Genomic DNA, 134,557 nt, shown 5'->3' with positions numbered 1-134,557 from the left:
AACCATTCTCCAACCACCCTCCCTCTTGCAGGAACCCACAGTCCTCCGGATGGGTGGCTATGCATCCCAGTGGCCTTTGTACTGTTGGCCATTTTGGTGCTTGGTGGCTACTCCTTTGGCTGCTCTTGCTGCGGAGCTCTATGGCAGCTGTCAATTAACCACGGAGTCTGTTCAGACATCACGCTAAGCCACGGTAGAGCCCTCTAACCATCTTGCAGAGAGTGGTCAGTGAACTGGGTTAGTCCGTGATTAATAAACCATCATGGTTGGGACAGACGCCTATTCAGTCATCACACTAAGCCAACATGGTTAGCTCAAAACTCCTAACCACCATGGCTTAGCACGATGTCTGAACAGGGCCAATACGATCATGACGAATGGGCTCAGATTCATCCTTCCTAGGAACAGAGAGCAACAGCCAAGATGAACCCCCACCCCACCCCCCGCCAGGTATTTCTGCTGGGCTTCCACCAGCAGGCAAAAACCACTTTATTCAAGAAGGCCTTTGGCTTGTAAGTGGGTTTGCTGGGTTGGGTGCTGTTTTTATTACTTTTTTTCATCCCCCCTGCCCTCCGTAATTGTTATTTTTAAATTGTATTTTAATGTATTGTGTTATTGCTTTAATCAGTTTTAATTGTGTAAGCCACCTTGAGTGCCATGTCTTGGTAGAAAAGTGGGATACAAATCCAGTCCAACTCAATCAATCAATCAATCTAATATAAGCAGGGCAAGGACGTTCCAGACCCTGCCCCCTTCCATAGCCACTGCCCTGGTATCCTGCCCTGGAGAGCCAGTGTAGTGTAGGGGTGAGAGTGTTGGACTGGGAGCTGGGAGATCCGGGTTCTAGTCCCCACTCAGCCATGGAAGCTCACTGGGTGACTTTGGGCCAGTCACAGACTCTCAGCCCAGCCTACCTCACAGGGTTGTTGTTGTGAGGATGAAGTGGAGAGGAGGAGGATTATGTATGCAGCCTTGGGTTCCTTACAGAGGTAAAAAGGCGGGATATAAATGCAATAAATTAACAAACAAATAAATAAACATAAAATATACAGCTAAGAAGTACGGAGATTCAGGGTGGGGCCAAGTTAAGGAGTATTTTAGAAAGTGGACCCATCAGGGCTGTCCCAAGACATTTGCTTTCTGAAGAGAAGGCCAAGATGGCTCCCTGTCTCCATTCCGTATACAGAACCCTGCTGGATTGGCAGCTGAATCTTACATCAACACTGGCACTGGGAAATTGTCCTCCACAGTGGTGTCGTGGAGCCAGGCCTCACAGGGATGCAGCTTTGGCAATTTTTTTATTAGCAGGGAGGCTGATGTCATCTGCCACCCCCCTCCGGCTTCCCTGTTCCCTCTGAACTTAGCTGCAATCCTCCCAGTAGCTGGGGAAGAAGTGGATTTTCCCAGGGACAAGATATTGTTCCTGGTTGCAGTGTAAAGGATTTGGGGCAGCTTGGTCTGGAATGGGCGATGAAGACCCATTCGCTTTACGAAAGACCGGCTCCTGGCAAATGGAACTCCTAGACCGGGTTTGTGAGTATGGATCGACACAGCTGCCTGAATTTTTGGACTTCCGTTGCAGATGCATGACAGTGGGGTCTGTCATGATGCGCACCCACACTTCCAAATTGACCTCTACATCGCCAGGTGTATGCGTGAAGGTGTTGGGGGCTGGTTCCCATGCTTCTTGCTAATTTACCACTACACCTCTGCCATACCAGAAGCAGCAGGCTAGTTTAGGGCCTCAGGTCATGCTGCGTGGCACATACAGCTTTGTCCTCCAACAGAGGGGAACAGCCAATGAGTCCAGGAGGAACAGCTGGGAGGCTTCCATTGCCGCCCCCCCCTCCCAGCAAGTGCCGCCCGAGGCGATCATCCCACTCTGCCTCATGGTCAGGCTGGCCCTGGGCCTGATACCTCTCCTGAGGCGTCTGCATCAATTGCCTTGGCGATGCCATCCTGGCCCGTTCGGCCACCCGGTGCCCAGAATCCACCTCAGCTGGGGAAGAGATTAAAGAGACCGAGCCGTCCTCGCCTGAGTACATCCTCAGCAGACCAAGTCGGCCCCATGGAACTGGCCAGAGGGGGGAAAAATAGGTTGGTGTTTGCAGATGTGATAGGGCAAGCGTGTTGAAGCTCTTTCGGCCCAAGGGACCAATTCAGAGACCTTCTCTGTGGGTCGAAGGCCAAAACAGTAGGGCCAAAAATACCCCCCCCCAAAAAAATACGTATTGAAGCTTAAAGTTCTTACTGCCAGTAAGTAAACCTTAGAGAGGCATTTTGAGCTTTTAGAAAAGTGGGGAAACTGCACACCACTGAACAAACGGTGGTTGGGGGAAAGCAGGTCAGGGGGAGGAGGCCATCTTTAGAACCCCAGCAAGCCAGCTTTGGACATCAGGAGGGCCGGATTTGGCCCCTGAGACCGAGGTTCCCCAACCCTGTGACAAGGCTTTAAATTTGAAATGGGTCTCAGTCCTAACACCCATTTTCACAATCCCCAGGCTTCTGCCTCAGAGCACATCAGCCAGTAATAAAGTCGAGAGTACTCTGCACTTCCTCAGAAGCGCCATTCCTTGAGTTTGGGTAAGGGAGATTCTGTTCCCCAAAATTTCCTGAGAACGTTCAAGACAGAAAGACATTTGACACCAGCCTCCTTACCTGGGGCTTCTCCATAAAGCATTACAGGCTGTGAAATGTCTTGTGCCAGGCCTCTCCTCCTTGCTGACACACCGTGCTGCAACTCTCCTGAGTCTCTGCTGCTCAGAACGGTGCTCCTGGTTGTGACCCTGGACCCCTCGTGTTTGATAGTACTACTGGGCATGGCACATGGTCCCTCCAGTATCTGGGCCATGCCAGGCCTCGACCATCCCTGTGGAGGGCCTCCCCTCAATGCAGTGGCCTCACTGGGGGCTGTCCGGGGTTGGGAGGCTACAGAGAGGTGTCTTCCTTGACCCGAAAAGAGCCAGGCCTCCTGATCCTTCTGAGATCTCCATGCAGACCATGCAGAAGACGAGGCCTGGCGGCCATGGTTTATGGCAGTTTGGGAGGTGGTGTTTACGGGATGGAAAGATCGTGCCATTGGGGGGCCCTGACTTGGCCCGTGCTCCCCAAACCCTGACCACAGTCGCCCATGGGTTTTAGGGGCCCAAGCTGGCACTGTCTCAAATGGCAACCATTCTCTCAGGTAGCCAGTTTCCAAAGGAGGATGCCCATTCCAGTTAGAAGAGGGTGGCCTCGTCAGAAGCTTCAGTGGGGGCGTGGAGACCCAGCCCTAGATACAAAGAAAGAGCAACAGGGAAGCCAGATGTGGAAATATGTATGCACATTTGCTCACACGCTTGCCAAAATGCCACCCACTCTCCAATCCCAGTTTGGTTATTCACTTGTTTGTGGTCTTTTTTTGAAACGTAGTTTTAAAAACCACAGGCAAACTGATAGACAATAGGCTTTCAGCAACGGATGGTGGATGCTGAAGTCCAGATTTCAGAGCTGCAGTCTGAAGGCTGAATATCAAACATTTGCAAAAATTCAGATTCTAACGGGAGCCCTTCAAACGCAAGGAAAAAGACCCCAAAGAAGAAGCGAGCCTCTAAACGCAGAAACACAGCGTGTGTGTGTGTGTGTGTGTGTGTGTGTTGGGGCACAACTTTCCCAGTCTTGAACGCTTGTGAAATTCCCTATCAAAGGAAATGCCAATTTCGTTTTGGCAGCAGATACAACCCACAGCTGAACAGCTCACCTGTCTCACACCAGGTCCGTGGGGCCTCTGCAGGTCTCTCCTCAGATGCTGGAGGAATTCTTCACAGTCTCTCTGAGATAAAGGGCAGCTTTGGATCTGGGGTTCTGATCCCCTGCCCCCCCCCATTTATTCACCCGCACCCTTCAAATTTTCCGATATGGGAAGTGAAGATCGGAACATCAGATGAGCCTCCTGTCCTCTCCATCACAGGAAACTGAACCAAGCTGCCAGATGAGACCAGCAGGGTTCATCTGCTTCCAACAGTGGACAGCTACAGCCGAATGTTTCTGGGATACCCATGGTGGCAACAGCCCTCCAGCTCGAACTTCTGGTACTCAGAGGCTCACTCTCTGTTCATGGAGGTTTCTTTTTGGCCCTGACAGACTGCCTTTATCTTATTATTTTGTTCAAGTCATCTTAAATTAGTAGCCATCCCCACTGCCCTTATGAACGCTGCATGTCAAATCAGAGAGCTTTGGCTATTGGGCAGTATAGAAATGAAATGAATGAATAAAATATAGGGCATCCCATAATCCCAAAATGGCCCAGACCCATTTTTGTGGTAAGATGCAAAACACTCCACGACTGCTCCAGAAGTAATCATGGAGTGTTCTGCATCTTACCACACCATAGGACACAAATCTGCATAAAATTTGACTCTGCGAATTATATCTATGTATGCAAATTTAGGATCAATTACTAAGATTTATTTAAACTTCACAGAAGGCAAGACTAGCCAAATCACACACACGCACCCCATGAAAGTTTCCTTTGGCATCAATGGAAATTGGGGCTGGTGGAGTGATGCAGTGCTCAGAATGGGTAGTATTAACCCTTTCCTCCAAATTGCAACACCCCCCCCCCGAAAATCCCTGTCCTGTTACAATACAGGAGGATTAACCCATCCCTCCTCAGCTGTGATCCCCCCTTGAACCCCCCCCCCCAATTCCTGGCACTGTGCTCTTGGAAGGTGATCGGGGCCCTGGAAAATAGATTTGGGGCCACATCTCCATGAGCTCAGACCTAGCAACGTTCTTACCACCAAGATCTCTCAGACCCATCATGGGCACCGCTTATTCCCATCTCATTAATGGGTTGCCACAGTTTCTCCTCTGCCCAGCCACGAATCCCTGCCTCTGAATGCCTCCTCTAACATTAACAGCTAGCCAAAAGACAGGAATTCAACAGGTACATCTTTTCCCATCATGCATCTCCATACTGGAAAATTGTGCACCTACTGAACTTCTGCCCCTCCGATGCACAACAGCAGATGCACTCCCCGCTGCAATGCAGCAACACAGCCCCTCCCCTATTAACCCAGTGAGCCTGTTCCTTGAAAATCCCCTTCTCAAGCTTTTTTTTTTTAATTTAAGGGGAGGGGGTTCATCTTTCACCTTCCTCCTCCTCAGGGCCGCTGTCTTGGCTGACAGCTGTGCCAAACGGGACTCCAGTTGTGAAAAATCTCTCAACAGCTGCTCATTGCGAATCTGGGCTCGGTTCTGGCGCGTGCACAGCTCAGTCCATAAGCTGCATAATGTGGCCACTTTGCACTTTGGGCTAGAGAAACGAAAGGGAGTTACCCTGGTACCAGGCAGCGATGTAGTCAGTAGAGGCCTGTGAATCACTGTCACTGAGGCCCGTGAATCGGCTCCGGATTTCAGTCAGAACCACTTAGAACCTTGAATAGCTCCTTTAGAGTTCTGACTGAAACCCAGAGCGGATTCAGCACCCCACTGACATCAGAGCCATCAACCTCCACTGGGTGTAGTGGCGAGGGGAAAAAGTGGGCCTTTTTTCAAAATAGAGGCAGTAGCATCATCCCCTCCTTGCTCCAGCAAGGGAAGGCGATAACAACAAGGCTTTCAATTTTACTATTGTTTGTGGCATCTTAAGACCAACAAATGTATTATGGCATAAACGAGGCGCGTTTGGAATTTAGAGTCATGGGCACTCTCACAAAATGGTTGCCATGGCAGGTTGCTCATTCTTTAAATGGCTGCCATTGGTGGCCACAGCCAGTCGCCATACGCTCAATTCCCAGGAGGCAAACTGGTGAGAATAAAAGAAAAGTAACTCGCCCAGAAACCTAAATTTGAGGCAGAGGTGGGGCGTGAGCTCTGAAACACTCTTTTGAACCTAAATAAAGCTGGTGCTGGAGGGCAGAACTTTGCTTTCCAGCATGCCAGCCTCCTCATTAAAGATTTTTTTAAAATCTGAAGAAATAAAATAAAAATCAGGAGAGGCGGGGAGGTGCCCATGAGCACCACGTTGGAAACCCCAGGCATATGCTTTCGTGGATTGTAGTCCATGGAAGCTCATGCCATCACAAATCTGTTAGGGTAGTGTCCAATGTTAGTCCTACTTAGAGGAGACCCATTGAAATGAATGGGATTTAAGTTAGTCATGACTAGCTTCAATCCCATTCATTTCAATGGGACTACTCGACATAAGACTAACATTGCTACCTTTAGCCTTTAAAGTGTAACAAGGCTTTTTGTTGTTTTAAGAGGCAAAAAGAGAAGCTTTCCCTGACACAAAATAGATATACCTTTCATACGATAAAAAAAAAAGCTGAAATATGTTAAATGGCCTCACTCCTTCTCTGCAAACCAGTTGCCCGAGCTCCTCTGAACTCCAGCGAAAGTGACTTTGGGCTATTCTCTTGCCTAGCAGGCAGTTCGGAATTAATCTCCGATTCTGTCGACTGCCGATGACGGGTCTTTGCAAATTAAGAGCTGACAGCCATTTGCAAATGAAGAAAAAGCCCAACGGAAAATGGCAGGCGCCCGGTACGTGTCTGGGTGCTAAAACAAGAAATGAGATTGCACCGCTAGCAATTTCTGGGCCGCAGGATGTCAAGCGCCATCCGTTTATCTGGGATAGGGAAGGGCTGGGATGCAAATTGATCATGACCTGGTTGAAAAACAGAGCAGTGAGAAGCAGGTAATCCGCCGAATTCTGCAGGATATTTGGAGGGCAGCGCCTACCTTCTTCTCTCGCTCTTGGTCTGTGAAGGACGATCCAGTTTAGCGTTGCAGAGCTCAGCCCTACAGTTGTCATAGCCCACTTCCTATCCTGGTGGGAAACCTTTCCCAGGTTCTTACGCCAATAATAGCACCGTCCCCAGGCTTCTGTCTTGCTCCCTGTCCAAGGTTTCTAACTGGGCCCATCTGTAGGGAAGACCTCTGGAGGATTAGCAAATAAATCTCTTTAAGAAGCCGCAGCCGTCTCTTCCAGCGAAGCTGCCACTGCCGATTCTTTCTCCTGTGGGGGGACCGGCAAGACGCAGGAAGGCCAGCTCCCAACTCTTTCACACACGCACACACGATGGTGTAGATGTCAATCTGGAAGGGCAGGTGCTCATCAGGACATGATGCTGAGCACCTCAGCCATGCACCCCCAAGGAAAGCCCCGAAATTGCAGGCAGCTGCATTGATCCGTATCAGCAAACCAATTCTAGCCGTTTTCATCTCTGTCAGGAGCAGGGCTTTGGTCAAACAGGTCTGAAAGGTTGGGGATGAGGCAACCTCGCCTGCAAGTTGCTGGAAGGGGGCAGTGTAACAGTTAGGTAGTTCATGGGAATTTTGACCACAGCTGGCCTCAGCCTCTCTATAGCCTACAGTGTGGTTTCCTGTGACTTCTTCCTTTTGCTCCTCCCCTTCCTCTGTCTCCCTCTCTCTTTCTGACTTCCATCATTGCTAGGGGCACGTTTGCTCTCTTGCTCCTGTAATGGAACAGAAAATAGACTGAACAAACTTCTTCTTGAAACGCTATGCTGCACCTGCATTGTATAGGCAAGAATATTTGGGAGTGAACTGTTTTCTTTTTTTTTTCATTGAAGAAGGGTCTGGTCCCCATTGCTCTGAGATAGCTTCTGTGCGCATGTGGGACCGGTAAATGCTCATTCTGTTTTGCCCTTTTGTTCTTTCTCTGCTAACTGCCTTTCTAACAGGAGGCCTCCTTACGAAATAATCCCATCATGAATTGCCCACTCGAGACCAAGCCACCCCAAAAGCCCTTGCGTGACAACAGGGAACAACAGATTGCTTTTGGGGGAATTCATTCCTCCAAAGTCAAAAAAGAAACACCTGCACCAACTGAATTCCCAACGCGTTTTGACATTTGGTCTTTATCGAGGGAAAAACTCTTGGAGCTTCTTTCGGAGTATTCCCTCTCCCTTGCTTCTTCCAAAGAGGGGGAGGGAATCCGCCAAAAGAATCTCCAAGAGTTTTTCCCTTGATAAAGACCAAGTGTCGAAACACGTTGAGAATTCAACTGGTGCAGCGGTTTCTTTTTTGACTTTGGTTTCCAGCCTTACAGCTGTTGTTTTTTTTTTCCCGGTCCTTACTGGCACTGTTGAAATTCAATTCTCTCCTGTTACTAGGAGGACTGCAGCTAAACTCAGAGGCAACAGGGGGAAGTCTGAGAGGGGTGGCAGAGAACATCAGCATCCCTGCTGATTAAAAAAAAGTGCTGGTATTGTGCCCCTGTGAGCAGGGCCAGCCCGATTCATTTTGCTGCCTCAAGCAAAGGACAAAATGGTGCCCCCTCCATTCTGGGTAGAACAGCCAACTGGACTGGCAGTTGTATCTTTCTTTGACAGGGTTCTCAGGCTCGCTGAGGGAGTGCAAGCTGGGCCACTTGGCACACAGCTCTGTCCTCCCACACCTTGCTGCCGTCTCCCAGCATCTGCCGCCTGGAGCAACCGCCTCACTCTGCCTCATGGTGGGACCGGCCCTGCCTGTGAGCCCTGGATCGACTACAGCACTGTTCCTCAGTCCAAAGTGGATTAGAGGAAGGGTATATCTCTTCCAGCCCAGCTGTTTATTATGCATATACAAACCCACAGTGGCGGGCAAGAGCAAAACACTATCCGGTCACTCTAGTCTAGAGCAGAAGTGGGAAATCTGTGGACCACGCTCAGAGGGAATAGGGAATTCTGTGGGGGGTGCCAGATGATATCAGCATCCCTGCTAGTAAAAAAAAGTGCCCGGGCTTCGACCCTGCGAATGCCAGGGGTCCGCTACACCACTGCACATCTCCAGCGAAAGCTCCTGGCTCGCTCAAACACAAAACATACCCCCCAAAACACACACTGATTTCGAACAGAACAGGCTTTTATTGGCCTCCCATTTCTCGTTCAAGAAAACACACAGAGGTCTTCCATATTACAACATCGTCAGTTCTTGGGAGTACTGAAAACGGGTTATTGGAGCTGAAGGCTGGTGAACCCCCGGAAGTGCAAACAGGAAGGGTACTAAAAGAATGTCCAACAACAGGTGGCGGGGGGAGAGAAGAGGGGTGTCACGAAGTTGACCGAACTGGAGGATGTGATGGTACGGAATGTAGAAACTGGGACAGACAGCTGCAGGCATGAGCTGTGGATTGGGGGGCGCAAAGCTGAAGGGGCAGGGAAAGCAGCGGGAACAGAAAAAGAATGCATGTGTGCAAAAGATAGCAGGGAGGAGCGGACCCATGTTACAACCTCCTTCTGATGAGGGATAGGGTTGGTTGCAGACAGATGGCTCCTTGTGCAGATTGATCCTTTCTCTTCTGCAGTAAGCTGCACATACATCTGCAACTGGCTTTCCACACGATTGGCGGGAGGGGGTGATATTGTGCTTTTTCAGTGTGCACATCCCACTATGCTTCGTCCACACCAGTGGCCTTAATGTTACTCCTCCACCTTTTTTAAGCGCCCTTAACGCTCCATCTTCCACCTTTGACATGGGCAGCTGAGTCTATCGCAACTCCACATGTGTGCGACTATACCAGGGGTGCAGAAACTCTTTTGAGGGCCGAATTACATTTTAGAGAAGCTCTCGGGGGCCGCATTCCAGTAGTGGGTGAAGCCAAAGACAAAAGGGGCGGGTCTGAGGTCCCACAACACTGCAATATACCCTTCACAGTGGGTGCCATTTTTTATCACCCATTTGCTTTTTAAAAATCTCTTCAGTAGCACTATAACACTATAATGCTTTTTTAGAAATCATTTTCAAAAGACCTTCCCGGTCACTATTAACCACTTGCGAAAATGGCAGTGAATGGAAAGGGATGTTTCCCCCCATCTTTTTAAAATATTGCATTACAGGGGTATAGTGCTGTAACACTCTTGAAATGTGTATTGCTATCTTTTTTTATTTGTATAGCCAGCACATTTTATTGTTTGATCAATTACATTCCTATACCGCCCAATAGCCAAAGCTCTCTGGGTGGTTCACAACAATTAAAAAGGGTTTTAGAGCTACTAATGGTGCAAACCTCGGCATGTTTAGACAGGAAAAACGTCCTACAATTCCCAGCATGCTACAGCCAGCATAGCTGGTTGGGGCATGCTCGGAATTGTAGGAATTTTTCTTCTGTCTAGACATGCATAGGATTGCGCCCTTAAAATACGAATTTAAAAAACACACATGAATGAGTGAGAAAATGGCACGCCTGCAAAAAGTTTATGCTGAAGACATCCCGAACCACGATAAGTTCACCTGTTCGACAGGCCACCACTCACATCAAGACCACATCTCACAAAGGTGGAAGAGGAGAGCTTAGGGCGACTATAGCTGTGGAGAGTGCATTACTCTTTACATCCTTCTCAACAAAGTCAAGACTTCGTCTGGTCGGAAGAAAAGATGGAAGTAGCACTGGGAAAACACAGGAGGGTTGCAAATGGGTGACGACAACGTGTGGATCCCCCATGAAATGTGACTGAATGAGCCATGGCAACGCCGCAATAAATGCCGTGTTCAGAATCAGTCCAGGGTTTGTTTCGGGTTCCTCCGAGATCACATTGCCTCAGAAGCACAGAAGTTAGGCCAAGCTGGAGTCTCCAGCTGGGGTTTTGAGGACCTGGCTGGCAGTGAGCGATGGCCCCGTCTGACCCAAGAGAGTTCTCACACAGCTCCAAGGCATCCAGATGAGAGTCCCGCTCGCCCGGATGCCTGGGTCCTGAGCTTTTCATCGGGCAAACCGGGCTCAAAATATCTGACAGTCCCAGAAAAGAGGCAGAGAGTCACCACCGAACAGGGCTATTGGGTCATCCGCGTCCCCCACAGTGCTCGGATGTCTGCCCTAGAAAGCAAAAAGCCCCAAAATAGATCTTGCAAAGGCTCATGGGACACCAAGGCAAGTTTTTCCCAGCCATGGGGCAAGGCAGGCCACAGAGAGGCAGGAAAACCATCCCTGCTCCTGGTCTTCCAGCCGCCACAGGGGACGTTTAGGCTACCTTGGGAGCAGGGTGCCTTGGGGGTCGCAGAAGTCCCCTGGGAGGGAGCGGCCGATGGAGGGCCGCCCTCCGGCGGTTCCTCAGGCTCTGCTTCCGCAGCAGGTAACGAGAGTATTGCACCTCGGGCATGACAAGTTTGAGGCACTGCTCGTCCGAGGGAGCCCCCGAGCCGGGGAGGTCATAGCCCACGATGTCCACCTTGGCGCTGGGCTGCCATGGCCGGAGCTCTTTGTTCTTGATCTGCATGGCTGGGCGCAGCTGGGGCTGGCCCCCGAAGCAGCGGTGTGCCACGCGCTCGCAGGCCCGGCGCAGACTGCGCACCTCTCTGGCCACGCAGCCCGGTCCCACTTCGCCCAGCTTGCGCCAGAAGGTGGCGTTGAAGTGGTTGTACAGCTGGGTGTCCAGGGCGTTCCAGGTGCGGACCTGGGCTGCCAGGCGGGCCGAGGTGATGTTGAGCTTGGACCCGGGGCTGCGCATGTTCAGCTTGACGTAGAGGACGTCGTCCAGCTCCCAGGCCAGCAGGCGGCGCAGGAGGACCAGCGACTCGTCGAAGTGTTCGGCGAGCATGACCAGGGAGAAGATGCCCTCCACGCGGCGGACAAAGGCGGGCAAGTAGGCGGGGTCCTCAGGGCTGTGCTCGGGGTCACCCCCCAGGTCATACACTAGGGTGTTGTGGGCATACATGGCGTACTTCTCATGGGGGCGGTAGTAGCGGCGTGGGTCGTCCAGGAAGGCCGCCATGGACCCATTGGGCACCCTTCGGAAGGCCGGGCAGTACTGGTTGTAGTAGCTGAAGAGCGACTCAAACATGGCCACCGGCTCACGCAGGATGGTGACGTAGACGGTGTCATTGGGCATGAGGCGCTGCAGCTCATCGCGGTCGAAGCGCAGGTGGCTGGCGATCAGGTGCGGCGGGAGGGTGTAGGGGTGGACGAAGCGGGACGAGAAGTTGCGGGGGTAGCAGAACTGGTGGTCACAGGCGTGGTGGGGCAAGGCCACCGTCAGGTTGTGCCGCTCAGCGAAGCGGAAGAGGAGGTTCTGGACGGTGGTGCTGGCCGTCTTGTGGGTCTTCAGGAAGGCCACAGCGGTGTGCTTGGGGCGTGGGGGCGGCAGTGGGGCGCAGCCAAAGGGGGGCGACTTGGGGAACCTAACAAAGGCAGGAACAAGAAGATGACTTGAGGGGTCAAGGCACACCGGACCAACCCAACCACACAGCCTCTCTCTAGCCCCTCCCCTTTCCTTCTTCCATTCCCACCCCCTTGACTAACCCCACCCCTTTTTCCCCTTGAGGCCACCAGTAACCCTTTCCCCATTCCAGCCACCCTTCTTCCCAACCATGTCCCTGTTTGAGGGAGAGAACAACACACGCAGCAGTTCCTGCTCCTCTCCCCTCACTGTTTTCTTGGAGCCTTTCTACACGAGGCTTTTATTGTGTTCTCGTGATTGCTCCCTCCTGGTAGTTTGCGGATCCTTTACCCGACATCGTCATCCTCCAGGGCCTCTCCCATGCTTTGTGACCATCGCTGGTTTTTTTCCTAATGAAGAAAGTGTGGTATTTTTTCTGAATGGCCTCTATAACGCCATAGAAATCTCATGTAATTTTGCAATTCCGCTATACCACAGTGCCACCTAGTGGTTGTATAATGGAACATATAGAAAGGCAGAGAAAGAACCCCTGCCCCCCATGGGGGGGAATGTGTAAAGGAGCTGATCTTAATCTCACAAAGAATTTGGAAGCAGAAGCCTCAGCAAAGGTGTGGGTTAAAAGCTTCCTGCAGAAGCTTTTCTTCTTCCTGGACATGACTTTAGCTCCATCCCTTCACCACCTCTCTCTATGGCCCAATCCCAGCTTTGTCCATCTTTCAGTACCTGCTGCCCTTTCCCCTATCCCCTTTCCACTCTCTTTTTCCCCATCAACTCATTTATTTTAATCCCACCCAGAAATGGCACCAAGCGGTTGGAATTGTCAGGAAACTGCCAAGGCCCATGCCCTAGTCAGGGGCCCGCTGTAAACCCTGGAGCCTCTTGGTCCGTGCTGCCCCTGCCCCACATCCTCTCTTTTGGCATTTGTTCACCTGCCCCCTGAGAATGGGCTTTTCTACAGGAAGCTTTTAACCCACACCTTTACTGAGGCTTCTGCCTCTGAATTCTTTGCGGGATTAAGGTCGGCTCCTTTACATGTTTTTCCCCCCCGGGGGTTTCCTTTCATTACCTTTCTATATATTCCATTATACAACCACTAGGTAGCACTGTGGAATAGCAGAACTGCACAAGTACATGAGATTTCCATGGCGTTATAGAGGCCATTCAGAAAAAATGCCACACTTTCCTTGTTAGGAAAAAACCAGTGAAAATGATCACAAAGCACGGGAGAGGCCCTGGAGGATGACGACATCATGTAAAGGACCCACAAACTACCGGGAGTGAGGGAAGAGGAGCAGGAACCTCTGTATGCATTGTCCTCTCCCTCTGGGAGGAGACGTGGAGGCAAGTGAACGGGCAGCAACAACAGACACCCCCCCCACACACACACAAAACTGGAACGAGCACTGTTATCCCTCTCCCCATTTTCCCTGCTCCCCAACCTAGTTGCTTGCCCCCGTCCCCTCCCGTGACCCTTACCAGCCGAGGTGGGCGCTCTGGCGCAGGAGCAGAGTGCCCGTGCTGAACGCCAGCAGGAGGAGGAGCAGGGCCTTCTTGCGAGACATCGTCTTGGGGCCATACAGCAGCGCAGGCAGCGGGCAGGCCATGCTGGGGACCCTATCCAGGCACAGCCACGCAGGTGAAACTCCGCCCCGGCATGGGGACTCAGGGCAGGCAGCTCTCGGCGGCTTCCAGCCTCAGCAGCGGAGACGCCAGCCTGACGTAACAAGGGGAAGCTGGGGAGAAGGACAGTGGCCCATGGTCACTCGCTTTTCCTCCCTCTCCCATAATCCTGGAACCCAACAGGGTCTCCCATGAAGCTGGCACGGGCAGGACAGGCCAAAGGAAGGACGTCTTCAGAGATAAAAGATGGGATTCACTACCCAAAGGTGTAACGCTGGCTGCCAATTTGGACGGCTTTCGAGGGGGATTAGACAAATATATGGAGGATAAGGCCATTCATGCCTATATGCTACCTTTACTATATGCTACCTTTACAATTTTCATGGAACATAGGAAGCTGCCTTACGCTGAGTCAGACCCTGGGTCCATCTAGCCCAGGACTGTCGACACGGACTGGCAGCAGCGGCTCTCCAGGGTTGAGGCAGAAGTTTTTCAAGCCCTACCTGGAGATGCCGGGGATCGAACCAGGGACCTCCTGCATGCAAAGCAGGGCTCTGCCAATGCAGGTGCTCTAGTATTTTGCTAAACGCAGTAGCTGCCAGTTCATGTCTGGGCCAAATTCAAGGTACTGGTATTAACATTCAAAGCTTTAAACAGCTTGAGTCCAAGTCACCTGAGGGATCATCCCCACCCGCTTACACCTACCCAGACTCTAAGAACACCTTGAGTGGTCCTTCTCCGGGAGCCCCTGCCGAAGGAAGTGAGGTGGGTGGCTACTAAGAAGAGGGCCTTTTCTGCTGTGGCACCCCGGCTGTGGAATGAACTTCCCAGAGAGGCTTGCCTGGTGCACACGCTATCCTCTTTCTGGCACCAGATGAAGACCTTATTTCCCCAGGCATTTTTTTTTCAGGTTCTGTTGCTTTACATCTGTGACTGTATTTTAAGTCTTTGCACTTATGCTGGAGAGCTGCATTAGCGTGAGACTGCCCAGTTTTGTTGACACTGGCTGGCAGCAGCGGCTCTCCAGGGTTACAGGCAGGAGTTTTTCCAGCCTTACCTGGAGATACTGGGCTTTGAACCTAAGACCTTCTGCAAGCAAAGCCGGTGCTGTACCACCGAGCCACGGGCCAGTATGCCTCTGTACACCAGTGGCTGGAAACATGAGCGGGAGGGTGCTGCTGGACGCCTGTCCTGCTTCTGGGTTTCCCACAGGCAGCTGGTTGGCTGCTGTGGGAACAGGATGCAGGACGAGATGGACACTTGGTGTGATCCAGCAGGGGTCTTCTTACGTTTGTGTGTGTGTGTGTGTGTGTGTGTGTGTGTGATGAGTTCATGACAACTCATATGCACAATGCAAGACAGGCATTCAGATAGAGAACAAGTCACATTTATGAATGAATGAATGAATGATTCTTTAAACGGGATGCCACTTCTCTGTTTTGCACACTCACCCCTTCCCACCTTCCCACACTCACTACTGCCTCCCCCTCTCTTGCACTCTGGCCATGCAAATTCGTTCTTCCAGGGTTTACATTCTAAACTACAGGCACTAGTCTCTGGCTCAGAAAGCTTTGCAGCCCAAAAGCTGAGATTGGGGGCGGGGGGCTGTCTGTTTGGGATTTCCCAGAGGCAAGGGGAAACCATTTGGCATATGGTCAGAGGCACTCTCAATCACCGTTTCACACATCCCCTGGGATGAATTCTGGCATCAAACCCAAAATTACCCCTTGCACACCTCCCCCCACAGTCCCCATACAAACGCACCCCCACTCCCCCTCGCTTTGCACAGCTATTTTTGCTTCTGCCCTTTGTTCCCCCACTCCATGCCACCCCCATGCTCTTTACACACTTATTCTTCTCCCCCAGGCCTCTGAACTGCCTTCTTTTTCAGTACTCACACCTGCCCCCTTTACACTGAATGTGGGCATTTTAAGCTCCTGAACCCACCCACCCTTAGAAAAATAAAATAAAGTTCAGTGATGAAAAAGTGTAAAACCTTCCTCGGCAAAGGTTATCTGGGCATGTCTAGAGTGCCCCCATTCTCTCTCTCTCTCTCACCACTGAGTACCCATAACTGGAAAGCAGGTCCAGAGAGCCCCTCTCCTTCTCTGTTGAGCCCCTCTACCTCTCTGTTGAGAGATTATCCCTTCACCAGGTTGGAGGGGGGACCCCAAGAACAGCCAATCCATCAACTTACCTGGGTATAGCGATTCTAAAAGGGGCTCTTTTAAGTTAATCCATAACCAAGCAGTATTTTTCCCACCCAGGACAAACACCAGTATCTTTTCCGGGTATGATTTCACCTGATTTCCTACACTCAGCCCCCAATTCCTGGCCCCAAAAGCTCCCTTGCTCTCTCCCGTACTGTCTGCGGATGAATGAACAACATCCTGTAAACTGGGTGCTCTTTCCTCCTCCCCACCCCGCAACATGCACGCACACATGCACAGAGGAAACTGGAGATACCCACCAAGTTCACCTTGCTTCAAACAATGGGAGGAGATTAGGTTCCCAGGGCCCGGATCATTCCCTAGTCTCTTTCCTGGACGGCCTCCAAGTGCTTGCAATCACACGCAGAAGCATGGCACCAGGGCTGCCCACACGATCTGAGCCTGGTATCGCCAGACACAGCAAACGGGAACAGACAGGGGCCCTGCTTTGGCCACGGGGGTCAGATTTTGGCAAAGAAGCCATCCCTGGCTGAATACGGGACATGCGCCTGCAGCTTGAAGGAAGGGGAGAGGGCACAGCTCAATACGAGGTCAGCCCCTGGGGGCTTACATTGCTCCTGAGCATGCACGGAGAGCAGTTCCTTCTGCACCAAGAAAGCACAATCAATCTGCCCCATTCCTCACCCCCCCCCCCCAAAAAAATCCATGTAGGATTGGGAGGCAAGCGCTTACATCTTTGTAAAGCACCCAGAGAGCTTCAGCTATGGGGAGGTATAGAAATGTTAATGATAACAATAATAACAACAATAATAATATTTATTTATATCCCACCTTTTCCCCAATACTGGGACTCAAGGCAGCTTTACAACATTAAAAACTAGAAGATGATGATGGTGGCGGATGGCATGGCATCCTAAACAGGCTGAAGTCCCAGCACTTCTCGTTTTAGAAATCCATGTTACCACTGTGCTAGGTCTAGGACCTCTTGGGGTCACCCTACGCTGGCCCGACTTGGAATTGAACCTTAAAAAGCCCATTCTGTCAAACGCTAACCTTAGACGTCTTAAGGGCAAGCTTCTAGCCCTCATGAAGGAGAGTTCGCAACGCCCTCTCCGCCCAGCTTTAAAAAGCAGAGAATTTAGAGGCACGCACGCAAACACACATTCAGCGTTTCCTACAAGAAGTGAAATTTCCCGGAGGCAGACGTTTCACTCAGGACTCTTCAAGAGCACCTTTAAACACGTGCAGAGTACTGGGGCAGGGGGTTGTTGGCAGGTCTTGCACCGCACCGAATTAACACAGCCACATACGGCTGGAAGCATGGGAAGGGCTTCCAGGCGAGCTCGAACGCCAGTGCATCTCATCTTAGAAAGAAAGGCCTGGACAGGAGACGCAAAGCAGTAGATGTCACACAATTACACCTGTAATGCACTTTCCCTACCAGCAAGTAACCCCCTTGTAGCAGAGGAAACCATGAGACTCGGATTCAAACCATCATGGTGGGATGGGTGTGCGGGGGGGGGGGGCGACTGGCAGCTCACCAGCCTCCCCCACCCTGATTTGCTGAAAAGGGATAGGGGGACTATGCAGACTGGCGTCAGCATCACCCACTTTCATCACACACTGACTGCTGAAGGAACAAGACCAGGTCCAGAAAAGATTGCAGCCATAAAGCAACTCGGAAACCCCAAAGTCCGTATCAGAGGGAGAACTTATTGTGGGAATGCCTAACTACTTAGCCAGATTCTCTCGAGATGGCTACTCAAGAAGGGGCATCTCTACACCAGCCTAAAATCCTGCATTTAAAACGGGGCTTTCTGCTTCTGTTTTAAATGCAGGATCACGACGCCCTTTTTCTCCCCTACCCCTTCCCTTCTCCCCGTATCTGAATCTTCCATTACCTTTCATTGATCAGAGGAAACTGAAGCTGAACACGACCATTATCTGCGATCTATTTAAAAATGGAACAAAGGGCATTTAGTGCAGGAGTCGCCTTGGAGGGTCACGGGCATCCTGTAAAGAGCCTGCAAACTTCCAGGAAGGAGCGATCTCAATTGCAGGATAAAAGCTCCATGTGAAGGAGCCCAAGGACACGGAATGGGTTTGGAATGAATCCTAGGGCAAAGGTTTCCAAGAGGTTAAGGAACACCTAACATGACCATCGCTTCAGTATTCGGACTGTTGCAGCAAAAGAGGTGACAGTGTAAATGGAGGCATCACAGTCTGAAACCGGAGCTGAAACAGGAGGAACTAAGGCATGAAACAGAGGATGGTGCAGCTGTGGAAAAGGGGCTTGGGGTGATCAAAGGAGGCTAGCCCCAAACCAGATCTCAAATACTTTGACTTCTGAAATGTCAGAGAAGACTTTGTTGTTGTTCAGTCCTTCAGTCGTGTCCGACTCTTCGTGACCCCATGGACCAGAGCACGCCAGGCCTTCCTGTCCTCCGCTCTCTCCCGGAGCGTGCTCAAGTCCATATTCATTGCATCGGTGATGCTATCTAGCCATCTCATCCTCTGCTGTCCCCTTCTCCTTTTGCCTTCAGTCTTTCCCAGCATCAGGGTCTTTTCCAGAGAGTTTTCTCTTCGCATTAGGTGGCCAAAATATTTGAGCTTCAGCTTCAGCATCTGTCCTTCCAATGAGCAGTCAGGGTTGATTTCCTTTAGGATGGACTGATTTGACCTCCTTGCAGTCCAGGGGACTCGTAAGAGTCTTCTCCAGCACCACAGTTCGAAAGCATCAATTCTTCGGCACTCAGCCTTCCTTATAGTCCAGCTCTCACAGCCATAGAGAAGAATTAACTGTAGATAAAGGCGTTCTACTCAAGAGGGGAACAAACGGTCATTCCAAAATCATCAAGAGCAAGCACACTAGAGAAGATTTGCACTGGACGTTTTGGCTCAGTGTCACATAAAGGATGGGCATGAGGCACGTTATAGTAGCCAGATAGAAGCCGGGGTGGGGGGGTGGGGGGGGCTTTAAACAAGCCTATGTATTATTTCAGTTGTGAAGCATACAACTGGCATTTCTATTCTCTACACACACACCATCACCACTACAAGTTTATAACTGCTTCTACATTCCTGATATGTTGGAGCAAAACCCCCCAAAGCCACAGCAGTGCAGGATCTGTGGCAGAGCCCCTGCTTTGCATGCAGAAGGTTGCAGGTTCGATCCCCAACATCTCCAGGCGGGGCTGGAAAATCTCCTCCCAGAAATCCAGGACAGCCGCTGCTGCCAATCCGTGTCAACACTACTGGGCTAGGTGGACCCATGGTTTATACTGAGCCAGCTTTCTATTTCCTTATTTAAATCAACCATGAGGAATGGAACCTTTCTTTTTCAGGAAAGAACCATAGCTCAGCAGTAGAGCCCCTGCTTTTCATGCACAAGATCCCAGGTTCGATCCCCGGCAACTCCAGGCAGGACTGGAGAAACTCTTGCGTGAGCTGCTGCTGCCAGTCAGTGGCGACAATACTGGGCTAAATGAAGTCAACCCAGCAAGACTGAGCAAGCCATTCCTGGCTTGTCCTGTGGCCCAGCCCTGCCACACAACAAGCCAAGAATGCATCCTCTCCGGCTAGCAGAGGGAGCAACAAAGTTCTTTCCACACCACTGTGAAGAAAGCCCTGGGAAGCCGCTATGAATAACCGTTGTTGTTATGAAGACAAGGTGGTGGTGTCAGCCCATTTTCGAGGGGCCAGAGATATATACAGGCATCGGTCAGGTGAACGCACCTGCCCCAAATATCTCCGCTGCAGACACAAGCAGCCTTTGTGCAGTGATACGGGAGCTGAGAGAAATCGGAGCCAGGCGGATTAGACTAACTCCTCTTGCTAGAGGATGTATCGGTTCCTCTTGGATGCCAGCAGTTCCCCTTTCGCACAGCCCAAGGGGTGTGGCAGTTTCCACCTTTGTGTCTTTCCCTAATTCCCAACATCAAAACAATCTTCAGTGGAGGCTGGTGGCTCCAATTCAGTGGGGCGGCGAATCTGCTCCGGGTTTCAGTTCAGACAAGTCAGAACTCTAAAGGAGCTATCCGAGCACCTTGGAAAGCTCCTTTAGAGTTCTGACTGGTTCAGACTGAAACCTGAAGCGGATTCACCGCCCCACTGACAATGGAGCCACCAGCCTCCACTGTCTTTATTTTACCCAGGACTAGGAGTATTTTAAAATCTAAGGAAGTAGAACTGAGAATGTTTTAATAACAGGATAACAACAACAACAACAGTTTTAATAACAATGACTCACTCCAGCGTCTCTTTTTTTTTTTTGCTGCTCAGGTAAGGTGAGATCAGGGCTGAGTTGAACCATTAGTCATCCGCTATGGTGGTAAATAGCAAACTTAAAAAGAGCCGTGCTGGATCAGAACAAAAGGCTTAGTTAGCACAGCATCCTGCTCTCACAGTGGCCAACTAGCTGCCTGTGGGAAGCCCACAAGGACATGAATGCAACAGCACCCTCCTGCCCAAGATCCCCAGCAACTGGTGTACACAGGCATCCTGCCTCTGATACTGAAGGTAGCACATAGCTATAAGGACTAGGAGCCATTCCATCATGCTGCAGCAGAGGGAAAGAAGGGGAGAGCAGGGCTATTCCATCGCTTCTGCTGAGACACCAGCTGCCTTTGGCTCCTCTCCTCCCAGTACTGTCACCTAGCAGCAGCCATTCCATCTCGCTGCAGTAGAGGGAAAGACAGGAAGCAGGGCTATTCTATTGCTTCTGCTGAGACACCAGCTGCCTTTGGCTCCTCTCCTCCCAGTACTGTCACCTAGCAGCAGCCATTCCATCTCGCTGCAGCAGAGGGAAAGACGGGAAGCAGGGCTATTCTATCGCTTCTGCTGAGGCACCAGCTGCCTTTGGCTCCTCTCCTCCCAGTACTGTCACCTAGCAGCAGCCATTCCATCTCGCTGCAGCAGAGGGAAAGACGGGAAGCAGGGCTATTCTATCGCTTCTGCTGAGGCACCAGCTGCCTTTAGTTCTTCTCCTCCCACAACTGTCACTTAGCGGCAGCCATTCCATCAGGCTACCCCAACTATTTCCATCCCAGCTGGCCGTTAAAAGAACGGTAACCTTAAGAACCGGAGCCTAAGCTTGTTATTCCCACCACCACCACCATCCCTTTTTCCTTTTGTGTCGTGTCCTTCAAATCAGGGGTGGACAGACTTCAAGCTTGCAGGATCTATTTTGTTTTTTTCTAGAACTGTGCTATTCACCAGCCGGAGCCTGATGCAAAAGATATACCTTTAAAATTAAAGAATTATGAGTGCAGCAATTCATTTTGACTGCCAAAACTGGGCTGCTCTTGTTAAATCACTAGGCATCAGAAATCCTCGCTGATCTACTACAAATCACCAAGAGATCTACCAGCAAATACCAGTAATAGATCCAGATCTACCTTCTACCCACCCCTGCTTTAGATTTTAAGTCTAAGGGCAGGGATTACAACTAGCTGAATGTGCAGGGGCAAAAAATCCAGGTAATTTTGCTGTAAAAATTGCACATGGGGGAACATCCCTTGTTTTAAAGCAAAACAGCAGCCCCAATTACAGGCTGGAAATTGCAGGGTTTTTGCCACCGCCATCCTGCCAAATCCTGGCAGCAAATTCAGCGGGATCAAGGGGACAGGGAATGTCTCCCCCCCAGAATAGGGACAGAAGTGGAGTGTAGTCCGTGAAAGCTTATAATGTCATAATAAATTGGTAGGTCTTTAAGGTGCCATAAGACCCTTTCTTGTTTTTACTAAGCATAGAGTATCCCTCCAAACCCAGGACTGTCTATGGTAAATAAAAAGGGACACTTGGAGCTGTTGATCTTGGAGATTGCAACAGGCCATTTGAGAGGCAGAGATAGTCCAAGGTGTACAGGGGCCAAAACTCTGTGGCCCGCAAGAGCTCTATCGATGATTAGAGACATCACCTTGAATTTTGAGCCTGGAAGGCAACACAGCAAACAAGGGCAGAGACATTCCTATGTCCCCATGCAGGGACAGCCTCTTTCTGTGCCTGCTCTCCCTCCACATCCCAGTGAGAAAGAGACTGATCGAAAGGCGGGTGACCCAAATCGACCGCCTTTCCGATTCAGAATCGTCACCGGGAACTGCGGAGAGAGGCTGCCGGCGTGTCAGTTCCAATGCTAACAAAACTTCCCTTCTGGCCCCCTGAAAATCCAAACGGAGCTGAAAGACAGGGCTGGAAAAACCTGGAAGTTGAGAACCCCACTGTCCCCCGGTGCCCGACGCTCTACCCCCTCCCCACTCCTTTTCAGAGTAGGGAACAGAACACTGGCGACCCGGCGCTGGGCTCCTCTTGTTCTAACCACTGAACCTCGCTTCCCTCCAAGAGAATCTAGGCCAAACTCCATCTAATCAATGGCTACAAGCCCCAAGGCAGTGATGGAAACTTATCAGCTCCATGCCTCTCAATAAATCCATGCCCAGCTAAAGGTTGGGGGAAAGGCGTTTGGATGTTCAGTGCAGGAAAAGGATTACACAGATTGCACCTAGCTCCTCCTCCACGGACCAATGCGGAGTTTTGCTGATCGCTTGTCCCTTTGGGAGACGCATGTGGAAATTCAAATGCAAGCCTCAAGAAAATGGTGAAGGCGGCAGCAAAGGTGGAAGCCGAGAATTGGCGGGACTGTACTATGACCCGGTCCCAGGGAGGTGTTGGGGGACAGCTTCAGGGCTTGAAAAATCTCTCCGATTCCTGAGCTCCAAACTTCAGAGCACCTAGGCGGAAGGAGTTGGGGGATTGCTTTTTAAATTTTCAGACAGAATATTGCTTGCAGTCCTAATGCACCGTTGGGAGTACATTCCATGGAGCTCAGTGGGGCTGACTTTCCAAGTCAACGGGCCTTAGGATGATTGTCAGTTGTCAGCTGCAGCAGATTAAAAGACAGGAAAAGTTGGGGCCCTCAAGACCTGGGTTCAAATACTGCCCCTGTCACCGATCCCCCCGCGGGGCCTTGCACAAGTCACTTATCCTTGCTCACCCTCAGTTCCCCCGCCTGGTGAATAGGTATGACACAAGGGGGTCTTCACACCACACACTAACCCACACTCAGTGGTTCAGCATGGGTTGTTCTGAACCATGGATCGTTTCTTGAACTGTGGGTTGGCGTGTTGTCTGAACACAGCACGTTTTCCACAGGGTGGCTTGTTAACCACCCTGAACAACCCAACCATAAACCATGGGTTCTCAAGGTAGCTTGTTTGAGGAAAAATAAGCCACAATGCATGGTTAACAAGCCACCCTGGCTGTGTTCAGACAACCCACAGTTCAACAAACAACCCACGGTTCAAAACAACCCACACTCTACCACTGAGTGGGCCTGTTCACACGGCCGTGGTGGGTTGCTAGCTACACTGAGTACATGGTTATGCAATGAACCTACTGTGCTCCCATCAGACAATTGTGCAAACAAGCTACACAAAGTAGTTTATCCCTCCCCGCCCCCTCCTCCTGTAGTCCTCCCACCCAGCTGGGCAGGTATCCCATCCGCCTTTGCAGTGGGAATAGAGACTGCTTGAAAGGCGCGGAGTGGCGGCAACATTTTTGGCCGCTCTTGCCAAGCAGCTCTGTAGGTGAACTCCGTACCCCACGCTGGCGCAAAACAGCATGCCAACCCACCATTGGTAAAATAACCCTTACTGCAGACTGTGGGTTTTCAGGGTGGCTTATCTGGGGGAAATAACCCAGCGTGGGTGGGGAAAACACCCCACAGACAACATGTTAAGCCATCATGGGTTAGCATGTTGTGTGAACCCGGACAGTGTGGGTTAGTGTGTTGTGTGAACAGCTCGAGGACGTGCCTCATGGAGAGCAACGGGTTTCTAAATGCACTTTGGCAGTGAGATGTTATTGTTGCTAAAATCGTTAGGAATAATCCCCACAACAGTCCAAACCCTCGCTGCCCTGCAGTTCAGGTAGCGGGCCTGAACTGCCCATTCAGGTGGAAACAATGAGGCAGCCTGGCGACCTGCCGAGTCCCCAAGAGGTATCCATTTCCTGCCATCCATTTCCTGGCCCAGGCAGGAAAACAGTGCCACCTTACCTGGGCTCAGGTTACTGTCTATGATTAAAACACAGCAAGATCCCTGCACAAGTGACCTGGTAACAGAGCCGCCCATTCAGATCCATCTCTCAAGGGGCCAGCAGAAGACACCACGGAGGTGGACTCTGGAAAGCCAATGCCGAGAAGTCTGCACTCTAACCACTAGACCCCACTCCCCTTCCCACAACTGGAGTGCAAAGACTACAGAAGGCCCCACCCCTTTCCTCCAACCACTGGTTGTTGGGTGGTTTCCCAGCATCTGTGCAACGTGGTTTCCCCCTCTGTCTAAAGGGTGGAAATGCCTCTTCTAAAGCTCAGCTACCGGCCGCAAGAGCTTGAAGCTACAATGTGCTGGTATTTGGGGGGCCCACCCGTTTTGCCCCTGGCCCCGCCCACCACTGGAACGCAGCCCCCGAGAGCTTCTCCGAAATGGAATCCGGCTCTCGGCTGAAAGAGGTTCAGCACCCCCAGTGTTACAGAAATGCCGGCTATCTAAACCAGGGGTGGGCAGATGGTAGACCCGGTTCTACTGGGAGATCTCCGGGTGATTTGAACTAGAGGATCTGCAGTGCCAGCCCCAGGTTTTGAGGGTCTTTTGGAAAGACCCCCTCCATGGGCCCCCTCCCTCCGCGAGTCCACCTTCTCACCGCCATGGTCACCGGCTGCACTTGCTCCCCGTCCTCTTCCTCATCATGGCCGCCGCTTGCTTGCCTGACGGGCAGAGAGCCACGAAGCAAGGATACCGTGGCATCTCCTGCTCCTCCTTCTCACCACCTCCGTTGTCTGGGCCGAAGCGAGAGGCAGGGGAAGAAGCAGGCTGCCATGGCAAAGAGGAGGAGCATGTCCAGGGGGATCTTGCCAGTGGGCCCCTGCTGGGGTGTGGGCCCTTGGCAGGTGCCCCGCCATACCCACCCTTGACGCCGGCCCTGGATGTCTGACTTATTCAACAATAGTAACAACAAACCAACTCTAACTTATACATGGGATATACCAGGACTGGATTTTTAGGTGGAAGGTCAGTGTCCTCCATTCAGTTCTCAGATAAAATCCCAAATAAGTCTCAAATAAATTCAGTACTCAAAATAAATCCCTGGGCTCAGAATTCCTTGATTCTAAGTGTGTGTCTTTTGCACCAGGCTCGGACTGATGGATCTTTGGAATTCTAGTAAAAAAAACAAGCCAAAGTCGATCCTGTTAGCCTGAAGTCTGCTCATCCCTGATCGGAAGGACACAACACAAAAGGAAAATGGGATGTGGAGGGAGGAGGGAGGAGGGAAAATAGCTAGCGTAGGCACCGGTTCTTAAAGTTACAGTTGCCTCTGATCTAAACCACAGAATCTCACGTAAAAGCCCTGGCGACATACCCTGCAACTCCTCTCTAACCAGCAGGCACCACTACCCAGTCAGAGGTGGATTTAAAAATGAAACATGCATCTCTTCCCCTGCTCTCAAAAACCTGCCTGGACTCATTTTTCTCCCACAGCCCCAAAGGAATGGAGGAATCCCGACCCAGAGGCCCACATTTTCTGCTATAAGCTCACCAGACTGCCTCCATTCCCCTCGCATGGCCTGAAGCAACCCAGATGTCTGGCTGGCGGGAGACCGTAGCTCAGTCGTGGCACACCTGCTTTGCATCCAAAGGGTCCCAGGTTCAATTCCCCGGCATCTCCAGTTTTAAAAGGAACTTGGGTGACAGGGAAGGCCGATCTCCGCCTGAGACCCTGGGGAACAACCGGGCCAGCAGGAACCGCAAAAGATCATCTAGTCCACCCCATTACCAGTGCAGTGAATCTCCCCTGCCCCCAGTTACCAAAAGGTCATCTAGTCCACCCCGATACCAGTGCAGTGAATCTCCCCTGCCCCCAGTTCTGGCCCACTAACTTAAGGCTCAGTTCTTGGCAGTAAGAGCTTTAAGCTAAAATATGCTGGTATTTTTTTCTATTTTGGCCCCACCCCTTTTCCCTGTGGCCACGCCCAGCCCTGGAATGAGCCCAAGAACTTCTCCAAAATGGGATTCGGCCCTCCATCCATGAGAGGTCCTGCACTCATGGCTCACATGTTCCAGAGCTGGGAAATCTTCGGACTGCAAATAGTTTCTGGGATTAAGCCCTGCCGCTCACGACATTTATTTACAATCCCCGTTTCTCCTAAGAGCATGCATTTAAACGGTTAACGGGGAAAGCCAGTGTTTTACTGGATTTTTTTTAAAAACTGTATTTTGAGTATGATAGCTGACAAATAATTCATAAGTCACCATGGTTGACAACTCTTGCCCCACCTCACACACATACACACCTCCAGGCAAGGCCCTTGTGTCTTTCATGTCTGCGTGACAGGCAGAAATTCCACCAGTACAGAACCCCCACCAAGAAAAAGGTGTCCAACCTATGTGATCTTGAGTCTGTCCCACTGCATTCTCCAAAGACAAACCAGTCCCCTGGGAAGAGTGGAAATTTGGGATGTAACCCAGCTGCAGCAGCTGGATTTTTGCTCCCCCCCCCCCCGCTCCAACTCTCCTAGCTTCTGGGAACAAGGATGTGTTATCCGTTTTTAGAACCTCTTTTTCCCCCACCCCCAAGCCAGTTCTCACAGGAAGAAGGGGGAAAAAAGAATATATTTATGTCAGATGAAACGTCTTCCCCAGATACGGACCACAGTGAGGCCAAATTGTCTTCACTACACAGCGACTGTCTCACGCTTGCTTAATTCAAGCAACGCACAAGGTATGGAACCAAAGAACTACACACTCTTTTCCTCAGGCAACTGAGATCTGGGCTGGGGGGGGGGGCATGGAGAGAAAGAGGTTCTGGAGCTCAAGCTGAGCTGGAAGCCCTTCCCACAGCAAGAAGGTAAAAGGCACTTTGGGTATGCCCAGAGGCACTCCCTCCAGCAAAACTTAGAATAAGACTATGCTCTGAAAAGGACAGATTCCAGTTCTTGTGCACGTTACACCCTGGCCAAGGTCAAACATTTGTTAGAATTATAGAACAGTAGGGTTGGAAGGGGCCTACAAGGCCATCGAGTCCAACCCCCTGCTCAATGCAGGAATCCAAGTCAGAGCATCCCTGACGGGTGGCTGTCCGGCCTCGCCTTGAATGCCTCCAGTGGGGGAGAGCCCACCACTGCCCTAGTTAACGGGTTCCAGTTAACGGGTTTGTCGTACTGCTCTAACAGTCAGGGAGTTTCTCCTGATGTTCAGTCGGAATCTGGCTTCCTGGAACTTGAGCCCATTATTCCGTGTCCTGCACTCTGGGATGATCGAGAAGAGATCCCGGCCTTCCTCTCTGGGACAACCACTGAGACAAATCTTTGGCCTGGTTCACACTTTGTGTAGTTGTTGTATTTAGGAACATTGGAAGCTGCTTTATGGGGAGTCAGATCCCTGATCCATATAGCCCAGTACCGCCGACGCTGAATGGCAGCAGCGGCTCTCCAGGGTTTCAGGCAAGAGTTTTTCCGGCCCTACTGGAGATGCCGGGTATCAAACCAGGGACCTTTGGCATGAAAAACAGGGGCTCTACTGCTGAGCTATGCTCCTCTCCCTAAAAAGAAGGGTTTTAGCCCTCACGGTTCTAAACAAAGGGCTGATTTATATCAGGAAATAGAAAACTGACTCAGTATAAACAGTGGGTCCACCTAGCCCAGGACTGTCGACACAGACTGGCAGCAGCAGCTCTCCTGGTTTTCATGCAGGAATTTCTCCAGCCCTACCTGGAGATGCCGAGAATTGAACCTGCAACCTCCTGCATGCAAAGCAGGCACTCTACCGCTGAGCTCTTCCCATTTGCTGCAGGTAACACCACAAAAGTGGAAAGGAACAACGGGCAATGCCACAGACAGATGCTAGAGGACTACAGCTGGTCTCTCTGGCGCACGCTCGCACCCTGCCAAGACATCTGTGCCACCTCATGCCAAATTTGTCTCAAATTCCCATTCCCCCCCCTACTCACCTCGGCAAACATCCCTCTAGCCAGGGCAAACAGAATGGAGCATATGAAAAATGGCCATATTTTGCATGAACAGCTGCAAATGTCTGACTGGCAAGTGCTATAAACACTAATCAGGGAGCACAGATTGACCCAAGTCTCCTTAACACAGGGATGGCGCCCCTCAGACCCAGGGAATAAATCCGGCCCCCCTGAGGTCGCAATCTGGCCCGCCAGAGTTCCCCAAATGGCCCCGCCCCCTTTCCCCCAGCCACTGATGGCTTGGTGGTTTGGTGGCTTTTGTCTCGCTCTGCCCCCGTTCTCAAAGCAGCCCTCGTGTATAACAGAGGGCTCTTCCAAATGCTCAGCTGTGTTTCTCAGGCCGGGGAAGAGGGGGTGAAAAGAGCCCTTCTGCGTGTGAGTGAGTCAGCTCATGCTCAGCCCCACACCCAAAGATTACTTCCTGACCAGGGATTTAAAAATAGCGCCCAACACGTCTCTGGAAATCGTAAGAGCTGATTACAGCCAATAACGTTGGGCACCTGCAAGCCAAAACATCAATTATGCCAGAGGAATAGTTTTTTTGTTTTTTTTTAAACCTTAAAAAAAAAAAGTGCCTCTGAGCTTATCCTCATTAACTTAATAAACCAACTGCTGCCCATGAGAGCAGGAGTCAAAATGACTCTGAGAAACAAAAATGCTCCCCTCTTCACAGAACTGCTCCCCTCTTCATAGAAAAGTGCTCTCCTCTTCATAGAAGCCACCCCCTTAAAGCAAAGTGTTCCCTTCTCTACAGAAAAAGTGCTCCCCTCTTCCTAAAAGCCACCCTCTTAAACCAAAGTGCTCCCCCCTTCATAGAAGGGCCCCCCTTTTCACAGAAGCTCCCCTCTTCATAGAAAAAGTGCTCCCCTCTTCATAGAAGCACTCCCTTAAACCAAAGCCACAAGTCCAACAAGACGTGATTATAAATGACGAGGGTGCCTCTGAGAACATGCAGAGTGCCTTTCCCCTCTAACTGCCTCTCCTCCCCACCTATCTAGCAGGTTGGGAGCTCAGTTTGCGGGTGAGAAACCAGCAGGCTTTGACATCTTTTGCTCCTGACATTAAATCAACTCGCTCAGGTCTACTGAATATGCGCTCTTCAGTGTCCTTTCGGATCAGCTGCAGAGGACCCCAAGGATATCGAGACACAGAGTGGAGGCTTCCTCGCGTTCAGAGGGGGCAAGAGCAAGGCACACCACCTGCCCACCCCCAACGCACCAAAGACCGCTGCCGCTGCCACGGGTGTTATTTATATCTCGGCTACGCAAGCCGTCTCTGCCAAGAGCTGACTTTGTTGAAGGGCACCAGTTCCCCGTCATACCTTAAGACAGGCCTGGCAGAGACTGTGTGTAGAAAAGAAACCGGGGTCGGTGGGTAGGGAATCACCAAGGAAAATAAATGCGTGGAGCGAACAGAGCGATATCTTTGGGATACTGGATTCACTGGTACCATGGCAGGATGTGGGGGCTCAGGTTACAAATTATATAAACAAAATGATACAATATTCATTTCCTGACATATTCCTTCGTAAATGTCAGTTTTGTTCCAATATATTGTAAAAGATTGCCCATGGATTGTATCCCCTGCCCCCCGCCCCCCAGGGCTCTTGACATGAGTCATTGTTATCATGATCAAAGTGGTGGACTTGAGTAGCACCCTGATACTGTTAAATGGATCTGGACCCCTTTGGGACCAGGGGCTATTTCATAGAATAGCAGGGTTGGAAGGGGCCTTTAAGACCATCACGTCCAACCCCTACTCCACACAGGAATCCAAGTCAGACTTTAAGACCATCACGTCCAACCCCTACTCCACACAGGAATCCAAGTCAGACTTTAAGACCATCACGTCCAACCCCTACTCCACACAGGAATCCAAGTCAGACTTTAAGACCATCACGTCCAACCCCTACTCCACACAGGAATCCAAGTCAGACTTTAAGACCATCACGTCCAACCCCTACTCCACACAGGAATCCAAGTCAGACTTTAAGACCATCACGTCCAACCCCTACTCCACACAGGAATCCAAGTCAGACTTTAAGACCATCACGTCCAACCCCTACTCCACACAGGAATCCAAGTCAGACTTTAAGACCATCACGTCCAACCCCTACTCCACACAGGAATCCAAGTCAGACCATCCCCGACAGACGGCTGTTCAGCCTCGTCTTGAATGCCTCCAGTGTGGCATTCATGCCACCCCCTCCCTAGCGGATGGGTTCCCTTGTCATATTGCTCTAACAGTCAAGACGTTTTTCCTGATGTTCTGGCTTCCTGTAACTTGAGCCCATTATTCTGTGTCCGGCACTATAGGCATAGGTGCAGTACAGGCAGTAGGGTCTGACCGCCTTGCCCCCACCAACACTCAGGCGGCTGCATTCAGCACTAGCTGAAATTTCTGGACAGCAGTAGAGGACTCAGGGTGCCATCAGAGCAGACTTTGGGGCACAGATGCGGAGGTCCCACACGGTAGAACGAAGAGGTTCAGCACCTTGGAGAGCTCCTTTGGTGGTCTGGCTGGTTCTGACTACAACCCAGAATGGATTCACAGCCCCACCAAAATTGGAGCCACCAGGCTCCACTGCAGCCAATACTGGGCTAGATGAATAAATAGGCTGTCCCTGATATTTGTACTTTATTGTATTTGAATGTTAATATTTTAACTTGTGTTTTAATGTTTTAATGTCTGTAAACCGACCAGAAAGCTTTGGCTACAGGGCAGTACAGAAATAATAAGAAGAAGGCAGCTTCCTAGGTTCCTACGAATTCTAGGAAGAGAATTTGGCAGGAAGCACCGTAGCTCAGTGGGAAAGCCCCTGCCTTGCATGCCGAAGGTCCCGGGTTCTATTCCTGGCATCTCCAGGTCAGGTTCAGGTGATGGGAAAAGGCCTTTCTGTGCCGCAGTCCCTGGAGAGATGCTGCATGTCAGAGCAGAGAATACTGGCCTAGATGTAATCTGACACAGTATAAGGCAGAGGTCATCAGAAAGGTGAACTCCAGATGTTTTGGACTTCAACTCCCAGCATTCCTGACCCTGGGCCAGCAGGGGCTTCTGGGAGCAGAAGTCCAAAACATCTGGAGACCTACCTTCTGCCCACCCATGGTATAAAGCACCTTCCGATGTTCTCAGGTGTAAGCACTCTTCTAAGCAAAGACCAAAGACTAAAAATGCTGTGTGATGGCAGAAGCAGCACGCTGGGTAACTCCCTAAGCAGCCTTTCAACAAAGAACTGGAAGACTTGACTGCCAGCAACGGTAATTGGATTACAGAACAGCTAAGCCTTGCTGAGGGGGTCAAATGGATGGCGCCACCCCCCAGAAAGAAATCCATCTGTTCATTCCAGAACCTGGGGTGATATCTGAACTCAACACAATAGGCGATTCCTCCTTCTCCGACAGGACTGAGCCCCAACACCAATCCTGAGGCGAACCTGCCCCCCTGGAGCTGGTAGCATGAATGCTATCTTCCTAAATCAGCTTTCCCCAACCTGGTTCCCTCCAAATGTGTTGCGCTACAACTCCCATTATCCTCACCCGGCACAGCCATCAGGGTGCAGGATACCAGGTTGGGGAGGTCTCCCCTAGAGGCACAGAACTGGGTTGTACTTACGAAGAGAGAGGAAGAGCGAGAGAGAGAAACCCTTCGTTCTATCGTTATGATTCCTGGCATTTGAGAATAGGTCCCGGGGCTAAAGCACGGCTCAAATTCAGCCCCAGACACACCGCACATCTGCCCGAGTTCAGACTGACCAGTGCAGACAGAGATGGTTAAGAAACCTAAGATTCCAGGAATATAAATGATGAAACACAAAAAATGCAACGCTAAGTTTCCAGGTAAGGGGAGGAAAAGGTGCAGGGGACACCCAATTTCGCAGGTCAAAGCAGTCTCAGGTGATCCCCCCCCCACTGCCGCCAGTTATTTGTGGGATGGTCCATCAAAGGTGGAGTCTTAGCATGCAAGCAAGAAAGGGAAGCTGCTGGACCAAACCCAGAGGAAACGCCAGGAGGCAAAATGAGCAGCCTGGGCACGCAAAGCGCTCCCTGAGCTGTCTAAAATAATAATCCAACTACTAGAAAGATTAATCCGGCTGCAGGGAATATTAATCCGTCTCTGGCAAAGAAGGTGACCCAAATGGAGGCCCGCTGCCAGTGAGATTATGGGCTGTAATGGTAGGATGGAGAGAGAGAGGGAGGGAGAGAGGGAGAGAGAAGAGGTGATAATGCCTGCGTATTTGGAGGCAGAGGAAGCCACCTTACATGGAGGCAGAATATTGGTCCGGAGACTGAATATTGGTCTGTGTAGGTCAGCAGCGGCTCTCCGAGGTTTCAGGCAAGGGTCCTTCCCAGCCCTAACTGGAAAGCCTGAACCTGGGAGCATCTGCCTGACATCTGTCTTTCCAGACATGAATTCCCTCTTAACACAAGCCTGCAAGATGGGACCTACTTTGAATGGGACCTAATTTTAATGGCATCTACTTGTAATAGGACCTACTTTTAAATTCCCTCTTAAACAACAAACCTGCAAGACAGGACCTACTTTTGCTTTTCTTACATATCAAAAAGCATACCATATCTATCATCAACTAGGAAGGGACCTTAGAGGTCACTTAGTCCAGCCCCCTGTTCAAAGCAGGATGCGACTCCAGCATGCCTGACAGACGGCCATCCACCTCTGCTTAAAATGCCTGTGGTGAAGGAGAGCCCACTGCCTCCCAAAGCGGGCAGTCTACTCCACCATCGAACGTCTCTTACCGTTAGGACGTCTCTCCCAATGTTTTGCCGAAATCTGCTTTTCTGCCCTCTCCACCTGTTGTTTGGTTCTAATACAAGCCTGCCTTTGCTTCCTTCTCTTTCTTTCTAGCTCACTTTCCCCTTTTCTCACTCTCCAAAAGATAGTCCTGGAACCAGTGATGCAGCCCGACCAATAAACTCAAACCCCCAACCTCGAGACCTTCTCCCCTTCCCCCAAATACCGACTGAGAGGGAGATCCTTTCCCAAGTGTAAGAACATAAGAATGATGTTGGATCAGACCCAAGGTATCTATGGTCCAGCATCATGTTTCCCACAGATGCCCCAATGGGAAGCCCATAAGTAGGACACGAGTGCAAGAATGCAAAAAAGGAAAGGAAGCAGTTTATACTAATGCTTCTCAGAGAGCATTTCCTACGGTTTCACCTAAACCCAACTTCCCATGGGGCTTAGCCTTCCCCAACCAGGGGCCCTCCAGATGTGCTGGACTACAACCCCCATCTCCCCTAGCCAGCATGGGTGGTTGAGGACAATGGGAACCGTGGTCTAGCACATCTGGAGCACAGGCTGGCCTACGCTGACCAGCAACAACTCCCCAGAGTCTCAAACAGGAGTCTTTCCTGTTAACTGCTGCCTAATTTTTTTGACTGGAGACAATTTGGATCAGGGTTAAGGCCCCCTATCTCCTCCCAAGGATGTGTTCCAGATCTGGGCTTCCATGCTTGCGAATGACTTTTTAAAAGCCATTCACACAATTGTTAACTGCATGAATGGGGTTCTGTTTAGTTTGGTCCTCAGCATTTTAAAAAAAAGTTACTAGTCCTTAAGGCTATGGTGAAATCTCAAAAGCAGTGGTGGGGGAGAAAGGAGAGGGAAGTTTAGGATTTCCTGTGTCCAGGAAACAGAGCTTTAGTACCCTATATAAAACTTCTCTATCTTTTTAATTTATGAGTTACATTTCTATAGCTGAAGCTCTCTATCAAAATGTTAAGATGTATTCTTTAGTCTACACATATGTGGATATTACACACATGTAAATGAAAGACATACATGGGGGATCTTTGGTCACTGAACTCTGGGTGCTTAGGAAAACCTGATACCTCCAAAAGCTGAGAGTCAAACAAGGTCCTTGTTTTATTTTTTTTCTTAAAAGAATTTGAAATGAATGAAAACCACACATCAGGGGAATTAGAATCATATACAAACACCAAGAAGGTTAAAAGATAACAAGGATTTCAAAACCAGTAGTAAAGCAAGGTGCAATGGGATACACAGAAAATTGTGCTTAGGTGTGTGTTCAAAACAGACACACCTAAACAGGAGGTAACAGCAGCGTGGCACTTTAAAGAGCAGTTCTAATTCCTGGCCAGGGATGTGTGTGTGCACGCATGTGTGTGGCAAATTGTGGAGAAGGGGAAGGAAGTGGGGGAAAGAGAAAGATATTTCAGCCTGGAATAACTTGAATGGGGGAGAAACAGACCATGCTGGGATCTGTGAGAGCGTTTCAGAGGAGGGATACAGGGGTTTTGGAAGTAGATGGAAAGGCTTAAAAATAGCAGCAGAGAGCTACAAAGCCACGGGTTTGGGAGCTAAGGATGTTAGGAAGAACAGAGGGAAAGAGCTCTTGAGGTATGTAAGGAAAACAGAAATTAATGCAAAGATACACTTTTCTGTCTGCTGACTTGTGAACGCCGGGAAGCCCTGCTGAGACTCTTCTGGAAAAACACGGGAAGAGAGAGAGAAGGAAATGGGGTGGGGGTGGGGGTTGCTCTTCTGAGCAGCAAGCGTGCAGGTCCTGGCCTCCACTCAGGATTTAAGAATTAAAATAAAACCAAAATAAGTTCTCACTGCGATTCTCACAGGATGTTAGAAAAAGGATGTCAGAGAAAGGATTTTCAGGCATCAGATATTGAGAGATGAAAGAAGACAATGGCTGATCACCTGTCCAGGTGAGAAAAACAGCCAAGGGGATTTTGGCAATGGTCTTCAACGAAGGTGACATGAGAGTCACGTAGGCAGGGCCACTTGGGATTTTAGGGTCTTACAGCTTTAAAAGGTGTTGAATATTTTCAAGGAAGCAAAGTGGCTAATAATTTTTCTTTCCACCCGGCTTAAAGAGGCTGGTTAGAAATCAGCATAAAATATTCCTGGAAGGGGGCCCGATCCCGCATTCGCACGTGTTAATCCAGAGGAATTAAGGCAATCAGAACATGATGGCTGACCTGAAAGTTGCTTGCAAGAAGTCGCACAGGCCATTTGGTCCTAATGGGACTTGCTATTTTGCTGTCCTCCAAGACCAAGAAAGCCAGGCGCCTTCCAGATACAGGCCCTTTCTTCTCCCTAAACAGCAGAATTGGGGAGCGGGGAGACACACATGAAGTAGAACAAAATTATTCAAAATGAACCAATGATTGCAGAATTAATACACATAATCCTCAAATCTCCAGCATTAAATATGTGCTCCCTAAAGCACCCTATTTGGGGTTCATTCCCCGAATGCCCCGACGGCAGTTCTTCCCCCGCTGTCCAGAAAGGCCCAGCCCCAATAATCTTCTCTCCTCCAACCAAACATGCCCCAAGGAGGTGCAAACAGCACGCCAGAAGATGTGCTTGCTCAGAGTGCCACGGACACTGCTGGGATCTCTGCTTCTGTGTCCATTTTAAAACACTGCACAACACCCTCGCCATCGTTCCAACTGTTTCTCAGCCTCTGAGCATGCACAGAGCACTCAGTCCTCCCTACTGAGTCAGCACAGCCAGCCCTTTAGGGGAGCTTCAACCCCGGCACCTTTAAAATAGATAAATAAAGTAAGCACTGCCAACGTGGTCTGGATATTGCAGCGGAATCCAGTCGGGGATGTGGGTGTCCCCACTGCCCAGATTCCAAGGAGGAGGGCAGCATCCAGCCAGCTCCAACCACCACCAACCCAAGGAGCCTGGAATGACTCAACGAGGTCAACCGTTTCGCTTCTTTTCAGCACACCATCATACTAGAGCCTGGTGATGAACACTGGCACCAATCAACTGACAAGGGGCCCAATCCATCTGGAAAATGTGCTGCGCAAGCCTCGTCTCACCTCCCGTGCATTTCAAGGAGACAGGCAGAAGCGGATCCCCCTGTGGATAGGGCCCCACGGATCAGGCCAATCCATTTCCCACTACTCCACCCCTAAACCCGCCGACTCACCGCGCCTCCTGGTAACAGGGCCGCCTCTGCCCAGGTTTATGGACGCACCATCGCCCGAAGTGGGGGCCCGGGGGCCCAGGCCATGCCGGCTGGGGGCAATGGGACCTGTAATCCAACCCCGCCTGGGGAAGGCGCTTTCCATCCACACAGCAGACCCCTTCGCAAGCTCGAGGTCGGTGGGCTTACGAGAAATAAAGCGAGACGCCTCTCGCAGCGAGATCCGCAGCCCCCCCGCCCCCCCCCGCGGCCTCAAGCACGTTTCCTCGGGAGCAAATCGCCTGGCTCTCCAGGGGGCGGGTCGGCAGACATCGGGGCTCTCTGCAAAACCTGCGAGGCGACAGATGCGAAAAGCCAAGGGCGGAGATCGAGGGACGCCTTGAGCGCGCGCGGCGCATTTTTCCTGGAGAGGGGCCGGGGCGGTTGTCCCCTTTTCCTCCCCTCCCCAGAGCTGTTAAGAAAAGAAGTAGAAGAAGGGGGGAAAACCCTTCCCTCTTCCCAAGGGAAAGCAGCCTCACACCCCACCTGGCCTTCGTACTCGGGTCCTGCTGCGCCCCGCTTCTCACGTTCGCAGGACACGCTGATCCTCTGGAAGCGCTTGTGCACACGCGCGCACAACCACGCACACACACACAGCCCGCCCCCCCGGAGAAATGCCCAGAGGGAAAAGGAGAAGGGAGAGCGGGGTGGGGAGGAGAACTCTTACATCGAGGGTGCAGCCGATTTCATGGCCGGCCGGAGAGGGGATTCCGGGGAGCGGAGCCGCGGGGGAGCGGGGTGTGACGCCCACGCACCTGCCCCCTCCCGGCGCGGGTCCGCGGCAGCCCCCGCGGGCGCGCTCCAGCCTCACTGCGGCGCCGGCTCAGCCTCTGCGGCCGTCGCGGGGTGGCGGAGCCCGGCGGCCCCCGGCGCCGCATCGCATCGCATCGCCCGGCCCGGCGAGCCAAGCCGGCAGCCCCCTCGTGCGCGGGGAGCGGGGGGAGGCGCAACGCCGGGGGGCGCGGGGCGCGCAGCCTACGCGCCGGCTGCGTCCCGGCGCCGCGCCATCACGCGTCCGCCTGGCGGGGGCGGCGGCGGCGGCATTGGGGCGGGGGCGCCGGGCGCCGGGGCGGGGAGAGGGCGCGTGATGGCCCCGGCCCTCCCCAGGCACGCGTCGCCGAGGCTCCGGGGCGGCGGCGGCACGCGCGCCCTGGGAAGGCGCGTGTCGGGTGGACACGTCTGAATGCGCCGGCGGCCCGCCGCGCGTGACGCGGGCGAGCGCTGCCCTCCGCCTCGGGGGCAAGCCGGCGGCCCTGACGTCGCTCCCCCGCGATGCGCTTGCAGCCGCTCCCCGCCCCGGTGGCGTCACCGCTTCCGGGCGCGCTGCCCCACGGCCGGGCCCCTGCCAGCAGCGGCCCCGATTCGTGGGTTTGTCCGGGGGAAAGATCTCCGCAGACGCGCCCGGCGGCCCGAGGAAGGCGAGCGGCCTGGCTCCACGGCGCCGAGGCGTCCGCCTCCCTCTGCGCCCCGGCCGGGCGCCTCTTCCTCGTCCGTGGCGCGGTGGCGCATTCCGAGGTGCAGAAGCGCCTCATGACGGGCCCCCGGGCAGAGTCCCCGCGGCCCGCTTCTCTAAGGCTTTCGGGAAGCCAGCGGCCTCCGCTGCCCGTTCAAGGCCGCGCCGCGCCCAAATACTTCGCATTTGAGCAGGGCGTGATATGCTGCGGCCAGCAACGTTCATCTCCCCCTGGCTAGCGTGAGGACTGCGGCTAAGCTCGGAGGGAGCAGGGAAGCCTGAGGGGGTGGCAGAGCCCCCGGGGTTAAAGGAGCGCCGGGGCTGCGTCCCTGTGAGCCCTGGTTCCGCTACGCCATTGCTCCCCAGTGAATGTCTCTCTGCACTTCGTAACTGTGGGGAGTGCTGCAAAGCACCCCCCAAATTCTGCTGTTTGGGGAAGAGGGGGCCTGGATCTGGAAGGAGACTGGTGTGGCGTGGGGGGGTTGTCTTGGAGGAGGGCAAAACAACAGTTTCATAGGACAGATCAGGCCATGCCCGTCCCAAGTGAAGTTGCCTCTGCGATTTCTTGCAAACAACTTTCCAGCCCGCCATTGTGTTCTGATTGCTTTAATTCCACTGTGTTAACACTCGCAAATTTCAGATCTGGCCTCAGGAACAACCGTGGAAGCCCCCAGCAGGAAATATTTTATGCAGATTTCTAACTTTCTTGGAAGGAAAAATTAAGCATTCAACACCTCGTTAAAGCTGTAAGGCCCTAAAGCCCCAATATTATGTAAGCCTACATGACTCTTTGTCACCTTTGTTTAAGACCAGCACCAAAATCTTGCTCGTTTGGACCCATGATAACCAGAGATATTTATGCAAAAACATCAATAACCCCCTTTTCCTCACATCACAAAAGAGAAAGAAAGCCATTGTTTTCTTTCTTTTCTCAGTATCTAACACATGAGCATCTATTTTCCAATATCCAGTGAGCAATTTCAAAGTAAGACCTTGTTTTATTTTAATTTAAATTACTAAATCCTGAGAGGAGGGATAAAAAGAGCAACCAAAACCTCTGGACTGGAGAGAGAGAGAGAGAGAGAGAGGAGTCCTTCCATCCAGGAAGGCCCCTTACACTGCTCAGAAGAGCAAACCCCGCTTCCTTCTCTCTGTCTGGGCTCACATAGCACAACAACCCATAAAAAAGGTAAAGGTGTCCCCAACCAGTCGTGTCCGACTCTAGGGTGCGGTGCTTATCCCCGTTTCTAAGCCGAAGAGCCAGCGCTGTCCGAAGACGCTTCCGTGGCCATGTGGCCGGCATGACTGAACACCGAGGTGCACGGAACACTGTTACCTTTCCCGCCAAGGCAGTGCCTATTTATCTACTTGCAATTTCTTGCTTTCGAACTGCTAGGTTGGCAGAAGCTGGGACTGAAGACGGGAGCTCACTCCGTCACGCAGCACTCGGGTCTCGAACTGCTGACCTGCCGACCTTCCAGTCTGCAGTTCAGCGTCTTAACCACTAAGCCACCGCGGCCCCCAACAACCCATAGTCAAGGTTAAGTGTGGATTGTCATTGAACCATGGTTTGTTGTGTTGTGTGAACCCAGCTGTCCTAACAAACCATGGTTTGTTAACCACAAACAACCCACAAAGAGAATGCATGCTTTGTTGTTGGGTTGTGAACAGTGGGATGTTCGTGGGTTGACATAACACAATAACCCATGGTTCAGCAACAACCCACACTCAACCTTGAATGTGAGTTATTGTGTTGTGTGAACCCAGTCCCCTTCTTTTCCAGAGAAGGAATTCAACGGAGCTTCCCATCACTTCACAAGTCAGCAGATATGAAAAAGTAAATCTTTACATTCACTTCTATTTTCCTTCTAATTAGTCTGTACTCCCAATTATTCTCCTTTTCTCCCTTTCCCTCCTAATATTCCACCCCATCCCAAGCTCCAAAATCCATTGGCTTTGGTGCTCCTTTTTACTCTGTTAAGCCTCCCCATTTACCTTCTGCCCAACCCCCTGCATTTTTTCTACCTGCATTTTTCTACACCTCCCCCCCACACTCACAATCCCAAGAACAGTTTGTTTCTCCCACATTCAAAATATCCCAGGTGGAAACTTCTTTCTCACCCTCCTCTCTCCTCCCTTCTCCATAATTTGCCCCAGACACACACACACACATGCAAGAAATTAAAACCCCTCATTAATTTTTGTGAACCGCCCAGAGAGCTAACTTTACTACTGATTTTTAAAGGCTTGTGATCTTTTAGCCTTCTCTGGGCTAATGTATGATTCTAATTCCCCCAATGTGTGGCTTTTATTCATTTTAAATTTGTCTTCAGTAAAACAAAGGCTTGCTTTCAAGAACCTTATCTGTGGGTTCTGGTTCTCTCAGCTTTGGGGGCTATCAGGTTTTCCTAAGCGCCCAGAGCTCAACACTAAAAGATCCCTCATGTGTGTGCTTGGTTTACATGTGACAGGAAGGCCTGGCGTGCTCTGGTCCATGGGGTCATGAAGAGTCGGACACGACTGAACAACAACAAAGACACAGGTCCATGTTAGGAAGATTTAATTGCAAGAAGGTGAACAAAGGATCGTGGAAATGCCGTCTTGGATTGCAGGTCTAACCAGGCTTGGGGAATATAACATGCCAAAGACAACTGAAAGGGAAATGCATTGTTTACAGTCTCTGCAGACACTCAATGGAGAAAATAGTGGGCAGGTGATGGGAAAGAAATGCCATCATCCAGAGTAGAGGGCCAGATGAACAAGTCAGTCTCATGGGGAGCAGGCAGCAAGTAAGAAAAGACCCATCTCTGCCTGGGACCTGTTGGAAAGAAGATGCTTTATGAGACAGATTTACCTTGCTCTGATCCAGCAGGGCTGTTCTTATCATGCAGGGCCGGTGTCAAGGGTAGGCATGGTTGGGCATCTGCCCAGGGCCCACACCCCAGCAGGACCCTATACTGCCCATATACAAATCTATGGTGCAACCACACTGTACTCAAACTGGGTACAGTTCTGGTCACCACACCTAAAAAAAGATACTGTAGAGCTGGAACAAGTGCAGAAATGGGCAACTCAGATGATCAAGGGGCTGCAGTATCTCCCCTGTGAGGGAAGGTTACAACAGCTGGGACTGTTTAGCTTAGGAAAAAGGCGAGTGGGGGGAGACATGATAGAGGTGCATGACATTTTGCATGGTGTAGGGAAATTATGGGTGGACTGGGAGACATTTTTCTCCCTCTGTCAAAATACTAGGCCCAATGGGGTCATCCCATGAAGCTGATTGGCGGGAGATTCAGGACAGATAAAAGCGCAGAGTTAAACGACGCTTGCACAGCGCAGAGTTAAACTACGGAATTTGCTACCACAACATGCAGTGAAGGCCAGCACTTTGGATGGCTTTAAAAGGGGGTCGGACAAATTCCTGGAAGAAAAGGCTCTCAATGGCTACTAGTCCTGATGGCTATGTGCCACCTCCAGTATCAGAGGCAGTATGGCTACGCACACCAGTTGCTGGGGAACATGGGCGGGAGGGTGCTGTGGCGCTCCTGTCCTGCTTGTGGGTCTCCTGTGGGCAGCTGGTTGGCTGTTGTGTGAACAGAACGCTGGACTGGATGGACCCTTGGTCCAGACCAGCGGGACTCTTCTGATGTTCTTATGAGCCCACTGAGAAGCGCCCCCTGGCGCTGCTGCTCCTCTTCCCCCTTGCAACCTGTTTGTTGACCTGCCTCTCGCTCTGGCCCAGACAACGGTGGTGGTGAGGAGGGGGAGCAGCGGGTGCTACGGCCTCCTTGCTCCCTGCTGTTTACGCCTGCCGAGTAAGCAAGCGGTAGCCGTGATGAAGAAGAGGGGGAGGGGACAAGGGTGACAAGGGTTCCTTGCTGGTGACAAGGGTTCCTTCCCCAAGGGCCCTCAAAAACCTGGAGCCAGCACCATTCTCATGTTCTAACTTCCTAGAGCACAACTCTCAGATCACAAGCGCACGATCCAAGTGTTACGCGCCACAGTTCCCTGGAGGCGCAATTTCCGCATCACATCCCGCTTCGTCCTGCTGCGACCATTGCCACCCCAAAGCCCCCACTGGGATGGTGTGCACAGATGCGCTGGGCCAGCCACGTTTGCACTCCCGGCTGCCCTCCCTTCGATTTTGTTTGCAGCTTTCTCTTGCTTGCCTGCAGCTGCACCAGTAATCATCTTCTCAGATTTCCCTTCCCGGCACGGCTCTTTGGAAGCGGTTCTCCAAATTTCAAATTGGGTATTTAAGGCCCGAGTCACAACTGCACAGTAAGAAAGCCCCAACGGCAAAATAGCTTCTGGTTCTGGTTTGTTTATTATACAGCCATAGACCCATTCAAATGCAAAATACAAACTGAAACAATCAGTTCTCTTCACTATGTATAATTCGATGGCATCCTATACAGTCATGAGACAACTCTGTGGGTTTGCTGTTAGTACAGGGATTTCCTTTGGCAAATGTCACACACACCCCATACGGGGTTTGCTTCCACTTTTGAGATGGAGGATCCACCCACACTCTCTGAACACCTGAAGTAGCGCTTTGGCTTCCCAGCATAGGATACCTGCTTTGCAGGTCACCAGCATCTCCAGTTAAAAGCATCAGGTGGCAGGTAACGGGGAGACCCTTCTCTGTCTGAGATCTTGGAGAACCAGCCAGAATCCAGGGCTAAATGGAAAATGGTCTGACTCAGTAAAAAGGAAGTGTCATAAGTACGCTACACTCAGTAGAGGTGCTCCTTTAGAGTTCTGACTGGTTTTGAGTGAAACCTGGAGCAGATTCACCGCCCCCTGACATCAGAGCCACCAGCCTCCACTGACTACATTTCCTTTCTGTGGAATAGATATTGCCATAAACAGCACAGACGAAGGCAGTTTAGTCATCCCCTTGCCCACTCAAACCTATCTTGGACGTCTGCACACATCACACACCCACAGCGTGAAATTTGGAAAGAACCCACTGTCTTTCTGGACGCCATTCCCGCTCGCCGTAGGTGACCAGGCACGCAGCTCTTGCCAAGCCCATTTCAAACTTCCTCACTAGAGGTTTGCCCTTTGAAACTTCACAGCGGCGGTCCAGAGCTGTTCGCAAACTCGCCCCCACCTCTTCTGCCAGCAAATTTTTGAGGGCATTAACTACAGCAGGTGTTCCGTTTTGCAAGCAACCGCACGAGTTGGTTCTCCGCTCTCAAAAAGCAACCCACTTGAGAACACTATTAAATAGAAGTGATTAACCACTGGATTGTACTCCCTCTTGTCAGGTCAGTGCATCTCCTAAAGTGGTCAACCTTTTCCTCCCTTCTTCCCTGTTCATTCCCAGATCTGCAGTGTATTACAGCTGGCACTTGATAAACCTCCATACCACCATAGAAAGAAAGGGGATTCAGCAAATACTCTTCATGGGGAGTGGGGGGGGGGGATGGATACAAAACAGACAGGCCTTCCCTAAAAGTACAGTTGTGCAATGTCCAGGAGAGCATTCTGCGATGTCCCTCTCTCGCAGGATCAGACGCACTTTTCTCAACAAGCTTTTTGTCCCCACAGTTGGGAAAAAGTCTTGGAGAAGTGAAGAAAGATGACCCCTTTCCCACCTCCCCATCTCCTTCAGCGTCGGCTTTGTTCCAACAGCCCGACACCCATTGTGAACCATGTGGGGGTTGACCCAGCTGCAAGGGGACAATAGCAGGCATGTTAGAACTTGAGAGGTCCCATTTGTGCTTTCTGTCTCTCCCCCACCCGCTTTTCCCAGCCTCCCCCATTTTCCTTGCTCCCAAGGCCGAGGGCAGAAGCACCAGCCCATAAAGCAACGATTGTGACGAGGTCCCAAGAGGGCAGGAAGACAGACAGATGCTGCCTTGAAAAAAAGCCTGGGACAAAGTCCGCCACTGAGAGAAAGGGGGTGGGCAAAACCCACACAGCTGCCACAGTGTGATAAAATTAAGAGGGTGTGCAGGAAATCCTCGACGTTGGAGGTGCAAACCACAGCGGTGCTCATTCCACTTTTGCAGCCTCGGCGTGCACGAAATCGGTTTCTAGCCAGAGTTCGTGTTATGTGTTTATGCAAGTTAAGCAAGTTGATCGCCTGTCCCAGGCGAGGAAATCGCAGAGAACAAGCGCAGAGGACCTCACCCTGCTACTGGCTCAGTTAAGCGGTCGTAGGCGAGTCCCTGTTCTTTCAGCCACCTGCAATACCAAAGTGACAAGAACGCCGGCCTACCTTTCAGGATTGTTGTAAGGGTTACAGAAACGTACTAAGCCCTTCAAACAATGTTACAGAATCATAGAATAGTAGGGTTGGAAGGGGCCTACAAGGCCATCGAGTCCAACCCCCTGCTCAATGCAGGAGTGGTTGGCAAAACATTTTTTGTCTGTGCAGATTACTTGGAAATTTCTAGGAGCCTTAGAAGACCAGTTTAAAGAACGATCAGCTTTTTAAAAAATTTATAAATCAAAGTATGTACATAACTCATATTTTTGTTTAGCGCCAGTGTTGCCAAAACCAGCAACTTACTACAAAAAGCACAAACTCCAGGCCGAGCCACTGAAAAGACCTCCTCCAACTTAAAATGTTTCCAGAAAAAATGAATAGCCCTTGGCATAGCTGTGTTGTGAAAACCACAGGCTCTAGGCAAGGACCTTTTTATTATTTATTTATTACATTTATATTCCCCCTTTCTTCCATCATGGAACTCAAGGTGGCTCTATGTGGTTCCAAGGTGGTCTCCCCTCCAAGCACTGACTGGGCCCAGGCCTGCTTAGCTTCAGCAAGGCAGCTGCCTCCTGTGCCTTCAGACCAGGCCCTGAGCCTTTTTAGCCTGTTCAATAATCTGGCCCTGGTGGAAACAGCCTCGATCTCTGTCATCAGCAAAAAAAAAAGTTGCGTGCAGGGTCAAGTACAGATGTTCTTGCATTTTGTAGCCACCTGGATAGAGCGTGCAGACCACCGGTGGTCTGTGTACCAGTTTGATGCAAGACTATGTCCCCACAAATACACATTGCAAATTGCTTGACTTCACCTTGACGATTAGCCTGAGGGGCAGCCCTTGAACTCGGATGAGGGAGTCCACGAGGGCACGACTTCTATAGGCCATCCTTCCCCAACCTGATGCTTTCTAAATGCATCAGACTACAACTCCCATCATCCCCAGCTGCCTATGAATGCTGGGAGTTGTTATCCAACACGTCTGGAAGGCAGCAGGTTAGGGAAGGCTGCTTTGGCTCTCCTCAAAGAAAAGATGATCCATAATTTTCTTCCATGCAGCACGATTACGTCCATGTTCATGGTGACGTGCCACTCATTTCAAAAGGATTGACTCCCATCCGGACGGCAATTGGAGTAGCTCAGCTTTTTTTTTTTTTTAATAAAGCAAATCTTTTTCCTTTTTTTTTTTTAGAATCCTTGTTTTCTGAATCACTCATGGTTTGGGTTTTTATTTTAAAACTTAAACAAGATAGGCTTAGTCACAAATCCCAAGAGCTGCTCTGGACCCTGAACTTGAATGTCCTTGGAAGACCAAATGGATACAGCTCCGTTCTACCGTTAACAGCTAGAAAAGAGAATGAAAAGCACATCGCAGCAGATAGATATATACATGATCCCCAAAAGATGCAAGCAGCTTGGTGTAAGATGAACAGAGACTCCGCAGCGCAGCTCTTCCTAAAGTAGCAGCCATGTCAAGAGCGCGGAAACAGGGTATAGGTTTTAAGGCCCGTAGCTCAGCAGTGAGAGCACCTGGTTTGCAGGCAGAAGGTCCCAGGTTCAATTCCTGGTATTTCCAGTTAAAGCAGATGAGCAGAAAAGTCTCTCTCTGCCCATGATTCCAAGTGGAAAATACCAGCCTGAATTGACAGCCTGACTCAGTATATAAGGCCAGCTTTGTATGCTACCTGACCCTTAACTGGAGATGCTGGGAATTGAACATGGGACTTTCTGTGTGCTAAACTGGCGCTCAACCACTGAGCTATGGAAATGAATCCAGGTTTCAGGTTCAATCTCCAGGTAGGGATGGGGAAGATGCCAGACTGAGACCCTGGAGAGCAGCTGCAAGTTGGCGCAGACAAGCAGCTTCCTACGTACTTGCAACACCCACCCCTTCAGCTCCATTAGGGTCAGAGACAGCCTGTTCTCTCCCCCCCCCGCCCCCTCTCCCCAAAAGAAGTTTCCAGTATAAAACCAACCTGTACAGGTTTTGAACAGTACATCTCTGGTGTGGATTTGCTGCCCCCTGGTGGGCAGAGCCGATCAAAGCCTTCACGCAGCATTTGCGCTAGCAAATCGTTTTAATCTTTCGCAGCACATTTACATCATGCAACGTGCCATTATATTTGTTTGTCCCTGCAACGAACTGGAGAGAACCACAGCAGAGGGGTCTTGCCCAGCGCTACACAGAGAGATGGCACAGGTGGAATGCGAGATCTCCTTCCCCCCTGTTCTTTGCACAACGCTTACGGCAGCATTTCAAACTATGAGCCAATCTGCTTTAACTGGAAATACTGGGAATTGAACCTGGGACCTTGATGTGTGTTGCTGGTGCTGGTGGAGGGAAGAAGGGTATAATCTTTGTCATTTGCTTTTTGTCTCAGACAGGCACATCCACTGAGTTGAGCTCATGCAATCACAAAATACAGGAAAGGGAAGACGTAGGATTTCCTGGCACGTGGAATTAGCATGTCTCCTCTTTAATAAAAATAACAAAACCTTCAAAAGGGTCTGCCATATGTATGCTTGGAATGTGTGCATTTGTGCAAACACACATGGGGAGGAAGAGGAGAAAAACTTCAGCTACAAGATGAAAAAAAAATTTTTGGCCTGCGAAAAATATACAACCTTTTCTCCCCCCAAGGCCTTAACATCAGCACAGGCAAATGTGGCAATGATCTCGAGAACATGTGTTCAACCAAGAGGATGCTTGTAAGAGCAAGACTTTGCTACCATCTAACGCAGGAAGGGGTGTATAGAGGCTGCGAGTAAGAACACACAACTCCAGCCTGACATACAGAATGAGGCAGATACCTCTCAACCTGAAAGGAATAGGGTAAAGATGACCACCTACTTGAACAACTCCCACAACAGTCACGAGAAATACAGCTTTATCTTTAATATGGGAGCCAGAGGGCACTTGGCTTAAGGAAGCAGAGTGCAAGGTTTGGGACAAGGTTGGTTTGGGGGAACAGGACGAGGCTTGCTGACCACGTGGGCTCGATGGGATGCTACGACAGGAATAGAGGCTTTGGCAGGAAGGACAATCTCTTCTGAGGCAAAGGCTTGCACACCGAAACACCAGCCTCCCCTTTTCAAGTAACAGGGTTGTGGGGCCGAAGTGTAGCATACCGCCCCCCTAACTTCCGTCCCAGTTCTCTTTCTGCCTAAAATGTATTGCTGCCCAGCTTGGAAAATGAGATCTCCGGAGAGCAGCTCTAACTTTATTTACAAAATAATCCACATCTCCAATCCAGACCGAAGACCATCACAAGGGGCGGGGGGAGGGGGATTTCAAGCTGGGGCAGAAAGCGGAGGAGGGTATTAAAAAACCCAAAACCAGACAGAAACAGATGTGGAATTTCAGAACCGGGCTAGAACTTGAATTCTTTGTACTTCTTGGCTCCAGCCCGGGTATCCTGCGGCTGCGCTTTCCGCTTCTTTTGCTGGGGGATCAGAGAGAGGGGATCAGAGAGAGGGGATCAGAGAGAGGGGATCAGAGAGAGGGGATCAGAGAGAGGGGATCAGAGAGAGGGGGTCACAGCCATGCCAGAGTCTTCGACCCCCCATGTGAAAATGCATGTCCCCCCCTTCTGCAGCCCACCACCGCCTCCCCACCTGCTATGCAACATCTGCTCCCCTTCCAAACTGTGGCACAAGTTTCCCTCCAGCATCCCTTTGGTCCTCAGCCGTTCCTCCGATTCCTCTGCCTTCCTGCCTTCAGTCTTTTGCTGCAGATTTCTGCTCGGGCCTGTTCCCTTCCGCCCTCCCCCTCCACCGGCCACCCTGCCACCCAGCTCTCTCAGCCAGTCCGCTCCCATGGCCTGCCCACAACCTAGAGCTTTTCCTGTCACCGGACCCCATCTGCAGTCCCACCACACACCTTCCGTTTCTCCTCCAGCAGCCGCACTTTGTCAACGTTGCGTGACGCCCCACGGCAGAGACGCAGCTCAGCTTTCCCAACGTGGCGCCCTCCAGGTCCATTGGACAGCAGTTCCCATAATTCCACGCCAGCACGGTCTTGGCTATGCTGGCTGGGAATGATGGGACCTGCCGTCCAACACAACTGGAGGCTGCTATGTTGAAGAAGGCTGCCCTCGCTCAGCTGCAGAGCAGTGCCAAATTTCCAAGGATCGAATAATCTCCCCGGTATAAGGCAGCTTCCTCGGCTAACGGCTGAAGCTGGCAGGCAAGCGACCACTCAGAGACCACCTCACCTTCTGCTTGGCGGCGTGCTCAGCCACCATATCACTGAAGTCCTCCTTCTCCACCTGAGCCTGCTGTTCCCTCACATGCTCCTCGTATTTCTGTGTCATGGCCATGGGGTCAAGCTCCAGTTCTTCCGGGGCCAAAGCCACCTCCACGCCCTGGATCTCCGGCACCGGTCCCTTGCGGCTCATCACCTACGAGCAAGCACAAGGCAGGAATCGGGGAGGGAAGAAGGCCTACACGGCAGGGATGCACCATTCGCCCCCCCAAAACCAGACACGCGGGGATGGCTTGGCGGCCCCTGCACAACCCGCTTCTTGGATCGATGGAAGCAGAGCGTTGCCCAACAGATGTCTTGTGTGTCATATGCCAGTTAGCATCTAGACAGCTGCGCCCCCACGAGCGCAGGCGAGCAAACAGGAGGGGCTCCCAACAGGGATTACTCCGGAATTGCCGCCCACTCACACATGCGTTACGGCAAGGGTGTGGAACGTTTCCCAGCCAGATTCCATTTCTGAGAAACTCGCGGGGGCCGCCGCATCCCAGAGGCGGATAAGGGCAAAGACCTTACGAGTCCCCTGGACTGGACTGGACTGCAGTCCAGTCAATATAAGCCAGTATAAGACTGCAGTCCTGGACTGGACTGCGAGGAGGTCAAATCAGTCAATCCCAAAGAAAATCAGCCCTGACTGCTCATTGGAAGGACAGATGCTGAAGCTGAAATACTTTGGCCACCTAATGTGAAGAGAAAACTCTCTGGAAAAGACCCTGATGCTGGGAAAGACTGAAGGCAAAAGGAGAAGGGGACGGCAGAGGATGAGATAGCATCACCGATGCAATGAATATGGACTTGAGCACGCTCCGGAAGAGAGTGCAGGACAGGAAGGCCTGGCGTGCTATGGTCCATGGGGTCACGAAGAGTCGGACACGACTGAACGACTAAACAACAACAAGGGCAAAGGAGCCAAAAATACAAAAAAGAGCATCACGGCGTAGCTTCAACCTCTTACTGCCAGCCATTAAGCTTTAGGAGGGGGAATTTCTACCTTTTAGGATGTGAAAGATCCTACACAAAAGTTGGGAAGCCACGCAATGGTTGGTGGTTGGGAGAAAGGGGCAGGGCCTTCTGGGGAACCCAAGAGGGCTGGATGTGGCCCACGGTTCTGAGGGTTCTCCCCTCTGCTTTACGAGCAGGAAGTGTTCTCCAGGAGGAGGACTATATTAAGGCAAGGGATATCCCCAAGTTCTCTTTCATTCTGCTTTCTACAGAAGCAGCAGGCATCGTTACGGTCAAGAGAGGATTCCTAGGAAGAGGGGCGGAGGGCCAGGCCCCACTGCTGGACAGAGGCGGCCTGTGTTGCTGCCTGACCTCCCTCCAACACTCCCCGCAGCAAGCAGGGTACAGAAATTAAAAATCACATCAAGGGCTTGTTAGACTGAAACTTAGATATGTGCATGGTCTACAGTGTAATGAATGTTTTGCCCTCTTGCTACTAGGGAATCAAACAGCCGGAACACAAGCCTCAGAACAGGCGGTCTTCTCTCCGCTTTCCCTGCCCCAGCCAGGTTATCTCCGGAGAAGGGAACAGACGGCTTCCTTGAAGGCCTGCTCTGGCCACCTTACTCCTGCAGCCCAACGGTGATCCCTGAAGCAGAAGGCAGAGCCAATCCCATACCGTCGCCATGTCGTAGATGTGTGTAGAACCCATCATGGCACCACCCACGGTTGCCGTCCTCTTCTCCGGCAGAACTGTGAAGAGCTGGGGCGTCTCGCTGCTGTGGGGGGCAAGGAAGAAATGCTCGGCGTCGTTACGGGAGTGAGCAGGGAGAGGCAGCTGGGCCTAGAGATTAGCTGGGCCTAGAGATTAGCTAACCAATCTCCGGCAAGACATGCTCTCCTTTCGTCCATAGCCTGCAGGAGAAGTGGGGAGTCAGAGCTTGAGGACCCACTCCTTCTGCACCTTGGACAGATCGCACAAACTGACCACGTTGGAATACAATGCAGCCGTTTGGCAGAACGGATTCTGCTTCTGCCAGCGACAAGGAAGAGCAAGGAACTGCAAAAATCACTGAAGTGCCCCCCCGCCGCACGACCACTGGAAATCTTTTAGTCCTGCCCCAAATCTGATTCTCCCCCCCGCCCTTTAAAACCTGGCTTATATTGACAAGTAAGGAAAGATGATCTAGGTGGGTTATTAAGCCAGAAAGCTCACGATGTTCTCTTATGTCGCCATGCGCAGTAGCAAGTGATACGACTTCGTCATGCATTCAGCATCCCACAATGGTGTCGCTGATTGGAATATGGATCCAATTTAAGAAAAACACAATAAATCTCATCATTTCAAAACTCACAGCTGTCACCACAGCAACCTTCTGGAACTCCTTCCTATTTGGCTTGGTGCATCTTTTAACAAGCCCAATGGAATCTCTCTCAAAACAGCTTGATCCATGATAAACTAATGCTGCTCCTAACGGCACATAGCGATTCAAGCCCCAGCGTCCAGTGTTTCACCATACATCATGGGTGGACAACTGCAGGGGGGTCTGGAGGATATTTTCCAACCCCATTGCAGGGCACTCGAAAAATATCAGTGCACAGAGAGGGTCAAATTTACCTTGTTCTGAAGCTGCATTTGACCTTTTCAGTGCTCTGTAGTGCAAAAACCACCATACTTTGTTTTAAACAGCAGTTCTTAATCCCCCCCCTCGCTCCATTCACCAAAGGAGCACCGGGGGCAGCATGTGGTCCACGGGGCTGCGTATTGCCCCGCCATGCACAGTTTATGTCCATAAGGACTAGAAACTTTCCTCCTCCTCCTCTCCCCTGCAAACGAAAGCTCAGACTCATCTGATGCTAAATTCTGTGCCCAGAACCAAGTTCTATCCTGACTTCTCTGCATTTGTGGGGAACAACAGGACACCCAGCCCTGCCCTTTACCAAGTCAGTTACTTGATCCTCTGCTCAAGCACTGCCTATCCCAACTGACAGCAGATTTTCACCGCCTCAGGCAGGAGTCTTTGCCAGCCCTGCTACCTGAGATGCCGGCATCTCAAGTTTAGAAAAGGACTGGGCCTTGGGCCTCCTAACTGGCAAAACATAGAGTCTGCCACTGAGCCCTCAGGATCAGTACAGCCCCATGGCATCTCTCTGCAAATTCTAACACTACAGTGGGACACAGGGGCTCTCCAATAGTTCTCGCTGCCTTTTTTACAGCTAGTGTCCTCAGACTTTGCATTTTTTCCCTGGACTGCCATCCAGCAGCCATTCCATCAGGCTGTAGAAGAAGGAGACCCAGGAAGCAGGGCTGCTCCATCAGCACGGCTGGGAGACTGGCCATTCCGCCCCCCGATGAACCATTTTCTGTTCTAGATGGTCACCGTAGACTACCAACAACATCCAGATACACTGCAGCTGCATTACACATGGGTCATGCTAGGACTCACATCACAGTAAGAACTGCTGCCTGAGGTTTCCCGTTTTCCTTCTCCCTCCCTATCCATGTTTCCTTTTGTGTCATGTCTTTTTTTGACTGTATGCCCGAGGGCAGGGGTGGTCTTGGTTTTAATGACCCATAAGCCGCCCTGAGGGCCATTCTGGCTGAAGAGAGCAGCATGGCCCTGCTCAAAGCCAAGTCCTTGCTCCCAGAAAGCCGTACTTCAGTTCCCCACAGGACGTTTTGTTTTGGGGTTGGGAGAAGGAGGAGGAGGAGCAGAGGTCAACACTCACCCGTCCATGGCCTCCTCAATCTTCTTCTTACGCAGCTCAATAAGCTCAGGCGTCTCCATGCCAGCAGGAACTGAAGAGAAGCCGCCGGGTGTGATGAGGCCGCTGGCGAGGGATCAGACGGGGCGGTCAAAATCAGGTGAGACGCCATCTACCCTCCCACCCCTGTCTCAAACATACAAGCCCCAGCCCCACGACAGAGACTATACCCAAGGGCCAGCTCCAGAGTTGGAGGGCAGGCAAGAGGTGGGTCCTCCACTGCCCACTTGCTCGCCAACACTCTCCCTCCAGGCCCAATCCGCACAAGACAACAGTAGGGTGCGGCTCCATTTCCTCATTGAGTCACCGGTAGTGATGGCGGCCCATGTGGATGGCTTTCAAAGGGGATTGTGCTAATTCTTGGAGGAGAAGGCTATCGATGGCTACTAGTCCTGATGGCTATATGCTACCTCCAGTATCAGAGGCAGTATGCCTATGTACAGCAGTTGCTGGGGAACATGGGCAGGAGGGTGCTGTGGCACTCCTGTCTTGCTTGTGGGTTTCCTATGGGCAGCTGGTTGGCCACTGTGAGAAAAGAATGCTGGACTGGATGGACCGAGCAAAGGGCTGGATGCGCCTGGCCGCATCTGATCTCGGAAGCTAAGCAGGGTCAGCCCTGGATAGTACTTGGATGGGAGGCCGCCTGGGAATCAGGCTTCCTGCACTGAGCAGGGGGCTGGACTCGACGGTCTGGTAGGCCCCTTCCAACCCTATGATTCTATGACCCTTGGCCTGATCCAGCAGGGCTCTTCTTAAGTCCTTATGTCACTGCTTGCCTGCAGGTCAACAGCCGCCAGCAGTAGGGCCAGGAGGTCAGCGGTGGGTGCCCTGGCAAGGGCGTGGGCCTTGGTAGGTTCCCAACCATGCCGATCCCGGCCACATTCTACCAAGATCCAGCAAGGTGAGGCAGGCAGATCTACCTGTCTGCCGGGGTGATGAAACCCGTCTCGTCGGGCTTCTCTTCATCACTGTCCTCATCCTCTTCCTCCTCAGAGGATTCCTCGTCCGAGGGTTCCAGTTCCCCCCACGGGGTCCGGTCGATCTCCTCCTCCTCCGTCTTGGTCTGGAGGGGAGAACGTGAACATGTTGCTTCCAAGCCCTCCGCACAGCTCGGAGAGGCCTCTAAACACACAGTAAGGGAGCTGGCAATGATTCACGTCCCGGTTGCTAGCCAGCGATACCCTGATGCATACCTGAAACTCTGCAGCGTTGGTCCCAAAGACATCTCCGTAGAGAGGCTTCCCGGTCTCGTCCACCGGGGGCTTGCCCCAGCCCCCAGCGTGGTACCCGAATGAGCAACCCTGGAGAACAGGAGGCAGAGGGAAGTCATTGGGCCTGTTCACACGTGCAGGGGGAGAGGGTGGTTAGGGTAACCACAATGTGTGGGCCCGCCAGACGATCACGGAGCCACGCAGCACCACGTGGTTCCATTAGCCACCCCCCTCCGTAGTTACCCGGCAATCTTCCAGGCATGGTTACCAGGCATCCCATCATCCTCCACAGTGCAGACAGGCTCCTGGCAACCACTCCGGTGTCTGAAATGGCCGCACGACCATAGAGAAAGCTTGCGGCAGCTAGGGCATCACCAGCAACGGTGGACGCTCTAGCCAGTGGACTCTATGGTGGCGGCCTGGAAGTCTTCTGGAGTCCATTTTACCCACCAGGGAGCCTGCCAGACAACCCAGTAAACCACCTCAGGGCCCCTTCGCCCTTTTGCAGGGGGCGGTTAGTCGGGGTGGCTTACTAACCATGGGAAACATGGTTTTCTCCTCCCACACGACACACGAAGCCACCATCGGTGGACCACTGTCTCATTCCGCAGAAGGAAAGAAAGGTGCTCCGGCCTCTCCGCCACCCCCAAGCTCTTGAGAACAGCGTTACTTTTTTACTTATATACATTTTCATTTGGTCTCCCAATACAGTCATTCAAAACCGTTATGATACTTCAGCTTAAGATACACGTAGCATATCTGTAGTTGCTAATCCCCTGGCTGGAAGCTACTGCAATAACTGATCATTGGCATGCAACTTTCTGGGATGGACTCCATTCTTCCCTCCCATGCCAACTTATTTTATTCACCACCACTGAAGTCCAAATTTTTGATGGTACGAGAGACGGCATGCATGTTGATCGCAAAGCTTCTGCTGAGAGAATCCTTGCAGCTATTAACATATCACTCACCATCACCACTAAATCTCCAGGGATCTGATCTTTAATATTACCCAGGAGTACCGTTGTTGGGGCTAACTGCAACTCATACCCAATAATTCCTCTGATGCTATTTATTATCTCCTTCCTAACCAGATTACAACGCGGAGGCGTTCCAAGCCCCACAACCTGAGACCCTCTTCAATAACCCAATGGTGGTTAGGGTTGCACATGTTTCACGACCGCACTGCCCAAGTACAGAAATCACTACAAGGGAGAGGATCCAGGAACCCGAGACTCTCAGCTTTGGAACACAAGGTTCTAGTCCTTAAGGCTGCGGAGAGGGGCTCAGAGGTGTGTGGAGCCTGAGCAGGGTTTCCCGCAACCAGGGGTGAGGGTTTCAATGCACAATCCTCCTTTTAAAGTAGGAAACCAATCAGGAAAAGGCACGCAAATGGATGGGGACTTGTGCACGCCAGAGAAGCCAACGCTTCTCCCCGCACGGCCCATGCCCAGTAACAGACTGCAGGAAACCAACTGGCCCTCTCTGCCATGGAGCAGAGGAGCTACTGGGGGCGACCGAGATGCACCCATCGCTCCATCAGGCTGCAGCAAAGAGATGGGAAACAGGGCCATCCCATCAGCTCTGCTGAAAGACCAGCTCCATCTGGTCTGTCCGTTCTAGCTGGTGATCGTAAGAACTATTATTTCACTTTAAAGAATTTGCTTCCCCTTTCCCATTCCTTCCCCGTGCTTCTTTCCTTCTCTGTTGCACCTTTTGGACTGTAAACCTGCAAAGGCCGCAGCTCAGTGGCAGAGGCCCTGCTTTGCACACAGAAGGTCCCTGGTTCGATCCCCGGCATCTCCAGGTAGGTCTGGAAAAACTCCTGCCGGAAGCCCCGTAGAGCTGCTGCTGCCAGTCAAGTGTCGACAATACCAAGTTTGATGGACCACGGGGTCTGACTCGGTATATAAGGCAGCTTCTTATGTTCTGATCTGGTTTTACTGCACGCAAACGGCTCTTGGAGGCTTTCTGGCTGAAAAGTGGAGTAAAAGTGCTTTAAACGAACGAGCCCTACTCACCTCGGGAATGGGAGAATTCAAGCCTGGGATCTTCAGGTTGGGATAGGAGGGTGGTGGACCATAGCGCTGCATGGCGATCAGCCATGGGGGGGGGACTTTGTGTGCATTCTTGGAGGCGGGGGAGAGAAGGAGGACAGGAAGACATTAGCCACAACAGCCTCTCCAGCCCACGGTGGGCTAGCTGCACTGGTCCCACTCCCAACACACTAGGCACCCCGCCTCTCACCCCTTCCTCCTGTCCTCACAGCCATGCCTAACGTCATGATCTCCTCCCTGCGCTACCGTCTCAGCATTGCCAGCCCGCTCCCTAAACTCCTGCCCCCGTCTCCCAAAAATTAGGAGAGGGATCCGCGTGCTCTGTGATACATTTCGAGAGCTCCGGGGGAGGTTCAAAAACCACACTGAGAATTTAAGAACTACGTAAATGTTATGTAGATAACACACTTGGGGCACAAATCCTATGCATGTTTAGGCAGAAATAAGTCCGACAGTTCCCAGCATTCCCCAGCCATTCTCCCAGCTGGGAGCTGTCGGACTTATTTCTGCCTAAACATGCATAGGATTGTGCCCTTCATTTATGCTCTCTGGAAACGGGTTCACTCTTTCAAGCATGCCTGCTAAAAAAAACCAAGGAGAGGGGAAGTTTTGGAGGACTGTGGCTTTTGGGGAGATTTGCTGTCATGCTCCTTCGTCCTCCCCCTTCGCAATCAACACACTCCAGGATACCAGGCTCCCTACTTTATTTGTTAAAGACTAGCTTCCTTACAAATGCAAATTCTAGGAGACTCTCAGGCTACAAAGGAAACAGCTACTCCACACAATTACGAATATCAATACAGGAGCCAGAAGTGGAAGCTAGAGAAGTCGCCAGCAGTCTGAACAAGAACTTCTCGGCAGGGATGCCCGGCCCCTCCCGTAGGGTGGCTCCCTCCCGCATCGGCTTCCACGAATGGCCAACCTGCTGGAGTGTCTGAGCCCTGCCCCTAACTTCTCTCGCTTCGCTCTGCGATGGACCCTAGCGTCTCTTGGGTCATGCCCCTCGCTCTCCTCCTCCCCTGAAACCTGGGTTCTCATGCTGGAGGAAAGGGGGAGCCGTTCAGGCTGGGCCATCTCTGCGCTGAGGTCCTGGGAAGAAGGCCTTGCCGTCTCTGACTCACCAGGGAAGGTGCCTCCCCCTGTTCCGGCTGTTCCCATTCTGAATCTGAGCTGCTAGACTTCTCCGCATGCTCTGATTCGTTCCTGACAGGCGCCTTGGTGGGTGTCAAGAAAGGTGTCCAGGGAGGCATTGGGCCTATGGACACTGCATTGCCTACTCCTGCCCTATCCACACCCTCATAGCATCTCCTAGAACAAGGGTGTCGGGCCTCTTTCATCCCATGAGCCGAATTGTGTTTCAGAGAAGCTCTTGGGGGCCGCATTCTGGTGGTGGGCGGAGCTTAAGGCAAACAGGGTGTGGCCAAAATCCCAGCAGTACCAGCCTGAATCTGAGCTGCTAGACTTCTCCCTCTGATTCAATCCTGACAATGGCGAACGGTGGGCCTGCATTCTGGCTTCCTCCACCTCCAATGCCTTCATCAAGAGCCCACCCACCCTCCATCGCTCCTGCTGGCAGTGAACTCAGCACTGCTGGGAGGGATGCCACTCACCGGCCCCACGGGCATCCCCAGGGCAATGCGCAACTCATCAGAGAGGTCCCCTGGCTTCTTCTCCTTCAGCCGTGTCTCAAACTCCTTACCCTGGCAGGGAAGGAGAGAGAGGAGAGGGATCAGCGAAGGAAGAACCTGGATTGCTTCCCTCCCACTGCCCCCTTTACAAGGAAGGAGACTGGGCCTGATGAGGCGGCCCCGTCACCTCGTAGTACAAGTCCCCGTGGATGGTCAGCTTCGGCTTGGTCTGCCACTTGAAGAAAGCATCGTGCAGCTTCTGGTAGTCGATATCAATCTTGCCCATCTTGGGACGAACTTTCTCCCTCATTTTGGATTTCATCGTCTTCTGTTCCTCCTGGGAGGGGGCGCAAGAGGGAAGAAGGTCACAAAATGGAAGTCCGCATCCTCCCACACTCCCCAGAAAGGTTCCTTCTGCTTAAAACTCTTAGAAGGGCTTAATGATGCTCAGTTCTCACCAGGGATGAAAGTTCAGACAAGCTGGGAACCATACAGTGACTGCTTTAGAGCTGGGCACAGGAGCTGGTCTATAGCCTCCAGCTATGTGGTAAACCCCTCAGTGCTACCATCTCTCCGCAGCTGCTAAGGATCGGGGGGGGGGGGGGGGAGAGAATAGCTGGCAAAGTCAGCATTAACTCCACAGTTGGAGGCTAGGAACACAGCTATGCGTATGACACGATTCCATGGATTTAGAAGCATAGGATTTAGTTTCCCGACTGTCACAGGTTTCTAGCCCTTACGGCTACCAGGGTAGGGCTTAGAAGCGCGTGAACAACGTGAGAGGGGTGTGTGAGAGAGTGCAAGAGCGAGCACAACAGCCAGTGGGTTGCATCGTTCCTTGTCCCTCTCCATGCCAAGAAAAAACTATAAAGTATGCAAAGTTACGTGGGCAATTTGCGTGAGTCGCCCTGATTCAGAGGCTCTTCTCAGTCCAGAGTTTGGACTGCCTATGCTAAAAATGAATAAAACTGCGCACCCAGGATGTATACACGGCTGCGGGTGACACGTGGTCGCAGATGCCAGCTACCAGACATGTGAATCTACCCCAGGGAAGGAAAGGGGGGACAGTTGCTTAAGAACGCTCGCTCCCGAACGGCTTTGAAATTCAATGTGAACGTTAGCCCAGAAAGGCCTGCTGCAGCTCTTCTCCCATGGTGCATCGGTATTTCCTCTTTGAGATCCGGTTTCTGGTTATGCGTGTAGGGTGGGATACACCGTTACCTTATGGCGTGATACATGATCAGAATGCTCTGGAATATTCTTCCAAGATTTTACTGAGGCTGAGCATGGGTGCAGGTAAGCATGTCTGGGGGGAACGCTGCCATACAAAATGCATGTGCAAATGGGGCTGAAGTAAACGGTGTTCTCAGGAACAACCCCACAGAGGGGAGACGGGGGGCGGGGGGATCCAGACGTGAGTTTCGTCCCCACCTTTTCCTGCAGGGCCTCTCTCATCTCCTGGATCCCGGTGCGCTTGATGAACTCCGGAAGCTCGAAGGGTGGCTTCTCGATGCCCCTCTTGCCCTGCAGGTACTTGCGCTTGAAGCACCAGTGCCGGGGGACCGGGACCGAGTTGCGGGTGGCCTTCAAGTGGACTAGCAGCTTGGGATCCTGGGCTGTCACATCATGCATCTCCACCACGTCAGGACGGGCCACGAGCTGTGGGGAAACACGGGGCTGGAACTAGGCCGGTGCCTCCAGCCCTTTGGGTCAGAGCTGACCTATCCTTGGCCTGCAAGGTGCTCCTCTCGTTCCCAAGTGCCTGACCCTTTAGAAGGTGGCTCCCCCTCCATCACCACCACACACTGTATGCATCAGTGACCTCTTGCCAGGCCCGGTTCAGCCAAGGCTCACCAGGCCTCAGCCCCAAGCTCAGTGCCACGGCTCAAAAGAACACCCCTGACCATACACACAGTGCCTTGCCACACACCCAGCCCCAAAACAAGCCTGCAGTATTAGGAGGCAGGAAAAGCCAGAGCAGAGGTTGCGACTTAGAGGCCAGCTTGACCCCTGGAACCTCTCTGAATCCAGCCACAAATCAGCAAAGCCCTTTCAAATGTCCCACTTTGTAGACTTCAGGATTGTCAGATCAACTTTTCTTTTCTTTTGTCTTGTCTTGTCTCTCTCTCTCTCTCTCTCCTAGAACCCCAAGATCCACCAATGAGAGCCAGGTGCAAAAAGAATTAAAGTCTTTGAAATAAACACACTTCGCATTAAAGAAAAGGGTCTCTCTGAGCCTAGGAATTTGTTTTCAGTGCCAGAACTGAACCTGAACCTATGGTCCTTTCACACAGAAGCCCACTACACATTTGACTGCTTTAGAAAAGAAGTCATCACCCAGATCGGTACACCCCTGTCATAGCCCACCCTATCCGACGGGCTCAGGGAGAAGAGCGCCTCAAACCCAGGAGGCCTCTCGAACTCACTGGGGCAAGAGGGGGAAGAACCAGCAACAAGACAGCCATCGCAGAGGGAAGGGCGTGGCTTCCCCTTTCTTTTCCCAAGGGAAGCGACTGCGGTGGCCCCACTCTGCGGGCCCCCCACCCAGCCACCACACACACACACACACAGGTCAGTCGCACCTGTTTGAGCTCAGCCACCGTGAAGCGGTTCATCCTCCGCAGCTTCTTCTTGGAGAGTTTGGGGGCTTCTGGCTTCTTCTCCTGAACATATCGAGGAAGAAATATGCCGTTCACGTCCTCTTATAACAAGCAGCAAACAATTGCCGTCGGGCGGAAGGGGGCGTGGCCCACTCGGGAATCCTGGAGGGCCATATTCGGCCCGCAGGCCTGAGGTTCCCCAGCCCTGCTCTTATTGTCACTTGCATTTCATTTGGGAGTTCTGCATAGTAACAGATGCTAACAGGTTTCCACAGCGCTCCGCCCCACCCTCTGCATCCCCCTCTGTAAGCTTGCAAGAAGCAGCGTGACAGCGATGCCCGTCCCCTGCTGTCTGTCCTCAGGGATCTGGGACTCAAGAGGTGAACTGCCTCAGATCGTGGAGGTTTCACTCCTCAGTCATGCTGGCCAATAGCCACCGAGAGACCTATCCTGCTGCATCCCGGGGTTAAGCGTGCAGCTCTAAGAAAGGAAGGGAAGGATTTCCTCCACGCACTCACATGCTCATCGTCCGAGCTGTCGTCACTGTCTTTGCGCTCCTCCTCAAAGCCCTTCTTCTTGGGCGCCGCTGAACTGGCCACCTTGTCTGCCTTTTCCGGTTCCTTCTCCTTGTCTTTTTTCACATCGTCGGTCAGCTGTGGAGAGGAAAGGGCAAAAAGTTGGGGCAGGGATATCCAAGGAAGTATGAGGAAGAGGGGAAAACTAGGCACACACTAATCAACAGCTGCTCTTTTCTTTTTATATTATGTAGGATGATCTGCCTGAGTTCTAGCCAGCTTCCATAACAAGATGGCAGGATTAGAACCAACGGCAAGGAAGCAGATTTCGGCTAAACATTAGGAAAAAATTCCTCATGGTAAGAGCTGTTGGACAGTGGAGAGACGGCCTCAGGATATGGTGGGCTGTCCTTCACCAGAGATATTTAAGCAGAGGATGGAGGGCCATCTGGCAGGGATGTCATTGTCGTGGGATGCTCTCCCCAGTGAGGCCCACCTGGCCCCAATGTTGTCATCTTTTCAGTGACAGGTTAAGACTTCGCTCTGCTTCCAGGCATATGATGGCATACGATGGGCCCTTTAATACATCCGCTGAATTGTTTATGGCCGTTGCCGATGTTCTCGTGGTTTTGTGAGGTGGCTGAATTTTAGTGGAAATTACTTTAGCCATTTTAAATTTTAAGCAGACTTGAGTCTTTCTTGCATGTTTAGAAAGAAATAAATCCTAAGCAGCTGGGGAATGCTGGGAGTTGTAGGACTTATTTCTGCCTAACCATGCATAGGATTACACCCTAAGAAAATAACTGAAAATAATAAACAGCTCTATCCTGTGCTGCAGATTCTGTAGTTGTATCTTACACTGCAGATTTCTGCACTGAGTAAGAGGTTGGACTAGAAACTAGGTGATTTCCAAAGATCCCTCCTAGAACTATGATTCTAAAAATGCAGGGAGACAGCTGTTCAATGGGTTATCACTTTTTTGGGGGGGGTGTCTCCCCCGCCCCCTAGACATAGGACTGTTCAGTTTCTGGGATCCGAGGTCAAAACCAGGGCTCTGACCTCAGAGCCCAGAAACCACGCTCCCCGGCCCCTTGTAGTCACTGTGGTTCTCTCCACACTGGCTACTTCTCTGCACTCGAAAACAGAGCACGGAGACAGGGGAAAGGGGGCAGCCCCAAGGGTGGAGACCGGGTAACATACTTTACACAGCTTCCTATCAGTCCTCCAAGCTCCTTCCCTTCCGTCCTCAAAGCAAAATCACCTATCTAGTCAAAATGCAGGGCGGCCTGAGCACAGAAGAGAGGATCCCCTCCATGTTCCAGCCACCCTGCATCAGATAGTCAGCAGCCTTCAATTTCGGAGGCTGGCCACTACCTGGATAAGACTGTGCCCCAAGTCAGTGAATATGATCCTCAGACAAGATTTTGGACTTTTCAAGAACTAGGGCTGCGCTCACGGCCTTCCCAAGTCTGGGAAAGTGGTTTAGAAACATTTGCCTGAAGAGCTTGCACCGTTCATACCAACCGCTTAACGTTTGAGGGATGCCTTAAAGTGGGGGGGGGGGGGGGGGTCGGCTTCAAAAATCATTTGTATTTATTACACTCATGCGCCACCTTTCGTCCAAACTCAGATTACCTCCACAACATTCCTGTGGGGTGGGCTGGGCTGAGACAGACTAAGCTACCTCACCCAATGAGCTACATGGCTGAGCCATGGGGGATTTGAACCTGGGTCTCTTCTGCCACAGACCACTGTGCCTCACACTGGCTCCCAAACTGACTGAAGAGAATTTTGCCCGAGTCTGGCCTCGTTACTGTGCGCCTAAATCGGGGAAATAACCTGGGACACGAGCTCCCTCCCACCTCTAGCCTTCTCCTCTGGAGAAGAGCAAGCTCAGTCACTTTTGCTGTGAGGGGAGGAGGGCAGGTCGTCTCAGGCCCTGTCATACCTTGAACGCCTCGAAGATCCTCTTGAAGAAAATGAAATTGGGGTCATAGATCTCTGGCTCCTCTGTGACGTACTCTATTTCAACTGGGGCATCGCTCCCTGACTCCTCCCCACGCCCCTTGGCATCCTGGGTGGTAGCCAGACCCTCTTTCAGGGCCGCGTTCTGCTTCTTCTTCTTCTTCCGGTTCCGCCGCTTGCGGTTTTTCTGTCAAGGAGACAAAAAGGTGCTGAAAATCGGCAGATCCATCCAACTTGCTCTCTGGCAGGGCAGACAGGCTGCCCCTCCGAGGCACCCCAAATCCTTGGGATCAGACACCTGCTGCTCTGCCAGCGTTTACAACTCATTTATTTATCTGAAATAATTCTGATGCTGTTCCTCAGGCCCTCTCCCAGGGTGGCTCACAATCAACCAGCAAAAAGGAAGAAAAAAAGACAGTCCCTGCCCACAGGCTTACAGTTTAAAGGAAACACAGCACGCAAGGAAAAGGGGATGGAGAAGAAAGAGGAAAGGATTAAGTGAATTCACAGAAGGGCTGGTGGAATGGGCCTGCTCCCCCTCTCAACTCCCAGGGGGAGGGCGGCAGTCCATCTGAAACAGTCCCCGATGATCCCTCTGCCTGCTCCTCCCTCGTTCTTCCTTTCCCACAAGGCAGCTGGTTTCCATTAGCCCTGTGGGGGAGATCCAATCACTCCCTTTGCCTGCTCCGGTCACTCTTAACTGAACTCCCTGCTCTGCTCATGCTGCCTCAGCACATGATCTGTGTCACCCTGCCCCATATGGCAAGCAAGGGGCAGAGGCCCTGAGGGGTCACCTGCAGAGAGGGGCCAACAGCATGCTGTCAACTGGCTGTAGTCCCTGCCTCCTCTGCCCAGACCCCTGCTTACCTCTTTCTTGGACAGAGCCGCGTCCTCTTCAGCGTCTGAAGCAGAGATGCCAGCCAGCGCCCTCAGGTCGGTCTCCATGTCGTCATCTACAGGAAAGGACAAAGTGGGAGAGTGTGAGCAGGGCAGGAGACACAGACATGCCCCCCCTCTCTATTTATTGCATTTATATCCCACTCTTTTTCCTCTTGCAAGGAACCGAAAGCGGCTTACATCCTCCTCCTCTCCATTTTATCCTCACAACAACCCCGTGAGGTGGGTTGGGCTGACAGTCTGTGACTGGCCCAAAGTCGATGTCGGGGTGGACACTGAGCCCATAGAACCTCAGAGCAGTTCTGATTCTGAGGAGGAACAGCCGTCCATGGGACAGGAGTGCGCTCATCCTTCCCAGGCCCTGCAGCTGGCAGAGATTCATCCTCCCAGCATTCCAGACATACACAGCGCTCCTGGGAGGGAAGGAGCGCGGGAGGAGGGCTGGCTGGATGCTCGACGCAGACGCAAAGAGCGACGAGCTATGGAAGGTGTGGAAAGGAGGCGTAGCGCCCGTTTGGTGCGCAAGCAATGGTCGCGTCCAGAGGACCCAAGGGAAAAGAGGAGGGACTCTCCCTAGCCCATAAGTTCAGGGTCTGCAAGTGATTCTCGTTCAAACGGGGACCAACTGTTTCCAACCCAGGGGCATAGGTTATTCTGCTGTTCATAGCTTAGTCACTGGTGATAGAGTTATTAAGTTGTAAAAGGAATTAAAGCCTTGAAAAGAATCCTTTGTCTGTGTCTGGAGTTGGCTACTGGAGTAGACTGAAAGAGGCCGGCTACGGCCCCCTGACAGTCACCCAGTGAGCTTCCATGGCCGAGTGGGGACTAAAACCTGGATCTCCTGGCTCCCAGTCCAACACTCTCACCACTACACCACGCTGGCTCTCTGGGCAGTGCACACACCAACACACCTCCGCCATCTCCCAAGAAGCCCTTCCGTTGTTTTTACTGCCATACTGCGAAGTGCAGAGAACAGCCACGGGATGTGATAGAGGCCTCGAAATCCAGCTTCCCCTCTCTTTCAATTTTGCTAAAAACAAGCACAAGTTTCTAGCCCCTATGGTAGCAAAGATGTACTCGGCAATGTATGGAAAATGCCTGGAAAAAATTCAGAAGGCAGAGTGGCAGCTGGACAAGATTTCCGACTGCTGGGGGCAGGGCTCACTCCTTGACTACCAGGAGCACAATATGTTATTTAACATGGAAAAGGGGAGGGGGGAGAGAGAGGGAAACACCCTGCAAAATTATGATACATGTAAGAGAAATCCTGATATGCCTAATTTGCACAAGTTACAGAATATGCCAAATTTAGGGTTGCACCTTAGTGCAGAAGCCTTTTTAACACAAGTACACATCCACCTATCTACAGATACCTCCTAGCTGGCACTGGAGTAGCTGAGAGTTCCACTCCTTAAAGGACGGATTCCAGTAAGCCCTGCACTGAAAGAGACAATCCAAGGTAGCCCTAATTCCACCACTTGAAAGTTTCAGGGGTATTAAGCAGTTTGCTGATCCTGCGTAATTCAGTTTGGTTAGTTACAGGAGGAAGAATAAGAAGCGATGCCCAGCACTAAAGGGACCTTCCCCTCCCCTCCGACTTAGGAAACTTCACCTGTTGCTGTTCATAAATGGTTTTCGTTGCCATCATGAGGTCTAGGAACTTGTGCATTTTAAAAACTAAAACAGATTCCAAAAATCTCACATTTGCAGTACGACCACTCAGGATCTGCGCAAGCCCACTGAGAGAGAGATCTGTCCATTTCAACTCAACCTGCCTGTCTACTGCCTGGCCAGAAGCACATTACCTGTGATGCTGGGCACCGCTGTGAGCTCTTCCTGACGGATCTCTTTGAGCTGGAGGATCTTCTCCAGAACTTGAGGAATTTTGGGGCCCACGCCAGACTCATCAACCTGGAAGAGAAAACAACATTTACCAGGCAGAACAGGCATTGTTTTGCTTCCCATACTATGGGGGTGCGAAAGTGTGGCCCACCAAGCCATTTGTGATGGCCCATGAAACCCCCCTGCATCTGCCACTGCTGAAAACATCACAGAAGCACTGCCTGGGGATTCTAGTGAGGGAATCGCTTCCCATATCCCCAACCTCTGCTGAAAGACAGGCGATAAGGAAGGGTTTTCCCTGCTGGGGCTAGCAAAGGAGTCTGTTCCTGATCGCCTATCTCTGCTGCGAGCTTGGAAACAAGGAGCGTGCATTTGTGCTTGTGCGTGTGCATGTTTTAGTGCGTGCGTACGAACATGTGTATGTGTGCACACAGAGACACACGTGAGGCCCCCAGGCACCTTGACCCTGCTTGAGGTGGACCTTGAGCCCCAAAAGGTTGTGCAACCTCGCCCCAATGAGTCAATGGGGTGGGGATGGAGGGATCCACCAGCCAGCTATGAAAACAGTCAAAATTAGGGCTAAGAACATCTGAAGAGGCCTGCTGGATCAGACCAAAGGGCCATCTAGTCCAGCGTTCTGTTCACAGTGGCCAACCAGCTGCCCACAGGAAACCCACAAGCAGGACACAAGTGCAACAGCACCCTCCCGCCCATGATCCCCAGCAACTGGTGTGCATAGGCAGACTGCCTCTGATACTGGGGGTGGCACATAGCCATTGTAGGACTAGTAGGGCCGTATATTAACAAGGCATATTTAGCCTGTGTAAAGTATTCTGGTTGGAGTTCTTCTTTTATCAAAACAGGCCTATGTTTGGCAAGGAAGTGAGCCAACGAAAGGGAAGGGAAGGCCAAAAGATGAGCCAGCAGGGCAGAGGGATGAGTGAGGAATTACAGCAAGAAGCACCAGAGGATAAGGAGTAATGGAAACAGCTGCAGATAGAGACATACACACATCCCTCTCCAACAGACACAGCCCACATACAAATTGTTCAGCTTGTAACCCCGAGAACTTGATTAAAAAAAAATCCAAATCGTGCCTCTCAAGAGCCCAGATTGAACCAGAGTACTCACAGCACCGCCCATGTCAAACTGCTTGAACCTCAGTCCCATCCAGAGCTGGATGACATCAGGAGCGCAAGCATACTGTTTCTTTCATTTCCTCCCCTTCCCTGTAACCTGCTTACTTTCGCCACCTCCCCAAAGCCAGGAAGATCTAGAAAATGTTTGTTTCCCCCCACCTGATTGAGCCTCTCCCCCACCCGCCCCGCCCATATTCTACAGTAAACGCCCTCACCTCACGACTATCCTCTCCGGGAGGTGGCGGAGGGCCACGGGGCCTTGGTCCTGGGGGTCCGATGGATGGACCCACACTGGGGTTACCTAGGAACACAGCAGAGGAATTAACAGAAGGAGGAAAATGAAGCAGCTAAAGCCAACATGACACTGCTCTGCTGGTCAGAACAAACGGTTCACCTTGATCTTACTTGCATTTCCAGTCTGCCACCAACTAACATTCAAGGCGGTTTACCCCAGCATGATTTTTTTTCCTCTTCCCTCCCCATCCCCTTTTCCTTGCATGCCATGTCTTTTTTAGATTGTAAGCCTGTGGGCAGAGACTATCATTTTTACTGATTTTCTGCAAGCCACTCTGAGAGCCTCTTCTGGTTGAGGAGCAGAATACAAGGAACTTGAAATAAATGAAATAGATATGAAGTGCCCGTGTCGTCAGAGAAACTCTACATCAGGCCCACAGAGTTTCAACGGGGCTGGCCAAGTGTACTTCAAAGCCCCACAAACAAGGCAAAATGGCAAGAGCCATCCCCAGGGGCTTGTCCCCAGCACCTGGCAATTACAAGGAACAGGATTTCTGAAAGCAGGGACTGTCTCCTCTGGATATCACGGCCAGCACACATCAATAGTCAGGGCAGCAGCTATTCCTCAGTATAAAAAATGGCGGTCAATACCAGATGATTTAGCATTAGGTGCAGAATTCAGCTGAAACTCTCAGAAGGCTTTCAATTGAAAAAAAAAGTTTCTAGCCCTTCGGGCTGTGAAGATGGGCTTGAAAGAGTGGGGGGATCTCCAGAGGGCAGCAGGTAGAGCCTCGGTGCCCTGTTGCTCCTGACCCACTCTGCAACTAGCAGACTAATGCAAAGGACGCAGATTTGCTTGTCTGATTTTAACACAAGTCACTAAATCCAGCTGTTCTAGGCACACAATTGCAATTCTGTGCATGCAACAATGCCTGACAGTCCCCATCTCCATATATTTTTCCAGTGCTTTTTAAAAGCTAGAGAGGCAATACAGTATCCCTCGGTAGAGAGTCCCTGAAGTGATGTTTTGAGTTGTGGGGAAACGCTACTTTTTGCTTTTCTCCAGTTCTCTGCCTAGCAATTCCAGGGAACGACCTGCCGTTCCTTCCATCCAACATATCCACAGTGGAAACCAGTGCACCTGGTTTCCACGGAGAGGAGCTGGAACAACCTTCCTCAACCTGGCACCCTCCAGATGTATCATTCTGGATGGCACCAGGTGGGGGAAGGCTGAACTGGAGTGGCGGCAACCCTCTAAAGAGCTGCCCGTACAGCTACTCCTGAAGTGCCTTTTCACCCCCCAAAAGAGGGATAACCTTTCCAAGGGATCTCTGGCTACTTCAGAGAAAGCTGCATCCTTCCCAAGAAGTAGAGCAGAGCAGGATTCCGGGAACTCCTCTGGGGACACCATTAAGTGGGCTCCTCCTTGAAGAGCGATCAAGTGGGAATGGATTCCTGGTTCTTAAAGATGGCATGAATGGTACAGAAACAAGGGATGATCCACTCTGTAAGGCTTCTGCAGGAATGCCACACGCTACCTGTTTCCTTGAGCAAACAGACTCAGAATTCCTTCCCTGATCCAAGGAGACTTACCTCTGAGGAGCCCCGGAGGTCTTGGCCCCATGTCCGGAACAGACCGAGGTAGTGAGGGGGGCAGCTTGGACATCTCTTGCTGACGTTCTTGTTCCATAAGGACAGCAGCCTGGGGGGCGGGGGCAGGGAGAAAAAAAACTCATTGGAACCTCGGAAGCAGGCTTGGACCAAGTCAGACCTTGGGTCCGTCTAGCTGACAGCCAGCAGGCCTCCAGGGCCCTTCCCTAAACCAACCTCCCGTTTCGTGTCTAGTCTGGCCCCAGGTCCCTTGAAAGCACAGCGTCCCAAGGCTGGAGCTGCACCACAGGCCTGACCTGCTCCAGGGAAGAGTCCAGGTGGCAAGCAATAGCTAATTCACAGCGAGGCCCTGGGCCTGTGGATCGGGACCTGGCCCGAGAGAGGGAAGGGTTGGAAGCCCCAAGTCTGAACTGGCCAGGGAGCCAGGCACAAACAAGCCGAACGGAGCTGGCCCGCGCAAACCCTTCCCTTGGCAGCTCTGCTCCCTGAGTTCCCTGTCCCGCTTCCCCACCCCAGGAGACTCATCAGAGGGCTTTTTTTAATCTGTTTCTGCTGGCCCAGGAGCTTTTGGCCTTTTAAATTCTCCTCCAAAAGGAGTGATTTCCCTGAAAAGGACACACAACCAGCAGGGGAGAGAAGAGTGGCGGGAATGGTCCTATGGCAGAACCATGGTTAGCAGAGACCAGGGTGGGCAGTAGAGACTGCTAACAGCTGAGGAATCTGTAGGGGCAACACTGATGAGGGGCAGAGCCCACCCAGGAGGGCCAGGGGTGGCCCGCAGCTCACATGGCGCCCTCAAGATTTGGGGAGACAAGGGGACCAGATGTCTCTGATCAGCCAAGGACTGAGCCCCTTGCTGTTCAAAGTTAGAGAGAATCAACTGCTAGAAACATGCTCTGCAGCACAGCACCTCATCATGCTGGGAATTCATGGAAAGTTAAAGACTTGGAAGGGACCCTTGGAGGTCATCTAGTCCAGCCCCATGCTCAATACAGGATCTACAATGCAGGATGCAACAACAGCACCCCGACAGACGGGAGTCAGCCTCTGCTTAAATAGCTCCAGCATGGCCATCTGTCAGGGACGTCGTTGTTGGATCCTGCATTTGTCATACCACTGCACAAAAAGCAGGATACGAGAACAAAGTTCAGCAGGCTGTATCAGAGGGAGATGAAATGGGAAAGCAGAGCCGCCCCACAGTCCTGCTGAAATACTTAATTCCTCCCCCCTTCCCTCCCCATCCTATTTTCCTTGAGTGTTACGTCTTTTTAGATTGTAAGCCTGTGGGGCACGGACTGTCTACGTCGACCGGTTCCACGTAAGCCGCTCTGGGAACCTTTTCGGCTGAGGAGCAGGATGAAAATTCAGCACATGAACGAAGCGAGCGAGCCCGCTACCTGCTTGACTCTCTCCTCCTGCTGTATCAACATGGCAGCCTGCTGCTGTGCCAGCTTGAGTCGCTCTTCTTCAGGCAGCGCCGAAGGATCCACCGCTTGCATGCGGAGCGGTGGGCCCATGCCAGGGGGCGGGGGCCCCACACCCATGGGGAACCCGAGGCCCATGCCAGGGGGCGGGGGAGGGGGCGGCTGCATCGGCGGCATCCCCATTGGAGGCGGCGGCAAAGGAATCCCAGGGAGCTGAGGAAGAGAGAGAAGGTGTGTGAGGGACCCTCGGCTTGGGCTTTGAACGGTGTTCCCGTGCGCCACAAACCCAAAGAGAAAGGCAGGAGAGTTAAGGGGGCAACGGCAACGCTGGCAGGGATCCGGCAACACAGCTGTTTAAGCGCTTCATCCCCTGTTTATTTCTGCTTTGGGGGAAAGCCTTCACGGGGCGGCGTACAATAAAGAAGAACGTTAGGAGCAAGGCAGCGGTGGAACAACACTCGTTAAAACAGCATCAAACACTATTATGCATAGGGGCCAGCGATACAATCGCTACAAAGCTTGACGGACTGAAACAAATCCTTAGGGTCTGCTTACGGGTTGTGAGAGAGGAGGAGGCCAAACGGAATGCTCAGGAGAGGGAATTCCACCAGTTTAGAGCCACCACTGAGAAGGCCCCGATTGACATTAGTGGTGGGTCAGAAAGCAGGGTCTCCGGGTTTGATTTTAGGCCTGGGCAGGGTCACATAGCTGTAGGTGGTCCTTCATATAACCTGGACCCAAACTGCTCAAGGCTTTAAAACAGGGGTGTCAACCCTCTGTGCTGCAGGCCGAATCCAGCCCACTGGAATTCCCAGTCCAGCACACCAGAGTCCTCCATCTGGCCATGGCCCCTTACCTGTCATCAGTTTCCTCCCTTCCCCGTTCTTGATTGCCCTCCCCTCAATTTGTAACTTTTTAAACTTCTGTGTTTGTTTGGGATGCAATTGGCAGTTATACCACGCATTTCTGCTTCTTCTGTCCTGATCAGCTTCTTCCTGGCTTCCTCCTGCCCTGATCGGGTGACGCTTTGGAAAAAAACTGGTTGCATTCCTGCAACCTGGTGACATACGGTCCTTCCAGCCTTTCCAATCCCTCTGCTGTGTTCAGAAAGCTCCCCGTACCCGCTAGTTTCTTCATAAGTGAAGTAATGCAAAGCTCTGATCGGTCAACACCAAAGGAGCTTTTAAAAATGCAGCGCTTTCCTTCTTTGAGTCCCTGACTGCGAGGGATGGAGGGGCTTGGGAGGGGGCTGGGGGGAGAATCTTACTTGTTTCCAATTAAATATGGGATTGACATTTGCCATGTGGCTTACGTCTGAGTAGATATGCAGAGAACAGAGCTGAAATACTTGTAAGTTTGTGTGTGTGGGGAAGTTTGTTGGATTTTTTTAAACAGTTTTAAAATGCTCCTAGTTCCCAATGCTTTTTCCTTTCACTGCATTGCTCTGTGCTTGCTCTGGCTTATTTGTGCACAAGTGTGCTGGTTGGGGGTGGGGGGGGATTGCCAGGTTTTTAAGACAGTTTAAGAATGCTCCAGTTGCTGACAGTTTTGGCATTCTGTGGCTTATGTCTGAGTAGACATTCATAGCGTGTGCTGTGGCTTCCTTTTTGGTTCCACCCACTTTTGCCCCCCCCCCGACCGTCTCAGAAATGGAATTCAGCCCTCAGGCCGAAAAAGGTTCGAGACACCCCTGCTTTAAACTCTTCCAGGGCCTTTAAACTGAGCCTAGAAACAAATGAATTACCAAAGCAACTGGCGCAAAATGGGTGTACTATGATTGAGGCACCTAGCTCCCTCCCATAGGCACTCTGTCGGTTGAAACGTTGCACCAACAGAAGTCTTCAGATTGTCTTTAAAGGCAGCCTGCGTGGAGAATGTTATAGTAACCTAGCCTGGAGGGAATCGGCATGTACCTGAGACCAGCTGCCCTTCCTCCAGAAAGGGTTGCAGCTGGCAAACCCACGGTGAGCTGTTAAAAGACACCCTTGATGCCACGTTCTTTCATCGGCAGGCTGTTTTGGATGAGCATGCAGGCCCAAGCCCTCTCGTCCACCAGCAAATCTAATCACTGCTCCCTGTCCACACCACTCTGTGGCACCTGAAACAGCTGAAGAGGTGGCTAGGGGCAGATGCAGGAGTCCACAAGCAAGATCCTTGCTGATGCCTTCCTCTATTTCCTCCTTTCTCCATGTCCCCAAAACTACAGTAATACTTCGGCAGCAACCAAGACAAGGCAGGATAGGTGGCAACTGTAGATCAGCAGCAGAGCCCCTGCTTTGCACACAGAAGGTCCCTGGTTCAATCCCTGGCATCTCCAGGTCAGGCTGGAAAAAAAAACCCTGCCTGAAACCCTGGAGAGCCGCTGCTGCCAGTCAGTGTCGACAATACTGGGCTAGATGGACCCAGGGTCTGACTCAGCATAAGGCAGCTTCCAATGTTCCTATGACATCGCATGAACACATGATGCTTCCTTACGCTAATTCAGATCAACTGGTCGATTGATCAGAGCACTATCTACCCGGGTGGCTCTTCAAGATCTCACACTTAAGTCTCTTGCAGCCCCTGCTACTCAAGTTAAACTGGAACAATCAGTGCTTGAACCTGGGACTTTCTGCATGCAAAGGATGTGCTCTTCCGCAGGGTTCCTGCCAAAGCCATCCGATCTCATAATAGCAGCCAAAGCATTCTCCCTGGACAAATCACTCACCTGTCCCGGCATGGGAAGTGGGGCTGTTTTGTCTCCATCATCTCCCCGCAGAACTGGCCTGTTGAGCACTATCCCAGTCTGTTAAAAAAGAGCAGCGGTTGGTGTTTAATTACTCAAACTGGTAAAGACTAGTGTTCAGTCTTTATTTAAGGGATTTATAAGTTGCCTTGCCCTCCCAAAGCAACATACATTCCAAGTGTATTAAGATGCAAGACAATCTGCAGGCAATACCACAGGAGGAAAGTAGACATCATTCTTAGCATAAATGCCTATGAGTCATTTGCAGGTTAATCAAAAGCAGCCTAAAAAGTCTTTAAGACTCACGTGACCAGATTGAGTAGTGGGAGAGAGGCACAACACCATTGGTGTTCCAAAGTGGAGGAACAACCACAGAGAAGGCCCTGTCCCATATACTTGATAACCTAACTGAGCTTATAGATGTGCTCACAAGTAGGGTCATATGGATGAAGGTGGTCCTTTATTTTACCTGGCCCCAATTATTTAGGGCTTTGAATGTAACCAAAGTAGTAGTCTCTATGGCAGGAAGCTACCTCCCAATATAGTTTTGGGTGTTATACAGATAACATAAATGCAAAAGAGTAAACAGAGGGTGCCTAAAAAAAGCACACAAGAGGATTCTAGCTGGGCTCCCAACTGTTGCTGCTACATTCCAAACCCACCCTTACACTTAAAATCCTTATGAGTTTAAAAATCAACATTTCTCACCACTCGTGTCTGTGAGAAAAATAAATCTTTCACACTACTAGGCACTGGAATCAAATGTTGAGAGGGAGAAATAAACAAGATTTTATCCTGCCCTACTGCATCCATTTCATACGCTGAGATGCACCTTCGACTCAGATTTATGACGCAAAGTCACTCCATATATTCTACACAGTTACAGTGTTTGCTCGTGAAACTTCTAAAGATGGATTTACTGCACAATGCAAGGCCAAAAAAATCCATCTCCATCCCAAGGCAGTTTAACCCCTCCTTATCCTCAAGCATCGTCGGTGGTCATGATGAACGTTCGCCTAAGCACAGTGGCTGCCATCTAACAGTAGAAAATGTCATATTTTTGCCACAAGAATTAAGAGCTCACCTGAAGCGTGTACGTCTGCAACCGTTCCACCAGCTCTTCACGGCTACCTGGAAGGGTGAAGAGATGCTGAAATCATTCTGGTGTTACTCTATGTCACATGGGCTGAGACAGCCTTGTAAATAACCCCACAAAAGTTACTACCCTGCAAAAAAGAGGAAGTACTAGTCTGTTAGCTACTGCCTGCCTTCCTATGCTGACCGCGGAGCAGGGATGGAGCACAGTTCCTCCTTCACTAGCCCACTCGCTCGCCTGCACACCTTGTCAGCTATGGCTACTAGGTGAGTGCTTAAATACAAGGCTGGGCTAAGATGACACAGGATGGGAATCTAGGGCTACCAGAACAATCAACTCTCCTCAAGCTGGTGTTTGACCCCCTACCCTAACATCCTCACCCAATTCTTTTTACCATCAAGACAATCCCCACCCAATCATTTCCCACTTATTCCCAACAGAGCAAAGCCCCACCCTCTCTCTCTCTCTCACACACACACACACACACACACTCCCTTCTTGCCACAGGTCAAGAACAACAAAGATGTCTCAGATGAAAATTCATGATCAGGGAGCTTGACATTATTATTACAATAATAATACCTACCATGTTAACTGGGCTTTCTTAAGTGCTCTAAGCACTTCAAATAGATTAGGCTACATCCAGATTTAGCCATACTTAGAGAAGTCCCATTGATTTCAATACATCTAATCTAAGAAGGGGCTAATCTGGATCCAACCCATTATATTTGACCACGAAGACCTGCAGGTTAGGCCAGCGTAATCATAGGAGAGATGACAGCCAGGAGAGTAACAGCACGCCTAAGGCCATCTAAGTGAGTATGTGCGAGGGATCATAGCTCGTGTTAGACCATTTGCTCTGCACATTAAATGACCTCAGGCGTAATCTCTCAAAAAAATCAGTTACCTGGGCTGGGACAGACCCCTGCCAGATATCTCAGAGAATAGATGCCCATGTCAGTAGACAATATTGGGCTATATGGATATAGAGGTGCAGAGCAGAGGTGAAACCTGAAATACAGACTTCCTGGCCCACAACTCATTCACTTTGCTGTTAACACTACACTAGGTATTGTGTTGCTTATACCCCAACATGTGGTACTCAGAGGTATGCTGTGCTCACCTGAAACCTCCTTCCAGACAATATCTCTCCTCCTGCCCTCCAAAGGTTCCCCATCCTCATTTCACAGACGTTCAACATCCTCCTTCAGTCTCACATCCTTTCCCCATCTTCTCTACCCACCACAAGATTCTTGCAAGTTCTTCATCTCTCACTCAACAAAAAGTTCTGTTGTTCTGTCCCCCAAGGATTCCACCCTTCAGTCTCCTTACCACCCCCAAGTTCCCCTGTCTCAACCAAACAATTCCACTGTTCTTCTCCCAAACTCCAGCATTAAGCAGTTATCCCTGTTCTTCTCTTCCCCTTTCCATTTCTGTTCCCTTGCCTTGTGTGGGAGGCGCCATAGCTCAACCGCAGATGGGGAAGACAGAGGTGAATCTACAAATTCTGGCTGGCCTTGGTAACCAAACATTTATTTTTACTAGCCAGATGTGTAAATGTTTAAGGGATTTTTAGCTCAGTGGCAAAACAGCTGCTTTGCATGCAGAAGGTTCAATATCTGGCATCTCCAGTGAGGCAGCAAGTGAAGAAAAAAAACTATCCTCCCAAGACTACGGATAGCACGGGTGCCAGATTCCGTCCAGGAATCCAGTGGAACCACCCCTGCCTGCACCCCTGAGCCCCACTTGCTGAGCCCCTGCCCGCCCCCTCCCTGTGCTTGGCGAATGGCCTGCACTCACCCCGGCAGCCTCGTCAAGCTTTGTGGCTGCTATTTTTTGAGAAATAAAACTGTGATTGCAAAAATGCACATAATTATGCATTTTGTGTATGCACAATCTGCGTGTGCACAAATATGAGCATTTCCACAGAAATGTACATGCACAAATATGTGCATTTCGCACACGCACAAATATGCGCATTTGCAAATATGTGCATTTTCACGCATACACAGATATGCACATTTTGCAATCTCCATTTTATTTTTTGAAAAATGGCGACCGCAGAGCTCGACAAGGCTGCTGGGATGAGTGCGGACTGCTCGCCAAGTGCAGGCGGGGCTCGAGCATGGTCCAGGGACCAGCAAGCGGGGGCAGGGGCTGGGCAGGCGACTGGAGAACCTGTACGGGGGTGGGTTCGCACATCCATACCCAAGACTCTGGAGAGCCACTGCCGGTCAGAGCAAACAGTAGTAATCAGCTAATACTAAGACAGTTTCCTATTTTCTCCCCCATTCTCCATATACTTAACATTCCCTATCTCCTGCTACCCAACAAGAGGCTTCCCCTTCTCCCTTTCTTTTCCCCTGAAGCCCAACTCACACACACCCCAATTGTATTTATTTATGGTACAGTCCTATGCATTTTTAGACATTTATACACAGAAAAAAGTCCTACAGCTCCCTACAACATGCTGGCTGGGACTTGCTGGGAGTTGTAGGACTTTTTTCAGTCTAAACATACATAGGATTACATCCTTACTGTACTTTTAAACCACCCAATAACCAAAGTTCTCTAAGAAGTTTACAAATATATTGAACATATAGAATATGAACATTAAAACAAATAATAAAACCAGCACAGAATAAAACCAGCAGCAAAGAATAAAATCACATTAAAACTAGCAGGAAATAATAAAACCACATTAAACCCAGCAGCACAATAAAGTACTAAAAGCACTAAAAATAATAATCTTAAAATGCCTGAGAGAATAAAAAGGTCTTCCCATGGCACCTAAAGGATGATAATGCTCTGGGGAGGACATTCCACAGAGTAGACATAAGAGCCCTGCCGGATCAGACCAAGGGTCCATCTAGTCCAGCATTTTATTCACACAGTGGCCAACAAGCTGACCACAAGAAACCCATAAGCAGGACTTGAGCACAACAGCACCCTCCCACCAATGTTCCCCAGCAACAGGTGTACATAGGCAGAATGCCTCATAGCCATCAGGACTAGTAGCCATTGACAGCCTTCTCCTCCATGAATTTGTCTAACACCCTTTTAAAACATCCAAATTGGTGGCCATTGCTACATCTTCAGAGCATCAGAACAGCCCTGCTGGATCAGACCAAGGGTCCATCTAGTCCAGTGTTCTATTCACACAGTGGCCAACCCGCTGCTCAAAGGAAACCCACAAGCAGGATAGGAGTGCAACAGCACCCTCCCACCCATGTTCCCCAGCAACTGGTGCACGTAGGCATACTGCCTCTGATGCTGGAGGTGGCACAAAGCCATCAGGACTAATAGCCCTTGATAGCCTTCTCCTCCCGCAGGAATTTGTCCAGCCCCCTTTTAAAGCCATCCAAATGGGTGCGAATCACGACGCCTTGCGGTCGTGGATTTTTCCTCATGCTGCCCAAGACTCCCCGTTCCTCGTTCTCCTTCCATCTGCCGCTCCCCTTCTGCTCTCACATAAGAGCCCTGGCTACTAGTCTTGATGGCTCTGTGCTACCTCCAGAACCAGAGGCGGTGAGCCCGTGTACACCAGTTGCTGGGGAACATGGGTAGGCGGGTGCTGTTGCGCTCATGCCCTGCATGTGGGTTCCCGGTCGACAGCTGGTTGGCCACGGTGTGAAGAGAATGCTGGAGTAGATGGACCCTGGCCTGACCCGGCAGGGCTCTTCTGATGTTCTTATGAGGCCAAAGGCCTCCGGGATCCCCGCTTCCCGCAGCGGCCAACCCAGATGCCCCCGGGATGCCCACAGGCAGAGCACGAAGGCCCCGGACCTCGCCCGCTGTCGGGACCTCACCCTGCGTGGGCGCCCCGATCTCGGCCAGCTTGGCCTGCAGCTCGTTGGGGGACCAGGCCGCGTATCCTGGCAACGGCAGCTCCCCCGCCTTGGGCGGCTCGGAGTGCACCTCGGACGCCATCTTGCCCTGCCGCGCCGACGCAGGCTGCGTCCGATTGAAGCCGCGCAGCCGCCGTAGGCGCGGCGGCGGCTCTCGTCCAATCAGCGCCAGATGACGACAACATCCCGCGCGGCCAATGAGGAAGCCCGCGCCGTTCCCCGGCGGGGTCTGAAGGAGAGCAAAGAAGCGCGAGGGGAAGTAGCTGCGCATGCGGAGATGCGACCAATCAGGCCTGCTGGCGTTCTCGTCCAGCGGCGTGAGGCGCGGTGGTGGTCGTGAAGCGCGTTGCTTTCTGGGATATGTAGTTTAGCTGGGCTTGAACGCCTCCAGTGTTGACCGATGGGTTTTATCTTGTTGCTGTACCCTGGTGACACGAGGGTGGCTTGTCTAATTTTTTGGTCAAGCCAAAGCATATTTTTGGGGTTTTTTTTTAATTATTATTAACATTCATATTCCACTATTAAAGTGCTGCACCAGAATTAATTATTTATTAAATTTTATTTATTACATCACATTTCTGTACTGCTATTAAAGTGATGTACCAAAATCATCATTTCTATGTATTTAGTACATTACATTTCTATACCGCTATTAAAGTGGCATACCGGAATTATTTATTTCTAACATGTTATAAAGTGATGGGAGTACCAGACCACCTTACCTGTCTCCTGAGAAACCTGTACGAGGGTCAAGAAGCAACAGTAAGAACCGGACATGGAACAACCGAGTGGTTCAAAATTGGGAAAGGAGTACGACAAGGCTGCATATTGTCACCCTGCTTATTTAACTTATATGCAGAGTACATCATGAGAAACGCCGGGTTGGATGAATCAGAGGTCGGAATTAAGATTGCTGGGAGAATTATCAACAACCTCCGATATGCAGATGATACCACCCTAATGGCAGAAAGCGAAGAGGATCTAAAGAGCCTCTTGTTGCGGGTGAAACAGGAGAGTGCAAAAGCTGGTTTGAAACTCAACGTTAAAAAAACTAAGATCATGGCATCTGGCCCTATCACTTCCTGGCATATTGAAGGGGAAGAAATGGAAGCAGTGACAGATTTTACTTTCTTGGGCTCCAAGATCACCACAGACGGTGACTGTAGCCATGAAATTAAAAGACGCTTGCTCCTTGGGGGAAAGCTATGGCAAACCTAGACAGCATAGTAAGAAGCAGAGACATCACCTTGCCGACAAAGGTCCGTCTAATCAAAGCTATGGTTTTCCCAGTAGTAATGTATGGCTGTGAGAGCTGGACTATAAGGAAGGCTGAGCGCCGAAGAATTGATGCTTTCGAACTGTGGTGCTGGAGAAGACTCTTACGAGTCCCCTGGACTGCAAGGAGGTCAAATCAGTCCATCCTAAAGGAAATCAACCCTGAGTGTTCATTGGAAGGACAGATACTGAAGCTGAAGCTCAAATATTTTGGCCACCTAATGCAAAGAGAAAACTCTCTGGAAAAGACCCTGATGCTGGGAAAGACTGAAGGTCAAAGGAGAAGGGGACAGCAGAGGATGAGATGGCTAGATAGCATCACCGATGCAATGAATATGAACTTGAGCACGCTCCGGGAGAGAGCGCAGGACAGGAAGGCCTGGCGTGCTCTGGTCCATGGGGTCACGAAGAGTCGGACACGACTGAACGACTGAACAACAAGAACCGTCCAATAGCCGAAGCTCTTTTTATTTTAAAGCAAAATTGTTAGACAGTAAAAACGTGCTTTTGTCATGAGCACTTGGCATTGTTTCTTCATCTGCATTATTTATTTATTACGAATGTATTTATACATACGCCACTTTTCAAGGCAAAAGGCCTACGTAATTGCAGCTTACGTTATAGCTAAGCTGGTATTTATTTATTCATGGTATTTTTCATCTGCCTAATAACAAACATTCTCTGGGCAGGTTGCAAATAGTTAAAAATATGATGGATATATATATATATATATACACACACACACACACACACACACACGCACGGTTGAAAGATGGTATAAGTACCATTTTAAAAAATAAATTAAAAAATGCAAGTTAAAAAAACCAAAACAAGCAATTCTGAGTGTTTTCCAGTTCTGTGACTAACATGAACAAGTATGATAAGAGAGGTTTAGGAGATTTATATCCTGTTTTCCCTCCAAATTGCTAAAGGCAGAATTCAGAGACACAGACACTTTATCTTCACAGCAACCCTTTGAGGTAGGGCAGGCTGAGATCAGCCAGTGAGCTTCCTGCTCGAGTGGGCTTTGATCAGTCTCTCCGTCCTAGTCTGACACTCTTAATAACTACACCACAGTGGCTTGAACATAAAGAGAGGTATCCAAATGAACGCTAGTGTGCACAGTCAGGGCACAATTCTCCACTTCTTGTTCAATACCAGCTTCACCTTTGCATCCATTTTCTAGATGGGCAAGAAAGATGTAAAAAAAAAAAAAAACCAACCCCAACCCCTGAACATAAGGGAGATATCTTCTTTGAACATCACTAGATTACAATAAAACTGGTTGTGGGGGCTGAGTGGGCATTTACAAGGCATTTTTAATACAATTGGACATTGCCCATTCATAACATATTGTTTCTTCATTAATTGGTTTGTTAAATTTGTATCCCACCGAGTGGTGCTCAAGGCAGCTAACAGGAAAATACAAAATAACAATCAAAACATAAAAACAATTTCTAGCGGGGTAGCTGCGTTCATCTGTTGCTGCAAAAACAAGGAAGAGTCACATGGCACCTTAAAAACTAACAAATTTATTTGGTTCACCATTTAATGATGTCTGCGTTATCACCCAACATTTTGTGACTAGCAACTGTTAATGTAATCATCACTCATATCAAACCCAGTTATGTTCAACTGACAAATGTCAAGTGGTGTACATTATTTAATGAATACAACATAATCTTTAACATAAGTAGGCAATCAATAAAAATATCAAGCTACGTTGACCCTTTAACTGCAGCAACCTCTGCAAACAAGCGAAGTCTAGACTGCAAGTGCTACTGAAATGTCTTTCTGTCTTTCATTTGGTAAGGTAATCCTCTTCGGCTGTCTGTAAAGAGATACAAAACAAAACCATCCACGAGATCAGTCCCCGTGATTATTTATTACATTTTTATACCACTCGTTCTCCAAAGAGCTTAGAGTGGCATATGTGGTTGTCTTCCGCCCAGCTATTCTATCCTAAAGGTAAAGGTGTCCCCAACCAGTCGTGTCCGACTCTAGGGTGTGGTGCTCATCCCCGCTTCTAAGCCGAAGAGCCAGCGCTGTCCGAAGACGCTTCCGTGGCCATGTGGCCGGCATGACTGAACACCGAGGTGCACGGAACGCTGTTACCTTCCCCGCCGAGGCGGTACCTATTTATCTACTTGCAATGTCTTGCTTTTGAACTGCTAGGTTGGCAGGAGCTGGGACTGAAGACGGGAGCTCACTCCGTCACGCGGCACTCAGGTGTCGAACTGCTGACCTGCCGACCTTCCAGTCTTCACTTCAGCGTCTTAACCACTAAGCCACCGCGGCCCTGAGTTATTCTATCCTACCACAACCCTAACAGGTAGATTAGGTTGACAGAGACGAGTCCAAAATCATCCAGTGAGCTTCAGGGCAGAACAGGGATTTGAACCTTGATCTCCTGGATCCAACTTCCAAACATTTCAAATGACTCTCTCTTCAAAGACCACTAGAGCCAGCCTTTCGTAACCTTGGGCTCCCAAAGTTGTTGACTATAATACCCATCATCCCCAGCAGGTATGGTCAAGGATGATGGAAGTGTAACAACACCTGTGGGCTAAGGTTAGGAAAGGCTGCACTAGACTTTGTGGTTTTTAAAGAGGATTTGATATATTTATGGAGGATGGTCTATTAGAGGGGTAGAGGACTTATGGTTCTCTGGATTTTATTGGACTACAGCTCCCATTATCCCTGACCTTTGGCTGTACTGCCTGGTGCTGATGGGAGTTGCAGTCCAATGACATCTGGAGGGCCACAGATTCCCCACTCTGGCCTATCCATTCATCCATCTATTCTGATCAGCTCCTGGTTTTGAAGGGTCCTTGGGCAAGACACCCTCAATGGGCCATTCTCCCTACGTGAATCCACCTTCTCACCAGCACTGTTATGAGCTCTTGTTGATCTTCTTCCTCATCATCGCTACCACCAGCTTGCTTGCCAGGCAGACAGCCTGTGAGCAAGCAGGCAGTGGCATCTACTGTTCCTCCTTCTCACCACTGCCATTGTCTGGACCAAACCGAGAAACAGGTGATAAGCAGGTTGCCGTGGTGAAGAGGAGGAGTAGGTTCAGGAGGTCCTTGTCAGTGGGCCCCTTCCTGGGGTGTGGGCTTTTGGCAGGTGCCTGACTATACTGACCTTGGAACCCAGCTCTCCTAGACAGGTCCACCTTATTCCAATCCAACAGGGACCACAGGTCTATCCTTAACCACTTACAACCACAAAAGCAGAATAGGTTAAAGGAAAACTATTTGTATCCAAAGATATAACAAAATTTTAATATAAATGCTAATATCTCACTTAAAACAATTGATTAGCAGTAAAAAAAAAAAAAAAGCCTATCAGCCTATCATGTACATAGGCTGTACGTAGTCACAACATTAATTTCTAAATCCAAGGCTGTACAAATTCAACCTACCAATATTTGCTGTTTTTTTGTGTTCCCAGTCCAACAGGGTCCCATCCAGTATCTGCTGGTGAACTTCCCACCATCTGACTAGCCACTGCTGAAGACAATGGGTAAAATCCATCATACTTAGAGTAGACCCACTGAAATGAATGAGACTTAAATGAGCCATGCCTCACTTAAGTCCCAATCATTTCAGTGAGTCCATTCTAAGTAGGACTTAAGTTGAATTTTACCCAATGCTAGGCTAGCTGGGCTACCGACGTGACCTCACACAGTGATTTCTATGCTCTTAGGGCTGCCTTCCCCAATCTGGGTCCCTCCAGATGTTTTGGTCTATAGCTCCCATGATCCCTGACCATCATTCATGCTGGCTGTCTGACGGGAGTTGCAGTCCAAAACATTTGGAGGGACGCAGATTGGGGAAGGCCATCTTAGGGACAGGGTACCTCTAGTTCCCTCTAACCCCACTGAGTTAACCTTAGCCCCAGTGAGTTCCGGGGATATCTCCTTTGGGGAAAGAGGGGAGCAGATAATATCCACTGGAGGCAGGCCTGGGAAAAGTTCTTGCAGTGGCTAATGTTACCAGGCTCTCCTACCTCAAAGAAAGTGTCCAAAATCTTGTCTGTGGTGGAGGCCTGAGACCTGAACTGCTGCTGGTTCGTTTCAATGGCTGACATCAGCTGGAAGTAGGCATAGAGAAGCTGCCACTCTCTGGAAGTGTGGAAAGAAATATAAGGTGGTTTGGGGGACTTCTGTCACTTTCCAGCTGCTATGCATCTGGTTCTCCCTCTCAGGAAAACCATGGGAGAATGAGGACCACCAAAATCTACCCTCATCCCAGGAAAGGCAAATGGCTCTTAATTCTACGTCTCCAAGGCCCATAACCTTGGATCTCTTCTCACATTCAAGATACACCCTGTGCTCTTAGAATCATAGTTAAATATATTTTCCATGGCCTAGAACCCTCTTGCTTAGGGTACTGTGGCCTCTGTTTTTCTGGACTTCTTTCTTGCCTCATCTCTGCTCCCTCCAGATGGCCTTCTACCTAACTCAGGGATACAGAACATCAAGCCCAGGAGACAAATTGGGCCCTTCTCGGATTTCAGTTCAGCCCTCCCAGGTTCCCCAGATGGCCACCCCCTTTCCCCCCAACCACCAATCATTTGGTGGTTTCCTAGCTTTTCTGCAGTTTTTCTCCATTCTAAATGGTTGAAATGCCTCTCCTAAGGCTTAGTTAATGGCAGGGATCGGGTTTGCACTTAACAACAACCCAGAGTACAAATTGAGTATGGGTTGTTAACCACAAACAACCCACAGTTCATGACCCAACAACACAACACAGGTTCTCTTCCTGGGTTGTTCATGGGTAACAAGCCATAGTTAAACCATAGTGTTGTCGCATGTAACAACAACCCACAATTCAATGACAACCCATGATTCAGCAATAACCCATGATTCAACCCATACTCTGGGTTATCATTACATGCAAACTAGGCCAGTAAGAGCTTTAAGCTACAATATGCTGGTATCTCTGGAATTTTTGGTCCTGCGCCTTTTGCTCCACCCCCTTTTAGCACTGGCCCCACCCACCACTGGAATGTGGTCCGCCAGAGTTTCTCCAAAAAGAAATTCAGCCCATGGACTGAAAGAGGTTCAATACCTCCTGACCTAGAAGATAACAGGACCAGCAAAAGGCACCGTCTCTTCAACTGGGCCAGGACAGGATGACTATAAAACTCTGGTGGTTGCAACAGGCCAGCCCTGAGGCATCTTGTTCCTTCTGCTTCTGTCGCTCTGGCATTCTGACCCAGTACCCTCGTTCCCGTCCAGGATCCTGCCCTCACTGCGGCAGTGGCTCAAACAGTCCTGGGTCTGTTTCCCACCATCTCAACTGGCCATCACCTCCTCGCGGTGACGGAGGCTGTCGCGGATCAGGACAGCCAGCTGCTGCAGGTCCTCACCTATCCATCAACTCGAGGCTGGCATATTTTTCCATGACCGTCCGCCTGAAGAACTCCTCCTCCTCTTCCTCTTTTATTTTTGCCTTTTCTGTCACAAGGCAAAGAACACAAGCAGACTTGCTTGAGTGCACAGCACGGGTCCAGTTTTAAGGTTCGTCTCCCACCCTCCTGACTCTGCAGTTCCTAGTGGGGGCGGGGGGCAACGGGGGGGGGTCATTCTGATATAGATCAGGCATTTCTGCCTTGCACCAATGGAAGCTTTTCCTGCCTTGCAAAAAGCGGGTGTAAGTGTTCTTGATCTGGGTCAGGACTGCAGCTGAGGGAGGGCGTGGGAATGAAAGGCTTAAAGCCCCCACCTCCACCCCGCAGTCAGGGGCCCGGTCTGGATAAGGCCCTCTGCACCTGCCGTTTATTTTGACAAAGTCATACACACGACTGCCAGTCCTGTGAAGGGCGTCTCATCTAATTTTGCCCCCAGATGGCGCCAAAGGGGGGGAATTTCCTCCCACCGCAAATGGCAGCTTCACCGGAGCGGAGCGATTCTCATCAGGACAGCAGCAGGGGAGGAAAGAGTTAAACTCTCCTTCCCTGCCGGCTGCAATCTCGAGGATTGTCCAGGTCTCCCTTCCTCCACTGGCTGCTATTTGCATTTTTTTTAAAGTACCCGTTAAAGGTGAAGATGCATTTCATGTCACGTCTCGTTTGGCCCTACCACAATTTGTCACCAGAAAGGTTGTGGGGCTCAAACGGGGCTGAAAAAGCTACACTCTCTAACCTTGCAAGCCATGTCCAGTCCTACTAATTTCAGGAAGGCTTGCTCATGGTGCTGGCAAGAGAAAGGCACTCTGCTTAAACAAAGAGGCACTCTCTCTTTGCTACTACGTGTCACAAGAGTCTCCAGGCCGAAGCCCAGTCTCCAATTAACATTTGTGGCCCCCGGCCCACACGAAACCGTCACCTGCTGCCCTGCTGGCTGAGTCGTCTTCTGCGCTGCTGTCCTTCGGCTGGATCAGCTTCTGTCAATTTGAGAAGGGAGAATTTAGCAATGGGCAAGTAGGTGGGGTGGGGTGGGGTGGGGGAATTCTCATCAGCTCTTAAAACAGGGTTGTAGAACCTCAGGCTTAAGAGGCAAATCTGGCCCTCCTGCCTGTTGGAAATAGGAACAACTCTGCTTGCTTCTGGACCCGAGGGGGTGATAGAGACCATTTTGCACGGCCAACAGCAGCTTGTCTAACTATCCCCTTGTTTCCCTGTAGCTTCCTCTTCCTTTTTCTTCCTCTTCCCCCTTGCCTTTGCAACAAGAAGCCGTGCCGCATGCCTCTCTGATGATGTGTGTAGCAAAAGCATATATAAAGGTGATTTGAACTTCTTTTTAAACTGGCTCTAGCCAGCATTTATTGCCTCGAATGCTAAAGGCTGTGTTGCCCCGCTTTCTCTCTCTATAAAGCAACTCTGCTGTCAGCCACACCAGACTTTCCAACACTGCAGTCGCACGCCAGCCCTCCAGGGTTCCCCATTTGGCCATGCCTCTTTCCTCTTCCCCCACCTCCTTTTCCCCAACCACCAATCGTTGGGTGGCTTCCTCACTTCTGTGCAGTTTTTTCCGCGTTCTAAAAAGTCGAAAAGCCTCTCCTAAGACTTCGTTACTGGCAGTTAAGAGCCTTAAGCTAAAATATCCTGGAATTTTGGCCCCGCCCCTTTTGCCTTCGGCTCCGCCCACCACTGGGGTACAACCCCAAGAGCTGCTTTCAAATGGAGTTCAGCCCTCCGTCTGAAAGAGGTTCGGCACCCCTGTCTTAAAAGGGACAGAAGCCACATCCAGGTACGGTCCTGTCCCCAGACAGTCCGAAAAGCAGCTCTTCCCTGCCATCACGCCTCGGCGCCCCACCCATGCCCTCGACTGTGGGGCTGACCCTCTGTTTCTTGAGTTCCTGACGCTTCAGCAGGGCCATTTGGAAATTATCGACCAGGACTGCAATCACCAGGCTGGAATGGAAACAGAGAGGACACAGCAGCATCACCCAGGGGCATGGGGAGTTGGGGTTGCAAGTGTGAAGTTAGGTTGCCACCTGTTTTTTCCCAGCAGGGCTTCTGCGCCATCAATAGCATTTGTTGGCAGACAGAAATTCCACAGATGTCGCTTTCCTCGTCGTCAGATCTCTATGGCTGGCGAAAGCTCAGGGACGGCCTCAGGCATGGGGACATGCGGCCCTCCAGTTGTTGTTTGACCACAGCTTCCGTGATCTCTCACAGGAACATCGGAAGCTGTCTTATACTGAGTCAGACCGTGGCTCCACCTGGCCCAGTACTGTCGACAGCAACTGGCAGCAGCGGCTCTCCAGCGCTTCAGGCAGGAGTTTTTCCGGCCCTGCTTGGAGGTGCCAGGGATCAAACCGGGGACCACTGCATGCAAAGAAGGTACTCTTTCATTGAGCTGTGGTCCTTTCCCTAAAAAGAAGGATTCTAGTCCTCATGGTTCTAAATAAAGGACTTATTTAAATAAGGAAATAGAAAACTGAGTATAAACCCTGGGTCCATCTAGCCCACTACTGTTGACACCGACTAGCAACAGCGGCTCTCCAGGGTTGCAGGCAGGAGTTTTTCCAGCCCTACCTGGAGATGTTGGGGATCAAACCGGGGACCTCCTGCATGCAAAGCAGGGGCTCTACGGCTGAGCTACAGCCCCCCCTTACTGTTGGATATGCTGGCTAAGGCTGATGAGGGCTGCAATCCACCAACTGGAGAGCCACATATTCTCCTCCCCTGACCTAATACTTGGGGGGGGGGGCGGTGCTTGAGGTGGAAAATCCAAACAGAATCCCATTCCTGTTACTCAGCATGGGACTGGAGATTTACATGCGCAAGCCTTGTTGGAATGTACAGGATCAGGGCTGAAGAGCACCTGTTAAAGGTACAGATGCCCCACCAGGAAAAAGAACGGAATAATCTTAAGGGAGGTTGATATCGGGAGGCTGTCTTTTTTAGGCTGGGCTGTTTCCCCTCTGCTCTTTCTCACTAATAGAAACCCTCCAAATTTGCACCAAGGCGTCCTGCACTGTGGGCTTTACTACTCTAGACCCTTACAGTAGTATTGCAATAGACATTTTTGAAAAAATGTATGCTTAAATTGGCCATTTGTATTTTGGGGGGAAAGGGGGCCCTGACCTGCGATGCTCCCAGCAATCCGGATCAGGGCCCTGTGTCACTTTTCTGCCCCACATTCTCCCCTCGTTGCGATCTCATCTCCCCTCGAAGGTGCTGCTTGGTGTAAACAACACCTTTGGGATACAAACGGTAACTGGGTGGCTGAGGAATTTTCGACACAGAGAGTAGAATCCAGCTGAAGTCTTACTTAAAGAGCGTCTCTGGGAGGATGCGTAGCCGTTACTTACTTGAGAAGCAGGAAGTATTCCACAAGGATGTAGATAACCAGGAAGATGATAATGTACCAGGCGCCTGGAAGGAAGAAAGGGAAGGTGGTGGAGGTGGGCGACTGCTGATATAATGCCGTCTACCATACTCTCTGCCGCCGTAAAGGTGAGCCCTGTCTGCCTGCCAGCTCCGGAAATTCTCAGGCACATAGGCAGGGTTCCTGTGGCCAGTGGTCACAGCGGAGTCTGTGAGCCGCCCATCATTGAAATTACCCGTAATGGGGTGGCCAGGTGTCCTCTTTTACAAAGGGCAGTCCTCTATTTGACATAAGAACATCAGAAGAGCCCTGCTGGATCAGATCAAGGGTATGTCTAGTCCAGTATTCTGGTCACACAGTAACCAAGCAGCTGTCAACCGGAATCCCACAAGCAGGACAGGATTGCAACAGCACGTGACGGGCTGCCAGAGGACCGTCCCTGTATTTGAAGCGTTGCCTTGTCCAATTTCGATTTAAACATAACGAACCGTAAGAACAATTCAAACCAACACCACTTAGCACCTGGATTCACGAGGCACCTGGACACATACCTGGCACTATGGCAAGATGGATTTTATTTCTACTTAAATCATAATCATTATTTTTAAATTTGTATTATTACTATTTATTTATTGTTTATTAACTACCTCTCTTTACTTCCCAATAACTTTCTGGGCGGTTCACAAAATTACAAAACGATGAAATATAAAACCATTTATACATATAGGTGCAAATATAAACTTGCCTCTGTGCCTATACGTTATTATTATTATTTATTCGTTATATTTATAAACCGCTAAATATAATAAAATCCCTAAGCGGTTCTCATAGAAAGATTAAAATCAGATTTAAAATACAATATTAAAAACACAACAAATTAAATTAAATTATATCTTAAATTAGCATTTGCAAATCGCAGAAAAAAGTAAAAAAAAAAAAAGTCCTACAATTCCCAGCATGCCCCAGCCACCATGGCTGACTGGAGGGATGCTGGGAGTTGTAGGACTTTTTCCTGTCTAAACATGCATAGGCTTGCACCCTTCGGGCGCAATCCTATGGCTGCTAGTCAGCGGCTAGACAGCCATAGGATAAGTTGGTTTCCAGGAATCGACCTCCACCCCCTCCCACGCCGCCTTGTAGGCAGCGTGGAATGGCCCCATGCTCCGCGCTTGGAAGAAAAGCATGGAGTGGAGAAAACGGGGCGTTCCTGGGGGCGTGCCGGGGCGAGGAAGTTGGAAATGCTGATACTACACAGCCTATGTGTCGTCCAGCTGCTGCTCCCACGCTCCGAGGTCCCATGGCTAGACAGACGAAATTGGCTGTCTAGCCACGAAAGCCGGGTGGGGGGAGCGAGGAGGAGATCCACTCCTCACCACTCCTCCCACCCTGCGCTGGATAGGCAGGCGCCCCTGGGCTCGGAGGCGACCTTTGACCCAGATAGGATTGCTCCCTTGGGGTCTTTTCCCAGGGCAATTATGGGTTGTTCAAACAGCATGGGGTAGCAAGTGGGTCATTTGGGACTACAATTCCCATCACCCGTGACCACTGGCCATGCTGGCTGAGGAATGCTGGGAGTTGCAGGACTTTTTTAGGAGGGGGTTGTAGGACTTTTTCATGCTGGCTGGGTAATGCTTGGAGTTGTAGGACATTTTTGGAGGGGGCTGTAGGACTTCTTTCATCCTGGCTGCAGAATGCTGGGAGTCGTAGGAAATTTTCGGAGGGGGTTGTAGGACTTTTTTCATCCTGGCTGGGGAATGCTGGGAGTCGTAGGACTTTTTCGGAGGGTGTTGTAGGACTTCTTTCATCCTGGCTGGGGAATGCTGAGAGTCGTACGACTTTTTTTTCTGTCCAAACATGCATAGGTTTGCACCCTAACCCGTCAAAGGCTGCCCTCCAGCACTTCCTACTGGCTCAAGGAAGTGAACCAATGTTTTTGTACCCTGAAAGAGTTATGGTATTTATTATTTATTTATTTATTTATTTATTCATTTCATTTCTATACCACCCAATAGCCGAAGCTCTCTGGGCAGTTCACAAAAATTAAAACCAAACAACACACAATAAAACAATTTAAAATATATAGAACATTAAAACCACAATATAACAATACAACCACAATAAAACCTAGCAGCAGTGCAGGAGTTTAAAATACAGATTTTAAGGAGGGCACCCACCTGCAGCATAGCAGGTAAGATAGATGAGGGACCAGTCGTCCAAAGTGAAGAGCTGGAAGAGGGTGAAGATGGTGTTGAAAAGGTCTCCAAAGTGTTTGGCGTCTGCATCGTGGAACATGTCACGCAGCACTACAGAAGACATGACTGAGAGGTGGCAGGGGTTAAGGAACAAATTGCAGTCCGGGGGAACATTTTTTTAAAGCGGAGTAGATAAATTTTTGATAGATCTATTACCTGTATTAGCTAGCAATAGGACATGTGCGCGCTACCAGGATACCAACAGATATATGTCATCTTTACAGAAAGTTAAGGACAGTGTATATATTTCTCCCTCTTTTATTTCTGGTAAACAGGTTTGGTAGGTTTGGGTGTCGTCCCCCCCCAAACTGCCAAACCTGCTTAGCCAGGGGTGATGATGGAGCCAAAGAAACGTGTAGGTAAATGTGTAGGTACTCCCTTTGAAAGTGACACCTCTGTCAAACCACTTTCAGCCCTGCTTTCACAACACTGACCCAGCTCATATGATCACCACAGCCCACCATGGCTTATTTAGGCCAGGATGGGTTGTGGCGCATGCAGCCACTCCATTCTGAATATTCACCTCCCCACCAGGGGGTTACCATGGTTAGTCATGTCATCCAAGCCCAGGCAGCATGGGTTCTTTGAGGGTTAAACAACCCTCAAATCATGGTCTGTTTGCTGAGTTGAGGGTTGTTTAACCCTCAAACAACCCATGTTGTCCAGGTTCGGATGACACGACTAACCATGTTAACCCCCCATTGAATATTCAAAATGGACACCCATATGTGCCACAAGCTACGGCGAGCTGCGGCAAACGTGTGAACTGGCCGTCTCTTTTCAGCCTTTGAATACCTCGTGCCAGGGGCGAAAAAAGAACAGGGCCAGGTCATCAGCTGGAAGGCCCAAATATCATTATTCTGGCCTGGTACAAACTTATAAGACAAGCCCTCTTCTCCCCGCAAAAGGCCTTGTCTGTTTTGTAAAAAAAAGAAAACCTGGAGGATTGGTTTGTGTCCTTGAGGTCTTTTCAGCTCCCTTGCAATGCAGCCTTACTTACTTACTTGGGTGGAAGCTGCTGAACACAGTGACGGTGGGTTGTTGATAATGAAGCCGGAGCGAGCAAGACGTCTCCTGCCCGCTCCCACTGAGCTGTTGTCCATGACGTCTGAACCCAGAATTGGAGGTTGTTGAGGGAGGAACAAGCCAGACTTGTTTAAACCCTGGGTAGCCGTGACGTGCGAGCTGGGCCGGTGAGACTTACTCCCAAGTAAACATAGGATTGCACTGTTAAGCCAGTTACGTTTCTTGGCAACAATGGGAGCCTGGAACCAAGGGGTGGGGAGTGATTTTTGTCAGGACCATTATGAGGGAAGAAAGGATTGAACCTCCCATCCCTGTGTGCAACAGTTCTTATGAAAACCCTGCCCCAACTCACCACCGGGATGTGACCCAGAGGGAACATAGGAAACTGCCTTGTATGGAGCCAGACCCTTGGTCCATTTAGCCCAGTATTATCTGACTGGCCGCAGCAATCCAGGGTTTCAGGCAAAATTGTTTCCTAGCCCTACCTGAAGAACGTGCATGCAAAGCGGTTGCTCTACCACTGAGCCATGGCAGGGAAGGAAAAGTTCCCTGTCCTTGGGTTAGTGTAGGATTCAGGCCGGGGAGACCCAGGTGCAAATCCCCCATGGCCCAGCATTGAAGCCGTCTAGCTGACCCTGGGCCAGTTGCTAGATCTCTCAACCTAACCTACCGCACAGGGTTGTTGTGAGGATAACTTTGCAGGGAAGGGAGGATAGAAGTGTAATAAACAAACAAATATTTTGGGTCAGTCCTGCTTCCCTCCCCGACTCCCAACTCCTTCCTGGAGGGATACACAGGAAAGAAAACATGAGGAGAATAATGGCTCCGATGGACTGGCAGGAAAGCATAAAGGTGCTTGTGACTTCCTGAAGGTTCTCCATCACCCTACACAGAAACACACAAACAAAACACAGAGTTAATTTGGGGACTACGGGCAGCCCCTGTCTGCCCGCCCCATGGGATGGCCCTGTCATGAGGCAGAGTGAGGCAGTCTCCTCGGGCAGCAAATTTGGGGTGTCATAGAAGGGCAGTAAAGGGTCAGTTGTGGAATTTATTATTCTTGGGTTTTTACTTGCCCGGGAAAGGGAGAGGCGCTGGTGGGGTTTTCTGCCTCAGGTGCCAGACTTACTGTTCCACCTCAGGCAAAAAAAGGTCTTTGGCCAGCCTTGCCTGCCCCACGCTTCTTTCAAAGCCTGGGCAATTGTTCTCGCTCTTCCTTCCACCCAGTCCCTCCATTCCAAATTAAGATGGGGCAGGCTTGTTTTCTGTTGCTCCAGAGCCCGTAGTGTCATCATCATTGTTATTATTAACATTTCTATACCACCCCATAGCCGAAGCTCTCTGGGCGGTTTACAAAACTTAAAACATTAAAATACAGTATACAAAGTTTAAAAACCATGTACTTAAAAGCCTACAGACAACATATACAAACAACATAGATCTGAAAAGAACTTTGAACTAAAAAACGATTTTTAAAAAATCCAGCGATAAAACAACTCAGCTTAAAACAACTCAGCTTAAAAACAGTATACAAAAGCCAGCAAAGGAACAAGAGTTCTAAAAAGGGAAGGCCTGCCGGAATGACAGCGTCTTTAAAGCCGCCTTAAAAACCTGCCATCACCATTATTATTATAATTACCACCTATTGTTATTATTATTATTATTGCTGCTACTACTTGTACGATATAATAAAATCTCTAAGCAGTTTACATGCTAAAGTATATTAAATGCCACTACTAAAATATTCAATAAACAATTACAGGTAAAACAAAAATAAATAAAAATGGAAACAATTAAAAAAAAAGAAATAATAAATAATAAATAAACGGAGCAACATCATGACATCAGTAACAACCCAGGGGAAGCTTGCGTGGCCCCCACCTCTGCCTTGCACGCAAGTTTCCGGGCTTACTGAAGTGCTTCCAAGCCTCATCAGTTTGCCTTCTGTGAAATGGGCGCTGGAGCAGAAAACCATGGATTGCGAAGAAGGGATTTGTGTTTTGGAACTCAGACCCCACCTCCGACTTAAGCAAGTTGCTTTAAAAAAACAAAGAAAACCTCATGGATTTGCCTTTTGTGACTGGCCACACTCATCACGGCAGCCATTTTGTGAATGGGCGTGCCCCCATAGCAGCCATTTTGTGAGAGTACCCACAACACTCTCTCCAAAATCCAAATGTGCCCACCAGCCAAAACGTTTGGGGATCCCCAGTTTAGGGCCAGCCTTGTCCAGAGGACAGGACTAGAACTAACGAGTGAACTTGGCAAGGAAGCAGTTTCCAGCTAAACATTAGGAGAAACATCCTATTGGAAAGAAATGTTGGACAGTGGAAAGACTGCCTCGGGAGGTAGTAAGTTCTCCTTCTCTGGAGCTATTTAAGTAGAGGCTGGACAGCCATTTGTCGGGGAGGCTGTAGCTGTGTCCTCCATTGTACAGCCCGCTCTGAGAAGGGTGTTGGAATAGATGATCTCTGAGGTCCCTTTCAACTCCATGATTTGGGTGCTGACCGGAGCGTGAGGAGAAAGCGGATGGCACGGATGGCGCGGATCCCTTTAAAGATTTTGAGGACCCGGAACAACGTCACGGTGTTGCCTCGGTTGCCCTGCCTCACGGAGATGAATAGCGGTAGCACGAAATCCAGTACCGTCATGATCATGATGAAGAAATCTGGCCGAGGGGGAGGAAGGAGAAACAGAAGTGAAGGTCAGCCCACAAGGTACGGTGCAGCGGCGGTCGCATGAAATGTCAGCTGAGCTGACGGGAGAGAAGGGCATCCCGGGGCATGTGCAAAGTGCCTTGGAGCACATCCTTTTTAAAATGAAGTTCATTTCATGTCAGCTACTACGAAGTTATCTAAAAACAAATCTATGGGAGGAGACCCTTGCCTGGTGAAGGTGGCTCCCAGCAGGCATGCAGGGAGGACCATCCTGCTGACACGCCCACCGGGGAGCAAATGACATCAAGGGGCCTGGCATTTGGCTTGTGGGTGGCTGGGTGGGGAGTCATCCAGCCCCTCACCCCATGCCCTGCCCGTCTTTACTGTATGAGTGGGGGGGGGGGCTCCATGCACTTTGCCACCCACTTTTTGCTTTCGCCCCACCCACTGCTGGCCGGCAGCTAGAAAGTTAGCCACAAGGTAATGCAGCCCTCAGAGAGGGAAAAAAAAGGTTTCCCGTTGTTTCCTTGTTCTCTAATTTCCTAATCACCTTTAAACTTAAGAATAGATGGACAGCCATAGAGTCCTAGAACAATATTCCACCTACACTGAGGATGCTTCCATGCCAGACCCCTTTTACCACGGCTGAGGCACTGCATTTCCACAATTTGCCGAAAGTGGGATTAAAATGGATACTCAACACACAGGGGCACATAATATGCATCGGCTTGCCATTCTGTTTTTTCCCCACGGACCAGATCCTTCTATAACAGGGCTGGGGGACCTCGGCCGATGGAGCCTGGTGGCTCCGATGTCAGTGGGGCTGTGAATCCGCTCCGGGTTCCAGTCGGAACCAGTCAGAACTCTAAAGCACCTTGGAGAGCTCCTTTAGAGTCCTGACTGGTTCCGACTGTAACCCCAAGTGAATTCACCACCCCACTAAGGAAGCTGTCCACCTCGGAGAGCTCCTTTAGAGTTCTGATTGGTTCCGACTGAAACCCAGAGCAGATTCACTGCCCCACTAAAGGAGCTCTCCAAGGTGTACCTTGGAGAGCTCATTCAGAGTTCTGATTGGTACTGATTGAAACCCGCAGCGGATGCACCGCCCCACTGCCATGGGAGCCACCAGCCTCCACTGATCTCGGCCCTTTCTGGCGTGCAGGCCCCCTGGCAAGGCCCCTCCCCCTCCCTGAAGCCCCACCCCCTCTGAGAAGGGAGAGAGAGTGGGGCGACTGCGCTGCAACTTTGCGTTGCACTCCTCGAGGCGGTGCCAATAGTGTGATTTGCTCCTCCCTTGCCTTCCCCGATCGAAGCCAGCTCAGGGCTCAGCCTCAAGGCTGAGCCTGCTCCGCTCTTCCCTTGCCTTCCCGGAAGGCCAGGGAAGAAGGAAGCTGGCTATGCGCTCAGCCACGCCTGGAGGGTTCCGAGTGCGCAGCCCCCAGGGACAGCGAGAGGTGGGCGAAACTGACTGCAGCCTGCTTTCTCTGTGCGGAGCAAGTGAACCGAGGATGGGAATTCCAGAGAATTCCATAAACAGGCCAATGCTACGGCCGGTGTTCTTGGGAAAACAACAGTATGTCATTGCTTGCCAGTGTCATCACGGAGTTCTGCCTACGCAGGGCCGGCTCCAGGTTTTGCAAGGCCTGTGAGCAAGGCACCCTCCATGGGCCCCTCCCTCGGGGATCTATCCTCCCACCACCACTGTTGTCACCAGCTGCTAATGCTCCTCGTCCTCTTCCTCATCATGGCCACCACTTGCTTGCTTGGCAGGCAGAGAGCCAGGGGGCAAGCAGGCCACGGCATCTCCTGCTCCTCCTCTTCACCACCACCGTTGCCTGGGCTGGAGCGAGAGGCAGGCGAACCAGCAGGTTGCAAGGGTGGAGAGGAGGAGCAAGTCCAGGGGGTCTTGTCAGTGGGCCCCTGCGGGGTGTGGGACCTCGGCAGCTGCCCACCCATGCCTACCATTGATGCTTCTACCCTGAAGCCTACTTATCATTTGGTAAGGCTCTGCTGCTAGTTTTGCACATGTCGCTATCCTTGGGTAGTCTGCTAATCAAATAGTTCAGTTCTGCAATTCCTTGGCTCAGTGGTTGTTCACATCCCCTGACCCGTGCTGTGGAAGACCCACCGATGTCGTTCCATGGGTCGCGGAAGTAGTCAAAGTCTAATGCGATTAGCTTGAGGATGGCTTCCACTACGTAGACACAAAGGAAGACAGGATCCAAGGCAGAAAAGAACCATTCTAGAGAAAGGAAGAGACCCAGCCATTGGTGGTGACGCCCCCGTGACAAAAGCACAAAGATGAGCCTTGGCATAACTAGTCCTCCTGAAATATGGCATTAGGAAGGTTTTTTGATGGTGTTTACAGGCATAACATGATGCTGTTCCAGAATATAGGAACAAGCCCTGGGCGAATAAAGGATTCCTCCTAAACCCACTACCAGACTAACCAGTTGGAGAAGGACAGAGGAGAAAGGAAATATATCCAAGGGATGTAAGATGGGCTGGTCGCTTATACATTGCCAAAAAAAGAGGAAATGCATCAGCAAATAACAAACGAACTAACTAAACAAAATAAATATTATTATTAAATATGTAATAATTAAATAATATTTATAATTATTATACTATTATAAATATTACATTATTAATATATTTAATATTACATTAGTAATAATATTTAATGCTACATTATTATTATTTAATATTAAATAAATATTGTTAATATGAACTTGAGCACGTTCCGGGAGAGAGCGGAGGACAGGAAGGCCTGGCGTGCTATGGTCCATGGGGTCACAAAGAGTCGGACACGACTGAACAACAAAAATTGTTAAATGTTTTATAAAATAAATAAATATTAAAATAAATAAATAAATAAGAGAGGAACTGCATCAGCAAATAAATAAATACATATAAGAGAACATGCAAACTTTTTGAAGGTGTCCTCTATTTGAAGAGCCATGCGGTCCAAGTCACATTTAAAGATAAAGAACCCTAAGAGAGCAGAAGATGGAACACAGCAGGACCTTAAAGTTTCCCATTCACAGTTAACAGAACCCGGACAGCAGGCTGAACAACCAGTGAGGTCACCCACTCAGAGTCTTCTCCACTATGATGGCAAGATGTGTTGTATTTCTATTTGAATTATAGTTGTTATTTCTAAACTCACATCTCTACGTATAAATGAGGACCTGCAAATTGGTGGCCTCTTTTGCGACCATGCGTTTTGTGGCCTCTTTTGCAATGACGCTTTTGCGGCCTCTTTTGCAATCATGCATTCAATGCTGCAAATTTGTGGCCCCTTTTGCGATTATGCATTTCCTCCTTTTTGGCCAAAGCATAAATGGTCACCCTGGGCCATTCTCCAGGTGTGTGCGACTTCTGACATGTCCCGGGTAGCAACTGGAGAAGCTTTTCAAGGATGTCTTCATGCCTTTGGAATGCCCTTCCCACAGAAGCCCAAAATTAAAGAGATCTGTTTTCCCAGGCTTTTAAGAATAATTGATTTTAGCATTTTAACTTAAGAGCAGGTTTGATTCCCTCCTCCTTTTAACTGTCTCTTTGAATGGACTGTTAATTATCTAATCACTTTCTAATTGGGGCAGAGGCTTTTATTATCTCTCACTACTTTGTTAGCCATCCTGGGATCACGAAATTATATTGAAGGTGCGGGATGTAAATTTATGTCAGCCTTTTCCAGCCTGGTGCTCTCCAGATGTGTTGGACTACAGCTCCCAGCATCCCCCAGCCAGGATCAGTTTCTGTTGTTTTAAATCTGTTACTGTATTTTAAATCTTGGCACTGCTGCTACTTTTTCTTTTGGTTTTTATTTTATACCATAGCTTTAAACTTTTATATTGTATGTTATAGAATCATAGAGTCATAGAATAGTAGGGTTAGAAGAGGCTTGTAAGACCATCGAGTCCAACCCATGGTCATCCCATGAAGCTGATGGGAGGGAGGTTCAGGATAGAGAAAAGGAAGGACGTTTTCACACAGTGCATAGCTGAACTATGGAATTCGCTACCACAGGGTGTAATGTCGGCTACCAATTTGGATGGCTTTAAAAGAGGGTTAGACAAATTCCTGGAAGAGGATGTTGTATTTTATGGTTTTTAATTGTTGTGAACTGCCCAGAGAGCTTTGGCTATTGGGTGGTATAGAAATGTAATAAATCAATCAATAAATGCATTAAGGGCACAATCCTATAGGTTGTGCCCTTGACGATTGTAAGCCCCCAAACTTGGAGGGTTTACACACTTGGAGGGTTTGTAAGCCCCCAAGCTATGCAGGGTGGGAGGAGCGGTGGAGGTGATCTTTGCCTCCCTGTCCTCCCACCCTGCATTTTTTGCTAGACAGGCTTTTTTGCCCATCTAGCAAAGGCATTTCAGAGGGAAGGGGGCTGAAGAGGCCTCAAGATAGCTCATATCCTGACCTCTTCAGACTCCTCCTCCCCCCGCCCACCAAAACTTTTTCTCTTCTCCAAGGTTGAGCTCCTGACCTTGAAGAGGCAGGTGGTGCAGTTCATTCCACGCCGGATGCAAGTGGGAGGGGTTTGGGGTCAGATCTCTTGATATTCCCCTCTGAGGTCGGAGCGCTGTTGCCAACCTCGGATCGGGGAATCTGAACTATCCTATCCCCCCTGCCCCCCGAATGCTGTCTAAGAGCCACAGGATTGCTCTGTAATTTTCTTTATTTGTTATTACATTCATATCCTGGCTTTTCCTCCAAGGAGCCCAAGTACATGATCTTCCTCCTCTCCGTTTTATCCTCACAGCAATAACCATGTGAGGTAGGTTAGGCTGACAGTCAGTGATGGCCTCCAAATCACGCAGTGTGCTTCATGGCCGAGTGGGGATCTGAACTCGGGTCCAACGCTCCAAGTGAGCATGCCACACAGGAAAAGGACTGGAAGGGGGAAATGGTACGAAGGAACTATCAGACGAACTCCAGAGGCCACAGCCGTCCCGTTTCTCAGTAATACATACCAGGTCACTTTGGTCATCCGGGATTTGATCCTGGGCGGCCGCCAGGGCCGGCCCAAGACATTTGGCTGCCTTGAGGCGAACGTCAAGATGGCGCCCTCCCCCGTTCCATGTACAGGAGCTGACTGGGCTGGCAGCCGAATCTCGCTTCAACGCTGGCAACAGGACCGTGTTCTTCACTCCACCTGAGGGCAACAGGCTAATTAGGGCCCACATGGCTGACCACGTGCACACACAGCTCTGTCCTCCGAGAGAGGGACGCCGGGGGGCTCAGGAGGAATGGTCAGTGGGCCGCTGCAGCCTCCACCTCGTGATACGTCCACCTAGCCCTAATCCCCCAGGCCTGGTGGCCGCTGTTGCCCCATTCAGCGTTACCCAGCAGTGAGCAAAGATACTGAGGTGCTCCTGGTCACTTAGGACTGGACCTTGGGGCCCAGAGCACCCCAAATTGCCACCCAGAGTGTGGCAGGTGATGATGGCATCCGGGCAACAGACCAGACTCCATTTTATTCCTGTCGTCATGATGGTGCTGTGATTTCAGTGAACTGCACATATGCAAAGCTGTGGAGGCTGGAGGCTCCTATTTCAGTGGGGTAGTGAATCCGCTCTGGGTATCAAGTCAGAACCAGTCAGAGCTCTAAATGAGCGAAGTGCTGAGGCCTGTCCGCGAAATGGGTTTGGCACCTTGAATAGCTCCTATACAGTTCTAACTGGTTCTGACTGAAACCCAGAGTGGATTCACCGCTTCACTGAGCCTTTCTACATGGGGCTTTTATTGTACACTTGTGCTTCTTCACTCACGGTAGTTTGCAAGTCCTTTACACGACGTCATCATCCTCCAGAACCTCTCACATGCTTTGCAACCATTATCGCTTTTTTTTTTTTCCTAATGAGGAAAGTCTAGTATTTTTTCTCAATGGCTTAATAGAAGCCTCGTGTAATTGTGCAATTCTGCTATACCACAGCACTACCTAGTGATTGTGTAATGAAACATATAGAAAGGCAGAGGCAACCCCCACCCCACCTCACCCCACCCCTGTGATGGGTTGAGGCCTACAGAGGCAAAGAAAGAGGTCAGGCCTAGAGGCCTGGAGTTTTTTGTTGGGAGGGGTATCCCTGAGAGGAGTAGTTTCATTTCCCTAGTTAAGTTTCAGTTTCATTTCCCCAGTTAAGTTTAATTTCTTCAGATCTGAAACAGTACATTCGGTTTTGGGGGAGGAAGATATAAAAAGAGAGAGTCACAAAGACCAGAGCAGTAAGACCAGAGTTGGGGAGACCAGATGCTGAAGAGAGAGCAAGAAGCAGCAGCCTGGAGAAGTCTAAGTACTGGTAGGGTAAAGGAACTTGCGTTTTGCAGCTTTTGTTTTCTCTTAATGCCTTTTGTATCACTCAGCTCCTTTGTGTAAATAAATACCTTTAGTTGTGATTTACCTCCTTTAATTTACCAGTAAACTGTTGTGGTTAAACCCCGTGTCTAGAGTGTCAATCACCCCACACCTACTGCCTAAACCCCACATTTCTGGGAAGGGGGAATTTAAAAGAAGGAAGGTGGGGGTCTTACGGAGGCAAGAAATCCTTAAGGAGTTGCTCAGGGGCCCAGGTCATAAGGGGAACCTTGACACCCCTGGAAAAAAACTTGTGAAAAGGAGCAGATTTTAATCCCGCAAAGAATCCGGAAGCAGAAACCTCGGTAAAGTGGCGGGTTAAAAGCCTCATGTAGAAAAGCCCAAAGAAATAGGAGCCACCAATCAGCCTCCACTGGCTCAAATCAATTTTTTTATTTATCAGGATTGGCAAACGTTCATATATACCGGAAATGCAGAAGCAGCTATAAAGCACGGCATGGCGGTTGAGGGGAAAAGAAAAATGTTAGTGGTGTGTTTCGCCACAGCAGTAATACACTTGGCTGTGCAAAGGGGGCAGCTCCATAAGACCATAAGGAGTCATAAAGGAACTAAAATTACCTAGCTGCACTGGCATGGCGCACAGGGTACCACGTGGATGGGAGATAGAAACAGCACAACGTCATCTCACATCCCTCTCCTTCTTCCAACAAGTCCTCCTTCCGCCGGCAGAGCATCAGACGTCAAACACGAAATGTCACGCCCAGCAGCAGATCATGGCACCCTCAGGCTGCTGCTGGGCCCCAGCGCCCCTGCAGGGCCTGTCGCTGCAGTGACCCCTGCCCTGGGGTCTCCCTTGCCAGGTGGAGGCCTCTGATCCACCTTTCAGTTTCCACCAATGCATCAAAAGGGCATGTGCCAACTGATGAACATGGATGCAATTTTGGAAAAGATGGCTATAACAAATACAATACATCTCACCTGCCTGGGGGAGAGTGTGACCAGGTAAGCCGTGTGCCTGCCTGCTCAGTCTGCTGCCCAGGTGCTGCTAACTTGGGGATGGGCACCCATTTGGATGGCTTTCAAAGGGGGTTCGACAAACTCATGGAGGAGAAGGCTATCCATAGTCCTGCTGGCTCTGTGCTACCTCCAGTCTCAGAGGCAGAATGCCTATGTGCATCGGTTGCTGGGGAACATGGGTGGGAGGGTGCTGTTGCACCCCTGTTCTGCTTGTGGGTTTCCCGTGGGCAGCTGGCTGGCCATTGTGTGAACAGAACACTGGACTGGGCGGACCCTTGGTCTGATCCAGCAGGGCTCTTCTGATGTTCTTCCGTTATGTTCAAGGCTCTGCTCTCCCTCCGTAGGGTTCTTTGGCTTTGAACAAGACTTGGACTGGACTGCACTTCAAATAGAGGATGGTCCCCTGACCAAAGCAGGACACATGGCCACCCGATGCTCCAGGGCATTGTAGGACATTTATGTGACAGCTCAAAGCTGGCTACCCAGTGTAATCACACCGCTGCTGCCACTACTGCGAGGGACACCTATTAAAGAACATTGGCGTACGGCCAAGTACTGAATTGCAGGCACTCATCGTGACAGTCCCTCTAGCCACGCCCCCAAGGAGAGTCGAAAAATGCTGTCAGCCATGTCGATCCATTTCAATAAACCAGTTCTAGGAGTTCTCATCTCCACCAAGAGCAGGTGTATTGTCAAGCGAATGGGTTTGAATTGCCCATTCAAGACCAGCCCACCACAAAATACTTGGATAACAACAGGGAACAATTTATTGTTGCTGGGAAAATCAATTTCCCCCCTCCACCCCCCAGCTACTATGAGGGTAGCAGCTATGCTTAGAGGGAACGGGGAATTCTGAGCCGGGTGGCAGATGATGCGAGCGTCCCTGCTAATAAAAAAGTGCCACATCTCCGAGAACACCAGCTCTGCTACACACTGCTAAGGACCACACATGTGGGGGGGGGCACTAGAAGGCACCGTGGTGGCCCCCCTGCAATCTGGAGCATGCCCTGATAGCTCTCCGATGTGCAGAAAATGTCCACAGCGGATATGAGCAACCCCTGTACTGCATTTCTAAGCACTGGCTTACCTCCCCGAATTTCGACTATAGCGAACGTCTGAGCCACCAGCAAGATGGTATTAATGGCCACCACGGTGCAGATGAAGACGTCGAACAAGATGGACTGGGTCAACTCATAGATGATCTTCCGCAAGGTGATAAGGTAGGGATGGGTCTTCTGCCAAGAGCGGGTCAGCAGCTCCCTCAGGGTCAGCCGTCGACGCTTCCGCTTCCGATGGTGCCGGGGCTGTTTTGCCAGAACTAGGTGAGGGGGGGAGCCGGGTTTTTTTTCGGGAGGGCACAGAGGCAGCCCTTTCCCTCACCCTGCACCCCATTTCTCAGCCCCCGTGGAATTATTCGCTCAGGTGCAGCTGCAAATCCGGCAGCAGGGATGGTGGGTTACCGGTGGCCACACAAAAGGGCAGGGGGCCGCGTGTTCCCCACTGCTGAGGTAGGCAGTACTAACTCCAGGTTTGTGGAGAGCTATTGGGGCAACATACTCCCAGTGGGGGACGTTTTGTAGCATGACAAAAGTTTCCATTGCAATGAGCAGCTTGACTACACGCTATCCTCAAGAATGCCCATCCGGAAAGCCGGACATCTTTTTAATTTATTTTTTAACCAGCAGTACCCTTCCTGGGGATGATACTGCACCATGACAGTGCTTCCTCATTCTTTTTTCTCTGCTGGTATACCAAGGACGCAATCCCGTACACACTTACCTGGGAGTATGTCCCATTGAAGTCAGTGGGACATACTTTTGAGTAGATACATAAAGGATTGTACACGTCAGTTACACCAGCCTAAGGCTGCAATCCAGTTGAGAGCAAGCCCCACTGAACACAACTGGACTTCCTTTGGAGTAAATGTACATTGTGGCTGCAAAAAGGGTGAATGCTATTTTGGGCTGCATTAATAGAAGCATAGCTTCCAAATCCCGTGAAGTACTAGTTCCCCTCTACTCAGCACTGGTTTGGCCTCATCTGGTGTACTGTGTCCAATTCTGGGCACCATGCTTTAAGAAGGACACAGACAAACTGGAGAGGGTTCAGATGGGGCAATGAAGATGATCAGGGGGCTGGAAACAAAGCCCTGTGAGGAGAGGCTGAAAGAACTGGGCATGTTTAGTCTTGAGAAGACTGAGGGGAGATAGGATTGCGCTCTTCAAGTATGTGAAAGGTTGTCACAGAAGGGGAGACCAGGATCTCTTCTCGATCACCACAGAGAACAGGACACAGAATAATGGGCTCAAGTTACAGGAAGCCAGATTCCAGCTGAACATCAGGAAAAACTTCCTGACTGCTAGAGCAGTATGACAATGGAACCAACTACCTCGAGAGGTGGTGGGCTCTCCCACACTGGATTCGTTCAAGACGAGGCTGGACAGCCATCTGTCAGGGATGCTCTGACTTGGATTCCTGCATTGAGCAGGGGGGTGGACTCGATGGTCTTGTAGGCCCCTTCCAACCCTACTATTCTATGATTCTATGAAGGATTGCACTGTTAAGACTGCCAGGGGTGCAGCTAGGTAATGGTTTTTACAGGGGCCATTTTAGATGGCTGTGTTACATTCAGTTGTGAACCAAACAACCAACATTTCTGTTCTACCTGCCAAAACCCATGTCCATTCCATGCTTGACAATTACTTCTGCATTTCTGGTATGCTAGCAGAACCTTCTACAACCTGGCATCCTCCTGATATGCTAAACTACAACACCCATTATTCCTACCAACACATCTAACGTGTACCAGGTTGGAGAAGACTGTGTTAGAACAACATCAAAACTGTTTACCAACCCCAATTAAAAAAAATAAATACTTTGAGCACATGCAGTTTTGCATTCTAAACTCTCATAGAGCTTTTCTACCCGAGGCTGTTGATCTGCTGTATCTACTTTTAGAGTCGTCGCAGAATTGAGAACCAAGCCCTACACGAGGAACGTTTCCTTCCCTGTTTTTCCACTACATAGGTGGCACTGTGGTATAGCAGAATAGCGTAATTACACAAGTGGAAAATATGTTTTTCTTCACTTTCACAAACAGTATCACATTTGCCCTGCTCCAAAAAAAAATTGCCAAAAGTGCTCTTTAAAAATAGAATTGAAACTGGAGGGTCACAACATCATCTAAAGAACCCATAAACAATCATGAGTAGGGAATGGCGAGCGCACAATAAACGTCTCATGTAAAAAAGCTCTTTGCTTCAGCTGCCCTCATCACCCGCTGTTCTCTGGGTGGTTGGGGGGGGGTGGACTGTGGGGTCCTGAACTTTGGCCCCAAAGTCCAGCCATAGGTGCACCACTAGTCTGCAGGCCTTTGCTCATGTTTTTGGGACTAAGTCCCATTGAATTCAGCAGGACGTCCAAGTAAACATGCACAGAATGAGGCTGCACACTTCCTCCTCTGGAGGAAATGTGGCCTCTGTGTATGCACTGCCATGAAAATCCCCACAGCACAGGGAAGGGGGTGGGGAAAAGCAGAGATCACGAGAGACCATAGAGCTCTCGGCTGCTGCTAACTGCCCCTCTCACCCAGTGGTGCCACTTGGGTTGGACTTTGGGGGGGGGGGAGTCCAGGGACCCGCAGGCCCAAGAGGGCCCCAAATAACCACCAAGAGAGCGGCAAGTGATAAGGGCATGAAGGTAACAGAAGCAAACTCCCTTTTATTCCTCTTTAAAAAAATAATTTATTGTAAAATTTCAACAAAGCCAAACTATAAAGAGAAGAAAAAATTGCAGCTACATTGATTTGAATATATCCATTTCAATACATGCATATGAAATCCAGCTTTCTAAGAATTATACATAAATGTTAACAAAGGCAGACCAAACAGCCATATAAGTATCCCTTTGTAAGTGGCATCTGTGTACTACCCGTTCAAATCCTGAAAGCGTTGTGAGGTCCTCAGTCCATTGCATTATAGGGGGTGAGTGTTTATCCTTCCAATGTTATGATATCAGTCTTTCGGCAGTCAAGAATCCATTTGCCCTGACTGTGCATTTGCTTCTGGGAAGCAGGCAAAAAATTTAAGAGGACATATACATCAGTAAATATTAAAGAGTGTTCCAATATAAAGTTTATCCGTATAATAACCTTCTTTAAAAAAAAAACAACAACTAATTTTAACAGTTGGTTAAAAGACACATTAGCTGTGTAACACCTCCGGCAACTAGCTGAGTTAGACAAACCCTTATTAAAGAGACTGTATGGCATCCAATAAACATGCAACAATAATTTCTGCTGAATAAGACGTAACCTGAGATCCATTTGATTCCTGTCGTCATGGGGATACTATGATTTAAGTAAGCTTAAAAGGCAAAATTGCACATGCTCAGAGCGCTTTTGGGGGGTTGTTTTTTTGCAGGGTTAGCAGACATTCTAACCTATCAGGAAAGCAGAAACAGCTGTAAAGCATAGAATGGTGACCATGTAGGGAGAGAAGCGTTCGCTTGTTGATGGACGTAATACACATGGCTGCCTAATGGGCGTCTCCCTAAGACCACGAAGTCCAGGGACTAGAACGACCGAGCTGTACCACTGCTCTCACGTTTTGATCTCTGTGTAGAATGGGTGGCTTTGCTTCCTCGTCTCGTCTTGTGGAATCTGCTAAACTTCCTGGACTCTTTTCCCCTGCTGCTCATGGAAGGTACCCCTGAGGTGACACTCATGACGGTGGACTGCTCTTCGGCGAGTGGGACCGAGAGAGAAATCCCAGACACCTGGTTGCCAGGAGGCCCTGAACTCCCTGGACTCCCAGAACTTGAGGCTTGGGCCTGGTCATCTTTGCCCACTGCTTTCTCCATCTGAGACAGAGAGGCCATGGCGGGGACGGTGAGATAATCCATGGTGGCGGCTGAGTGAGCCTGTTAATTCAGCTCTGACACCTGGTAGCTTCCTCACATGTAAAAAACCCTTCCCTACTGTGGCTGAGATGCAAACTGTGGTTATCCCGGAATGAAGAAAACCCCAGCCTTCCGAAGGGGAGGTTTCGCCTTCCTTTGTGATGCCATCATCAGTAAGGCAAAGAAAAAGGAGGGGACAGAGGCCAACCAGGCGTGGTCCAAGACATGTGCTGCCAGAGGCACCCGCCCAAGTCAAGATACCCAAAATTAGCTGAATTATTTTAGTACATGTACCAGGAAATGCCATCAGCACCTCTACCCCTCCATGGCAGTCGAAATATAATAATAAGGTACATAACTAATAATTTGCTGCCCTTTTATGACACCCACAATTTGCTGCCTGAGGTGACTGCCTCACTCTGACTCATGGTAGGGCCGGCCCTGAGGCCAATGCGCCAAGTAGCCAGGGTGCTTCCTTGCTATATTCCAGAACAGCTTACCAAGGCTTTCTTCACACAGAGCTTTTATCCAGTGATTTGAGATGGCTCCTTCACGGAAGTTTGCGGGCACTTTACATGATGCCATGTCCCTCCAGGGTGTCTCCTGCACGAAATGCCCTTTGTTCCATTTTTAAATAGATCGCAGATAATGAGCTATCAAATTACCCCATTGTGTTCCGCTTCACTTTCTTTTGTGAAAAGAGTAAAAGCGGCAAGAAGAGGAGCGAGATCAATGAAAGATAATGGAAGACTCAGATATGGGGGAAAGGAAGGGGAAAGGGGTGGGGGAAAAGGAAGCACATGAAAAAGGAGTCGTTGTGATCCTGCATTTAAAATGGAAGCAGAAAGCCCCATTTTAAATGCAGGATTTTAGGCTTCCAGTCTTCCATATGTTCCATTATAGAGCCACTGGATGGCACTGTGGTCTAGCTCCTCTTCTTGCGGCTTTTCCTTTTTCACAGAGGGAACTCAAGCGGAACACAAGCAGGGTCCCCTCCGTGTTGTTTTCCCTGACATGAGGCAGCATCTTGGAAAAAGCACCGTGAGGGCCTGGTATTAGACAGCTCCCTCTTCCCATGTCCCACCCACTCAGAGCAGGAAGAGTAAGACAAACACAGTGTCTCTGCTCTGCAAAGCTAGCTTTATTTCCAGGTGCTTCATGGCTACAGGTCCAGGAGATACATGTCTGGCCGTAAGCTTCTCTCTCTCTTTCTGCCATGGTTTGCTCTCAGGTGGATTCTTGGAGATATTCTGGAGACGCTGCCCTCTTATGCCTAGAATACATACACCACAATGAGGCTGTAACCCCTAGATGCTCCAGCATCCCACCCAGGGTGCATGCCCTGCCTTTAGGGAAGGGCCGTAGCACAGAGGTAGAGCACTTGTTTGCATACCAAAGGTCCCAGGTTCAATTCCAGGCATTTCCAGGAAGGGCTGGAAAAAGATCCCTGCTTGAAAACTTGGAGGGCTGCTGCCAGTCTGTTTACCGAGATGGACCACTGGGGTGGATGGCATAAGGCAACTTCCTCCATTCCCCAGTAGCTCTAAATTTCACTGTTTATAAAGCTTAGCTGTGCAGGGCCAGCTTGCTATGAAGCAACGCAAAGCAGTCTCATGGGGCCAGGCTTGGCCCTGAAATTGTGCTGCCTGAGGCAGAGCAGCAAATGTCCACGTCAAGATGCTGAGTACCGAAAGTGAACCAAGTTATTTTGGCATAGGAGAGGGAGAAATTCTCACAAACGCCACTCCCCATCCCTGGCATTAAAAACACAATAATAACAAATAACTAACAATTTGCTGGCCTTTCATGACACCCAAAATCTGCCACCTTGGGTGGCTGCCTCACTCTGCCTAATGGTAGGGCTGGGCCCTTCATGAGGCAGCAGATTTCAGAGCCGGGGGAAAAGAGAGTTTCCCCGCCTCCTTTCACCTCCATCTTTGTGTTTCTAAAAAGTAGGATTGGTGTGTGCAAGCAGCCTTTTGTCTTTCTTGCTAAAACCTCTCAGGATGGCTCTGGGATGTCATGAAGACCGTTAAAGAACAGGAGCATAGTAGACAATAGAAGGAGAAGAAGGCATCTATGAGGAGCAGACCACGAAGAACCAAAAACTATACCCAAAGTTACCCTGCTGATAAGTTTTTAAAACTCTATGGCTTTAAATTCCGCTTTTATTTGATGGGTCTTTTGTGTGTATTTACTGTTGTTTTATTTGTTTTAGTTATTGTAAACTGCCTTGAAATTAAAGGCAGTATATAAATGTGTGAAATAAATGAAGGTCTTTGAGGTTCCGGAAATCTCCAGATCACTTTGATCAGACCTGACTGGATGACAGGCTCACTTTAACCCCTGTCACCTCTTTCCAGGGCCAGATGAAGAACAGTGAAAGGGCAGAGATTTCTTTTGTGCATGCATCTGACAATGTGGACTCTAATCCATGAAAGCTTTTGCCATCATAAATTGCTATAAGGCTGTTATTTTCTCCTGCACTACAGCATTCTTAACCAGCTGAATTCTGGGGAAAGTTAGGGTTTTTTTTAATTACAGGGGAGATTCTGGGGGTGCTGAATTCTGCGCCAGATTTTGAATTCCGCATTTAACGGACACAAGAGGTACACGCAAGCTTAGCTGTGGCCAGGGCTGTGTATTCCCAGATTCCATGTAAACACAAAAATGGGATAAAAAGTGCAACACCCTGAGACCGTCAAGTCTTCCTTTTCTTTTGAAGTTCACTTTCTCTTTATTCTAAAAAATATGTATCCCATCAACCCACCAGGAATGGCTCATGCAGTGACTCAGGTCCAGTACTTAAAGTCGAAACGACTGGAGGTTGTACAGCAACCGTGTTAGCCTTTTGTGACAAGCCACACACAATTCTGTGCTGCCTGAAAGATTGGCGCACAAGCACGGGGTCAACATATGGCATCTTCAGGCAGGGCCCCACAGCTGATATCCTGTGCCCTCCCACCCTTTGAAAAAGTAGCTGGGTCCAGGAGCTACCACATTACACTTCCCATAATGCCCCAGACATCAGAGGCATTGTGGGAAATTTGAATGCTGGCTCCCGAACCTGGTACTGCCTCCTGCTAAGCTGGAATGGCTCACCGCCAGCCCACTGGAAGGCACCTTGCCCAAAGCTCCCACAAACCTGGATCCAGCCCTGTCAAAACATATTTGTTGTAAAATAACCTTTCATAGCCCAGTCTGTTGGATGGTCGAAGTGGCCGTGTTTATGGATACTATGCAAGACCGCCTAATATATCCCAGGCAGCCACAGCACTCCGATTTTTATTTTATTTTTTGATGATGCAGAGTTCTGACTGCCTCCAGCAGGTGATTTTTGTTTGGCCTTTAGTGTACGCACAGCTGTGGTCTAAACTGAAGAGGGAGACCTGTATTTCCCACAGGGGAAGACAGCTTTCCCCACCCTGCCCCATTCCCTTTAGCCTTACATGGTCTTGGCCGAGGACTTGGCGCTAGACTGCCGAGCAGCGTGCTTCCACAGCATCTCTTCGTCAATGCCGAGCGCAGCCAGGACCTGGGAGAACCGCCGCTCCACCGCCTGGCGGGCATTGGCCTGCAGAGGAGAGCGGCTTGAGACCAAAGGCAGCCCAGGAAGGGCGTCAAGGGTCGGCATGGCGGGGCACCTGCCGAGGGCCCGCACCCCAGCAGGGGCTCACTGGCAAGAGCCCCCTGGACTTGCTGCTCCTCCTCTCCCTCACCGCAACCGGCTTGCTCACCTGCCTCTCGCTCTGGCCCAGACAACAGAGGTGGTGAGGAGGAGGAGCAGGAGATGCTGCGGCCTAGATTCTCACTGCCTCTCTGCCTGTCAAGCAAGCGGGAGCAATGATGAGGAACAGGAGGGGGAGCAAGAGCGGCTGGTGACAATGGCGGCAAGGAAGTCGACTCGCTGAGGGAGGGGGCCACTGAGGGGGCCTCGCCCCAAGTCCTCCAAAACCTGGAGTTGGCACTGTTTTGTGGGTCCTGGGTAAAGGATGTCCCCTTTAAATGCCTTATGGGCCACTTAGTGGGCCACCTGTCACTGTCCTGAACAGAGCTGGTGTCAAAGGTAAGCATGGTCGGGCATCTGCCAAGGGCCCTCACCCTGGCAGGGGCCCACTGACAAGAGCCCCCTGGAGCTGCTCTTCCTCTGTCACCCTTGCAACCTGCTTGATCACCTGCCTCTCACTCTGGCCTGGACAACGGTAGTGGTGAGGAGCAGGAGAGGCCACAGCCTGCTTTCCCCCTGGCGCTCTGCCTGCCAAGCGAGCAAGTGGTACCCATGATGAGGAAGAGGAGCGAGAGCAGGTGGGGACCGTGGCGGTGGGAAGGTGGACCCCCTGAGGGAGGGGGCCCATTGCAGGGCCCCATATCTTGGAGCTGGCGTTGTTAACAACCCGCAATAGGACCGGCCCTGTCCATCACGTGTTATAAGCTCTCCCTCCCAGGCCATCCGTCGTGACTGCTGACGTGCCGTTTCTGCTGACTGTGCCAGAATGTGGCGAGTGCTGTCTTTGATGTTTAAAGGCCACGTCAGCTCTGATTTAATACAGGTTAGATTTTACTCTTTAATCACATACTGTGCCTCGGTTTGTTTTTTTAATCAAATGCTTACTTGTGCGCTGCTTCTACAGTGATGTGTGTGCCAGATGGCTATATCTAGATAATATTGTGGGGTTCTTTTTATAAGAGGGCATTATGTTTCTCTGGTGGCCTGAAGAGCCAGGTGGTGGCTGTTTGCAGAGGGGTTTTGTATGTTTTGTACCTTGAGAAACCAGTGGGGTAAGCGGTTGGCATCGCCGGGCAATTACCAAGGCCCACACCTCAACAAGGGGTCCACTGCTGACCCTCAGAGCCCCTGGGGGGTTTGGTGGCTGCCTGGCTGTTCCTCCTTGTGGCTGTTGCTTGTTCACCTGCCCTCTCCAAACATGTGAGCAGTGGGAGAAGCACAGAAAAGGAGTGGAAGCCTTCACTTCACTCGCCCTCTCCTTCTGGGCAACGTTGACAATGGCAAGGAAGTGGGCCCGCTGAGGGCACCTTGCCCAACCCCTGCAAACCTGGCACTGACACTGCTAAGGCAGGTGCTTAGAGGGAAGGGCAGGTGCTTAAAGAGTTGGGATGATTTTATCAGGAAAAGCAGGTAGGACATTTCTTAACTGAAATAAATAAATAACCCCTTGTCTGCTGTACCGTGACCCCTGTCCCTTTGCTTCTGTGGTGTGCCATGTACACTTTGGAGGCACAAGGAACAGTAACTAAAATCGTTCCGCTTGATTCTTGAGCAGACCTTCAACCCACGCGGGCTCTCCTTCAGCAACCTGGCTTTGAATGGGGTAGAATGGTGGATTTATTGGATTATGTATTTTATTATTACATTTATATCCTGCCTTGTTTTCCTCCGGGGAGCCCAAGGCAGCTTACATGATCTTCCTCCTCTCCGTTTTATCCTCACAACAACCCTGTGAGGTAGGCTAGGCTGAGAGTCAGTGACTGGCCCCAAGTCACCCAGCAAGCTTTGTGGCCAAGTGGGAACTAGAACCCGGATCTCCCGAGTCCCAGTCCAGCACTCTAACCACTACACCACACTGGCCAATCTTTAAAAAATTGTTTATCTTGCCCTTTGTCCATGGAGCACACATGGTTCCTCTACTTTTACCCTTGCAACAACCCAGGGAGCTCATTTGGCTGCGAGAGATGGCGATGGCTGGGGAACGCATGTACAAGATTTGTACAAATCTTGCACGTGCGTCTCCCCAGTCTTCGTCCAGCTTTCTACCCCCCGGCTCTCCGGGCTGTGGCGAGATGGACTTTGCTCCCCCACTCCCAGCCACTGTTCACCTGCATGACTCTTTCAAAGAGGTACGGCCTGCTCTCCACCCGGTCGTGCATCTCCTGCAGCTGCAACGTGTATTCTTCCATGCGCTGCCTCTCTTGCCTCCTGTTCAGCAAAGAGAAGTCAGGTGTTGGTAGATCCCTGCCTTTCCCCCCACATTAAAACACAGTAACGAGGGCAGCCCCTCACTCCCCACAAAGCTGCCCTGCAATGTAGCAAACGAGGCTGGCGAGGAGGAGGAGGGTGGGGGGAGGAATCTCCTTCCTTAAATAGCCATCTGTTGTGGGACGGGGATGGGCTGTGGAAGGTCTTTTCTCGGACACAGTATCTCCCCTCATGGTGGAATACAGCGGCCACATCTGAATCCCCAGCACGAGGCTGGCACCTGGGGATCTGAAAGGTTTTCTTTGGTATTGTCAGGAGCACCCTAGCTGCCTCTTGCAGTCCCCACCAATAGCCAACTCAGGACACAGACGACGAGGAATTCTTTCTGAGACTTTATTCCTTTATGACTCTTTCAGAATACTAGTTGCTAGCGTCAAAGCAAGGAAAAGCACTGGGGAAAGATAGCTGAGTAGCCTAAGCTCCAGGTAAGGCAGTTGGTCCCCGTTTGAAGGAGAACCGCGGGAAGACCCTGAACTTATGGGCTATGGAGAGATCCTCCCTCTTTCCCTTGGGTCCTCGGGACGCGACCATTGTTTGTGCGCCAAACGAATGCTACGCCTCCTTTCCACACCCTCCATCTGTCGCCGCTCCCTGCGTCTGCGCAGAGCGTCCAGCAAGCCCCCCTCCAGCGCTCTCTCGCTGCCAGGATCACTATCTCTCCCAGGAATGCTGGAAGGAGGAATCTCTGCCAGCTACTGTGCCTGTGAGGGATGAGCTGGCTCCTCTCCCACGGATTGCTGTTCCTCCTCAGAATCGGAACTGCTCTGGGGCTCTATTGGCTCAGTTTCCACCCTGACAGGTATTGGGCTTAGGCCATAAATCCATGATGAAGCAGACCAGTGCCCAAAAGCAAATGCCAGACTAAATGTGTCGGTCTTCAAGATGCCCCATGTCTCTTTGTTGTTCTTCCTAAGCACTTCTGCACTCCCCTCCTCACCCTACCTGGCACAGCTAATGAAACAGTGACAATGTTTTGCAGCCCCGTGCATGAGCTGCAAAATTGGGCACCTTTTCACCAGTTTCTGCCATTTAGAAAGCAGGGCAGTGGGTGTTTTCTTCTTCTTCTTTTGATGAAGGGTAGAATTGACAGCCTCTTTCTTCAGTGGCTGGATTGCCATATTTTTTCGCCCAGACTGCCCCAAAGCCCAGACACAATGGGATTTTCTACGTGAAGCTTTTAACCTGCACCTTTACTGAGGCGTCTCCTTCTGGCTTCTTTGTGGGATTAAGAGCATTTCTACATGAGGCTTTTATTGCATGCTCATGATTGGTCACTCGCGGAAGTTTGTGGGTCCTTCACACAATGTTGTCAACCTCCAGGGTGTCTCCTGCGCTTTCTGACCTTTATCCCGCTTTACAAAAGTTCAGAGCTAACCCGATAAGGAACATTAATCCAATATATTGGCAGTGTGTAATGATAGAGTTGCATTATAGCCACAGCACCATCTAGTGGCTGTAAAATGAAACATACAGAAGTTGCTGAGAAAGACAGCCCCCCGAAAATCAGCCCGTGTCACAAGCCCATCTCAATCCTGCAAAGAATCCGGAAGCAGAAGCCCCAGTAAGTTGCAGGATAAAAAAACCTGTTGTGGGGAAGCCCTTTGATTAGCTCCTTTACATGTTTTTCCCCCTGGGGGTTTTCTTTCTCCGCCTTTCTATATATTCCATTATGCAACCACTAGGCGGCACTGTGGTATAAAGGAATTGTACAATTTCATGAGATTTCTATGGCATTATAGACGCCTTCAGAAAAAATACCACACTTCCCTCGTTATGAAAAAAAAACATGATAATGGTCGCCAAGCACAGGAGAGGCCCTGGAGGATGACAGTGTCATGAAAAGGACTTGCAAACTATCGTGAGTGACCAATCACGAGCACACAATAACAGCCTCTTGTAGAAAGGCTCCATGTCATTCAGTGGAGGGGGGCAGGGTAAACAATGTCAGGAGGAAAGACATGGTGGCCTGTGGAAGTTGTAGTCTTCCCAATGGCCACTGCCACTGTTTTCTAAAGGTGATTTGTGTCCACCTCCCACACTGCTCCGGAGCAGAATTTCCTCCGACAAGGAACGCCAACATAATAATTTTGGTGATCCTCACCTCGATCCAGCCGTAGTCAGTAGGTGGGCACAAGCCCGAAAACAGAGTTCTGGACCACAACAGAGAGAGACTTCTCAGGGGGAGAGGGAGAGACAGAGTGGTCATGGCAGGTTACCTGAGCTCCTCCCGCCTTCTCTGGAACGACCCTGTGGGGCGGCCTGGGGTCCGGTAAGTGGCCAGGCACTTGGCCACTTCCCTCTGCACTTGCTGCTCCTTGAGCCTGCGTCGCTCGGCTCGCTGCTTGTCCTGCCGCTCCTGCCGTTCCCATTCTAGTAACAGCAGCCTAACAAAAAGAGGTCAGTGCAGGAGTCTCGGGCCTGGCGAATTCCTGAGGGGCGGGGCTACCAGTCTTAGTACTAACAGTCAAAAGATACTGTGCAGCTATTCTGTGTTTTCCACCTGAACAGAACTTTTTCCAGAAAGAAAGGGCACTTCAGACTAAGCTTTTATTGTGCAATCACACTGCCTCATTCACGGAATTTTTCGGGGGTTCTAGGTGATGTTATCTTCAATTTGCAGCCCTCCCATCAGAGCCAACTTCAAAGGCAGGCATGGTTGGGCACCTGCCGAGGGCCCACACCCCAGCAGGGGCCCACTGACAACAGCCCCCTGGAGTTGCCCCTCCTCTTCACCCTTGCAGCCTGCTTGTTCACCTGCTCTAGCCCAGACAATGGCGGCAGTGAGGAGGAGGAGCAGTAGATGCTACGGCCTACTTGCTCACTGGCTCTCAGCCTGCCAAGCAAGCAGGCGGTAGCACAGATGAGAAAGAGGAGGAGAGCAAATAGCAGCTGGTGACCATGGAAGTGAGAAGGTAGAGCCTCCCATGCTTTCCCACCGCTTCTTCTTTCTTTTGCCTTACCAGGAAAAATCTGTTAAGGCAGAAAAGACAGAATAGTGTCTTTTGGATGTTAGCACTAGGAGCCCTCCACCCAGTGCATAGTTAAACCATGGAATTCACTACCACAAGATGTAGCGATGGCCACCAATTTGGATGGCTTTAAAAGAGGATTAGATAAATCCGTGGAGAATAAGGCTATGAATGGCTACCAGTCCTAATGGCTATATGCTAAGTTCCAGTATATCTATGCCAGTTGCTGGGGAACGTGGGCGGGAGGGTGCTGTTGCATTCCTGTCCTGCTTGTGGGTTTCCCGTAGGCAGCTGGTTGGCCACTGTATGAACAGAATGATGGACTAGATGGGCCCTTGGTCTGATCCAGCAGGGCTCTTCTTACGTTCTTACGTGTTGGGAATATTGCAACCTCGTCTGCAAGTTACAGGAAGGGGGCAGAGTTGCAGTTAGGTAGTTAACGCATGGGGATCTGGGGCATAGCTCGCCTTATTTATTTCTATGCTGCCCCATAACTGAAGCTCTCTGGGCAGTTCACAAAAATTAAAACCAAAAAGTGCAGGATAAAACAATATATGAAAGCATTAGAACCACAATATAACAATACAACCAGAATAAAACCTAGCAGAAATGCAGAGATTTAAAATACAGATTTAAAACACCAAGGCCCATGGGTTCAATGCCCCGCACAGCTCCTCCTCTAAGACACTGTCCTCCAGAAACTCCTGGATAGCCACTTCCCAGAGATGCTGCAAAGTTTCGCTTGGTTTCTGTGGCCCATTTGGGAATCCTTAGGATCTCTATAGTCTACAGTGTAGTTTCCTGTGTTCCTTTCCTTCCTCCTTCCCCCCTGCCCCCCCTCTCTGCCTCCTACCATTGCTGGGTGCATGTGTTTGCTCTCTCTCTGGGGCAGGGCTTGGATGATGGGGGAGAAAACTAGATGGACCCTTAATGTTACTACAAGCCCTGCCCTGGGCTCTCCTCCCCAGTTTTGCTAAGAGGGCAGGCACAGTAGTTAATATTGGGTATATTGCAACCTCTTCTGCAAGTTAGTGGAAGGGGGCAGTGTTGCAGTTAGTTAATTCATGGGAATTTTGACCACAGCTAGCCTCAGGATCTCTATAGCCTACAGTGTGGTTTCCTGTGATTTCTTCCTTTTGCTCCTCCCCTTCCTTCCCCTTCCTTTCTCTCTGACTTCCACCATTGCTGGGAGCACACGTGTTTGTTCTCTCACTCCTGCAATGGAACACAAAATGGACTGAACAAACTCTTTTGAAACTCTGCACTGTACCTGCATTGTATATGCAAGAATACTTGTGAGTAAAACTGTTTTCTTTCCTTTCACTGAAGAAGGGTGTGGTCTCCTTTTCTTGTTCTAAGACAGCCTGTTTGGATGCGGAACCAGCAAACTCTCATTCTGTTTTGCCTTTTGTTTTTTCTCTGCTAATTGCCTTTCTAACAGGAGGCATCATTACTAAATAATCCAATCAGCTAAGGGGGCTCATCCCTCCTGTAATTCAAGTTGTGGAATGGAGGTGCAGGTGCTTTTTTCAGCTGTTTTGGCTGAATGTTCTGGCACTCGCTTGGCTTGGCCCAACACATTTTGGTACCTAGGACAGAAAATCCAAATGGTAACCTCCTCTTCCCACTCATTAACAAGGGGAATAATCCAGCAGGAAGTTCTCCTGCACAAGCCTCCTTGAGGTCAACAGGCGCTGAACAAGAAAGATGATTCAAGACAAAAAGCATGCTGAAAGAAGAACAATAACACTCTTCAACTGACTTCATACAAGGCTGTTGATCCGCTGTATCTACTTTCAGTTTTGTCACAGAATTGTGCTCCAAGCACTACACAAGGTGCGTTTCCTTTCCTGCTTTTCTGCTACATAGCCTCTAGGTGACACTGTGGTATAGCAGAATAGCGCAAATACACAAGGGGAAATCACGCTTTCTTTTCCTCTCACAATTAAATGCTGCATTTTTCCTGCTCTAAAAAAACTTGCCAAAAGTGCTGGTTAGACACAGAAATGAAACTGGATGGTCACGATTTCATCTAAAGATCCTGTAAACAACAGTGAGCAGGGAATGATGAGCACACAATAAAAGCTTCGTGTAGAAAAACCCTTAAAGACAAAAGTGTGGAGGCCTGGCAGATCTCAGTGGGAAGGGGACTCCCGTGTCTCTGTGCCACCACTGAAAAGACCCTGTCTCAGGTCAGGTACCTGCCTGTCTAATCTCATGTAAGGATAGGAGCACAAGTAGGGCTTTAGACCATGAGCAGGCTAATCTCAGTTGATGCGCAGGCTCCTGTAGGAATAGATCAGGGGTGGGGGACCTCTTTAGCATATGCAGATTTCACGCAAATCACACACACCCCTTTTGCTGAGGCAATTCCTCTTTTTTGGCGATTCATGAGTGGCCATCCTACCAAAACAGCCCATCCACTTTTGCAGGCTGTGAATGGGCCTGCAAAAGCAGGAGAGGAGATTTTTAACTCAGTCCTATCTGTACTTTTCTTTCTTTTTCAACTGCGTTTTAATATAGTACAACAACAAAACAGGTACAGATGATGAGGCTCACAGTATTACAACGTATCCCTCTAGAATTAGAATTATGCAGGTGGAGGAGCAAGGATTGCCGAATTTACATTTGCATATGCAATAAATGGATGCCACATGACTATGCTGGATGTGCCTGATTTCGTCTGCTCTTGGAAGCTAAGCAGGGTCAGCCCTAGTTAGTACTTGGATGGGAGACCGCCTAGGAATCAGGCTTCCTGCATTGAGCAGGGGGTTGGACTCGAGGGTCTTGTAGGCCCCTTCCAACCCTATGATTCTATGATTCTGTGAATGACTCTCGGCTTTCCAGGCCTTTTAGAAGTCTCAGTCTATGCATTGACTTTTCAGAATGAGCAATTTCCCATATTCTGTTCATCCATGCTTGTATTGATGGTCCAGTAGATGATTTCCAGTTTAAGTTCTCTCAAGTTGGGCAGCTGCAAGCAGAACAGCAATCAGGTCTTTACATAGAAGATGTTCGTTCTCATCTTTGAAAATTGAAAGTAGGAGCAGCCCTACAATTTTTAATTCAGTAATTTCACATATTGTAGAAAGAACTTGATTCCCAAAGTCTACAACTATTAATTACCACATATGTATTAAGGAACCAGTGTGACCACATCCTCCCCAGCGCAACAGTGAAAGAGGTTGGTTAAAATTGTGAATTTTAGTTAGGGGGAAGTGCCACTAGTGAATTACCTTCATTGTGGCTTCCCTTACTTCTGCAGAAATTGTGTGAAGGGGGGGTGGGGGGTAAGATCATCTGTACACCTTCTTACGACTGTTACAAACTGCAGACGTGACTATGGGGTTTTCTTCATGAGGCATTTATCGTGTGCTCGTCATTCCCTACTCACAGTTGTTTACAGGTTCTTTAGATGATGTCATGACTCTCCAGTTTCACTTCTGCACCTAAACAGCACTTTCAGCGAGTTTTTTTTAGAGCAGGGAAAATGCGGCATTTCAATGTAAAAGCAAAAAAAAAAACACTTTTTCCACTTGTGTATTTGCACTATTCCACTGTATCACAATGCCACCTAGAGGTTATGTAGCGGGAAAGGAGGAAAGGAAACACCCTTTGTGTAGTGCTCAGATCTCAACACTGTGACAAAACTGAAAGCAGATACCGCAGATTAACAGGCTAGTGTAGAAAACCTCTAGTTCATCATGCCCAACATCATTTTCTCCTCGCCATACACTTTTAAAAAAAAGCTTAATATTCAGCCTGAAGAAAAGTTCTGGTAAACTCAAAAGCCTGTTTTTTTGTGACATTTTAGTTGTTTCTTACTTCTCCTTTTGCATTCCCCCCACCCCCCGCCCCCTGGATGGACCTGGTTTTACTTTCATCCCACAACCCACTCCCAGCAAACACGTAGCTTTTTTTTTTACCAGAATGTGGTAAGGAACAAAACAAAGGTTTTTGTATGGTTTTCTGGACTCTGGCACCAAAGCAGCACACATATACCTGTTGGCTTCTTGCCGCTTGTCAGACGCCTTGGTATGTATCACGGGAGGAACCAGTGGAGGACCAAAGTCTGGGCAGGAATTTGCCCTCCAATGAACCCCCCAGAGTCGCCGGACTGTGTAAAACGGGTCTTGCTGGTCCTCCTTGTCCTCGTGCCCAGAGAGTGGCTGGGAGCTGCTGGCAGAGTGAAGCCGGAAAGGCTTACAGATGGTCAGCTTTGCTGGGCAGGGCAGAGGAAAGAGAGGTGTTAACGTGGTGTCCCTGACATTACCAGACTGTTCTACTTTGGAACCTTCAAAGGAAGGAGGCTGATGCACACACCCTCTCCCCTGCCCTCGTCATGCCCCCGAACTGGAGGAAACCTCGTCAGAGGATGATCCAGAGGCTCCTGAGCCAGATGTTTCTGGGGACCAAGCCTCTTCAGGGGACCCTGGGGTTGACCAAGAAAGTCCTGGGCCCTCAGGAGAGATGGCATTGGATCTGTTGGAAATATTGCAACCTCGTCTGCAAGTTATGGGCAGTGTTGCAGTTAGCTAATTCATGGAAATTTTTGACTACAGCTAGCCTCAGGATCTCTATAGCCTACAATGTGATTTCCTGTGATTTCTTCCTTTTGCTCTTCACCTTCCTTCCCCCCTCCACCTCTCTCTGTTCATCTAGCTCAGTACTGACTACTCTGACATACAGCAGCGCTCCATGTTCTCCTCTAGAGAAGAGCCTCTCCAGGGTATTGGGCAGAAAAAGGCCTTTCCCATCACATACTACCTGATCCTTTCTTAACCAGAAATGCTCGGGATCCACCCTGGGACCTTCTCTGTGTAAAGCAGGTCCTCTAACACTGAGCTATGGCCCCTCCCCAAGGTTTGCGTGCAATACTTTACAACTGAGGTTTCTAAAAACTCAAGTCTAGCTGAGTTTATGGCTTGTCTCTTGCAAAATTGCTGCAGTTTTGGCTGCTATGGCAGCAAATTGAGTGGTAGTGGGGTGCGGTCCCTGGTGGGTTTGGAAGTGGGGGACAGTGCAGTCCCCCGACTCCAGGAAGCTGCCGACCCCTGATCTAAAGGAAGAGAGTGCCTCTAAGCATGTGAAGAGTTATTTTAAACACCACTCTCTCTCTCCTGTGTCTGTTTTCAGATTGCAAGCCCCTCATGTTCTTTGTAAGTGCCATGAATGTAAGTGGCACAGTCATCATCATCATCATCAATAATAATAATAATAATAATAACAACAACAATGATGATGGTGATGATGTTGTTGTTTTTAGTTATATGTTGTGCTCCCAGAGAGCTTCAGCTATGGGGGCAGTATAGAAATGTAATTAATAATAATAATAATAATAAACAAAGTTGTTTTTAGTTATATGTTGTTTGTGTATATTGTCTGTGTGCTTTTGTGGAAATGGCTTTTAAACTGTGCATATTGTATTTTAATGTTTTAACCTCTGTAAACTGCCCAGAAAGCTTCAGCTATAAGATGGTATAGAATGTAATAAATAATAATACCAATATCATTACTAACAATCATCATCATCAAAGTTGTTTTTAGTTATATGTTGTTTGTGTATATTGTCTGTGTGCTTTTGTGTAAATGGCTTTTAAACTGTGCATATTGTATTTTAATGTTTTAACTTCTGTAAACCACCCAGAGAGCTTCAGCTGTGGGGCGGTATAGAAATGTAATTGATGATGATGACGATGATAGTAAGAATAATAATAGCTTTGCTTATTATGTGCTCCATCACCTCTCTGTTTTATCAGTGAATGACAGTTCCCCACCTTGATCCTTCTTTTGCTCCAGTTGCTCCTGGAAGCGCCTCTGCAGGGTCTTGAAGTCGGGGACCTTGCGGTTAATGGTGGGCTGGAACGTGGGCTCCTCCTTTGTGGTCCGGCCCCGGCGCTTGGCCTTCCTTGTCTCCTTCTGGGGAGCAGGCTCCTCTGGCTCTGTGGCGAGGCAGAGCAGTTCCGCTCGGAGCTTCTCCTCCAGCTGCTGGACGGAGAGGCCTTTCTCCCGCCTCAGGGGCCGGTTCTCCAGGCTCAGGAGCTGCTGAGTGAGCTGGAGCCAACGCTTGCGCTCCTGGCGTAGCTGGCGCTTGCGGGCCTCGGAGCGGGCCTCCATCTTCCAGTACAGAGGCCAGAGGGAGCTCCCGGGAGCGAGGCCAGCATATTGGTGGTGCTGCAGGCGCCTGCAGCAGGGGACTTCGGGGCCGCCCGAGGGCTTGGGCGATGCCAAGCAATGGCTGTCTTTCACACCTCTGGAGCCCTGCTCTGACTCCGGCGTGCAGGGCTGCTCACAGGCAGCGATGGCGGAAACCCGGGGGCACCGCTTCTTCTTGGCCTTCTCTGGGGAGCCCTCTTGGTACACAGCTTGGCCTTTGACAGAGACGCGCTCCCACATCCAGTGAAAGGGAAAGGAGCCCGGACGAGATTGTCTGGTGGACTCGGGCGGCGGTGAAGGACTCGGCGATGCGTTGCTGGGGTTTGGAGTGGGGGGCATTGACTGCCTGGGGAAAAGCCAGACTCAGGTCAGACACGGACCACATCTCCACATACCTCTGAAATCCAGTTTCCCAACTCTGCCTTTATTCCAGTTCAGACTGGCAGCTTTTAGCAATACCGACTGATTGTACTTCCCCCGTACAGCTACATGCAGAATTACAACTGGTTTCCCAGGCTCAGGGGGAGGGGAAATACTGTCCTTGCCCCCCATCCACCACACCAAAAATGAACGTTATTTCTCTCCCCACTGACCCCTTGCATCCCACCAGGGCCAGCCTTACCATGACATATGTTGAGCCACACGGTTCAGGCATCAGATTGGGAAGGGGGTCACCTCCCCACCCTACAATCAGCCACTTGCAAGGTTGGCCGTTGCTGCCACCGCCGTGCCTCACCCATCCTGGAGCACTGCCTCCACTTTTCTTGCTGCCACAAATACTGTTTATTCAGCAGTATTTGCCACCGCAGAAAAGTGTCCAGCGACACTCCCCAGGGCTCTCAAATGGTTGAAACCATCTGGTGCTCTCCAAATGTTTGGGCCTTCAACTCTTATCAGCCCTAGTCAGCTTAGCCAATAGTGAGGCATGGTGGGGAGCTGTAGGCCAAAACATCTGGAGGGCCACAGGTTGCCCACCCCTTGCCATGGTGCAGATCAGCTTTGTTAGCCCTGAGCAGGTAGATAACTCCGGTACAAGGTCTTACAAGCAGACCATTCCCAGCAATAGCAGCAGTATAAAAGCAGGCATAAACTCTCTTCATTACTGCATCTCCCCGCCCCGACAACCTGCCTGTTCAGTTCAGGATCTGGCTCCGTATCTGAGGTGTCGCTGACATTAGGGCGTGTTTCCTCAGGCTCCCAGCAGCCCTTCTCCGTTGGGTTAGGAACTCTCTTCTTTGTCCGTTTCATACAGATCAGCATTCCGTCACCAGCATCCAAATAGTCCTCCTGAAACATGCACAGAAACGGCTGCAGTAAATTGCGATGTTCAGGGGGTCATCATGACAAACCCCAAAGCCACAGGCCCTCCAGGAGAATCCAGTCAGGCCCCTTAGGAGAGAGACAGAGAGAGATTTATATCCTGTCTTTATTTATACTTAAAGGTGCTAACAGGTTAAAAACTCTGGTTAAAAACAAAACAAACCATTAATACAAGTTCACAATTCAGTTTACGGGACATGACTGCACTCCTTTTATTCCCTCTTTTTTAAAGACACATGCATAAATTTGTATATACTTGTAGCAATGAATACATATGAAGTGCCCATATATGAAAATACAACTTTCGAGCAATTATACATACGCTTCAAGCATGAATGGCTGGTTGGGACATGCTAGGAGTCACAGGACTTTTCTCTATCTAAACAAGCATAGGACTGTGCCCAAAAAGGCTTCACAGGCTATACTTTGGAAGAACCAGAGATTTTGTCACTTTTCTTTTTCAATCATGACATTTTTATTTTATTTCAATAAAGTTAACAAAATAAAGATAACAAAAAGAAGAGCGTACAAAATAAAAAATCAAGATCAGTAAAGAAACAAAGGAATTCACTAATTATATTTCTTAAGGTGCAATCCTATGCATGTTTAGACAAAAAAAGGCCTACAATTCCCAGCATGCCCTAGCCAGCCTTGCTGGCTGAGGCATGCTGGGAACTGTAGGACTTTTTTTCTGTCTAAATATGCATAGGATTGTGCCTTTAGTCTATAACCAATACATCTATAGTAAAACACCCTAAGAAGGAGCTCAATATCTAATGAAAGAAAAATACAATTTTTTCAACATATAAAAAGAGTGTATGCAAGTGTGTATTATTTTGTGTGTGCGTGTGTATGTGTGTATTTTAGCCAGAAATAATACAGGTAACCCGTACCTGGTTGGAATTTGATCAAAAGCTTGAAGGGCTTCAACACAGGAAACAATGGTGCTATAATCTCTTTCTTAAAGTTAGGATTCCTTGCTTGCTGCACTTGCTGAGTAAGTTTATATATAGGCATAGTCTCCCAAATATTGGGGTTGTTCACACAACATGCTAACTCACACTCAGTCGTTGAGTGTGGGCTGTTTGCTGAACTGTGGGCCAGCATGTTGTCTGTATCCAGGACAGTGTGGCTTGTCAACCACCCTAAACAACCCAACAACAAATCATGGGTTCTCAAGGTGGTTTGAGAAAAATAAGGTACACTGCATGGTTAACAAGCCACCCTGCAGGAAATGTCCTGGGTTCAGACAACATGATAACCCATGGTTCAACAACCCACACTCAACCACTGAGTTTGGGTCAGCGTGTTGTGTGAACAGCCTGACAGCCAACCCACTACTCCTTAGTTGGTTGCTTTGGAGGCTTTCAATTACACGCTATACATGCAGCTGTATACAATTGCTTAAGAAGATCTTTATGCAGGAACCCCAGCATTATTAGGTTCAAAAAGATGAAGATGCATAGCCGTGGTAGAGTGGTCTAACATGAAGACATTCCTGATGGTAATCAGAAACCATGTTCCAAAACTCCTGCACTGTTGAACATTCCCCCATTTCACATTCCTTGGCATCTACAGGGCCTAGTGCATGCTACAATAAACACTGAGCAGCAGTAACGTGAACTGTTGGTTTGTGTGTATATGCATATGTGATAACCATGGGCTCCCACAGTGGGAGCAGGTAACCTCAGTCACCCACTACTCCAAGCTACCTGCTGCGAAGGGTTGCTCTCTGAGAGCAGGCCCAAGAGTCGGACTTGCCCCTTTGGCTCATAGATGGTGCCGGGTGTTCGGGTAATGGGATCCACAGAGGTCTTGATACATGTATTGGCCAGCACTGACTGGCGATGAGGGTTCAACATGGCGCCCACGACAACAGGGAACAAGGCTGGCTGCTCTCCGGTTACCGGGGCAACAGGCCCACTTCCAGAACAGGCCTTGAGTGGGGCCTTCTGGAATAAAACATGGCTCCCTCTAGCCAGGCAGTTGTCATGGCAACCTGTGTCAGGTCTTCATTTAAGCTTGGCCTCAGTCCCAGAACATGTGTGTGTGTGTGTGTGTGTGTGTGTGTGTGTGGCTATTTTTGGGCTCGGCCATTTCAGCAATGTGAAGTGGAGAACGAATGTATCAGGATTCCTAGGTTTGAAGCAAGCCATATGAGCTTCCTCTTCCATTAAGTTCTTCACAGAAAGATTCTCAAGCAGAATCTCAAATAGATTTGAGATTCTCTCAAGCAGAATACAAAGCAAGCCCTTTTCAGCAAAGGTCTTAGCTGTCTAGAACAGGGATGCTCAAGCTTTTTTGTGCCGGTGGGCACATTAGGAATTTTGTAGGAGTGTTGTGGGTGCTCTCATAAAATGGCTGCCATGGGGTGGGTGGCAGGGCCTTGCCCAGTCATAAAATGGCTGCCATGTTGGGCATAGCTAGTCACAAAACACCCATTTCCCAGAAGGCAAACTGGTGAGAGTGAAAGAAAAGTAACTCACTCAAAAACCTAACTACAAGACAGAAGTGGGGTCTGAGGTCTAAAACACAAAATCACTTTGAGCCCAAATAAAGACGGCACTGGAGGGCAGCACTTTGCTTTCCAGCATGCCAGCCTCGCAATTTTTTTTAATTACAAAAAGTCTTAAGAAATAAAACAAAAATCAGAAGGGACAGGGAGCCTGGCAGGTACCAAAACAAACGTCTGCAGACACATTGGTGTCCACGGGTGCTACAATCAGAGACATCAGGTCTAGAATATCGTCCAAGGAGATATTTTTTAGTCCGAACTATCCTGCATTCAAGAAACTTGTGTGTGGCCTGTTTCATAAGGCTACCGAGGGGTTTGTAAAAATATTATACGGTTTGCTAATGCTTGTATAATTCCATTCAAGTTATGGTCACTCATTGTGGTTTTTAGAAAGCTGACAAAATCCTTTCTTTCTAAAGGATTTGGGGGGTGACAGGCTGACACATTTGTTCCAATACTGCGGTTGCTGCTTTGATGGCTTTGGCATTTGATACTTATCTTTCATGATCCGACGTCATTGTTTTAGAGCACAATTTAACATTTACTCAGCAGCAAGCCACATTTTGATTGTATAGGTCTCATTCCCCAGCATGTCTCCGCTGTATTGCAGCCTTATTTTTGGTTTTAGCGGTTTTATGGTAAGCCACTTTTGTGCACATCGTTTGGTCAGAAAGGGCAACACATACAGTTAAGAAAGGTTTTGGCTTTTAGAGATGGGAATGATTATTTAATGATATTGATGAATCACTTATGTTAAAGAAGTTTCTAAGCGATGTACAGAGGACAAGATTACCGTCCTGGAAATAAATGCCTGTTGGAAAAAGTATGCATTTAGTAGGCACCAAAAACCCAGGCGGGTTGGCGCCTGCCTAATTTGTAGCAGTAAGGAATTCCAGAGAGCGGGCACTATGACACTAAAGGCCCTATTCAGAGCCATAACAGACTGGATCTCAGATATCCTGGGTATCTCCTGATGATCGCAGCAACCAAGCAGATCAGTAGTGGTGATAACGGCAGGTGCATGCAACTTGGCTTATTATATACTCTGGGCAAAAGCTTTGAGTGCCGTGAAAGCCCAAACCACATAAGGGGATTAAAACAAAAACCTTAAAATGCTACCAATGCTAAGAGCAGTGTATCAGACCAGGAACTGGAAGCTTGTCAGGTTTAGGGACTTTCTTTCCAGAAGCAGGCTCACTTGAATTACCAGTAAACATACAAAGGCGAAACTGTGAAGCTCTGTACATTTTGCCCAAGTATGACTCACAAGCTGCTATTATAGGCAGAGAACCGGAGCACTGCTGAGCACATCTCACAGCTGTGCACCTCAATGCCTCATGTACAGAGGAAGTACAGTCCTCAGGGGTTCCCCAAATTGCCACCCCCCCTTCCACCCCCCAGCATCAATCATTTGGTGATTTCCTGGCTCTTGGGTAGTTTCCCACATTCTAAAAGACTGAAATGCCTCCTCTAAGGCTTAGTTACTGGCAGTAAGCATTTTAAGCTTAAATATGCTGGTATTGGGGGGAATTTGGTCCATCCCACTTTACCTTCAGCCCCACCCGCTACTGGAATGTGGCCCCTGAGAGCTTCTCCAAAATGGAATTTGGCCCTTGAGCTGAAAGAGGTTCTGCACTCCTGGACTAGATAAACCTTTGTCTGATCTAAGCAAAGCAGTTCTTATATTTATTTTTACACGCAACCTCCTATGCCGCTTGTATCTTTTTAAAGTCACAAAAGGATTGAGTGATCATTTTAAGCAGCATTTTAATGTGCAAAACATGTGTTTACATCCAAAGGTAGGTCAAAATGTCAAATGAAAAGCTGAAACTGAAAAGAATAGCAGCTTGCCCCCAAACCACCCCACTGAGTTCATGATTAAGAAGGTACTGATTGCTTCAAAACTGTTAGGCAGGGCCTCGAGGAAAGCGAAGACATCTCAAGAGCTTAGCATTGTTCCTGAGTCTCTTGCTATCCCCTCTGGGTTATTGTTCATAAATCAGAACCAGCCCCACAGAATGGGGCTGACAACTTTTGCTAGACTTGGGGAGTTGCCAAGAGATTTTTCTGGAAAACAGTTTGATTTTTTTTTTTTTGGCTGCCTGAGATGACTGCAATTCAGGGAAGCTGACTAGATCAGTAGTAGGACTACTTCTGCCTCTGTCTACTACTACCAATAAGCCCTGCTCCACAAGTACATTTATAAATGAGATACCTGAAATCTCCAAAGCACTCTCCTGCAAAGGATACCCTGATGTCCGCCTTTCAGAGAAGGGGGAGTACTCTCCTCAGAAAGGTCCAGAGCTCAGTGGCAGAGCTCCTGTTTTTCATGCTTAAGGTCTCCGTTTCAGTCGCTGGCATCTCCAGTTGAAGGATCCCACACAGCAGGGCTGGTGAGTGCGTCAGAGTAGCCAATATGTGGCTATATGGCAATATGTGGCTATATGGACCATGGGCCTGAATCTGTATAAGACAGCTTCATAAATACTACCTGACTGGAAACATATCCAAGAGAACAAGGCACGAGATTCCTGTCTCTTCCATCCACCCGCCAATCTTGTGGGCTGTAGCAGGGCAGGCTTTGCCTCTGGGCAGTGCAGACTGGGGGTGGGTGGCTGAACAACATTTTATAAGGATTCACTGGGCAATAAGGCAGGAGCACCAAGAGAGGGGTTGGAAGCCATGCGTGGAAAGATCCCGGCTGTTGCGAGGCGGCTGGCAGAATTCTAAAGGAAATGGGTACTAGTCTCCACAATTCCTCCACCATGTTATGTTGCAGTTCCAGAATCTCACAATGTATTGTCTATGCTCCGTTCACTTTTGCAGAAAGCACGCTCTCCTCGCCCACAAGAGACCAGCCTCACCAATGCTACAGAGGGTAAGGAAAAGCGAGGAACAGACACAGCCTCTTTTTCCACTCCAGACTTAGCTTGGAGTTCCCACAGCAATTCCTGACAGATAACTGATCTTTCTGTGCCTTTGGTTTCCTTCCAAGAGGTATGTGACATTTCATAGCAGTGGAGAAAAATATGCTGGTGGAAAAGCACAGCACAGAGCAGGAAGAAATCTGGTCCCAACATCAACCACCAGACAGACAGGTTTAGCCCAACATGGGTAACTAAACCCCCATACCCACTTCATTCCTCCCAGACCACTGAAGCGAACTGTTTCATTCCCCCAAAGAGGATCTCCACTGTAGAAAAAGCAACCAAATCGGATGGACGTCTATATCACCACTATCCCAAAAGCAAAAAACTCTGATGGAGGAGCAAAGTATGGACAGCTCATCTCCCAAATCATCCGCTTTTGAACAGAGGCAGCGATCACTCTCCCCACACAGGGACTTTGCCTCCCTCCTGCGGAACGGAAACCTGGAGGAAGAGAGAAGATCAATCATGACTGGACTGGAATTGCTATGGAGAGTGTGTGGGTCCATCTTCCAAATGGAGCGTTTTAACTATTCAGGGTAAGACCTCTTGATATGAATGGCATCAATTCAAGATTATTTGAGTGTCTACAACAGGAAATAGAAACCTTACGTATGTACCCACTGCTTCTGTAAATTGCACAAAGGCTACACTTGTCTGGGTGGAAAACTTGTGATACTAGAAAAAGGAGACTTGAGAAATATAGCTCTCTGTGCTCTGAGCTTGCTGGCCCTGCAATGCTTCTGGCTCAGAACTGCCACTGCTGGCTGCTGTTTTCCTAACATCCCAATTCAATCTACCCATTTGCAAATAAACTGATTTCCATATAGATAACACTGACACTTTAGGTTATCTCCTCTGAAGAAGACAGAAGGCCAGTTTTGCATATTTTGGTCATATACTGGGAAGAAGTGGCCCAAGCCATTAGACTGCCAAATTATCACAGGGCTGAGCACAGCTACTTAAAAAACTGGGCTGAGGTTCATGTCCAACGGCTGCAAGGACTTGCACATTGGATCATATTCTCTCTGACATTCATTTGAACATGTGGACTCCTAGTAACGGTAACTAGCTGTGGTGCTGACATTCTGGAATAATGTCCCTTGGGAGGCCCATGTAGCTCTGTCACCGTCTTCCAGCACTAGGTAAAAAGCCAGGCTTTTAAAAGAGGCCTTTGGGAGAGGCTTAAAAACATAGGATATATTTTACTGCAAATGAACTGGATTTTCTTAGCTACTGTAATCTGTTGCTTGCAGATTTTATTATTGTAGTACATGATTATTATTTTTGTATTTCTATGCCATTAACCATTTGGAGGCTGCAATCCTATACATACTTACCTGGGAGAAAGTCCCACTGAACGCAGCGAAACTTACTTCTGAGTAGACAAGCACAGGACTGCACTGTGAGTTCCGGAACAGGACAATACAACAACAGGACAGACATTTTTAAAAATACACGATTCTTCTAAATGCTTCACCATCATTACCTCACTGGCTACCTTCCAAAGTTGTTGTTTTATTCACACATTACAGACTGGGGCTGAAGCTGAGAGACAACAGCTTAGCTAGGGCCACAAGAGCAAGTTTATTTATTTAATTTCTTAATCGCCCATCTGGCCAGTCACCCGGCCACTCTGGGCGATGTACAGCAATACAAACAGTTTTAAAACAAAATTCTACATTAAAATATCATATTTCTAAAAATACCCTTCTAAAATCTAAATACCCTAACCCACCCCAAATGCCTGCCTGAACAGCCACGTTTTTAATGCGTGGTGGAGTTCATAGCTGGACTGAGATTTGAACCCAGTGCTTCCTCATTCACAGTTTATTCTTTTTACTACAATATTGCACCACTCTAGGAAGTAAATGGGAAGGGATTCTTAAAACTAAAAGAAACTGTACAGGTTAATACAATGTAAGGAGCACAAATAAGGTAAGATTAAATCAAGCAGCCCTGACTCCATCTCCAGAAAGATGGAAACAGAGGAAGCCATCTCATCCAGATTGTAGTCTGTCTCCTTACTTCCCCAGCATACATGTATACACATTTATTTATTACATTTCCATCCTGCCCAATAGCCAAAGCGCTCTTTTTTGGATCTTAGGCATGCCACCCTCTCAACCTCAACCTCAGCCTCAACCCCACCCCTATTTGCAACATGGGGATGATAATACTGACTTCCCTTACAGGGTTGTTGTAAGACAAATGCGGGGAACCTCTTTCAGCCAAAAGGCCAAATTCAAGTTTGGAGAAACTTTGGGGGGCTGCATTCATAGTTGGTGGAGCTGAAGGCAAAATGGGGGAGAGCCAAGGGGACGAGCCAAAATCCCACCATATTTTAGCTTAGCTACTGACAGTGACTAAGCTTTAGGAGAGGCATTCCAGCCTTTGAGAATGGGGGCAAAATTGTGCAAAAGTGTGCAAAAGCTGAGAATCCACCAAATGCCTGGCAATCAGGGGAAAGGCGGTATAGCTGGTAAAGCGGGGTGTAGCCATCTGGGGTATCTCCCAGAGGGCTGGATTTGACCTGTGGGCCTGAAGTTCCCTGCTGCTGTTGTAAGGAGTACAACTAAACAATAGAAGTAAGTTTTTTGGATACTTGAAAATGATATATAAATATTATGCCTTTTTATAAGGAGTCATTTCACCATCCTATTACCTGTCATCTGGCTATTACAACTTATAGCCAAGGCTATCGCTAGAAATGAGACCCTGGCTGTATCACAGAACTCACCTTTAGAGGTCACGGGTTTTGGGGAGTGGCTCATATCTGGGACACCTAGTTTGGAAGGTGATTCCATCCCCTGGCAAAGGGGAAGCAATGAAAGGTGTGAGCCACACGAGGTGCCACTGCTCCCCCAAGACGTCCCGAAGATTGCCCCGCCAGCCCAAGTCATACTGGCGATCTCCCTCAAACCATTCTTTGGTGGTCTGTCCACGCAGAGCCAGCAGGCTGTGAAAGAGCAGGAAGCCAGTGGAGAAGAGGAAGCCCACAATGCAGACATCAGTCACAAAGGCATAGATGAAGGCTGTGATGTTCACTTGCCCTGCAAGAGAGGTTCAAATAGTCCATTAGTTGCCTCATCCAGAAAACATGAAAAGTGAGAAAGAATAACTGGATGTGTAGGAATTTGGTCAATTGTTGTGGACTGCAAAAGAGAAGCTGAGTTTATCTAAAAGAAAGGAAAGTGTGACACCAGACTCACAGCACCTTTGAGCAAACGGGAGCATAGGAAGCTGCCTTATACAGAGTCAGACCATTGATTCATTTAGCTCAGTGTTGGCTGCACTGACTGGCAGAAGCTCTTCAGGGTTTCAGGCAGTTTTCCCATCCCTACAAGGAGATGCTGGTGATTGAACCTGGGACCTTTTACATGCAAAACAACTGCTCTACCACTAAACCATGGTTCTTCCCCACATTGCTTGGCAATGCTTTCTCATGTGACTATTATATCTTTCCTCGCTTGTTTGTACATTGCTTTGTGTGGGTGTTACAAATTGACTAAATTGCCCCCCTTTTAAATAAATACATTTATCAGTATCCCTACTGATGCTGCTGTGGCCGAGTGGAAATGCTGAAAACAGGCTTGGGGTGGGGATTAAGCCACAGAAAGTCTGGGCTCAAATTAAGGCCTGTGTGTAGGTAAAGGATCCCTCAAAAGCAGGGCTACTCTTATTAGATCCAACAAGGCATTCAATCAGAAGTTTAGGCTTGTATGGTGTCTGTATAACCTCAGAGAAAACAAACATCTCCTACTCTGTGAGCCCCTGCCAAAGGAAGTGGGGCTACCAGGAAGAGGGCCTTTTCTCCTGTGACCCCCCGGCTGTGGAATGAGCTCCTTAGTGAGGTTCGCCTGGTGCCCACGTTGTACTCCTTCCGGCACCAAGTGAAGACCTTTTTATTTTCCCAGTCTTTTAGCATTTTAGCTTCCTAGTCTTTCAGTTTTTGTGTTTTAAATCTGTATTTTAGATCTCTGCATTGCTGCTAAGTTTTATTCTGGTTGTATTGTGGTTTTAATGCTTTCACATTTTATGTTGTTTTATCCTGCGCTTTTTGGTTTTAATTTTTGTGACCCGCCCAGAGAGCTTCAGCTATTGGGCGGTATAGAAATGAAATGAATAAATAAATAAATACTCCTCCTTACCCATCAATAGCATAAGCCAAGGCAGGACTAACAGCAGGATTGTCTGGGCAGGGGTGTCTTCCTGTAGCAGCGACATGACCACGTCGGCATTGAGCAGGCAGCCATACAACAGAGCGAGAGAACCGTGCAGCAGCAGGCAGACGAAGTAGCGGTAGTTCTGGTAGCCCAAGCACTGGCCAAGCAGCGTGCAATGATGGTCGCGTCGCAGGACACAAACGTGGCAGGAGAAGCAGTGGCTACAGCGGGGAGGCACATGAGACTGGCAGGAGTAGCAGTAACTGGAAGAGAGGAGAGGACACGAGTGGTGGGGGTGGGGGTCTGTGTAACTCCTGATCACATCACACTACCCGCGCTCAGAAAAGCCCTAGCTCAGTGGCAGAGCACCTGCTTTGCACGCACAAGGTTCAGTCCCCAGCATCTCCATGTAGAAGGAAAATAAAAACTGTCTCGACCCCAGAGAGCAGCTGCCAGTAAGCGTGTAGACCAGGAGCAAGCAACTTCTGGGGGTCGGGGAGCCACACTGCCCCCCCAACCCACAGGAGGGTGCACCTCACCACACTGAACTTGCTGCCGTCTTTGAATTTACCACAGCTGTGGCAAACATCGCACCACTGAGCAAGTGAAACTATACTTCTAGGACAGCAATTCCGCTTGGAAACAAGGTGCATGCCCCTGTGCGCCTGAGGTTGGTGCAATTTTTGCCGCCACTACAGTAAATTCAGCGGTGGTGGCAGAACACAGCGAGAGACGCAACGACTGGCGGGTGGGTTGCATGCAGCCTGAGTGTTGCCCACCCATGGTGCAGAAAATACTGAGCCAGATGGACTAATGGTCTGGATTGGTAGTAGGCGGTTTCCAATGTTGCCTTTTATTTTCAGAAACTCTGGATGAACGGCTCTCTTCCATTCAGGGAAACGATTAATCTTTTTTTCTTTTTTATGAAGGGCAAAGAACCCCTGGACACATGACGAGTGCCTTTCCTGCTGTGATTAAGTCTCAGTTCCTTGGACAATGTGATTAATTTGTATTACCTTTGCTTTCTGTGTGTTCTCATTTGTCAGTCTCATGTTACAAAACCATTTCTATACACACCACATGTACATATATGTATAAAATACATGTACTCTCCTCCATCATCTTCTTTTTCCCCATCATGTATTTTTTCTTGTTTACAAAAAATTGTGCTGCAATACATTTAAAAATATAGGCAGTTGCCTTATACCAGGTCAAATTATATATCCATCCAGCCCAGTATTTTCTGCTCTGACTGGCAGTGGCTCTCCAGGGTCTCAGACGGCAGACTTTCCCATCACCTGCTACCTAGCAAGCCGTGGCATAGCCAGGTGATTTCAGACACTGAACTTAGTGGCCTTAGGATGCAATCCTATGCATGTTTAGATAGACAGAAGTCCTACAACACCCAGCATTCCCAAGCCAGCCATGGTGACTGAGTGTCAAGGGCTCCTTGGTGGCCTCTCTCAGTCTAATCCAGCAGCCAAGTCCAGACAAAGACAAAGGGATTCTTTTCAAAGCTTTATTCCTCTTCTATAACTTAACAACTCTACTGTTAGCAACTAGATATGAGCAGCAGAGTACCTATGCCCTAAGTTGGAACAGTTGGTCCCCGTTTGAAGGAGAATCACTGGCAGACCCTGAACTTATGGGCTAGGAAGAGTCCCTCCCCTTTTCCCTTGGATCCTCTGGGCGCAACCGTCATTTGCGCGCTAACCGGGCACTACGCCTCCTTTCCGCACCCTCCATTTGGCACTGCTCCCTGCGTCGGCGTTGTGCGTCCAGCAAGTCTTCTTCCCGCGCTCTGTCACTCCCGGGACTGCTATCTATGTCAGGAATGCCGGTGGAAGAAATCTCTGCCAGCTGTTGGCCCTGGGAAGGATGACTGCGCTCCTCTCCCAGGAGCAGCTGCTCTTCCTCAGAATCAGAACTACTCTGGGATTCTATGGGCTCAGTGTCCACCCTGACACTGAGGAATGCTGGGAGTTGTAGGGCTTTTTTTGTTTTGGTCTAAACGTGCATAGGATTGCACCCTCAATGGCTTCTTAGATGGCCATGTGTGCTTCACAACTGAAGGAATACACAACTAACATTTCTCTTCTCCCCCTTCCCCTCCAACCACCATCCCATGCTTTAAAACTGCTTCTGCATTCCTGTTACGTTTGAATAGCAACCGAACGGTTTGCCAACCCTGATAAATACTTTGAGAATGTGCAGTTTTGCAGTTTAAACTCACTTAACCATAGCATCATTATGACCAAAGGAGTTTGCTTCTGCTGCCCACATCACCTGCTGGTCTCTGAGTAGTTATTTAAAGGGCTGCGGGGGCCCTGGATTTTGCCCAAGGTCCAGTCCTAGCTGCATTTCTGCATGCAAAGCAGGCGGTCCACCAACGAGCTACGGTCTCTCCCCAGCAACTTACACTTTCACACTTCTTTTTTTTTTTTTTACTAGGACGGCCTAAATATGTTGCTCTCCCGGGATTTTCCCCCTCTGAAAAAGAGCTTCAAGAAAATAAAGCCAATTTAGGAGCAGAGTGCCTCCGAGCATATGTAGAGGGCCTGGCCAATACTGCTCATTCCATAACTTTGGTCTCCCGCCGTCATTGGCCTTTCGGTTCTACGTCATCAGAGACCTGCTCTGATGCCCCGCCCCCTCGCGCAGCCTCTTCTTCCCGCCACTTCCCTAAGCCCCTCCTCCCCACTCCCACACTCTCCGTCGATTGGTTCCGGGCCTCACGCGCCAGAGCCCCGCCCCACTTACTCCCATCCTTGCCCCGCCCCCGCCAGCATGACGCCGCGCGTGCTGGGCGAAGCCGTGACGAAGCGGCGCGCGTTCTCGAGCGCGTTCCCGAGCAGGAAAAGCAGCGAGGCCAGCGTCAAGAAAGGGAACGGCTCGGGCCGACGGGCCCCGCTTTCGCGCTCGTCCTCGTCTCCGCGCTGCCGCAGCAGCAGCACCGCCAGTACCTCGAGAACGAGCGCGCCCCCCAGCGCCGCCCCCGCGCACACGGGCAGCGCTCTCTTGTCCCAACCGCTGCCGGCCATGGCGGCGCATGCGCAGGGATGCGCGCGTGACCCCATCCCCCCTTCTCCTCACGTTTCGCCTCAGCCAGCTCCGCCCGCTCAACCGTCGAGCAATCTTTGGCCGCCAATCAGCGACGGGTGCGGGCCTTCTTAACCCCGCCTTAGAAGTCTAAGCGGCGGGCCCTCTAGCCAATCGTTGTTTAAAGTTTTTATTTTCGTTGTACACCTCCTTTTACCACAAAACGGCACTCAAGGCGGCTTAAGACTGTATGAGAAATACCCACTGCAAGGAGCTACCATACGATGAGGGGCCACTTAGTTGAAAAGGGCCGCTCTGAGGGCATGTCATGGAATGACCAGTATCAGACTAAAAATAATAATAATAATAATATAATAATAAAAAACTGCCCAGAGAGCTTCGGCTATGGGGCAGTATATAAATGTATTTAATAATAATAATGGTTTAATGGTTTTTTAATTTTTGTAAACTGCCAAGAGAGCTTCGGGCATGGGGCAGCATAGAAATATAATAAATGAAATTATTATTATTACTTTCAACCTTATTGATACATTGAAAGCAAATAAATAAATCACTGGGCCAGATGGTATCCATCCTAGAGTTCTCAAAGAACCCAAATATGAAATTGCTGATCTTCTAAGCAAAATATGCAACAATTTATTTATTTATTTATTTATTTATTTCATTTCTATACCGCCCAATAGCCGAAGCTCTCTGGGCGGTTCACAAAAATTAAAACCAAACAGCACACAATAAAACAATTTAAAATAACAATTTAAAAACAAGCTCCTAAGATCAGCCTCTGTACCAGAGGACTGGAGAAAGGTCAATGTAAGGCCAATTTTTTAAAAGGGATCCAGGGGGGATCTGGGAAATTACAGTCCAGTTAGCTTAATATTTGTTCCA

The 134,557-nt window shown here is 49.9% G+C and overlaps 4 protein-coding genes across 10 annotated transcripts; all 4 read right to left on the bottom strand.

Annotated features, from left to right (window-relative positions):
* Positions 1–10,952: 10,952 nt before the first annotated feature.
* GAL3ST3 (galactose-3-O-sulfotransferase 3) lies at positions 10,953–13,711 on the bottom strand. The gene is made up of 2 exons (XM_084823471.1): positions 13,584–13,711; positions 10,953–12,108 (listed from the first exon to the last, which is right to left on the bottom strand). Exons 1-2 carry the CDS (start codon positions 13,709–13,711, stop codon positions 10,953–10,955), a joined length of 1,284 nt encoding a protein of 427 aa, XP_084679597.1.
* Positions 13,712–46,442: 32,731 nt separating this feature from the next.
* On the bottom strand, positions 46,443–76,412 carry SF3B2 (splicing factor 3b subunit 2). Its single transcript, XM_084824041.1, has 21 exons — positions 76,284–76,412; positions 72,463–72,509; positions 71,361–71,438; positions 68,627–68,866; positions 67,212–67,320; positions 65,600–65,685; positions 64,209–64,314; positions 62,374–62,459; positions 61,490–61,693; positions 59,545–59,679; positions 59,009–59,089; positions 57,858–58,085; positions 56,614–56,763; positions 56,409–56,498; positions 54,763–54,870; positions 52,724–52,831; positions 52,451–52,593; positions 51,495–51,596; positions 49,444–49,543; positions 47,776–47,961; positions 46,443–47,004 (listed from the first exon to the last, which is right to left on the bottom strand). Exons 1-21 carry the CDS (start codon positions 76,402–76,404, stop codon positions 46,933–46,935), a joined length of 2,580 nt encoding a protein of 859 aa, XP_084680167.1. The 5' UTR covers positions 76,405–76,412; the 3' UTR covers positions 46,443–46,932.
* Positions 76,413–78,039: 1,627 nt separating this feature from the next.
* Positions 78,040–104,567, bottom strand: CATSPER1 (cation channel sperm associated 1). The gene is made up of 12 exons (XM_084824575.1): positions 104,253–104,567; positions 100,753–100,969; positions 94,446–94,559; positions 92,169–92,328; positions 90,454–90,545; positions 88,557–88,700; positions 86,366–86,429; positions 84,887–84,959; positions 83,932–83,989; positions 82,974–83,061; positions 81,609–81,723; positions 78,040–79,428 (listed from the first exon to the last, which is right to left on the bottom strand). The coding sequence occupies exons 1-12, from the start codon at positions 104,565–104,567 to the stop codon at positions 79,399–79,401; spliced, it is 1,470 nt and encodes a 489-aa protein (XP_084680701.1). The 3' UTR covers positions 78,040–79,398.
* Positions 103,391–133,667, bottom strand: ZDHHC24 (zDHHC palmitoyltransferase 24). 7 transcript variants are annotated; one of them, XM_084824570.1, is made up of 8 exons: positions 129,187–129,488; positions 120,810–120,971; positions 119,306–120,026; positions 117,531–117,750; positions 112,776–112,943; positions 110,400–110,499; positions 108,014–108,138; positions 103,391–105,837 (listed from the first exon to the last, which is right to left on the bottom strand). In XM_084824570.1, the coding sequence occupies exons 2-8, from the start codon at positions 120,942–120,944 to the stop codon at positions 105,792–105,794; spliced, it is 1,515 nt and encodes a 504-aa protein (XP_084680696.1). In that variant the 5' UTR covers positions 120,945–120,971; positions 129,187–129,488; the 3' UTR covers positions 103,391–105,791. The 7 variants fall into 7 exon arrangements, with proteins under 7 accessions (XP_084680696.1, XP_084680697.1, XP_084680695.1 ...); XM_084824571.1 differs by lacking the exon at positions 108,014–108,138; XM_084824569.1 differs by lacking the exons at positions 108,014–108,138; positions 129,187–129,488 and adding an exon at positions 122,717–122,964.
* Positions 133,668–134,557: the final 890 nt, after the last annotated feature.

Source organism: Heloderma suspectum, chromosome 17 (assembly GCF_057233095.1).
Source record: "Heloderma suspectum isolate Gila_16-S chromosome 17, 16-S_ref, whole genome shotgun sequence".
Classification (NCBI taxonomy): Eukaryota; Metazoa; Chordata; class Lepidosauria; order Squamata; family Helodermatidae; genus Heloderma; species Heloderma suspectum.
Note: the sequence above shows the minus strand (reverse complement) of the source record. Positions and strands in the feature narration are given on the sequence as shown.

What these genes read in the sequence shown, in the direction of transcription:
- CATSPER1 (XM_084824575.1), bottom strand. Translation starts at nt 104,567, where the DNA reads ATGGATTATCTCACCGTCCCCGCCATGGCCTCTCTGTCTCAGATGGAG. An exon ending in CGCTTTCTCCTCACGCTCCG is followed by an intron (nt 90,546 to 92,168) that starts GTCAGCACCCAA and finishes GTTTCTGTGTAG; the next exon opens with GGTGATGGAGAACCTTCAGG. An exon ending in TTTTGGACACTTTCTTTGAG is followed by an intron (nt 79,429 to 81,608) that starts GTAGGAGAGCCT and finishes ATCTCTTTACAG; the next exon opens with ACAGCCGAAGAGGATTACCT.
- ZDHHC24 (XM_084824568.1), bottom strand. Translation starts at nt 120,980, where the DNA reads ATGTTTCAGGAGGACTATTTGGATGCTGGTGACGGAATGCTGATCTGT. An exon ending in AAGCGGCAAGAAGCCAACAG is followed by an intron (nt 112,944 to 117,530) that starts GTATATGTGTGC and finishes TCTTTTTGTTAG; the next exon opens with GCTGCTGTTACTAGAATGGG. An exon ending in AAGTCCTCGGCCAAGACCAT is followed by an intron (nt 105,838 to 108,013) that starts GTAAGGCTAAAG and finishes TATGTATTCTAG; the next exon opens with GCATAAGAGGGCAGCGTCTC.
- GAL3ST3 (XM_084823471.1), bottom strand. Translation starts at nt 13,711, where the DNA reads ATGGCCTGCCCGCTGCCTGCGCTGCTGTATGGCCCCAAGACGATGTCT. An exon ending in CAGAGCGCCCACCTCGGCTG is followed by an intron (nt 12,109 to 13,583) that starts GTAAGGGTCACG and finishes TGCCTTTGTTAG; the next exon opens with GTTCCCCAAGTCGCCCCCCT.
- SF3B2 (XM_084824041.1), bottom strand. Translation starts at nt 76,404, where the DNA reads ATGGCGTCCGAGGTGCACTCCGAGCCGCCCAAGGCGGGGGAGCTGCCG. An exon ending in AGCGGTGCCCAGCATCACAG is followed by an intron (nt 62,460 to 64,208) that starts GTAATGTGCTTC and finishes CCTTTCCTGTAG; the next exon opens with ATGACGACATGGAGACCGAC. An exon ending in TTCATCACCCCGGCAGACAG is followed by an intron (nt 51,597 to 52,450) that starts GTAGATCTGCCT and finishes ATCCCTCGCCAG; the next exon opens with CGGCCTCATCACACCCGGCG.